Raw genomic sequence first — 144,179 nt, forward strand, 5'->3', positions numbered from 1 at the left:
AATTTGTCAGCTCTGAGCATATAAAATAAAAACTAAGAATAAACTTATGCTGGAGGAAGCATTGAATGGAGTGATTGTGGAGCTTTGTAGTTTTTATAACAAATATTTCACTTTAGCACCCTCTCTCGGACACAAACCAATACTGCTGGTGTTTATTTTTAAAGGCTTAGTTAAAGCTGGAAAGCAACTGCAATGTGTCCAGGAAAAGTCCCTGGCTGCAGTCACAGATACAGTTTAGTTGTGTGGCTTGGTATTCTATGAACTGACGTAAATAGAATTTTCCCATCCCTCTTACACTTATCATCTTTATACAAATAGTCTGTGTTGTTCACTTAAGCCAGCCAAGAACTGGGAAAAGATTGATGGCTCCAAAGCAAACACCAAAGGTGAGTTGTTACAAAAGACCACAGTTTGATGTGCTGTTCCTCACAGTCTGCACGTCTCCTGTGAGGAGACTGCTGGAGTTAACTGCTGTGAATTGTGGACGGACCTGAAGATTCTCTTCTTACATCAGTAGTATTTAGTGTTAGGGTAGCATATGGAGGCCCCAGTTTGGGATCATGGCCTTGCTGTGTTGAGACCTACACCAAAGAGTTCACAGTGTAATGATGCGCAATGGTGTAGCGCCGAGGGGAAAAGGGTGGGAGGAAGCTGTTCTCTGTACTCCTGCCCCGGGAAAGAGAAGTGTATTAATGCCAAAAGAAGGTCAGCGGTGTGAAGGACACTGAGTATATTCTGAATAGCAGAAAGGCCCACAGTTTGCACTGTTCTGCATGAACTATCATTACCTGGTCAGCTTCTGGGGTACAGCTGATAGGCAGTCAAGCTCCTATATGTTGTTTTGGTTCCAGTAGTTGGTATGGTTGCCAGTTACATTCAAAGATACTGTATGTGACAAAAGAAGGATTAAAAAATTAGGACACTGTAGAACAAAAACTGCCCGGATTACTTTAACTTGCTCTCTTTGTGCATTTTCATTTTAATAAGCCTTATTTGCAATAGTAGCCTTCGGCAAGACTCTTCAATGCATGGTGCTTATGACAGTAAACAAGGAGAAGGCCATGAATGATGCAAGGGCCTGCAAAAGGACAAAAAATAATCTTGCTAAAGTGGCTGAAATTCCTTTTCTGGACTAAAATATACAACTTATATAAGATAATTCCCATGATATTTACCTATCTTTTTTCTACAGCTAGTCAATGATTTTATTCTTCCTTCTGCGGTCTGCCTCTAGGTAACCGGGTGTAGATTTGTTGAAGTGCTGAGAACTTACAGCAGTATCTGACATCAGAGAAAGTTGTGCTACAAATAGACTAAACACAAGGGAGACATGAGAATTTTCCCCATATGCCAGCTCAAAAAGAGGCCAGAAGGGGCAATCGAAAACCAGTTGATACTTCAAACGTATTTCAGCCTCAGTTCTCTCCCTGGTGAAGGAGGGATAATAACATCCCTCCCCTTGTCTTGTTATGCAGACACAAACACTAGTTAACTGGTTGCTGTGAAGCAACTGGTTAGTCTAGATGCATCAGCTCTTGCACCCTGAAAATAAGGCTTGTGCCCTCAGCACCTGCAACCTTCTTCCCTGAGCTAAAGAGTCTTTAGCTCCCTTATTCACAGCACTGCAGGGCCTGGCTGATTTGAGGTTATATATCAAATCCTGCTGCTTTGAGCTCATCCGTGGTTGGGCAGAGGCCCTCTGAGTGCCTACTCACCAGTCTTGTGCTATAGACCTTTTGCTGCTTGATGACCTGAGCATCCTCTTTTCCCAACCCCCAAAACCACAGTGTGTCTGTGGTTGTGCACACTGAGAGAAGATGTGAGAAGTTTGATCAGTGTTGAGCATCATAGGAAAAAGTGTTAAATGTAGCATACTGACTGTGTGTAGTGAGCATGTGTGAGGCCATAACGTCATGAGTGAGTTTTTCCATCCTCCTCAGGGAATGGATGAGCTATATACAATTCTGTAACTCCACATTATACATACACACTTAAGGATCTGCTTAAATCCTTAGTGATCTAAGGATCACTAGGACAAGATCAGATTTGTATAAAGAACCTTTTATTTGAACTTCAGTGATTAGACAACTTTGTGTGTCCAACGGTAATCCTGTTTTCTTTTGTGTCATTTCATCGGGTTTTGAAAAATAACAACACCCACGTTGCAGCTCACTTTTCCCAAATGCATCATCATTGCTATTGTACAATTTTTTGGCACATTAGCAACATGAAATGACATCTAGTAGGATGGATGTGTATTTGCTCATGTAATTTAACTCTGGTCTGAAGAAAAATCTGAAATAAAATCCATATAATATGTTTGGTTTTTTCATTCAGATGGAGATTTGTATATGTTTCAATTGATACAGTGTGTTCCAAGTGGCTCAAAAGAAAAGCTTTATTTCATATATTGGGAAAAACAGAATAACAAAGATTGTGTTCACCACATTGTTGGAGGAGGAAGAGTTTCTCCTTTTATCTCATGGCTTGGTTAGAGCGTAACATCCACAGTTACCTCCTCTCTATAATTGCATGGCTTGAACTTCTATCTCCTATTTAAGTGCTTCAGCCATTATGCTAGAAAGTCCTTTTTACTTGCTGTTGTCTGTCCTGAGGACAATTTTAGGCCATACTGGCCTTCAATGGTCTCAGGAAAAAACCAAGACCAGAGGGAGTGTGGAGCAAGGAATAATTATACTCAGTGGAGAAGGGTTAGGTAAGGGGGCACTTAAACAAACTGGAAGTACCTAAGTCCATGAGAGGTTGTGTCCACGGGTGCGGAGGGAGCTGGCTGATGTTGCTGCGAGGCCACTCTCAATTAGCTTTGAAATAACAGTGATGACTGGGTAAGATTCCTGAAGACTGGACGAGACTAAGCATCTCTCCTACCTTCAAGGGGAGCAAGAAGGAAGATCTGGAGAACCACAGGCCAGTGAGCCTCACCTCAGTCCCTGGAAAGGTCATAGAGAAAATCCTTCTGGAATTCACATGGTCTCCGAACACGTGAAGTCAAGGTAATTGTGACTAGTCAACACAGATTTATGAATGGGAAATCATGCCTAACTGACCTGACCATCTTCTACAACAAGGTGACTAGCGTGGTGAATGAACTAGAGAAAGGGAAACAAATAAGTGTAGCTGAGGTTTTCCAAACTGAGCACACATTGATTAAAAGGCCCTCGACCTGTACAGTGTAATATGAGAACTCTAATCACTACTTGTTTTCATTTTTTACTTCCTAGTATATTAGAATCATAGAATATTCTGAGTTGGAAGGGACCCATTAAAATCGTGTCCAACTCCTGGCCCTGTACAGGACACTCCAAGAATCAGACCATGTGTCTAAAATGCCATATTGCCATGAATGATATCATATATGTTTGATCGTGTACATATATATACACACACACATATATATATTTATTTCCATGTATATCCATGACCTATATACATGGATCACATATAATTATCACCTCAAAATTACTTGATTCCAAGATAATTCCTACTTCAGTTACGAATGCTGTGTGATTCTGTGACGCTTCGAGATGTGATACGAATTAACCAACTATCACTAATAAAACAGTTTGGAACCAGAGGATGACGTCGACAAAATACTTTAATAGCCCTGTGACAGCTATTTTACAGAAAAGGGAAGGTGGCAGTCCCATACTGAGAGAATTTACTCTAACTGCAGATGATAAGCAAAAAATCAGAGAAATAGAACAGTGTAGCTAGGAAGGGCCTTATTTTTCAAAAGTTAATATGGTAGTAACCATTATTGCTATCTATTTGCAATACAGAAGAAACAACTGCTTAGTCTCGAATTACAATGACATTTAAAGATCGGAGATATGTCAAAATAAAACTTGAAAAATAACAGCAAACATGTTTCAAATTAAATGATTAAATTAAACCACTTGCAAAAGCGTGGTTTAGTACTCTAGGCAGAGTATTAAACAGAGCTGGTGATCTTGAGAAAGAAAGATAGGAACGGAAAGAGAGAACTCTAGTCTGATTTGGTGAAGTGACAGCAAATTTAAGGATGTGGATGCGGGGTCTGCACATGCAGGTAATTTTGGTTTACCGGTATCTTCAAAGGAGGAGGCATGTGGCATGCTCGGAGATCAGGAAAAGCAGGAATTTTTAGCTTCACTTAAAAGGGGAGATTTTTAAATACTGCATAAAATACACACAAAGGAGAACTGGACTTTCTCTGATGTCTCACTGCAATAGTGGTGTCTCACTGCAACAGTGGCATCTCACAGGAAGTTAAGTTTCTGTATTCTGTGATTTACACACATGTTCTCAGTAGTTTTAGAAACATTAACCAGCATCTTTTACGCTACAAAGGAAAGTTATAACTTTATTCCAGTGCTAAAGGCAAAGTCCTATCACAATCAAGATTATCTCACAGTTCCTGGAAACATTATTTCCTCAGATTTCCCTTAAGTGGGGAGGGCTAGCTTTGAAGTGTCAACAGAGGGCAAGAGCCAAGGTCTCATGGAATTCGAAACATGCCGGGGTGGCACAGGTGTGCAACCGCTGCCTTGGCTGAGGGCTGGATATTCCTGCTGTACCCTTATGGATCGCACTGAGAGGAAGCAAGGGCAGGAACGGCAGAAAGCAGGAAGAGGAATTAAGAGATCAGGTTGCCCCATCCGTAAATCTAAATCATAGAATCATAAAATAATGGCTTGCGTTGGGAGGGACCTTAAAGGCCACCCAGTTCCAACCTCCCTGCCCCGGGCAGGGACGCCTTCCGCTAGACCAGGTCGCTCAGAGCCCCATCCATCCTGGCCTGGAATCATCGATCTAAGCCCCTGCAGGGGCACCCGTCTGCTCAGGGCTGCAGCCCCAGCTGTTGCCCCACCAGCCGCTTCCCCCGGTCCCACACAGCCCTCACCACCCCCCATCGCTGCCGCCCCTTACCGCGCCGCAGGGCACGCTGGGACTTGTAGTCCCCGCCGGCGTGCGTCACTCTCCCACTCCGGCCGGCTGTGGCGGCAGGAGAACTACAGCTCCCAGCAGGACCTCTACACGCCATCGCTCCGCGATCGCAGCCCCGCCCCGCCGCGGCACCGGGTCGGGAGAAGCAGGAGGAGGAAAAGCAGGAGCGGGGCCGCCGCGGCCGCCGGCCCGGCCCGGCTCCTCTCGGCTGCCCCCGGCCGCGCCATGTGGCAGAGCATCGGACTGACTCTGCTGGTGATCGTGGCCACGCTCGCCTGCGTGCTGCTCTTCATGCTGTGCGGTGAGCGGGGAGGCCGGGGGGGGCTCCTGCTGGCCTGGCGGTGGCGGGCGGGGCTGGTGTCCACCGCCCGCCCTCACACCCCCCGCGCCGGGTCCGCGATCTGTGCTGGTTCCCCTTGGCCCGGAATGACCGGGGGGAATGGAAGGGCAACTGTGCCCCGGGGCGTGGGGAGCGTGTGTGCTGCGCAGCGCCCTCTTCTCTTTGTTCCCGAGTCGTTCCGAGTCTTGATACGCTCCCAGAGCCTTAATTCGGGTTATTTCGGTGTTTCCTCTGAAACTGGCGGTTTTACTTGCCCTCGGACCCCTGGGCAGTCACCCTGTGCGGCTTGTACATGCGTGGGTCTGAAATGCCAGTGAGTGCAAGAAGTAAACTTCCGACTGGCATCTCTCTGCTTCTGACATCAGTTTGCTAGCAAGGATTGAGAGCAGCTCTTAGGAAGTTTTTTCTTATGTAGATTGAGAAGAGGAGGCTCAGGGATGACCTCGTCGCTGCCTACAACTACCTGAAAGGAGGTTGTGCTGAGGTGGGGGCCCATCTCTTCTACCGTGCCTGCACTGAGAGGACCAGAGGAAATGGCCTTAACCTGAGACAGGGGAGAATCAGATGAAATACTAGGAAAAAAAATTTTCAGTGATAGAGTGGTCAGGCATTGAAATGGGATGCACAGGGAGATGTTGGAGTGCCATCCCTGGAGGTGTTTCTTAACATCTGGATCGGGTGCTGGGTGATGGTTTAGTGATTTGCAGCTTACAGTGGCAGTGCTGGGTGGCCAGTTGGACTGGATGATGATGATCTTACGATTCTATGATCTACTTTTTTTGTTTTTTTTTGTTTTGTTTTAATGTGCAGAGGGTTTTAATGTGCAGGGTTATTTCAATGGGAGGTACAATTTGCAGGTCTGTTGGAGTTGGAGTTCTTGGAAGAAATCAGCAGTTCGGGGGGGGGGGTGTGTGGTGTGACCAATATGCTGAGCTTGGAGCTCTCAAAAAGTCTCAAACCAACAAACCACCAAAAAACACACCATCCAACTCCAGCTAGGCCATAGTGTGTGATGAAAGGCTTGTGAGACTTACAAACCCGGTGGGTTTATAAGTAGCTTCTAAAAAACCGAGGGAACAAAGTGAAGAGTCAGCTGACACGTAGTACTTAAAAAGAAAAAAAGTTAATTGTAGTCAAGCTGACAAAGCATTGTGAAAAGATTTTGCAGTATCAAGAGACTGGATAGTGAATTCCAGTAGTAACATGTATGAAGTCAGTCATAGTCAGTCAGTCACGGCTGGGCTTTGAGAACGAAGATTTGGGAAGGCTCTGTCCACATTTGTTACAGCATGTATGAAGTAATGCACATAGAAAGTGTGAAATGTATATGTTCTTAATTTATGTAGAGAAATTAATGGATTCAAACTGAGCTGTTGAAGGATCAAAGGATCAAAGAAAGGATCAGCTCAAGTAATTGCAAGTGTTTCTCCAAAATACATGTTTAATGCTTTGTAGCAAGGATAGAGGCAAATGAAATGTTAGAAGCTTTAAATAAAATAGAAAATGTCTACTGCTATAGGAATCCTCCATGTGTATGTGTCTCAAATGGTGTATTTTCTTGTTAAAGTTAAATAAAATCCTAGTTTGTTTTTGAAAGACAGAGTTTCCTAAACAATTCTATGATTCTATGTTGAGAGCTGTGAAAGGACTTCTGCGTGAAGAAACTCTAAACAGGTTAGATCTGTCTAGCCTGGAAAATAGGTGACTGGAGGAAGGGTGATGGTTATAACACTGAGTGTCATGTCAAAGGTTAGGTGGGAATGGTTGTGAAATTTCACCATTGAGAGCAATTGGAGTCCATGAAGTTAAATGATCAAGCAACAGGCATGAAACAAAAAGATTTCTTTTACAGTGGGGAAGTAAATTGCAGGTTCATTAACAAAGAATATTTTGCATGCTGAAACTTCTCTCATTCAAAGTTCACGGAAGAAAGGTCAGCGGATTTAAGCAATAATAATAAATATTGGGTGAGGAAATTTGTGAAATTACAGGTAACTGGAACTGCAAGGCTATACTTGACTTGGTCTTGTGCTCTTTTCCTGCATGTCCTGGACTGTCCATTGTAACAGACTAAACAGTGACCTAAGCGGATATTTATTCAAGTTTCTCTACCCTCGCTAGGTGCTGACTGGCCACTTCTCATGTTTTAGAAGATGAAGCTTGGTACTTGTTAGGGTTTTTGTATTTTCAAACTATGCATACGAGATCTTTGCTTACTGTCTTGCTGAAAGATTAATAGGATTTTGCAACATGCTATTCAAAGTCAGAAGCAAGGATCATTTTCTTCAGGCCTTTCTGCTTTTGTCTGTATGTGACAAATGGAATTGAAATTCTAAGCATCTAACTTTGCCTACTAACATGAATATTTGCCTAGTGTTTTCTTGCTTAAAGAGAACAAAAGTAATTAATAAATAACTATATTTAAGTGGTTTGTGTATACTGAGCAGTTTGGAATTACATAATGTCCATTCATCTTGAATTCAGTGAATACTTTGCTTTGAATCCTTCATTGTATTTTGCTTTCAACAGTGTCAGAGTTTACAAAATGATTGCTTCAAGTCACCTAGTTTTCAAAAGTATTGAACACAGGAAGCTAACATGTTCATTGGTTTTTTATTTTGGGGAGGGATTTGAACTACTACCTTGTTAAAAGTGAATCAATGGGATTTGATAATTATTTACATTATTTGTAATTATTTTTCCATCATACCGCATATATTAATTAATTAATATTGGTACACTTCTAGTTCTCTTGCCATGGAAAATATTCAAGGAAAACAGTGTCAAGACCACTACTAGAAAAAACTGAGTACAAGTTACTTTCAATTTAGTTGTTTATCTCTGCTAGTGATAGGCAGTTTCCCAGTCCCTGAGAAGGCCAACAGACTGTAAAGAGTAGAGACCTGTAGGTAAGAAGGTGGGGAAGGAACCATGTGCTGCATGTGACAGGATATGAGTAAATGCCAGCCAGCAAGACATACAAATTAATGGACAAATGTGACGTAAGAATGACTGGATATAATCTGGAGTAAGCTTGATCTGATTTTAAAAATATTTTGCAGCCATCTGATGAGAAGTGTTGAAACAGCCTTATGAAAAGGATTTAGAGGGTCAAAAGCCAAAAGAGATGAAACTTGGATTTTGAGTGGCTTATGAAAGAACTTGTGGTGTGATTGCCTGCAGAAAACAATAACTTTAAATATCCAGGAGACATCCTAGGATGATGTGAATTTCTGCTGCCCATAACAAGTATGAAGTGATAAGTGCTATCAAAACTTATATAATGGGGGAAAAAATTCACTTTATCATTTTTTCTAAAATGAAAAGACAAAATTCAGAGGACCAATTATCAGATGCTGTTTCAACTAGTTCTTCAGCCGTGTGAAAAGCAAATGTTTACGCCTGAATTAGGCACTTATGTCTGTAAAAGTACTTTTAATAAATTACCTGATTATTTTTTTTTCTTTAAATATTTCTCAATACTTACAACTGCTACTTTCAGTGTTAATCTGAATTAGTTAGGAAGCACGGAAGGCTTGCAGCTAGCAGTGTCTCTATTTGTAAACTGATCACATCTGACATAGAAACCATTGAGGGACTGTAAACATAGCAAATTTTCAGTTGCTCTTTTAAAAGATAAGATAACTTGATTCCGCTTTTTTTATTCCTACTTTTTCTGATTTTCTGTCTCTGGTGATCTTATTGCTGCCTTTATGTATTCCATGTTCCTCTGCAGATGGGAGGAACTCATGCATAGTCAAGGATATAGGATAAGATAAAATACCAGCCAAGGTGAACTCTACTACTGCTTACTTCTGTGAATTTGTTTTGTAATCCCAGTGTAGTAGTGCATGGAGCCATGTGAAATTGCAGAAGTGCTTTCAGTGGAACAGATGGAAGCATTCATTTCATTTGGCAAGAGGGGCTAATGAGATGTGGTTTGAGAGATATAACCTTAAAATAAAAACCGTGTAACTCAAAGTGCTGAAAAATGAATGTGTGGTTTGCTTCACAAGTCTGAATTTGGTTGCAGATGGGAAAACATTTGAGCCCTAAATTCTGCCTGAATAACTTTTCTTTAATGCTTTGTTTAAACACTTTTGTAACTATCTTAAATGACTGATTCTTGTGAAATACCTCAACAGATGAGGAAAGTCATGCTTGATTAGGCCACAAATAAAGAGAAAATACCCTTTAATTTGAAGTTGAGTTTTGAAACTGTTATAAATGGGAGATTGGAAGAAGCAAGCTTCCTTTTGATCAGTCAGGAAGCAGCAAGTGGTGGAGTATTGCATTAAATGGGACTAGGTTTAAGGAGATGTGCAGATCCAAGTGCTGTGTCAGCTGATGTCCTCTGTTATTCCAGTGTCAGAGTAGTGTGTGCTTCCTTCAGTCCAATCCTCTCCATAGCAAAACTATCCACTGTTTTAAAGATGTAGATGAAGTGACTTGTCCATGGTCACATAAGTCATCTGACACAGAGCTTGGAGTAGAACCCTGTTCTCCTTTAGAGGTCAGCCTCTAAAGCTCCCTGCTCATTTTTTTGCACCTGTAGCTGCTTAGGATTTTCTCTGATGAACACTTCAGCATTTGAATATAGGCAACATTCAGCTTGGTGATACCCTGGTCCTAAATTAATCCTCGTGCTCTGAAGTAATAGCATCCTATTTTCAAATCAGTAGGGACACAGAGGAAAAATGATCTCACAAGATTGCACAGGAATTCCGCAGCACAGTCAGAACTAGAAGCCAGATCTTCAGACTCTGTCGTATGCTGTTACTGCATCACCGTCCTTCCTTTCTTGGTTTCATTTGTATCTCACATAGGAAAGATCTGGTTGCTTTTCCCCAGCACTCCTTATTAGCCCTGGGGGTTTTGTTTTGTTTGCTCTTCCTGATTCAACTGGAAGAGGAAAATGTGCTCCAATAGAAAACCCTCTGTTAGCTGTTGCTTGTACATGCCAGTGTAAGGTGAATGAATTAGATGGATCTAAGTCTTGTACCCCTTTGAGGGGGAGTAACATTGTAGTTGGATCACCATGTTTCTTTTCCCTTTACAAAGAAGGAAGAGCTGGTGTGGGAAGTAACAGAAAGGGTAGTTTTAATGAAGCCTAGACAAATCATAAAATCTGTTTAAGATGTTACATACATTTGCTTATGAGTCAGTAAAAGAAACTTTGACTCATGGTCCCACCTTCACAAACACATTGCATCGTGATTTATAAGAGGGGAGTTGACATACTGATGGCATGATGCCAGATGTGGCTTAAATGTCTTTGGATAGCACCTGGTTGTGGCATTTTAAGTGAGACAGTGGCTCTCAGTTTTTAGTGAGTACTAAACTCTGGAAGGCTGGGAGCTGCTATTTTATCTAAATGCAAAATACTGTTTGTGGTAGATTGGATTTTGCAACTCTGTATTCAAGTATCTGCTAGAGCAAGAGCTAGAGCCCCTGTTTTGCACTGCAGTGATGTACTATTTGATCTGGCTTACTACTGTGAGGGGCAATTTCTCTCACCAACTAATGTAGATACATTATATATTATAGTCTGCATGTCATCACTGCTTGCTTGCTGAAGACATACTGTGGGCATGCTGCTTGGCTTCCACAGGTTCAATCATGCTAAGGATGATTTGAAAAAGTAAATCAAATGCCCAAAAAAAAAAATAAAGCAAGCAGTGGAAGACTGATTCTAATCAAATAGTTTGTGTGTGGTGAAGCTAAACCAGTAGGACTTCTTTGAGAGCAGCTTACCTGAAGTGGAAGTGTTAGATTTGTAAACTGATGGTGTCGGTTACCTGTCCAGAAAGAACTCTACAGCAGAAAAACTACAAAGCTAAACTGAGCCACGTACACACAAGATTGCATAGAAATGTCCATTTTACAAAATCACAAAGTCAACTAGGTTGGAAAGGACCTCTGAGATCAAGTCCAACCTATGATCCAAGACCATGGCACTGAGTGCCACGTCCAGACTTTTCTTAAACACCTCCAGGGATGAGGACTTCACCATCTCCCTGGGCAGCCCATTCCAATGCCCAATCACTCTTTGTGTGAAGAACTTCTTCCTAATGTCCAACCTAAACCTCCCCTGGCAGAGCTTAAGACCATGCCCTCTTGTCTTACTGCTAGTTGCGTGGGAGAAGAGACCAACCCCCACCTGACTACGACCTCCTTTCAGGTAGTTGTAGAAAGTGATGAGGTCTCCCCTGAGCCTCCTCCTCTCCAGGCTGAACAACCCCAGCTCCCTCAGCTGCTCCTTATAGGACTTTGCTCCAGTCCCTTCACCAGCTTCTTTGCGCTTCTCTGGACGTGCTCCAGCACCTCAACATCCTTCCTAAATTGAGGGGCCAAGAACTGGACACAGTATTTAAGATGTGGCCTGACCAGTGCTGAGTACAAGGGAAGTACACTTCCCTGGTCCTGCTGGCAATGCTATTGCTGATCCAGGCCAGGATGCCATTGGCCTTTTTGGCCACCTGGGCACACTGCTGGCTCATGTTCAGCTTCCTGTCAATCCAAACTCCCAGGTCCTTTTCTGCCTGGCTGCTCTCCAGCCACTCTGTGACCAGCCTGTAGCGCTGCAGGGGGTTGTTGTGGCCAAAGTGCAGGACTCGGCACTTGGTCTTGTTACGCCTCATACCATTGGATTCAGCCCATCTATCCAGCCTGTCCAGGTCCCTCTGCAGAGCCCGCCTGCCTTCCAGCTGATTGACAGTCCCCCTCAACTTGGTGTCATCTGCAAATTTGCTAATGGTACACTCAATCCCCTCATCCAGATCATCAGTAAAGATATTAAACAGAACTGGGTCCAACACTGATCCCTGGGTGACACCACTACTGACCAGATGCCAACTGGATGCAGGCCCGTTCACCACCACTCTCTGGGTCCGGCCCTGCAGCCAATTCCTAACCCAGCACAGGGTGCCCCTGTCCAAGCCGTGGGCTGCCAGCTTTTTCAGGAGTGTGCTGTGGGAGACGGTGTCAAAGGCTTTGCTGAAGTCCAGATAGACACATCCACAGCCTTCCCCTCATCCACCAGGTGGGTCACCTGATCATAAAAGGAGATCAGGTTGGTCAGGCAGGACCTGCCCCTCCTAAATCCATGCTGGCTGAGTCTGATCCCCTGGCCATCCTGTAGGTGCTGTGTGATTGCACTCAGGATGATCTGCTCTATAACCTTGCCAGGCACTGAGGTCAGGCTGATAGGGCTGTAGTTTCCCCAATTCTCCCTCCAGCCCTTCTTATGGATGGGTGTCATGGTCAACTTCCAGTAATCTGGAACCTCCCCGGTGAGCCAGGGCTGTTGGTAAATGATGGGAGAGTGGATTGGCGAGCTCTTCCACCAGCTCCCTCATCAACCTAGGATGGATCCCATCTGGTCCCATAGACTTGTGAGGATCCAAGTAGCTCAGTAGGTCACTGACTGCTTCCTCCTGGATTACAGTGGGGCTATTCAGCTCCTGGTCTCTGTCTACCAGCTCAGAAGGCTGGTTGTCCTGAGGACAACCTGCTTTGTTGTTGAAAACTGTGGCAAAGAAGGTGTTAAATACCTCAGCCTTTTCCTCATCTTTGGTAACTATATTCCCCCCCACATCCAATAAAGAATGGAGGTTTTCCTTGCCCCTCCTTTTGCTATTGATGTATTTATAAATATAACATATTTAATTTTTTGTGTGTGTATTTTAAATTACTTTACAATTATTTTCTTTTTTAAAATACACAGTTATGTAACTCACAGTTCTTCAGTACGGCATGGTGCTGAGTGTTACCATTTTGCAATGTTATTTAAGAGGATGAGAAATTAATAGAAAATGCATTGTCTTCTTATTCAGAGGTAACTCAGTACTATGAATCTGCCTCCAGGCTTTGTCTCTGTGTGTGTGGTTTTGTTTAATGATGTATTTAGTTGATATTGTTGCTGGAGAGATTTTCTCTTACCCAGAATTACTTGCTCTTTAGTACTCTGGTTATTTCCAAGGAAATTCTTATTTGTTTAGTAACAGCGAGGCGACAGGGAGTCTCAGCTGAAGAGGCAGTCTTAACTTGATTCAGATAAGTGTGTTTATTGGGGATTATTTTTTTTTTAACTTTCCACCCAAGCTGGCACAGTAACTAGAGCAAGTGTAAGAAAAAAAAATCTTTCTACTTTGATTACTTTGTACCTAAATGTCTCTGGTGCAGGCTGGGAGATCTTACGAGGTTGCCCTTGCACTGTTATTTTTGGCTAAGCCTGTTGCAGTTTTCTTTTCAATCATGGTTTGTTCACTTGCCTGTTATCATTGATCTGGTTGTTTGTCTACTATAACCAGTCTAGTTGCCTTATTACTTACGCTGTCTTGTTTGTAAACTTGAGCTAGAGAGGTCTAAAGTCTGCTTATAGTACTCCATGTTTTGGATATTCAGACCATTGTGCTTTCTAACTCATCAGATGAAACACTGTTTTGTCTGATGTTAGTGCTGTTTAGCGCTGTTTTTCTTGAGACTGTGAATGAACTTTGAATGTTCTTTAGTATTTCTCAATACACACCCCATAGGAATTCCCTGTGTTGAGTAGCCTGTTTGCAGTGGTAGAGGAAGCATGTGGTTCGCTTTATTTAGCTGAAGTTAAAATACCTCCCTTTAAGGGGTATTTATTGACACCAAAAATATTCAAGTCGCGCTTCTGTAAAGTGCCCTATAACTCTTCTGGGAATGCCCTGAATATTTTTGGCTCATCCTCCTCCCTCCGTCCTCCCTGTAGTATTCTCTGGAAGTAATATGTCTCTTGATAATTCACTTTGTAGGTGTTTTAGTTAGGATTTTAAACAGCCAAGTAGAAGCGCAACCCCAAGAAAAAAAATTGTGGCTGAGAGTTCCCCCCACCATATGTTTAAGCGGATTTAGTAGAATGTACTTCTCATGCACTTCTAGGTCAAGTGTCTCAAACTTTGTCTCTGTCAACAAATTGGGGGGTTGAAGGCATTTTTAAACAGCTTGTAATATTCCGCACTTTCTTGCAAGTGGAGTATTTATTTGGAGTATTTTATGCATTTCTTTCGTATGTGAACTAGAAATGAGCATGGCTCTTGGAAATTTGATTACTTCTGATGATGTTTATACCCATAAGAAGAATGGATTGATTTTAGGTCTCCAGAATGCACAAAGCATTGAAGGTCTCAGAGAGTTGAAATACCCTTCAATGGAAGCAACTTGCAGATTCAATTTAGTCACAAGTCATTTGAAGGTTTAGGTATTCATGGGAAAGGAAATACTCGTGTAGGCTTTAGGAATTGATTTAGATCATAGAAAATTGTCATATAAAAGCTTTCCTGCAACGGAGAGGAGCAGAGAAATTACAGAAATAAAAAAACTGCAGGATGTGAAAAGTATTCCAGGAGGAAAAGGAAGGAGGGTCCTTTTGTCTCATTTTGTCCTAAGCTCTGGTTACAGAAGAGGAAATATAGTGGTGCTGTGGCTATGTAAGTGCCACGTATTAGTCTTTCTCTCCCTTTCCTAATATGTCTCTGTTGTCCATGCTCAGAAGTCTGTTTCTGATGACAGCTGTGTACTTGGGAGAATGGGTAAAATAGGGCTCTTAATATTTGAATAGGTCAGCAGGATAGGCTTGAATAGCTAGCAAGACCTTCTGAACAGAGAATGGGACTGTTCGTTAATAGCTCTATGCAGGACAGATGGTTTTTGGTGGTGCAAATGATGGTTGTATAGCATTTGTTTTCAAATAGCTGTTTAAATTTTCCTCCACTTAACTCTGTATTTCACAGAGAAGTTGTATTCTGTTCTGTGGGTGATGTAACTTGACTGGTTAGCTAGAGAGAAAGGGATATCAGTAGTTTTCAGCTGCATAGGACTCTCTTGACCTAAATACGTAGGTAAAAGGGAGACCTTTTAAAATGAAAATTTTTGTTTAGGTTTAGATAAATTTATATCTGTTTTTTAAGTTCCTTGGCTGCCTGTTAGAGAGAGACTTAGACAAGTGAGAGGTGAGGAGGTAGATCTTAAATATTTTTAAGAGAGATTCTGAAATCTCAATATTTTTAAGAGAGATCCTGAAATCTCAACTCTTTAGTTGGGTAATTTTGAGACCTAGAACGTTTTAGCAGTAGAGCAGAACATAAATTTACCAGCTAACGTTAATTTTACTTTAGTGGGATTTGGTCATGGAGAGGGAACTCCTTCAATTTGGAGGAAGTGGTCTTTTAGTGAACATAAGAAGACCTTGTGCATTTCAGAAGAGGATTTATTATAAAACATGGTATTAATTTGAAGATCTCAGCAAGTGTGCTTAATAGCAATTATGTAATGCAGCTTTTAAAATGTGATTTTCAGAATGAAATGTTTGCTAAGGGTAGAAATTCTAGTGCTGCCTTTTTACAGTATGTGTGTAATGAATCCCAAGTCCTTGTTTTGATATAGCCACAGGAATTCCTTTTCTCCTGATGGCTAAAGCCTTTGTGTGATGGTGATCATCCACCTACTACTTGCTGTGGCAGTTCAATTCAGAATGCATAGGGCCTTTCCTGAGGCTTAAATGTTGCTTCTGGATGAGGACAAACTTTATGAAGTTGAATTGGTATTTCTAGGATTGTAGAAAGCAGTGGATGTGTTGGCAAGGGCTGTTGGGGTTGGCAATTCGAGGATGGGAGCTGATCAAATTTTTTCTCCCTTTTCTGATATACTTTGCCTGATAAGATGACTAACAATTTGTATGAAGTAACTAAGCAGTACCTTTTTTCTTTCTCCTGCAGGATGGTATGTGGTCTGGCAGTTGTTTTTGTCTAAATTCAAATTCCTGAGAGAATTGATAGGTGATACGGGGTCCCAACAGGGAGACAACGAGCCTTCAGAGACTGAAGCTGAGCAGGAGACTCCACCCTCGCCTCAGAGAAGTAGACAGAAATCAGCTCGACAGCGAAGGGCACCCACAGAAGACACGACTTAAAGTACTCCATTGAACTCCTGAGTAACTATGAATAGTTAACCACCTCTGCATTGTTCAGTGGTGTGATCTTACTGAAAAACTGACTTAAGAGGTAACATTAATACCTGTGGACCTTGACTTCTGAGCTACCAATGTATGATGCTACTCCAGCAGAGGTTCAGGGAGGGCTTCAGCAGCAAGTCATAGAATACTGGAAGAATGGAGGGGTGGAAAGAAATCTCCATCAGAAAAATGCTGAGCTTCTGTAGCTCCTGTCTCAGCATGCAGATGAAAAACAGGTCCTGAACTATAAGGTTAGCCTTTGCATTAGTCTGAACATAGTAAACATTTCAGACTTGAAATAGTTTCTAAATTATTTTTTCTTTACAGCACTGTAACTACATATAGTGAAATCGAGTTTTATTTCCTTAGCTGTATATGAATATATATATTTTTTCAACCTTGAGAATGCACATGAACTTAAAAAACTTGAAAGGATATCCTGCTTTAGAACATATTCTAAAGTGAGATTTTAGTTAAGTTCTTGTATATATAAAAAGTATAAGTGAAATATGAAAAATCAATATTAGATGCACATGATTTGGAGGTTTTTATTATCTCCTTAAAAAAAAACAACAAGGAGGGACAAAGAAAGCAATCAGGTGACAAGACCTGTTTTCTTGGTTTTGGCATAAGAAAGGTTACAGGTTAAACAGTCCTCCTAGGTTTCTTTGTTTTTCCTGAACCTTTTACTCCAGTCCAACTTGTGTTGGAGATGGGAAGGTGCCTGGGTTATGTACTGCTCACTGTTTAGTATTCTGAAGTGTCATCTTTGGTATTTGAATACTAAGCACTTCTCTAGTTCACCTCATACACCTTTACAGTCAGGTATATGGTACCTGACATCACTTTTTTCCTGGAACCAGTTGTGGCACTCTGACCAGTTTGGTAGACATCTCTGTAACACTTTGACAGTGTTACAGCAGTGAATTTGGTACCTCGTGTTTGCTGGAGGACTTTAGGATTTTTACCAGTAATAAGCAGTTGCTCCTGTCTTCTCTGACAATTTTGACAATACAGCTATTTTGACATTGCACTTCAGAATGAAGAGCTCCACTTCTGTTTATCTAGCGACTCCGAAGATTGATGCATGAGGTTTTGGAAAGAGGAGGAACATGCATGTACCACCTCTGATGTGTGTATGAGAGAAAACTACCAACAGTTCTTGTGTTGAACGGCTTCAGTTTTCTCTCGAAGTTTGATTTTGTGGTAGTGTTTGGATCATTGTTCCGTGTATAAAAATTTAATCAGGACTACAAAATTGTCTTGTATTTTCAGCGGTTAAGTTTAAATCTATGGCTTCCAAACTTGTGTTTAGTTCAATTATATGGCTAAAAGCAGCAGCATTTCAGTTTTTGATCAAGTAGGCCTACATCTGGGAAAAGAACACTCTTTTAGTGCCTCTATGTTTTGTCATCTGTGAATAGTGTTCAAAAGCTAATGAGGGCATTCACTTAAAATCATTTGGATGTTTCAGTATTAAAATATGTAAGATCAGCCCTGATTTTCCTTTGGAGTCTAAAAGGCTTTGTTTTATTTACTGGTGTATATGTATAAACATGATTAGATAGTGCTAGGCACATATCCTGTAAATACATGTAGAAATACTGATAGTCTCCTCTATCCTGTGTGCTAGCAAGGGAATGTCTAATGATGGTTGGTTGTTTTTTTCGGTTATTTGGTTTTTTTTTAATTAGTAAAATTCCGGTTTATTTAAACTGAGCAAAAGCAATCAGATTCTATTTCCTGCTGCTTTCAGTTTGCCTCACACAATTTAATGTCACAATTTTGTTGTCTCTGTAATGTCGTGTCACCTGACGAGACTTTCAGTTTATCAGTGCTAACCAAGTACTGGTCCATTTTTCTTTCAAAACTAGTGTCTTTGTATTAGGCTTTGCTAATATAGGCTTACAAATAAAGATACTTATTTTGTACTGACATGGGATATTGACACTCTACTTTATAGACTTCAGTGCACAGAAGATGGCAAAAGGCTGATGCTTGTAGTATCCCTGGCTGAGATAAGAAACAGTAACTTAGTCCCTGCCTCTAGGAGCTGTGAAGAAATGTGAAGTTACAGCCATATACATAGCTAGTTCAGGGTAGCTCTGAAGGTGCAAGAATCAAGATTCTGGAGCAAGATAATGAAGGAGAAATCCTTGTAGATTTGAAAGCTGACACTGATCAAATATGCAATAAGATGGATGTGAAACCTCTAGGTAGCTCATCTGCTTTAGCCAAACAACTTTCTTCTCCCTTCCTTGCTGTCTCTAGGTGTACATTTCACTCCCCAAAGTTATTTTCAGTCTCTTCTTTTTTAAACAGCTGATGCTATTTTTTTAATGTTGTTGTGACATAGCTGCCAATAATGCTGTCTGCCTAGTGTATAACTTTAACGATCTTACTAGTAGCAGGCCAAAGGTATATATTATATAATGTGGTTTGGAAGAATTTTGGAATGCTAATGTCTTCTGTCAATGCATAATTTTTCTTGAAGGAATCTGTAATAAAATCTTTGTACAGGGCACTTCATGCAAACCTGTAAAAGTGAAGCTGTGTGTGTGGAAGTGTACTTGTGATAAGACCTGGGTTGTGATTGCTGGCAGTCCAATATACTCATGTCTTCAGGTGTTCTTACCAATGTACTTCTGACATGTTAGTGGTGGGTAAGCACTTAACTTTGGATTGACCCATCCAAGTCTGAAATCATATGAAGGCAACAGGTTACACAGTTGGTCTTGTTTTGTTTAGTGGGATCTATTTTTAAAACTATTGCCTTATTGTTGCAGCCGTTCTCTTGAATGTACTTTGGGTTTTTATTTTAAAAATAGTCATATCACCTTTGTTGCAGGGGCTGTGTAACTTTGAATAAGCAGTAATTACCTGTGTTCTGTGTGACAGTGCTGCAATTTGTGATCACCTTGCTGCTTAATATCAGGTTTTACACTGAACTAGACCTGTGTATGTCCTTTTGTTTTGTCTGGAAATGACCAGCATAAAGAATGTGTTCAGCGTGGTCACTTGCTTCTTCAGTGTTACAATACTGTACCTAAAGCTTCTGTGGTTGTCTGTTTTCATCATTAACTGTTATTTTAACTGACTGCACAGATAAAAAATAAAGTAACCAGACTTGATATGAATATTTGATCTGAGTGATTTTCTGACTTTTTGAATGGGATTTTGTCTGTAGAATAAGACCACTTATTTGAGCATCAAGCACTGCAAAAGAAGACTTGTCAAAATTCACATTCTAGCTGGTGTAATAGATGCAAGATGACTTCATTTTAAAGGGCAGGTTAGTGTATATCTTTTAGAGAAGTTGTTAGCAAAGGTGTTTTTTCTGCCTTATCCTTGAAAGTTGTAATTTCATTTTAACAATTAAAAAAAAATCCCAAACAAAGAAACCACCTCACCCACTCTGATTTTCTTCATACTTCTAAAATCGGTTTGTAGTTTTTCTCAAAGAAGTATGTTGGTAAAGTAGAAAGTTCATATTTTGGAAATAAAGATGTACAGGAAAAGGAAATGAGAACATGCTTCATCCCCGATTGCTTCTTTTAAGTAAAATGCTTAAATTGTATCCTGGGTTCCTTTGTTGAATAATAAGACATTAAAAAGATTTTGAAGAAAAATATGAAATACCTTTAATCTTGAGAGAAAAGGCTGTTTCGCTGTTGTCCTACTCTTCTCACTTGTGAAAACAGGCTAATAATGGAGTGCAGCAAAACGTCCTGATGTTAACATGACTTGAGCACTTGGGTCTTTTCACCTCAGAAAGCTGGCTTTGTGTGAGGGGGCTGATATAAGTGGGAGCAGCTGGTGTGAAATGCTTGTGAAACACATGCTTGCTTTTCTGCTTTGGTGCTGATCCCAAGGAACCACTCTGTGGTCTGTTCCAGTGGGATGAATAAAGATGTCATTGTACAAATTTGCTCAAAGTTCCACCAAAAGCCGTTTTAACTGGTACCATGCCTTAGCACTCATGTGCTCTTAGGGTTTCTCCCCTGGCCTTGGCTCTACATAATTAAAACACGCAATCTTTGTAAAACACAGGTAGTGTTACGTCTTGTTTGGGTTATACTTACATGAACATTTTTTATGTGGGATCAGGCTGGAAGTTGGCAGTGTGAATATGCTGGCGTTTATATTAAACCTTTAAGACGTATATTAGCTGTATTCTTCATGTCAGCCAGAAGCTCTTATATTTTCATCATCTCTGTTATCCCTGTGGGTGTTTATAATCAAAGTGTTATCTCTGAAAGCTGGATGGAACAGAGGCTTTTTGACAGTGCTTCATAGAGCCTGTGAGAAGGCTCTGCATCTGGTCTGGGGCTAATGTTGACATGTAGTGGTGTTGGATTTGACTTCAGGCAAAAGGAATGGCAAGGTGGACCTGTGGGTGGACATGGAAGGACTATGGAGTCAACAGAAGAACTAACCAGTGCTCATGTCTGGGGATGTAGTCACCTTTGGAGGAGGTACATGTAAATCTGGCCAAGAAGTCTCTTAGGGGCAGGAGACTTCTCATCAGTAGAACTCAAACCAAGACTAATATCCCCATTTTTACAAAGGGGGACACTGCGACCAAATACGTTTTGGGCTTTATTTTCCTGCGTTTCTATTCACAGGCCTTTTCAGTTTCCACAGTGGGAAATGAATAACACAAATGTTCCTTTAACTTTGGTAGCTGAGGGACTCTAATATCTAGGAAAGGATGGGATGGGACTATAATGTGGCTGCTTTTGGGTCATCATCAAGGTATTGTACACATACTATTTGTGGTGTACCTGCCTCTGCTGGCATGCTTTATGTGTACTGCCACCAGGACTCATCCTGAATGCTGGCAGTGCACTTGAAATCAGAAAGGTAAGAAGAAGATATCCTGTACTGGAGAGCTGTGGCTTGAGAGGTGGTTGCCTATGAATCCCTTGTGCCTGGGTCTGTGTGTGCTGTACAATTCAGGCAGCTGACTTCCATCCCCACTCTGTTAAAACTTCCAGCTTTCTATGCAGGTAAATGTGAAGTTTCAAAATGGGAAGTTACATGTAATCTGTGTCTTCCTCAGAACACCTTGCTCTATGTCATACCAATTTCCTTACCTTTGCACTGGAGTATTTTAACATCTTGTAATGGGAGTTAAAAGCCTTCTACGAGCAAATTTGTTTGTTCACAAATAACACAGGCTGTGGCTTGAAGCAAGTTTTGCTACTACTGTGTGTGCTAGGTTGAACCACTGGAGCAGTATTAACACTGAATTTTTGTTAAAGTCAATCTTGAACTTCCTAGCACCGTGCTCTACTCCTTCTTATTTGAGGACTTAATCAGGAACCTTCTATGTTTGTTAGAACTTCTTGCTTATTTTGAGTTAATTGCAGTTCTGTGACAAATCAGTCCTTTATGGCCAGATGATCAGCTGTTAGCCTTTTCCTTATTTAAAAATGTTAGGCCATATCCTTGCCATGGTGGAATGCATCAGAATCTGTCTCTTGCACACCACTTGTTTCCAACATGAATGGTTTCAATTTTTGGGAATGTAAGGAATTGCTGCCCTCAAGTTCTGGATAGACCCTGCTTTGAGAACTCAGAAGAAGCAGGAGATGCTCCCTGGTGACTTGAGTGGTTGTAAAAGGGCTGTTTGGTGCAGGGCGCTAGTGTGTGCAAGGCATGGTCAGGTGGCTCTCAGAGGTGACACCTGGCATTTTTAGCTCGGACATGCCAGGTCTGCAGCATGGATTGCTCTCTGCAAGGCTGATAACCCCCTAAAGCCCTCCTGGGTTTGTGGCTGGGTGGCACTGTGTCTGCTTTGACTTCTGATCCTGGCACAACTTGATTTTTGCCTTTCCAGGAACAGAACCGGTCTGATCAGCCTCTGGTGTCACTGGGTTGGGTTCACATTCACAAACCTGAACTGGCACGGGGGAAATTCTCACCCTTCCTCTCAACCAGCAGAGGAAGCATGCCAAGGTCAGGGAGCTGTGAATTTCACTTTGTGGCTCTGATTTGCATGTCTTTTACTGACTTTCTCTGTTAGCCTCTTTATTTTCCAAAATCATAGAATCACCAAATGGTTTGGGTTGGAAGGGACCTTAAAGATCATCTACTTCCAACCCCCCTGCCATGGGCAGGGACATCTTTCACTAAACCGGGTTGCTCAAGCCCCATCCAACCTGGCCCTGAACACTTCCAGGGATGGGACATCCACAGCTTCTCGAGATGTACAAAATCACAAGATCCATTTAACAATTATGACATTTAAGGACTAGCAATAGCACTTATTGCAGCCTTAGTTTTTACATTTTCCAAAAGATTCACATATTGAGGGCAGACTTGACTTTGCTTTTCCTTGACCTTGCTTCCAGGATGTCTTCGCGTTTCTCCTGAACCCCGGAGTGACAGCACGGATGAGAGAAAGCAATTATCCCTGGAGTGGCTGCTTAAACGGGTGAACTGCTCACAGTGCAGGTCCAGTCTGAACTCCTGGAGGCTTTCAGTATCCCGGTTCGATGGGAAGGGCGCGTTGGGGCTGGCTATCCCCACTAGATGGCGCGGGCGGCCGGGCTTTGCGGTACGGGCCCTCCCAGCGGGGGGAACGGGGCCGATGCTGCAGTGTCCTTCGCGGGTACTATTGCTTTTAGTTTTTTGTCGTAATTCTGCTGGTTTTTAGCGGTGTTGCAAAGTACAAGGGCAGCTCGTTGTAGGGGTTGAGCCTGGTTCTTGTTTGGCTGTATGCTACCTGCCGAAAAAGCTGTGGGAACACGTGGAGCCTGGTGTCTAGGGACATTCGTGTGGCACAAAAGAAATACTTGAGTTTTTCCTTTGTAAAGGACAGTGACCTCAAAAACTATCTGCCAAAAGAAGAGAGGTCTCAAAAATGCCAAGAGAGGTCTGCTTTTCTTTCCTCTCACCGTGCTTAAGGAAAAAAACCTCACAAAACTCAACACAGCAGCACTTCTTCAGGCCTTAGGGTTACAAACATAAGGTACCAGTGTCAACAGCGGCTTATGAAAAGGGTTGGGTTTGTATTTTTTTTCCCCCAATATGCCCATTGTCCAGATCTCTTCAAAACCAATTCTCAATGCTGTGTCCTCATAGTTCGATGCTTCTCATAGTTCTGCTGCAGAGATGTGAGGTGAAATTCCATCCCATCAAAGCTGGTCTAAATCCTGGTGCTTACTGAGCAGGTTAAACAAGGGCTCACGATCAGCTTACCTTAAAACCTTCTCCCAAGTATAATATTAGTATCAGACCAATAGTAGAATAATATTAATATTAATAGCATAATATTGATACCATAATATTAATATTAGACTCGGGGACAGAGAGCCTATGTAACATTTTCTGTGATTAAAGACCAAAATCCTTGAGAACACCAATGGGATAGAGATATAGTGGGAGCCTGGTTGAGTTAACCCTGCTGCTGAATCTCTGTATTCAGGCTGAGGGAGAAGGAGGGAGCACTTTGTTGCACAGGGCTTTGGAGAAACCTGTGTTCCCTTTATTGAGCCCCTCATTTATTTCTCAAGAGTTACAGTGAGTCTCCATTAGCAAGTCTAACATTTACATTTAAAGAGTTGCTGGCATCAAAACCAAAAAAAATACTGTTCTTTTTTCAGTCTGTGTGGCTTGCCAGGGAAACGAGGCTTATTCCAGCTGTGCAGGTGTGTGCCTGAGGAGTCCTTCATCTGCTTTTTTGGTCTGGAGGGCTGCTGCTCTTTTATTAATGATCCCTCACACTTGGCGAGACTCTATAAGTCAAAACTGAGAATAAATGCTGGGATTAAAAATTTGGGCTGTCTGTAATGTCCTAGCAGGGCTGAGGGTGACACTGGCTCTTACACCACTCCTCTGCCTGGCATCAGGCAGCTCCATGGGGAGCACAAAAGCCCCCGGAAAGGACGTGCTTGCCAGTGCACTGGAGCACTGCAGCTGTGGCCATCTACCCACAGTGCAGCAATTTGGGCAGGAAAAGAAGCCTCTGCCCTACAGCCAGCAGGAGGAATAACTGAAGCCAACCTTTTGCATGTGTGTTGTTTAAGTGCTAAAACAGATAGGGCTTCTGTTTTTCTCTTGTCCAGACTCCAACCTGAGGTTTACTAGCCAGGATCCATCTACAACATCAGGGGATACTTCAGTCACACTGTATTTTCTCCCTTCTCCAAGACCCTTGCTCTCAGCTCATGTTAGGTGAGATGTGCTCATCATCAACACTTTAACCAGGACTGGAGTGTTTCAAAAGTAATTGTGATGGATAGCAGGGTGGGCCTGCCATAGGGAAAGGAAGAAAGTGTGCTAAGAGGAGGGAAGTGTGTGACTGGTGGGGTTCAGTGCGTGTTTCCTGCTCTGGAAAGAAGACACAACAGACTGAGGACACTGTTTCAAGGTACAGGTACATGACAGGAGCAATGTCTTTTCTAGGATTGCCAAGTACTTCAGTGGTGCCTGCAGCAACAGATTTCTTGGGATATCCCACATGTAGATAAACATTTCACACAGTAGGTTAATGAAAGCCTATAACCTGCTGCCACAGGATGTCACAAAGATAAGGTTGTGAACTTGCAAATATAGTCTAATGGAGACTTCCACAGGCAAATCTCAAGTTCATGAGATAATGAGAGGTATAGGCAGGGATGTATTTCCTAGCATCCCCTATCCAATGATTGTGAGCACTAGAGGAAGTCATGTTAGTGATTGTACCCTGAGCAGGCCCACCTGCCCCTTTCAGAAATAGAATCAGGTCTGCGTGTGCCTCGGCCTGACCCAACTGGGCAGTTTTTACTTTCTTAAATGTTGGCAGGCTGATAGCTAGAGATGCTCAGAGAACAAAACCAATGGAATACTGCACATATGTATCCCCTCAGCTAAAAAAGTCTTTGAAGTTCAAAGTCTGGTATGAAAAAAACTTCTTTGTTTTACAAATAACTATCACGTTTACTGTTACGAATGACCAGTAAGAAGCCAGCATTCAGTGCAGCACATGGACAGGAGATGGGAGCCTTTCCTGCCCCTCTTTGCCCATGGCCTGGGATGCCCTGCACACTGAGCAGGACCAGCAAAGATCAGAGCTGGGTTCTGCCTTTGGACTTTGTGTTCCAGCCAGCAGGTGTGAGACTGTCCCACCCTCTGTGTAGCTGATTTCACCTGTAAGGAAGCTGCAAATAGTTAATTAGTTCCTACTTATGCAAAAGGTGTTATTTGTTCTTTACCTGAAGCGCAAGGGCTAGAGACAAATCAGGTCTGGTGGACTCACTGCTGTGTGCTTGGAGTGAGCTTTAAAAATAGATGCATCTCAGCTGGTGATGAAGCCACAGCTGTGGCTTTTCTGTGTGGCTTGTGCACTCATCTTTGTGCTTGTGGAAAAGCAGCACTGCTGAGGAACAGAGCCTACTTAAATGGTCTCCTAGCTGCATATCATAAAATGTCTTCCTGGAAAGCCATGGATGCATTCAGGTACAAAGCACTGAATTTCACTTTTCTACTTGATTGGTTTTTTATAGGATGAGAAACTGAGCAGTGATCACAAGATATGGAGATTTTATTCTCAGTTGCCTTGCCTGGAAGTACAGGTTGGTATTTCCTGCTGAACTTATTACTTGTGAATAACTTGTGTGGATCAGATGGGTTGCTCTAAAGATTTAGGTTTGCTGTGAAAGAGATGCTACAGGCTCCTGTGCTACTGCCCTCTTGGCAGAAGAAGTTAACATAGCAGAGCCCCTCTGATAAGTAGGTGATGAGATGTAATGGCTCCATATGAAATACATGAATTGAGGGATTTCCCCCTGTGTTAGAATCAGCCTGAGGCAGATTAATCTGTTGGAAAACTGGTCAACTTCAGGAGTCTCAATTGCTTGTGTCATTAGATACAACATTGAGAATAAGCTCTTTAAGAGCTTTTTTTCTTATATATTTTGAAGAGAAAAACAAAAATGTGAAAACTGTTTCAGCTGGATGTACATACTCACCATGTAAGGTACTTACTGTTTGCAGTTGTGTCATCCTCATAACCGTACAAGGAAAAAAAAACAGACAAAAATGGGATGAGGCATATGTGCTGGTAGTGGAGGAGCAGTCAGAGTCAATGAAAAAAATACTTTTACAAAACATTTTTAACCAGTAAAAGAAAGCAAACCCACTTTGTCAGAAAATCATTTTGAAATCCACACTTCAAAATTAAGAGCAGTTCTTTTGCATGGAGCTCCTTTCGCCTCTCTTGGTGATTCAGCCCTTCCTGTGCCAAAGGACACCTACTCCAGATGTGATGCCACTTAACTTGGCATCTGGTGCATACTGTCCTTGGAAATGAGTGTCTGAAACTTTATGTTACGCTTTTGCAGCAAGGCAGAGACGTATGCCGGATTACTTAGTGAGGGGACCTAAACATCACCTAACAACCACCTCTGTGACCTAAGGAAATCTGCCTGATCTCCTGACTCCTATGTTTCTCTGCTCTGGTACGAGGAAGAGCAACCTAAACTAGGAATGCCTTTAGGCTGTGAGCTCCTAAGCAAGCCCTCTGTAACTACCTGCTACAAGCCCAGAGCTGGCAAGAAAACTGCTGTGGGAGTGGAGGCCCAGAGGTGGGAGTTACCTGTGTGCCCAGCTTTTTCCCTATCTGGCAAAGAGCACATTTTGGTTGATGGGACTTTAGAGTCTTTAGGACTGATTTAGGGACTTTAGGGCTGATTGCAAAGCCTGGAGGCTGTCTGAGGGCAGGGGAAGGTGGCGGGGCTGGAGGTGCTCAGTTTGGATGTGGGATGTGACACTTTCTGGCTCAGGTTCCAGGACTGCTCTGACTTGGGCCCTTGGGACCAATGTTTTGATGGTACCAATACCAGCCTCAGGTTTGGTGGGCTGGGAGGAGTCCATAGGTTTCTACAGTGTTTTAGTGTTCAGGTTGTAACTTAAACTGTGTATGTGGCCACACTAAGTTTTGGGAAGCAGGTACAGGGTCAAAACTTAGGAGCCTGTGATATGGTCATTTGCAGCTGAGCTGCCTGTCTTGGCTGCCCTTGAGGACCTAAGGAGGCATAATTCTTGGAGACTAGAGAGGATTTATCTTGTCCTAAAATAGATTTAATCATATGGCTTGGACTCTATTCAGTTTAAAGGGGATTCTGATGATATTTCATAGGCAAACATCTTCAGGTAGGCAGGATGAATTCCATCTGGGGTGTCTCACACTGGGAGCACATATAGGCTAATCCAAATTGAGGCAATTCTGAACCTCACCACTCACACGGAGAAGAAAGGAGGGAGTGAGGAAGAGGCTTTCTCATTTGTCTATTTTGGTGTTTTCAGCAGCTTTACACCTTGGATGGGGCTGGTGGTTCTGCGTACTGTCTGCATTTGGGGGACCTGTGGATTTCCACCATAACTTCTCAGTGAACAAAGGCAGCTCCACCCGCTGATCTTTCAGGGTGGAAAAGGTGGATCCCACACCCACCTTCTTCTTGGTCTGTACAAAGTGGAATGAGGTGTCCTGTGCAGTGCAGCCCTGCTCTAGGAATGTCCATTTGGTCATCGTAGCAATTCCTATTAAAAGCAATACAAGTTTCTAGCAGGGCTGTTGTGCTTATTCCTTTACCTGAGAGTGGACAAGTGGAAGCTGTGTCTAAAGCAGTGAGGCCTGAAAGTAACTGCAGGTTGCAGAATGCACTGCAGAATGCATATGCTCATTAAATTCTCTTTGAAATGCCTGATGAAGAAAAGCCACGTAAGTTAACTTCTCCCCCTCTGGAACCCAAGTTAATTACAGGTACCTGTTTCCAGCTCAAGTCATCTCCTGAGATAAAAGGCTTTTGGGTGGGCTGCTCCTACCATCCTTCATGAAAACAAAGCATAGGGTGAAAAAACACTAAAAGTCTATTTTTAATTTTTCACGTTCATGGCCACTCAACTTTGTGGCTTTTTCTCTTTGAGCTTAACTGAGAACAAAGGAAGACTTTAATCACTGCACAGCAAAATGCCCTGGAGCCTTCTAACTGCACAAAAGGTTTTAAGATATACTTTGATTTTCCTTTCTGTAAGAAAATTTAAAGCCAGAGCAAGCTTTTTTCTCTTCCCACCCCCCCCATCCTCTGCTCTCACCTTTCAGATTTCTGCTTGTCCTTCACTGTAACCTTCATTTAACCACACTTAAGTCTGCCCTCATATAAACAGCAGATGATTCTGGGACATTGTCATTGTGCTTTCCTGGTTGGCAACGGTTTGGGCAGTCCCAGCTGCAGGGTTGAGCAAGATAAAGCTGGCTAAGTAGGAAGCTATGAAGGGCCTCTTGGATTTGGTTTCCTGCAGCTTTGCATCAAGGAAAGAGCTATGATCACTTTTTCTGTAATAAAGGGAAATTACAGGGAAGGAGGAAAAAAAGTCCTCCTGATGTCAGGGGACAATTCCCCCCACCTAGTAGCAGGATTTTTACATCCCTCCCGTGGCTGACAGAAGCTGATAGCAAGCGTGCATGGAACCAGGGAATTGCGATCTTTGTCTGGCCTGACGTTATGTGTAACCTTCTGGGAGCCTGCTGCGTGCGGAGGCGGCGGCTGCTGCTTGTGCCGCTGAGCCGAGGCAGCCGCGCTGCAGATGAAATGAGCCTCACATGTCTCCGGGAGACCCGATACTTTGTGCTCCCTGCTTCTGTTTTTGCCATAAGTCAGCCCGACGTCTCAAATTGCTGCGTGTACAAAAAAAGATATCCTGTCTCTTGGTGTTCAGCAGAGAAAAAGAAACCCCTGTCAGGGAGGCGATGCGGATGCCGAGTCCATTGCAGCTGCAGCAGCGCTCCTTGGGCACTGGTTTCCCAGGCGCTGGGTTTCACCCTCGGCAGGGACTCAGAGGACTCATGGAAATGAGTTGAGTCAATAGCAACAAGGTGAACTCCTATGAGGAACATTGACTCGATGGACTTTGCCTGTGGGGGTGCAAGGCCAGAAGTTAAACCCAGAGAGGTGCAGAAAGAAGAAAGCAAACTGCAGTTTGGTTGTGCGTTGAGCCAAGCTTGATACTGACTCTGTCTGCTGAGAAGACAGAATTTAAGCACAAACTGCTGTTGTGTACGTTACTATTGCAAATCAAACCGCAGGAGAGATGGGAAAGCGATCTTCTGCTCAGCATTGCCCCTCCCTCTGGGCATTTCATCTTCTGTTCAGAAATTCACAGCATCCACGAGCAAAGACCATGTCTCTGTAGACATGGGTTTATCAGGAGGCACAAGGAGCTTTTGTCTCCTTGCTGCTTGCCATGGAATGGGAAACTACCCATTTTCTGCTGCCCCGAGAGGCTGAAGAGGAGGGCTCTGCAGCAGCCAGCAGTGTGCATGCCCAGATGTGCCCTGAAACTATCCTCATTGGTCCTTTGCTCTGGGAGGCCATCCCTGAGTGGTCCTAGCCACTGACCTGGAAGGCGGTAGGATGAAGAGCACCCTGATCTGAACCCAGCAGTTTCCCAGAGGATCAGAGCAATGCCCTGGGGAGGCGTCTCCTCTGAGGTCAGGCTGCTGACTGGCTATTTCATGCCCAGCGTAACTCACAGCCACTGAAAACTAAATATTTAGTTTTTGAATAGAGAATGATGTAGTTCCATTTTCTGCATGATCCCAAGGCTGGCAATATGTCCAGCATGGTCAGGCCTTGCTAATGATGTGAATTGCACTTTAAATTTAGGTCTAATTCAATCAAAGTAAAATTGCCTCTGAACAGGACATTGGAGGGAAAATGAGGCGGTACAAGTCACTAAGGGTCTGTGCTGGCCCTCATGCAACCTCCCAGGAAGTTGCACTTCACATCATTCTTGCTCTCTCTGAAGTCAGCAGGTTTATGAAAAGGCTGGAGTAGATGTTTCTCCTGCAGCCATTCACTTTATCCAGGTACTCTCAAGCCTGGATTCAATGTCCTCTTTAAGTCAGAAGAATTTCTGCGCAGGACTTTGTAGCATTAGATAAAACTGTAGCTTTACTCTGATATTTAAAGCCACACAGCGATATCCAGGGTTCCCAGACAGAGAAAGCTGCTGTCTTAAGTGAAATTTTGGTGCAAATTACAATAATAAAATATATTAAAAAAAAGTCTGCATTATCTGGACAGTCCATCTCTGAGATGGGAAAACCTTCTAGCAGAAAAAGGGCTCCATTGATTTAAGAGTGATGTGCATATGCTGCTTTTGAAACTGCCAGTGTAAAAGGTCAAGATGAAATGAACAGGCGTATTTTGGAGTAGGAAGGAACACTTTTTGTTGTCCTCTGAGACTGGCATGACCCTGTCTTTGCCCTTGAAATGTTTCTGTCTAAATGTGGACCAACATTGTGGACATTGAGAGAGGACAAATGGCAAGGGAGGGTTAAGAAAATTCCATGAGTTTCTATAGCCTTTAGATTGAGATTGAGGCACATTTAAGGTAGTGCAGGCAGCCTGGAAGAGGGTGCTCAATACGCAAAAGCTGGATTTGGAGCAGAACAGCTACAGATGCTTGGCTTATGGGCAGAGGGAAGGTGTTACTGGTGTAGCAACATCAGGAGTGCTGGTGGTAGGTGTGGGAGGGACATTTCTGAAACACAGCCCAGATGTTCATGTCAGAGAATGCCAAAAGCTCCAGGGTCCAGAAGTTATGGGGGATGTGAAGATGCTGGGATGTAACTGAGTATCAGGTGATGGTGTGGGAACTTGGTTTCCTTCAGCCATGTTGCCTGTGCTGGAACAGCAGGTAACGGGTTTGCCGAGGCTGCAGCAATGCACGGCTACAGAAAACGCAGAAGCTGCAGTGTCCTGGTTTGCAAGAAATGGGAGAGGTAGCAGCAGGCAGTTGTGCAGTATGAGTTACCTCCTGTGAGGTAACATGAGTTGATAACTTCTCTAAAACCTACCCATTTCAACATTCTCTCTCTCCTTCACTCATCATCCCAGAAGAGAAAGGAAGCATGTTTCTAATTAATATGAAATAGTAATTACTTAATGTCTGGATTAAGGAGTCATGTGTATTCCACATTTGCCACTAGCGTGAGGCAGACAGTTTTTCCACACTGGACATAAGACAGTCACTTCACAGTGGCCATCAACTTGGTTGCAAAACAGCAACAGTTTCTTGGCAACTGCATGGAGACGCTGGCTCAGGGTGGAGAGCAAAGAGGCTCTGGTTTCTATTCTGAACCATTTTGATTGTCCAGTCCCTCCTTTGTTGTTGGTTGACCATTTTAAATTTAGCAAAGGGACAACAATGAGCACCCTGGGGAAGCAACCCTGCATAACCAGCTGTCCCCTTGTGAGGACATGATGAGCCAAACCAGGTACTTTGCTCTCAAGGCTTTCATTGCTCTTACGCTTTCTGGCAAAAACATCTTTCATTGGCAGTCGAGAAACAGCGTTAAGCACAGAGCCAGTTCCACGGTTTTTCTCTCCTTGCACCCCAGGATGTTTGACAGGAGGTAAGGCAGTGCCTTGGCAACAGTGAAATGTGGAAGTAACTTTTAGAAAGACTCCATGATCCTTAAAGCCACTGGGTTGTTTCAGATGGAACCCACACTCACATAATGCTCAACTTGGCATGTACTAGAAGAGAGGTACTCTTACCACTGGGTCAGGGGCAAAGGGTGACTGTACTGAGCAAAATTGCTTTTTCAGTTCCTGCATGGATCATGGCTTCACAAGTAAGAGCTGGAGAGGGGAAGCAGGCCAGAATGGGTGGACAGCCACATCTGTGTCCTGCCACCCCACCTCACTGTGGATCATGTTCAGAGAAACTGCCCCACTCACCTGAAGAACCACTGTCTGTACTATAATGAGGTGGTTCGGGATACCACTTATGTAGCAGGAATAGACACTGGGAATGGGACAGAAGCATGGCTCAGCATACTGCAGACCTTGGTTCTATTTTGGACTTGGTATCTTGTGTAGCTGAGTTGGATAAATGCTTCACCTGCTTATTCTGGACAGACAGAGAAACAGTCTTCCCCTTTCTCTTAAACCCTGAAGTTCTCACTTCACAGTATAAGCATGGACCAATGAAAAGACAGAAAGTGAATTCCTCATGTTAGAATGGCTTTGATAGTATTAGCAATTAGCAACATTTCCTTTTAATACGCTTAGAGGACTCTGAAAACAAGAAAAAATTAGATCCAGTTGGCTTTTTATATGAAAAAGCTAGTAATTTTAATCATTTCAAAATTACTCTCTACAAGATAACAAACTGTAATACAGGGTTGCAATACAGGTTCTCCTTTGGAAAGCACAAACTATCAACATAAACACTAGACTTCAAATCATACTTTCACTTTCTAAGAATATACAGTGAAAAAATTGAACAAGGAACTCCAGAAGAATCCCAAACAACACTAGTACAAAACAGGTTCACATGGGTTGCTTTTTGGCAACTGGCTATGAGTTACAATAGTGTAACTGCCCTTTTGGGATGTTGTACCAGGCCAAGCCTTGGAGCCCTTTCTGAGCCAGCTGGGGGTGTGCTGGCTTCCACTGCCCTTCCAGAACCGTTCTGCAGACTCTGGAAGTGACATTATGATAGTGAAGAGTGATCTTCACTCTTAAGACAATACATTAAGGTTGCAGTATTTTGCACACTGCTGAAATGGTTTTGTTATCTAAGATGACAAATCCTATTTCAATAAGGCACGTGTTTGGCTACAATTGGTAAAGTAAGGAGTTAGGCAGAAGTGCCTGTTTTCCAGGTGCTACTGACCTCATGACCATGTAGTTACCAGTGATCTGTCAAGTGCTCAGAACATACCAATGTGGGACTACCTTGAATTGTACAAGGAGAGTAGTGTTTCTGCTTTAAAAATGCCGGAATCACCTGGAATTTACCTGAGGTATTGCTCACCTTGAAGCATGGCTTTTAGGCTGGGGACCACAGGCAAACAGTGTTCTGTGACTTATTTCAGGGGATTCACAAAAGGCAATGAAGACCAATAAGCCGATACATCTTTTAGAGCAACCAGCATACATGAAATTTCTAAAGGAGTCTACCACTCTGCTAACAATTTATAAGTGTCTACATTAAAAATTACTAGCTGTGTACTTACTGATGGAATGGCCCCATTAAAACAGGAGGTCATCTTTTGGCAACAGTGTAGTGCAGAAAGGATCAGCACCTACGCAACAGAATTTGGAAAAAAAAAAGCCCAGTGGTTGAACAGAAGTTAGAATTGCAACAGATGCAATTAATTCCCAATAGTATGTCCTAGAAAATTAAGTGCTATTTCTTCATTAAATTGTGTGTATGCTATAGAGATGTTTGAATATCTGTTATTTCAAATTAACCTTTTTTCTTTCCATACAAATTACAATTTGTATGTTAATCCCTCTGAAAGGGATTGGTATTTTGAAACATTGCTCATCCGCAGTTTCAAAGATGAGCCCAGTGGATCCTGAGATGCCCTCAGGATAACACTGAGTCCATAAACAATAAGGCTTTCAACCCTGACTGTTAAATTAAATTGCCAATGCAAGTGCATACAAGGTAAAAATGTATGAAATTACATTGCTGGGAATCCATCCACATTTTGAAATCCAATGTTGCATAGTCATTAGAAACAGTGAAATCTGAATGCCGTAAGTATGAACAATTCTGCCTTCCTCCTTAGAAAGTTCTCTTTCTTACATGGCCTAAAAATGCTTTTCTCCCGAATGCTGTACACCTTGCTTGATATGTTGCTCCTTGTAATTGTGCATATATGTTGGTCAGAATGACCAAATGTTTCACATACCAAAGTAACCTAAAGAGGAGTTAAACTTCACGGAATTAACCTATAGAAAGTAATTTCTAAGACGGGAATGGAGTTCTATGAGAACCATTACACTTGATTCGTGGATTGCTACAAGTAGGTTTCACAACCAAGTCCATGTGCCAGCATCAAGATGGAATGAAACAAGAAGAGTGCAGCATCCAGTTAACAAATATACTGAGGAAACAGGCCGTATATACAAAAGATATGCACTGTTTACCTGACACGTTACTCTTAAGGTGCTTAACTGATGTTTTAGGGAATGTAGCAACATATACATATATGCAGTGTATACAAATCTAAACATGTATAAGAAACGTGATACAGAACCAAACAATATTCCCAGATCCCTGATTTAATTAGACTCTCTAATGCACAAGAATGTATTTAAAATATTTAATAAAAAATATCTAAAAAAAGATAACATTTACATAAAAATAGCTCCAGTTTCTCTGCTTTTGTTTTGCTGCTCATGGATTGGATTTTACTGGGTTTCATAAGGACGCCATTTGGACCAGTGAGAGTTTGAACAACTGTGCGTGATGAGACAGCTCTGTTACTCGGTCCACCATCTTCTGTAGGGCTGCTGTGCTGGGGTAACTCAAGGCAGCCCCCTTGGTGGCCAGAACAACACTCTTCAGCAGTTCACACAACTGGTTGCTGGAGTTCATCACTTTGTTGCATATGTCCTGAGTTGTCATTTGCCTTGCGAGTGTGTCCCCAATGAACACAAGTTTGTGAGCGCTCAAAATGATAAATTTGCTGTGAGCCACAAAAATTCGGGGGGGCTGAGAGGAGTTGACACAACTGAAAAAGGCATCAATGGCATTTAGGAGGGAGTTGAAGTGAGTCTCACATTGGTCAGAGTAGAATAAAAGCAGGCGGCTGTCTTGGGAGGTGGCAGTGCTGTTTGTGTTCTGGAAAGCTTGAGGTGGCTTCCATTTTGAGATGTCGTTTTCTACTGGCTTGGTGATCTCTTGCTCCAGACGTTGAAACTGATTGATCTGAAAGGCAAAAAGAAAAAAAAAAGCCCTCTTCAGAGAGTATTCTTGTAAGACGCTGTTATGTATAACAATTTCACCTTATTCCTCGGGACACCCCCAAGTATCCTAGAGTGACCTTACGCTAAATAAAATAGCAATAGGTTTTCTAGGATCAAGGGCTTTGATTACCGTTAATTCAAACACATGGAGTTCAGAAGGGAGAAACATCTAAAATACTTCATTTACATTAAAAAAACCCACCAAACTACCCAAATTCCTGACTTTACAGGCTGTTGCTCATTTGGAGTATTCTGAAATCACAAGTGAGAGAGATGGATCCAAGTGGCAATGACTCCTACACAATCTTTAAAAAGCTGTCATCACTGTGAGATTATGAGATGAAAAGCCTTTAACTCTCACCTCCTCATTGCTTGTACAGTTTTCTGCCATACGATATGGCAACAACATATTGAAGAATTAATACGAGGGAAAAGTGATAGCCCTGAATCTTATGTGACCTATTTTTTAAAGTGATGTTCAGCATAATATTTAAGTTAATGGTATTGATGTTCACTGAACAGATGTGCAGGCAGAATGTGTTTTCAGCATGGTCCAGTGACTAAGGCCCTGGACTCCAGGTCAGGAAAGCTAAGTTCTCAAGCTGGCTTTGCCACTGCCCTGCTGTGAGACATCACAGTTTGCTTCTCCTCCGTGGTAAACTTTTGGAGTTTTTAAACTTTCTGCTTTTTATTATCTGTGTGCACTGGGCCCACTGCAATGGTGCACGGTATAAAAAAAACAATTAGTATCAAACTGAGATGACTGAAAATTGTTTTGAAGTGAAAGGCTTATTCCTGCCATAAGAGATGTTGTTCTAAACACTAAGACCTGCGGCTGTGCTTCCACTCAATTGTGAAGTGGCAACAGGGAAATGAACAGGGCAGAGATGCTGATCTTCAGAATAACTACTCTGCAGTAAATACTTAAAATTTCTTTGGTATAAGCAAATGCTGACACAGGTGTACGGGGCTAGGAAGGTGCAGAAGTCTTGATGCTCACTGGTTTCCATTTGGAGCGTGACAATGCATGTCCTTGTCTTTTATGTTGATAAATCCCTTAATGCTGTGCCTGACTGGCACAAACCCCACATGGGACTTCACAGTGTGTGCTGGCACGCATACACAGCTTACATGACTACAGCCTTTGAACATGGCTAAGGGAAGGGCCCCTCCTGCTTTATTTGACCAGTACTCCCTATGTGTGAGGAACACTGCATTTCAGTGCGACTATAGCACCCAAGTGAACATACCTGATGGTGCTCTAGTTCCACTTTGCTCTGCTTGATAATATTTTCCTTTTCCAGCAGCTCCTTCTGTTGCCTTTCAAACTCTTCCTTCCCCTGTTTTACACAACAAAAGACACTGTGTTAAATCAAAATTGCTCCTGAGCTAAACGACAACTAACAGGTCAAGTAACAGACTGCTTTGTATTGGCTTTTTCACTGGTAGTGCACCACTAAGAGTACAGAAAATAAAAGGATGGCATGGCAGAGCAAAAAGCTATCATTATTACATATGCAAAACCCTATTTGAGGGAAGGAATCACCCTGGTGAAATTACTCTTGAATATGTGTTACTGTGACAATAGATTGCTACTTCCTTGCAAGCAGCTTCTGCAAAAACCACAGACAACTCTTGCACAGCCTTCTGCAGGACAAGGTGTTGGGTTGACCTACCTGCAGGTGAACATAATCGTAGTCATCCATCCAGCTCTTTTCCGAGCCTTCGCTGGTGGTACTGTACGGGTGCTGACCTTTACTCAGGAGCGGAGGAAGGGAACTGCAGGGGTTCTGTGCTTGCTCTCCATGATGCTGCATCTGAGGATTGTCATAGACACAGTTAGGAGTGTTCATTATATTCTCAGGTATGTTTTTGAAACGTGAGCCACCCAACGCCTGTTTGAAGAGCACCTCTGCGTTGACACTGATAGTAGTGGTCAGTTGCTTGGCATCGTCCGGGACTGTCCTTGCCACCATAACAAACCGATCCAGGTCATCACACTTGTTCTGTGCTCTGTTAACAGCCAGGACATTCAAAGACCAGTTGTATCTGTTCAAGTCATGACTAGTTTGGGTAAGGATCTGGTGAGAGTCCTCCAGCCTTTGCACCTCCCTCCTCATTTTGTTAAGAAGGCTGAATTCAGGTAGGCAGGAAGCATTGGCTGCTGATCCTTTTGCAAACTGCAGGTACTCCCACAGCGACTGTTCTACCTTATCCACAGCAGTGTGAATTTCATTGATGTGTTTCTCCATATACCCATAGGACCGCCAGTCTGGTGTAATGAAGGCTGTGAGGTTATTGACAGCTGTCTCCACCATCTGCTGGAGGCGATAAAGCCTCTCTATAGCAGTGTCTGGATCAAGGATTAGTCTTTTGTCCTGTGCAGTTGATGCTGAAAAAGAAGAGTCTTTTGATGTTGTTGAAGATGTGGACATATTACTCCTTGTGCTTCCTGTACTGGAGAAAGACAACCTATTCATCCCATCAGTCACATCCTGTAAGCCTCTATTGTCTTGGAGGACTGCTGGTGGCACATCATATACACCTTCTCTTCCTTCTGCAATGAGACTTTTACTGAGTCCTGCTTGTTGTCCTGGAAATGCAATGCCCCTCGGGGTATCATAAACATCTTTTTCAGGTGCAATTTGCTGTCCAAGAAAATGGTTTTGATGGTTCATAGGGATGTCATAAACACTTTGTGTCTGTGGCATTCCACCCGGCAATAACAGGCTCTCAGGGGAAAATCTATTAAGTTCTTTTCCAATTGCTTTGGTGATGGGAGGAGGAATATCATATGCTCCTTCTGGTCTTACACTGTGGCCCAGTGAAGATGAAAAATCCTGCAAATTTTCCCTCAGGCCTGTATCATCTTGGCATGCAGACTGAGGTGTAGCATAGACCTGAATGACAGAAAGTAAACCATGAAACCTCTGACTAGAAAAACACATGGTTATACCTTACATACGGACTATAAAATGATAGGATGGAAGATCTGCTATTGCTTTTCAAAGAGTCAGCTACTTACCCTGAGTTTGACTCAGAGTCAGTTTTAACATCTCACTTTTTATCATTTATCTTGATGCAATTGTCATAAGCAGCAAAATCCAAAGAGATAGCATGCTGCCACAAAGATAGTGTAGGTCTAATTATCAATTCATAGTCCATAACCTTAATTTTGGGAAAGTGCCTCACTTTACCAGTTTTAACAGTTTAAGAACCTAAGGAAATCCTGGAAGTACTGAATCTCCTTTTCCTTCAGGATTATACACGGACTCTTGTTTCAACGTGTCTTTGGTCAGATACGAAAATACAAGATCTTGTGGAAACAGAGTAATACTTACCCCTTTGGCAGGTGGTATGTCATACACTCCTAAAGCTTTTGCTTCTCCCATGTGAACTGGAAGTGCAGGCCCCTTAACTGATGTGGGGGGAATGTCATATACCTGAAGGAAGAATAAATTGGTTACAGTCACCTCAGGGAAAGCTCTGATCTCAGGTGAGTTTTCTTAGTTTCTGTGTTTTCTCTCAAACACTCTGAACACAATCAGAGCTCTTCTAGCTTGTTTCATATGGGAGAACTGCTTGGATTTTGGACAGTTGGGAGGAAATGCACTTTGCTAGGTCTCCTCTGGGCAACTGTGTGGACAGCAGGCTGGAGAGATGAAGTCACAGCTGACTTCCATCCTGAGAGTTAAATGAAGGTCAGTCTACTATGGGTATCTCTTGGGTTGAACAGGGGAGCACATGTGACCAGAACTGATCACAACCATACTGACAGAGATTAGAGGGGTTGAGGAATAAGCTCGTACTAGTACACCCTGAACTCTCTGAAACTAATGCTGTCCCTGTCGGCATTGCCCATCTGCTTTATCAAGTGCAGTGTGAGCTGTCTTTCTAGCAGACAGTACAGCTGTCAGGTATTTCAAGCATCGGACTTGGTGGCTTGTCCTACATTACAGAGGGTTTTGCATGTGGTCTGAGGCCACTATCTGAATGTCTCTTAACCCAGACTTCCTAATGATTCCAGTCAATCGGTGTCAATCTGTGATAGGTACTTTTGGATTTCAACACTATTCCCTCAAGGAGGTGCTCTGTCAGAGAGCTCTGGAGAGATGCAGGGTTGTTGAGTTACAGGTCCTGCAAGCATCCACTCTACATTCTGGTCCTGGGGATTGAATGCTAAAGGTGTTCCCTGAACAAAGATATATTTCAAGTTCAGTGACATGGTGCAGTTGATATGTGGTGAAAACAACTCCCTGCATAGCATCTGTTCATCTAGGCGATAATTTTACCCTTACTGAGTGAATTACTGTCAACTATGCAACAACAAAGTACAGAAAAAAAACTGTTCCCAGGCAGCAAGTTTATTCTGTTTAGATATACTCTTTGATCAAAACACAGAGAACAAATGGGACTTTTGCGTTTGGTGTGCTGCCAAATCTTAGTCAACATCAAATACAACTTTGAAATACTTCTGTGATCTGTGAATAAGCCACAGCATCTAATTAAAACATATTTTCCCTCTGAAACGAGAGAATTTGCACTGCTCGTAAAATTCTGGTAGAAATTCATCACCCTTTGTGCCCTGTCAGCCCTGTTGGCACTTTTATTGGTACCTACCCCTTGGAGAGGGCGAACAGGGGGGATATCGTAGGTATCCTTCTGGTATTTGGAAGGGAGTTCATAAACATAACCTTGTCCTGACCTCACTGGAGTTATTACCTGTGGATAAAAGAAAACAAGGAAATGTAAGTCTCTGAGGATCTTGGCATGTTCTCTTTGTTACTGCCCAGGGTATAAACAATCTAGTCCTATTAACGTTCACGCTTCAAGTGGCAATGTTAGAAACACCAGTCTACATACACTTCTGAGAGCTGAACACCAAATATGACTGTTAGTAGCTACAAATGCACCATCTTTTCCTTCCAGACCAGTCCTGACACGTCTGCTTGCTACTGCCCTACAGTATCTTCCATTTGTCAAGCACAGATTCTCCAGCAGGTCTGAGAGCTTGGTCCCTTCTTCCCATTGATCTCCCATTAGCACAGACCACACGAGGTGATGGTTACGCCACCCACTTGCTGAGATCAGGGCTGTGTACATGCTAATCCGAATAAGTGTGTGTCCCCACTTATTGTCAGACGCTTTATATACAAGGTTTACACTCTGGGAGTCTACCCCCTTACTTGCAGAGGTATTTCCCACCTACTATGTCAGGATTTCTTATGTTACTGTGCTCCATAGCACAACATCCTGGAGAACTGAGTGTGAGCTGTGGCTTTGAAAATTGTTTACGCAGAAAGGCTTAGCTTAAACCTTCCAAAGCAGGACGTTCGATTTTGCTGTCTCTGGTTTTTCTATGTTAGCAGCTAAGAGATGGGAAATGTTAAGCCATTCTTCAAGTATATAATGAAATACCACCTCTGAAAAACAAAAAAGCTTAGAATTTACATTTTTGGACATTTTGTAAACCATTAACTACCATAATGACTTCAAATAAAATCTTGTGACAAATAAATGCCTTATGTCTTGGACTGCATCTGCACGGCAGAATTTCAGTATAATGTGGTACAAAAGAAATGTTACCTAACCCCAAAAAAGAGCTGGGTTTGTAGTAGAAAGGCTGACAACTTAACTTCTGCTGGTACTATTTAGCTCTAAGAAAAAAATATAAATATTGTAACCCAAAGGCATAAAATGGCAAATTACACAGGTTCGTACAAAATGTGGCTTTGTACTCAGCTGGGGAAAGTTTTGTACCACAGCTACCTAACTGTCTTTGAAAATGTATGCAAGACTGACCTCAAATGCTCAGTCAAAAACCTGTAACAGTTTTTGCTGTAAGGAGCCAGATTTCAGAGTGAGTTTTGCTTGATTGAGGTCTTCAGGGAAATTCCCTCATGCTAACCTGCTACCTCCTCTCTGCTGTGTTAACAGTGGAGTCTTTCCTTCTTTTCTCCTGCTGCCCAGACATTGCTGGGCAATGTCTGTCCCTGTACCATGAAACAATCACTGAATCCTCCCCCTGAGGTGGCTGCCATACCAGCATACTAGCACACAGTTTTGATTCAAAGTGAGTAGCCCAAGGCAGTGCTCCTGGCAGCACCACCCACTGCACTGACTGTGTGTGCCTTAAGGGAAGGAGAAACATTCATGTCTGACAGTGGGGGAAGACAGTGGGTTTTGCAACTGCTCTTCTTCGAATTAGCAACTGAAGACAGGAACTGGAAGCTACACAGTCTCCAGAGAGCTGGGTCAGTTCACCGCTGGATCAGTTCTCTCAGTGAGAGAACTCCTGCTAAATTGTGTGTGTGGTTAACAGGGCTTACATATGTACAAGTTTTTTTTTAAAGAATCTAAAAATGTATTACATTTATGAGAGACTGTTCCTCTTTCATGGAGTCACCTGCTGCATTGTAAAAGGTATCTACAGGCAAAACTTCTAAAGAAGTTCTTTCTGAAGTTACTGGAAGCTTCCAATAATGGATCACTTCAGATATCATCCCCCCCAGGCCACTCTCATGTAATACTGGGATTATTTTGTTTGCCTGAGAAAATTCTAACTTGTATCAATATCACTTCTTCATGCTTTTTCTGCCAGTGAGGGCTAGTGATCAGACTAGCATAGTTTGACATATATATTTTGCATCCTTTTCTTTTTTCCCAGCTGTGTGCTCCCAGTCAAATGCTTTCTACGCAAGAACAGAAGGATTTGGTTTTAAGCAATGTTTACTCAGAGGTTCCTTCCAGGGACTGAAAAACTACAATCATGAAGTTGCTTCAATAATGAGTCACTGGGTGTTCAAAAGTTTTCATCTGGGAGAACAGATAATGTACAGTAAAAAGCAAAGGGCCATTTCCTGGGTAGCCCATCTCCATGAGCCCTTCTGCTGCTGTGAACACTGTGGCATTAGGCTGCTTGCTAATATGCTGGGAAACTGCTTGACCATCCCAGAGAAAAGCAACAATGTGGTGTTCAGGGCAGGCAGCAAAATGCTCCATGCAGTCCTGGAAGTAGGAAGCAGTGCACTGCTGCGGTTTGTCTCTGCTTTACCTGATGGTTGTTGCCTAGCCAGGCAAAGCAGGAGTCAAGCGATGTCAGGCTCCAAAAAGACAGATATTGGTCCCTCAGTCTGAAATTTTTATAACCCTTTGCTCAGTTATGTTCTACTCCAGAAGCCAAACTATATCCTCAATCCAGCGCAGGAGTAAAATGTGACCTGATCTTCTCCAGGTCTCAGATGTGTGATGCTTCTGACAGTCCTGCCCATGGAGGCAACAGATGGCACCTCTGCAGAAGCTTTAGGACACCATAGTTCTCAAAGGCTTGCACAGCACTTTAGAGAAGCGTCTTTAAGCAGGCTCGACAGTAACCGTCCTATGCATCTTAGGACTAAACTCATTCAGGATAGAAGGCATCACCACTCTCTTCTTGCTCAGAGAATTAATCTCTAGGAGCAAAATCACAGGCCTCTAATATAAAAAGGGAGCTGATCTGAGCAGCACAGATAATACGCCATAGAATCACAGAAAGTTGGAAAAGACCTTTAAGGTCATTGAGTCCTACCACAAACCTAATGCTGCCAAGTCCACCACTAAGCAACGTCCCTAAGTACATGCATGTAAAACCACTTGCTCTTCTTCTTAAACATGGTTGTTGTAGGTAAACATTGCTTTTCCAAGAAGAATCTCTGGTTGCAAAGCAGATGATATCCTTGCACGGTGGAGCCTGGAACACACATGGAAGAGAAGCTGTGCTCATGCTCAGCACTTGCAGAGAGATTCTCCCTCATTTTGCATACAGGAGTTTTATGCAGCTGCATTTACTCTTGTAGCTCATCTTTAGAGACCCCTTCCCATTTTTCAAAAAATGCTGACATACCAGATGCCGTATGAAAGGTTTACAGTACTACAAGGCTGTTGGTTTTATTTACTGTGCTGTGATACAATTCTAAAAAACTACACTAAGGCTAGACAGGACAGATGAAAGAAGCCAGTTTTACTCAGTGTTACACTTTTTATATCATCTGTCTTGACACTTTTGCACTCTCCCAGACCTGACCAACTTGAAGCAGTGGTCAAACAGCGTCAGTCCTTTATTTGGTTGAAACAAACTCCTTCTGTGGGTGCTTCCAGCTGTTGTCAAAGGAAGTGAGAGGTTAAAACGCAAAATGCCTGATTCTGGGTATTCAGGAGTCCAGCCTGCCTACATGAGTGACTGTGGACAGAAGACCTGAGCTGTCTGCAGGGCCGCTCTGCTTTAGGTGACATTTATTTTCCAAATAAAAATGCTCCTTTTTAGGCTTCTGAAAAAACTATATGAAAGGCATAAAGTATGACCTTAAGAAACCCAGCAACAACCAAAGTTTGTTGATAACATGAAAAACAACTTTTTTCTTCCAGTGACTCAGGTATATTTTCCTGTGTGGAGGATTATTGTCCAGTAACAACATGTTGTGAACAATTTCATCATAAAATTCCCTGGAGATGCTAATCGGGTCTTTACTGAGTACAAGAATGTTTCCTGTTGTACCTTTTCTTCCAACCCTTTTTGTTAAGCTAAACATGCCTCTGGACTGCCTGTTCCTAGTCAATTCACAACAGAAGCAGCTCATCACCAAAATGTTATCTCCAGTAAACATTTTGTAACCGTAATTAAAAGAATACCCACACTACCTGACAAAGTGAAAATGAGGAGCGTTTGTTCTTAGTCTCATTTCCCCAAGAGGTGACCTCACATGGGATGTCAGAACACATGGTTGCACTGCTTCTTCCGAATGAGGAAGAGAAAGGTAGCTGGGCTGATGAAATAAGAAAGGTACCAAACCCAGTCAAAAGTAACTTTTGATTTTGGATATCCACCCATAAATACATTAAATGAACTTGCTGCTTCTGGGTGGGATGTTCAGCCCTTTCAATGCATTATTGAACCATTTTTTACGGTTTTCATTTTTGATGGCAGTTAACTTTTGAAGATGGACTTTAAAAGGAAGGAGGTGACTGCAAAGAAAACATTCCCCTTGTCTCACTTCTAGAACAGGGATAGCAGTCCTGTCTGGTACTCAGAAATTTATTTTCTAACAAATGTCATTGAACTTCATACCTCATGAGGATTATTTTTCCTTTTACCTCTTCTCTTTTAAGAATGCCTGTGGTCATCAGAGTTTAAATAATCCTGCATTTCAAACCAGCAATTTTCCTTGTTTATGTGTTAAAGGAAACAGATGGTGTTCCCACAAACTATTTAGCCCAACATTCTCAAAACATTGTTAACCACTTAATCTATGCAGAGCAACTAACAGGGACCAGGTTTGGCTCTGGTGAAACACGTAATGAGCCTTCAAACTTTCGGTCCTGCAAAACAAAGACAATTGAGCAGAAAGTTTGTTCTGTTCCTGCTGAAGACCATGCTCTTCCAAAAGCAATTACTTGAGCCTTTTCCATGCCAATGACACGTTCCTAACCAAGAAAAAGAGCTGAATGTGCATGTACTTTACAAAATATCCTGTCCTGTGGTTCATTAAATCCCTCTTTCTTACATATAGTGGAAAACCCCCCAACATTCTATTTCTTCTAGGATTAAAATGGATATTAGGCTGCAATAGAGAACATTCCTAACTAAGGCAACAACAAGACCATTCTCGTGCTTACAGCAGATACACACCACTGTAGTTTACATTGTTTAACAAGGACAAAGAGCAAATAAACTTACTGAAGCAAACAAAATTACTCTGAATTTATAGCAGTACCGTGGAGGACATAACATGGCCTGTTCCCATGAACTGCGATGCCTGATATGCAGAATGATGGGAAACAAGTGAGTTTTACAGGTGAGAGAACTGAAGCAGAGGTATGTTTCACCCCTGTAACACTTTGCCGCACCCAAACCACAGGCAGAGAGGGGAGGTGAAAAGGGCAGCTTGCTATTTCCCCGTATGGTTTCTTAACCCCAAGAACCTACTGATGCCTGCTGACTGCAACACCTAAAATAGATCAGTGTGTTTTGAAGGTGAAAAAGAAGAGGCATGTGAGGCAAATCCTGTATATGTATTTTAAATCTGGACAAAGAACTGTATTAAAACATATTTCCTCCCACGATCCTCTCCTCTTCACCCCATGGGCAATCCTCAGCAGCTGATGAGCTACTGCCATTCACTGCTTACCATGGGAAGAGTTATGCCCCAGATGAGGCCAAGTGGTGGTGCATAAAATGGGGCTGTCATAAAGCCTGGATATGGGAAAAACTCATCAAAATGCAAGTAAATGGAAAAAAATCATGTTTGTTGTCTGTTTTAAAGTATTTCTATAAATTTAATACGAAACTACTAATCATTGACATTCTGTTCCTGAGCCTGTTAAGTGGATGTGTAACAGCTACCTGGGCTCTTTTAAGCTTGTAAGGAGCATGAAATGGACAAAGAATGTGGGGAAATCATTTTCAGAGAGAATAAAGGGGAAAAAACCCTAATCCCTATTTCTTGAACTCCTAGCCTTTTGCAAGGCAGTGGCAGGAGCCACTGAATGGTGTCAGATCAGGCAGTGAACCACCTCTTGGTCCTTCTTTCAGTTTTGCTGCACGGACTTAGGAAGCCACACGTGTCTCCTTAAATGCTTTTGGTGTTTTTTTCCTTGGGAAAGTTTCTGTGGCTAAGTTCAGCTGCAAGAAGGTTATATTAAAAAACGCTGGATATTTGAAAGAATCTGTCTAGCTGGCTAAAATTCTGTCCTTTTTACAGAAAGCACATAGTGTTTCCACTCCTGTCTTTTGTAAACTGCATCAAGATATCCAGTGAACGATAATGAATTTCCTGACAGTAATATCTATTGCATCGCTCTCTGTTGTCTGCTCTGAAAATAAAGAGCAGACTTATTTCTTTGTTATATACAATGACATACAGTGTTTCCCTGCTGTCAGTGAGTCAACGTTGGAGCTTCTCTCTGACATGTGCTAAGGATACTCGCTCTTATAAACGTTTGGGTTTGTAAGCTGCTATAGGTCTTAGATTATGAATTCATAACGCTTTATTTTAACCTAAATAATGCATGAACATTGGGCCACTATAAAACATTCTAGTATAGTATTTCCTGTCAAGACTGAACTGTTGGAGCTTTGATCAAGGTTCACAAGCTGAAAGAGAGAGGAGGAAGCCTGCAGAGGCATTTCTTCTAATGCACTGGGCTTGTAGCTGCAACTATGTGTTGTTTCTAGTGCTTTAGGTCCAAATGCTTCTGCAAGGCAAGAGGAAATCAACAGAAATGCCTGTATTAGTTTTCTGGGCTGAGTGTGTTATCAGATCTACTGCGAGGTGAAAAGAAATGCAGCAACAACACACACAGAGACACCTCTGCTTGTCTTTGAGCGGGTGTTCACCAGTGAATTTTCTTAGAATATTCAGATGTGTGAAGATAAGAATACATGACAAATGCTACACTGATACATGTTGTTTTCATCTTCAAAATACTGCTTATTTTCTCCTCTACTTTTTGTCCAGTTGTTGTCTAAGACCTTTACCTATGAAGATTCTGCTATAACTTGTAACTGCTTTCAGTGCTAAAGCATGTCCAGATGTCACTGATTCACGCTGAGCTAAATTAAAAATGCCTACCTTTGCAGGCTCAGGCATTTAAATAGAAACTTTTAAATGCAGCTATGAAGTGCCTCCCTCACCAGTAGATGCTCAGCCTTAAAAAACAACCCTGCATTACTGTAATGTAAATAACTACAAGTAATGGAAATGGGTGTCTTGCTTTTGAGGTGGTATTATTTCAACAAGATTTATACCAGTTTTGGGTTGTGAGTCTTGAAGATGTTGAGCAGAAGCTGTGAAACAAATTTAAAATAAAAAGTGTGAAATCACAAGCTGGCCTTGATTCAAACCCTCAACTGCTGGTGAAAATGGTATAGCCCACTGCTTTGCAACTAGCCTAATCCTGATTTTTTAACTTCTAGTGCGACCTCTTCCATTAACCAGCACACAAAAGCAGGGTCATTACACTGTTTTTCAGTTTTGTAGTTTTCCTAAAACTGAAGTGCAGGTTTATTGTCCTTCCAAACAATTCCTTTTTAAAAATATGTGCAGTTACATAAATGGCCTATGCTCTGACTAATATAAAATGACAGGGATGTATTAAGTGCGGTGGAATGGTACTGACTTGGATTAACTGCAACTTTGAATGACAGTGTTGAATTTTTGCTTACTGGAGTTCATGATTGCAAATTAATGCACATAGAAAGGTCTCTCTCTCTCTCCAGACCTCACCTGAATGAGCAGTACAAAGCACAAAAAAGCTCAACAATTTTGTCACTGGCAAGATTGTACTTGGGGTTTTTTTCTTTATTTTATGATATTTTCGTGACCTGATCCTGCTCTTTCTCACATCAACTCCGGGGCTTTCTGCCAGTTGTGTTATGAACAACATTTCTGCTTGCTTCAGTGGAACAGGCTTGGTGCTGGCTGGCCTTGAATTGCAAGGCTGAGTGGGAAGGGGTATTTCCTAGCTTCTGGTAAGAGTCATTCTTGCTTACAAAATGTGATTAAAGAGAGTCAAACCAACACTTCTGAGAGCGTCCCATTTTTTTCAGAGGAAAGGAAGAGAAAAAGAGAGATAAGCAAAACATACTCAGTACTATTAAATTATCAGCATTTTTAAGAGGAGTGTGAAAGAGGATAGTTGTTCATCGCTCTTGCTAAGAGTTTTACCAGTGCCATCCCCATGACAATTACTCATTTTCAGACAGACAGTGACATCATCATTTTTGTGCGCATTGGCCAACAGGGCTAAAGAGCTGATGCATTACAGGACTAGTGACAGAACAGGCACACACTCAGAAATAATGTCTATGGATGGACCTTATGGAGAAAGAAACCCCTCAAATTATTGAGTGATAAGTTTTAGTGGAGAAATGTGTGTATCTACTAAAGCACTCAGTAGCAAAACTCAGTGGCAAAACTCAGCACCTCAGCATTTGGGTATCTTGCCCATGATAAAAAAGCAGCATTTTGCTTTGTCCATCCCAGTCTGTCTGGTCTTCTCATTATAAAAAGGTTGTCACATGAAGAACCATTTGGCTAACATGCATATGTTTTCTATGCTGGAAATACTCTGTCTCTTCTCAAAGACAGAAGCCAAAATTTAGGGCAAGTTTGGAGGAGGACAGGAAAGAAAGAAAAAGGATGAGAATATGCGGTGGTGGGACAGGTAGGGCAGAGAGTGTCTTGTTGTGAATGACATAAAATCCTAAAGGCTCACAAGCAATAAACCAGTTTGGTTCAGTCCAAACAACTAATTTTAATTTTTTTGAGGGGCTTCATCTTATTTGTGTTATTTCTTTCCTCCTATATTGAACTGAAAGTTGGGGGAGGAAAGCTTCATTTGGGAATTGTTGTAATAGGGTATTTCCATGACTTCGTTCCCTTTCCTTTAAGACATTTCTCAGAACAGATCCTTCCCTGTCAACAATTTCAGTTTTTGTGAATCGGCATTTCCCAGGGGGCAAAAAAATGGTTGAGATGAAGCACTGCCAAAGAGTTTCAATTCCACAAGAGTGTTTTCGGAGGTACACTTGGGTAGAAACAACGGAAGTGTCTCTAAATCATCTGGGTTGGGAACCATGTTGCTCTGAGAGAGGTAGGCAAATAAAACCTTCCATCAGGAAGCAGTTCAATTTAATTTGATTTGTAGAGGTTCTCTGGCTCACAAGTTATACTCTGGCTCCATTTTTGTATGGGTTTCTCTGGGCACATGTACCGACAAGTGCTCCTAGTAACCGGTGTTTAGATTAGCACTGCTTGCTGTGGCAAGTTTATGGAAGATATAGACACCTTTTAAACAGATATAAACTCCACCATTAATTGTTTGTTGCATCTGTACAATAATTATATCAGACCTCAGTCATGACTGATTGTGCATATGAAAAAGTTATGATGGCAAGACCCAATGGGAATATGTTATTGTCTTTTATGGATTAGGGATGGGTTATAGAAGGTGCCTGTCTCCCTAGAACTTAAGTACATTAATTTCATTTTATTTCCATTCTAACAAATCTGTTTGGGGAGAAAGATTAATTTAGATTCAACAAAAAAAAAAAAGATGCAGTATTATCACTGTTATTTAAAAAAGAAAAATTGAAACATTTCATGCCAGACATGTGGAATGATGATATTCTGGTGCTAATTAGTCTTCCCCCAAATCAAAACATCTCCAAAGTCACAGAATGCCTGCCAAGCCTTAGGTTTCACTACAACTGTGTTTTCTTACGGTCAGCAACCTGTCTTCATCTACTCATTTCCTATCTCCATAAACCACACTTCCTCCTTATGATTAGATTCACTTTCTGAATAATCAGTTTTCCACTTGTGTGGAATTTTTTTCTAAAATGCTCTGCTGCTGTGCTTAGTTTTTAGTACCTAGAGGGAAATTTAGATTACCCGAATTTAGTGTCTGTTTCAGACACAGTCAAAGCTCCAGTTAGGTTTTGAACCACCAAGAAAAGAATCCATAAACTTGCATTTTCCTGTTTATTATTTATTTTTTTTTCTTTTTTTTTTTTTTTTTCTTTTTTTTTTATTAAAGGTTTGATCCTGTGCTTGTGCCTGTGCAGACAGATTTGTGTCCCAGGAGACCTCGGTTATTGGAGGAGATTACAGTACTGGCCTTTTTTGTGATACTCCAGGGGAAAAATGCATACCTCTGGTCTACAAATAGAACTGATTAAAATGAGCCCTGCACTCAGGAAGAAACAGGGAGTAATGTTGAGCTCATATGTTTGCTCACCCTAATAAAATGCAGTTTTTTTCTTATAATACTTCTCTACAAATCACATCAGTGAATAACTACTGCTTACTCTGAGCTGTGGATTAGGGTTTCTTCACTCAGTTTTCATGAAGACTACTGAGAATAGATTAACTGCACTAAATTTTACAGTAAAATGGCTGTTCTATTACTGTCACATGGAAGATTACAAGTGAAACTCCTCAGTCTAAGAAAAAGGCTGTGTGCTGTTTTAACCACTGAGTTTGCATTTAATTTGAGAGATTTTCATCCTTTAGAGCACACTTTGTGAAACAGAGCACTGAGTGTTGAGGTATGTGGTACCATTCCTGCTGTACTCAGCAAACTTCCTGTGTGTTCAGCACTTCTTCCACTGAAGCAATATTTTGTTACGAGGGGCATAAATCCCCAAAATAGAATTTGTAATGTGAAAGCAGAAAAAAAGAAGGACTATACGATCACTGTTTGGGTAATTTATGTAAACCCTATCACAGGAAACTGTGGTACTTCAGACTTGAGGGTAAACGGGGACATTATTCTAACTTCGAATGAAAATACATTTTGCTGACAAACTGCAGAATACTACATATGCTCCAGTTCTTTTTGATAATAAAATATATCTGCCACACAACTCTTTACTGTGCTTAATGTATGTCTCTTCTTACCTCACAAATATGAAAATAGGCAAGAAAAAAACAGATATTAATGTAAAGGCAGGCTTATTTCTGTAACAAACATTACATGCAACCATTTGTTTCTTCCCAGCTAAGACAGTACTTATTTAATTGGAAGGAAAAACGTCATAATGGGGCTAACTGGCTCCTGCTACCAAAGCCTGTGCTGGAACTGCCAGGGTTGGTGCTGCTTGTGGTGTGGCATTTCCACTTTCTAGTTCAGTCAACCAACATGACTCTATAATATAATAATAAAAAATATAATAATAAAGACCAGGGAAAAAGGTCTGTTCCCTTAGCCATGCTTTACCCAAGCCTCCTGCTGAAGGCAGTCACCTCTTGAAAAAGGCAGAGTTAGCAGGATGGCGGGGTGTGAAACCCTTCATCTGTCAAGGACATATTTATACTTGGAAATAGGCCAGGGATGAAGATGAGTTCCTCCCTTATTCTGCTCTATCCACTTTTAGAAGGTGGGTAACTCTTAAGTGTTTCCTGAACTGCAGAGTTCTAGTTCAAACAGACCAACAAACAAAAAAGCTGGTATGTTCCAAGGCATTAATCTCTATTTGCCTGAGTTAGTCTGTGCCCCGTGGGAGCTGTTGTTCAGGGCTAGTAACTCTTGCAGTGCAGCCTCTTCCCTGGTTAAACAGCTGTGGTACATAAGCCTCATTCTGTTTTGTGCAGAGTTCTCTTGATCAGCAGTTCTCCTGAGAGCTACTGGTTCCTACAGAAAGCTTTCAGAATTTGCAAAACTGTTTTCCAACAAGAAAATAATTCCCTTAAAATTTTTGGCCAATACTGTTTTCAGGATGGCAGGGACAGCACAACAGACCAGCCAGGGGAAACACTGAACCAGACAATGATGCCGGTGACTTTTTTTCATGTGTAGCTTTCCCCAGTTTAAAGCTTAGGTGTGAACTAATGATTAATCACAGATGCAAGACTTTGTGCTTTGACAGCACCTTTCCCAGAGGATGTTCTTAAAGTAATCTGTACAGAATGAGTTCCCTCATAATTAACCCACATATTTCACAGATGAGGTGCAGAAACACCACTAAAACCCACGCAGAATTCTGCAGCGAGGATAAAATCCACGTTTCCTGAATGTCTCAAGGTTCCTTCTCTTTGCTAGCTGCAGCAAAAGAGAGTAAGTTTCAAGGCAGAGCACACAAGGAGGGAATAAATTCTAAGATACAGCTTTCACATCTTTATGCTCCTCAGACGCTCTCCACACTTAGGGGTGTAACCGTTTTGTGACTAAACTTGCAGCACATCTATAAAAGCTTGGGGCTAACCAAGGCTAATTTTAAACTGTCCCTCATTATCTCTGTCATTGGGAGGCTGAGTTTTAGAAGGTGCTATTTTATTTGATAGAGGGAGCCAATACAGCTCTGTTGTCAACAACCAGCTTGGTCAGAATCAATTAATCATTGTAATTACCTGCCTCAGGACTCCTTTTTGACTCGCTTTGCCTTTCTGGCTAACAAGATGCGTTACCTCAGCACAGCTTAATAACATGCCCACTGTTGATTTACTGCTGCTTGAGGCTAGACAATTCCTGCCTGACTATAGTTCCTAAGCCTTGCCTGCAAAACCTGTATGGCAGCCAAGCCACACATCTGCACAAAGAAAACAGGCAGACGTGCAGAAATGGATAGGGCAGAAACTGCTGCTGGTCCCACTTAAGAGTGGTGTCTAAAGGACATGGTCGTCTTCTCTAGCTACTGCTATGGGAAGGGAGAAGGCTTCCATATAGGAAGTGCTCATAGCAAAACTATTCAAAGTCCTTAAAACTGCCAAAACACACAGCTTGCTGACCAGCTGATTCCGCTGATGGAAGGAGGCAAAGTGGTTCATTTAAGCCTTTGGAGCAGGTGTCACAAGTCCGAGAAAAGAGATTAATTATCTTTGGAAGACAAAGCAAAGATTCCCCAAATTAAATCTTCAAGATGTCCAGCTTTCCTTAATACTAAGGATTGTTTTTACTGATCCCTAGAGGAGGAGGAGTTGGAGGACGGACTGCTTCCTCAGACAAAGAACACAAGCTAAAGTGCTTCTCTTTAATTAGGCTTTTCTTTCACAAACCCATTAGCAGAGAGTTGCAGCTTTAGCATTAAATAGCAGTTTAGCAAGGTTAGGATGACAAAGAACAGAATCCACCCCTCCTAATAACCCTACAGTTCTCTCTTGTTTCAATCCCAGTGGTTTCAATCCCAGTGGGTTCTATTTAGTGTAGAACTAAGCAATTCCAAAGCACCAGAGATATGTCTACCTCTGATCAAAGCAGAACACTGCCGTGAGGTTTGTCTGCCACTAATAAACAGTGAATACTAAGACCAAGGGCTCTTAGGCTAAATAAATTTAAGTCATGATTAAAGCAAGTAGCAAATATTAGCTAGCGCTAAGCAGGTTGATATCTACTTTGATGAGGGTAAAATGCTTTATAAATGTATGTGTTTAGTTATTCTACACTTAGCACCGCAGCCATTTCTTTTTATGCAGCATAGCTGGCCTGTCATAGGTTGCAGGAAATTAAATGAAAGCAAGTTATAAGGCAGACAAATAATCTTAATTTTCTACAGAAGATGCCTTGAATTCAGAAAAATGCATATTCAAGGTTGATGAAACAATTTCTAGGCAGAAACTTGGAGAAAACAGGTGCTTCACTGCTTCTGATTTTTGCATCTCAACAAGAAGTTTGCACTTAAACTAAAACAAAGCTTTCCGTTTCTCAGTGTTTCGAGGGTTTTAACACAGTCCTAGCAGCAACCAGGTTTATGCAGGATGTCCTGTTAGTTTCAGTGGAGCTGGAGGGGGCCAGAGGAGGGAGATTTCACACGCAGCTGGAAAATTCTTTCTGTGCAGTGTACAAACACATACGTATTATGCTACGCAAACTATCCTAACACTCATTTAGGCAGGTCAGGCCCTAAAACTATTCCAAGCTTGGGTTTTTCAACAGACCTCAGTGCAGCTCTGCAGCACGGTGAAGCTCCTGTGGCCCAAGAGGGATAGCTGAGGTTGTAAAACATTCAGTGCTGTAAAATGTTTCCTATAGACATACACTAAAATGTGATCTCTTCTCTGCTGTTCCATTAATACGTATTTAGCAGGTGCTCAGTGACCTTAGAGGGTATCTAAATGCTACTGTGGATAGGTAAACAATACTGCTTCTGAAAAACATTTCACTATATCTAGTCTACAGGGAAAGGAGAAAAGGAGAAAAAATATGTGAGACTTGTCAAGAAAACCCACATAATTGCTCCAACAAAGCTCCTATCTCTGCCTGTGCAGCAAGTGCAATTTTCTCATTTTATCTTCCTGCACAGCCTAGAAAGCATAATTGTGGAAAAGCTGAGCAAGCAAACCTCTTTATAAATTGACTTGGAATAGTTTCACAGATCTTTTTCTCTTGCTCAGAAGGAAAAAAAATCCATTTAGTCTTATCAGGGAAAATGAAATTATAACAAGGAAATAAAAGCATTAGAAGATGTCTTCCAAAGGCCTGATATGAAAAAGGCTGAGTTGCGGGAGAGGTGGGGGAAAAACATGAAACAGACTGTCTTGCCAATCTGAATTAGGAGATCAAAGTTTAAACCAGACAAGAACTTCCTTACAAGAGCCATCATCTGCTCATGTAACCTTCATATAAATGCTATGCCTTAAACTCTAAAGGTAAGAAGGATGCTAATAGCTAATAGCTGAAGCTGTTGAACTGGGAATGGAGGGAGTGGAAGAACTTCTTGTTGGCTTTGTAATAAGGGGTCTGGAAGACCAGGAGAATCTCCTTCATTCCTTGGGTATCTTCCTTAATCTTTTTCCACCAGTGTGACTGTGCACTGTGTGTACCAGGGTACCTGGCAAGTATCTTATTAAGGTAAAATGAAGGAGTGGCAGGAGATGGGGAGAGTCTAAGAAGGACAGCAGGAATAAAGGGGGACCCACTTAATGCAGTGCCACTCACTGGAGCCTTGGGAGCTGTCAATTGCTTCAGTAATGGCTGCATCATGGAGCTCTTGCAGCTCCCACGTTCAATCAAGAAATTTAGCTGTAGGTAAATGTAAATGCACTCTTACAAGGTTTAGGTTCAGTATTCAAACATCCCTAGTTACCATCATCCTCTTGTTCCCTCACAAGTATGGCTCTTGTCAATCACGTATTCCTCTTTATAGTTTAGACCCACTGGGACTTCTCCAGCAACACTATATAATTTTTAATTAAACAAAAATTACTTGGGCAGATGATGTAACCGTTCATTAATATGTGGGAGAGTTAATCTTGCTACAGTAGCGCTTTTGAACATATAATGCAAGAGTGCCATAGGCCAGATGTGCCTCAGCCTGGGAGGATGTGAGATCACATACTCTCCCTCACCTTTAGCAGCAGCTCCAAAATGCTCTACTGTGTATCTCCCTTGCAAATTAAGCTGCTTAGTTTAATTACGAATAATTAAAGTTACTGCTATAACTTCATATAGTTTTTTTATATATATATGTTTGGTTTTTTTTAATCAGCCCACAGGCTGGCACTAGGCATTAACAACTTCATTGGTGGGCAGCACAAGAGAGCTGCTTTGGAGCTGTGAAGTAAAAGCAAATGCACGCACCTTGTTAGTCAGAGCTGGACCATCAGCACACCTCTGCATGGAGGGTGGCACCTGGTAAATATCTTGTCCCACTAGACCATGACCAGTGGGTATTTGGTAAATTCCCTGATTCTGATGGGAAGGTGGCACTTGGTAGACAGGGTCCCGTGCTACAGCATGTGAGCTTGGCACTTGGTAGATCTTTTGCTGGTTGAAAGATTGATTCATCAATCCTGAGCTGGGCATATCCTGGCCAGACAGACTGTCCTGTACCACTGGACCTATCAGGAGTTTCACACGGTTGCCTGGAACGATGCCTTGCCGGCCGTGTAAGGAGCAGAGCCACCATCCTTCAAGACCTTTGGTGTTCTGTTCTATCACCGTCAAAATGTCTCCTTTGCGGAAGGCCAACTCTTCTGCACATTCGGGGACGTTATCGTACAGGGCTCTTGCCATAAGATTCTGTGGAGAAAGAAGGGCAAGAACAGCAAATGAACAAACAAGCTAGAATTTTTCTGAATTTTCAAGCACATTCTAGGTGACACGAAAAAAGAACGGAATTTGAAAAAGAAGTGTGCAGGAAAACAAAATAACATGGAAAATAATGCAGCAGAGGATTTTTCTGTCCCAGTAGTAACAGCGGGTCAGATGGAATCTCTTTATTTGGCCCGAATGGACAGGAAGTCAGGAGAGTTCTGCACTTGGCATTGATGTGCTCTTCTTGTGAATGAGGGCTTGTCCCTTCATCTCTTGACGCTGATTTCCATATAAGTGTTCTCTGTGTACTGCTACAGCTAACTAGCTGCTATTTAAAATAAAACTTGAACAAGACTCTCAGGGACATAATCCAGAGCAGTTTTTCCCAAACGTTTTTACATTTGCGGGGTCCCAAAAGACTTTCCATGGGGGTGCAGATCCCATTAAGGTAAAGACAGTGAGCTGGCTTTTCTTAGCTGACACCTGCAGGCTCCTTAAAGTCAGGGATCTGTAGACCACCTGCTGAGAAAAACTGTTCTGAAATACAAACTGACAAAATGTCACAGGTTTTGAACTACAATGCTTGTGTTTGCACATGGCTTTGTGCCTTCTCACTCTTTCTGTGAACTTCCTTGGTGGTGCAGTACAGCACAGCATCAGCTTAATAGGCAAGGAGCTTCCTCTCCCCACTGCCTCAAAACCACCACCACAAAAAAATCCCTCCAAAACAACCTCAAAGGACATAGTTCCTCTGAGTCCCACTTTCTGTAGAAAGATCTTGAAGAGAACATTATTTAAAAAAATAATGTGCCTAGTTACCCCAAGTGTTGTGGCTGTGCTACCAGCAGTACCCCTGCTAAGAAGTTTTAAGCCAACTCTGAATTGATGTAAGATTGTGATGTGTTCCTAATGTGTTACTAAGAATAATAAGCACCACCTTCTATCACAGATGGAAGCAGCTCCCTTTCCTCTTCCTTTGCAGGCCTGAATGGCACATCTAGTTCTGAGTAACTGGCCAAGGTATTCAATGGAAAGTAGGCAGGCTGTCTGTATTAACGTTCTTGGACCCCTCAAAAAGGCCATGAACATTTAATTTTTTGGGTGTGGTGATATTTCCAAACGTGTTGGAAACAAGTGCTTCATGACTGCCTGATTTTCAGTGAAGGCATTCAGCAGAGATGGTTATAAACTAATCATAAGCACTTGAAAAAATATACGGAGCCCTGAATTTGTAGCGCTCAAGCTGAAATACTTGGATGCAGTACACAAACTGAAATAGTACTAATCCACCAAAAAGGATATGCAGCTGTCTTAAACATTTATCTTCCCTTTGTTAAAGGGATAGTGTCGAGTACAGTTTAGTGTTTTTATCTGTCATATTTATCCTCTTCCTTGGCTATAACAGAACTTTTTTTTATCCCTCACTTGTTATATCTTTCCCTATTGACACACACTTGTTTTCCAATCATCTCTGTGCTTCATCAAGACAGCAGACTTCCATTTGACCTTGCTCAGTCAGGAGGCTGTACACAGGGCTGACTAGTGGATGGAAAAAGGGTAAGCTCAGATGTCACATAAAAGGTAGGCGGACATGCTTTTTCCAAGACATTTAGTGTTGAAATGGGGTGCATGAGATCAGTTTCCTCTTCTCTAAATGGAGGATCAGCTTTCAAATGTATGAGAAACACTGGCTTTGCCTTTCATCAGCATCATTAATGAGGTCAGTATAAATTAAGCTTTGGTTTGGAAAAGTAGGATGGCCATTTTGAACTCCCCTGTAAACAGCAGGATTGAGGCCCACCATTCTCTCTGATGTACATCTACTCAGCTCATCAGTAACAAAGCACTAAGAAACAAGAATATAGATAAAGGAGAGAGCGATTTTTGTCCATGCCTTGGCAGGACTGTAAAACTATTATTTAAGCATGGTCAAAACCAGCAGTCTCTTCTTGAACACTACATCTATGCTCTTGCTGTGTTGACCTGGCTGCTTAGCTGAGTCCTCGGAGCTCATAAAGCAAAAGCCCCTGCCTAGTATGAATATTCAAGTTAATCTCTTATCTTTCTACATTTTTTCTACCATGTCTTTCACAGGCAAAATCTACTAACATGACTAGCTGAGCCTGTGCAACTGACAAAATATTTAAAGAAGGCTTTCACAGAGGAGTTGTTTAAAGGAGGAAGATTATGGCTAGATTGGGGAGGCCCAAACCAAGCAGGCTAAATCAAAGATAAATGCATATTCTTCTACACTTTGGTGATTAAAGGTATTTGAAAAGCTTGATTAGCTTTTACAGCAAAGCAATTCTCAGAACAAAGCTGGAATGGTGGTAGAATTAGAGCAGATAAAAGTTCCCATGTGAATTTTTCCCAGTTGCTCATTATCTCTGTCCCAGTGACCTTCTCACCACCTGGCACGCAGCATGTTAATACTTTCTGGATGTGCTTCAAGAACTTCTTTGCTGCAAACAGCTTCAGATTCTCATTGTCAGTGTTAACTCAGGCACCAGTATGTGAATCATACTAATTGGTTGCTACTTGTTTCACAGCAATTTCCCCAAGGCCTTTTAAATAGCCCAGAGCCATGCCACCAGCACCAGTCACTGATGGAGCAGTGAACCAGGCAAAATATTCCACCAAATAAGGACTAGGACCAGAAACACTAAGCCTGTTGCTTGGTGCCAGCAGCAAAGGCACTGATCCTGCTAAGCAAATCTGTGTTTTGGGCATTTCCCTGACTTCATTCTTCCTTCACAGGATTGCTTAACACGAGCTTCAGAAACAGTGTCACAGTCACTTTCATTACTCAGCAGAGTCAGCGTGGAGAAAAATGAAACTGTCACCACAGAAGGCCATCAGGAAAGCTTTTCAAAACCACAGAGGTACCTTTAACCTGCTGTGGTGATCAAAACTGTAGTCTTTACTTTTCCACACACGGAAAGAACTTCCGATCGAAGATATCTCTCAACATTTATGGGCTTTATCTCAACTGACTGGACAAATTTGACTATTTTTTGGATTCTGTGGGCATCATAGCCAATATCTCAATAGTCCCTCTTCTTGTTCTCATCAGCTCAGAGAATGGGGAGCATTATACGGAATTAATTCGACTTGCTCTGAAGACACATGGATATGTCGCTCATCTGTCTGTGAAACAGGCATCAAATAAGCACTAAGATCTGATATGAGAAGACACAGCAGTGACCTTTTTGTGTAAGCGCTAAAAAAACCTTGGCCATTTCCTAAACAAATCGGCGATAAAGAAAGGGCAATGAGAAAATTGTACTGGAACTTGTTTTCACAACTGGCAAGTAGCACAGAAGTCCCTTTGTATTTCTAATACAGCAAGAAAAAAGGAGGGCAACAGATTGAGAACTACAAATTCAAGTTCTGTAACGGTAGGGAAAAATGATCTGATGTTATATAGGGGAAAAAATTTTGGTTTGTCATAGAAATAAGCTGTACTTCATAAAATGAACATGATGGCAGCTACCACCTTCTTTTAATAAGATTAAGGATGGAAGTCTTTGTTGCCCTCCTTTGGTTCAGTTAAATTAACTGCATGATAGGTCTTTTCCAGCCTGGTTGATTCTGTGAGAGATGCAGTGGTGCCCTTCTCAAAATCCAAAAGTACTTGTGGTCTCTATGCAGCTCCATTCTCCTGAGCCCCCTGTGTTATAGCAGCCATGCTTCAATTAAGGAGCACTTCTGTATAACTGATGGTTGACTGGAAAGATTCCTCAAGCCTAGCTAGCAATACTTGGGATGTCTGGAAGTTGAAGCTACGGTCAGGGCCCTACTGTGTTAATACTCTGTTACAGGCAAAACATTCGTTCTCAAGAGGCTTGAATTCCTCTTAACCTTGGACACATGAGTGCAGCAGAAAGCATCTTATGTAAAATCACTGAAAAACGGAAGTTCTTCAGTCTTCTGTTAAACAAAGTGCTATCTCAGTTGTCAGCAGGTCAAAGTGAAAGGGAGCCTGACCCCAATGACTACTGCCCCAGGGATTTTAGCTGGAACATGCCCCAGGAAAAGGCTCAGTTGACTTTGCTGATGCCTTGTGTCAGAAACTCTGTCTAAAAGAACTGAAACTGAAATGGATACTCTCTAGATTAAATGCAGATTACAGTGCCTGCGGTCCCAACTTTCTACCTTGGTTGAGACAAAAGTAAAGCTTTCAAGCTCCCTCAAGGTAAAGTGAGCCTGGGATTTGAAACTTTTGAGTTTTCCTTTAGTGTCAATTGCAAGTCCATTAGATAAACCCTGGAAAGGTGCAATTTGTATTCTCTGCACATCTTAGATTTTTCTTTCTTTTGCATCCAGGATGGGTGTCCTAGAGAAACCTGACTGAGAGCAAAAGATGCTGCTCCGAAAACTGTCAGCTGTTCTACTTGCAGAACCCAAATTAAAAAAAAAGACTCTGTACACTATTTTTCTTCTCAGACGTTGAAAGAATTACATGCCAAATTCAGATGCATAAATGAGGCCTGTTATAGAACAGCCAAAGGTGTCTACTCTCTCCTTAGCCTACTGCAATTGATGGTTAACATGTCTGCAGCTCAATAAAGACACATGAAAATACTTTGAAGAACATGATCTGTTTTGGTTGGCCTTCTCTGCAGTGAAGGGAACTGACAGAATTCTGTAATGTGCAGTCTGGAGGATGAAGAGGCAGAGTGGCAGAAGAGGGAAGAGGCAAGAGTTAAAGAGAGTGGTGGAAACATCTACTATTTCTGTTAGAGTAAACACATCCAGTGACGTGGGTAACCAGAGTGTGTGAGGTGCCCACAGCCACGGAAGCAAACACAGGAATAATAAATTACATGCTAGGAGATTAAATACAATGGACTCTTTAAGGGTTGAGTGTTGCAGTGCCAAGCTCTTAGCGCAGGGCTGCCGACTTGACTCCTTAGCCAGCTCCACAATGAATGAATGCTCAAGGAAAAGGTTCAACCAACCGTAAGCTCAAAGAATTTCTGCCACATCCCTGAGAGGTGCAATATGAGGATACTGATCCCTGCTCTGTGCTTGGCTGATGAGGTGTATTGTTTTGTTCCGCTTTATCTTGTTTTTAAATATTGCTTCCTATGTGTAGAGTTTATGTGCAAACAAAACTAGGAAAAGTGCCTGTGCTCTTCACTGAAAAAGGGTGGGACCCCTTTTTTCTATAACTGGACAAACTGTTTCTTAAAATGACAAACAGCTTCTCTTCTGTGTTTAGCTAGCTTGGGAGTAGGAAGGGAGGAACAAAGGAAGGAAAGGTGAGGGTGACACTCCCCAAAGGAGTGTCTGTGAACAAATCAGTAGCTTAATTTTCATTGGGTCACTTTTAATTATCCATCGCATAATATTTTTGATATAGATTCACATCTTTTAGGTTTCTTTAAAATGAATCACTGCCACTCCAAAGTACGCTTAAGCATTTACATACACTTGTACGGCTGCAGTAAGCGCAACAAATAATGATTTGCCTGAGACTAAAGAACCGATCTGAAAACCCACCAAGAGTGAGTTTTATCGTGAGAGAAATGGTTTGACTACAAGCAGCACTGGTAGAAGAGAGGGAAGTTTGTGCTTCTCTTGCCTTCTGACAAAAGTGCTTCAGTGTAAGAGCCATTGGACAGTTTAACTTCAGTGCTTTTCAGCTCTCATCTCCTTTTCTATTTCTCACTGTCACTGCCCCTGAATAAAGAATTTATTGTGCTGTGTTGGCAAGGAAAGCAACTATTGAAGCACAGTAGGTAACAGGTCTATCTATAACAAGCAACTTATCATGAAGGCTACTTAATAGAAGTGGACAGAGGTCACTGAACAAGATATTCAGCTTTTAAAAATGTCTTTTGCTGGTCTCCTCAAAGCTGTAAGAAGACAGTGTGAACAGCAAAGGCAGTATCTGGTGCACACAAAGCTGCACTGGCATGTTTTTAGACATGTCCTTGTGGGCAGTGACGTGGGGCATGGACTACGAAATGGCACTGCTTGGCCATAACAGCCCCCATACGCGTGTAGACCTTGAACGACTCATCACCAGCAACAAGCTGTGTGCAGATACTTGCTTTTTATCTCAAGTTGATAGCTAGCAGAGAAGACAGGAAGTGCTACCACAGCATGTATGAAAGAGTCTGCTGCACTAGCAGGGCGTCACGGTGACCGCAGCTTCAGAGGGAGCACTCTGAGAGGCCCTTGGCCTGTGCCTGGCTCTGGGAACTCTTTGGGCTCACTGCTAATGGCAAAATAAGGAACCTGGTCGCAAACGCTCAGCACAATAATGTTTCAGTTTGCTCCTCAGGCAAAGTTCCACTTTTCAGGCACTCTCTTGCTTTCTTCCACCAAAACCCCCAAGTTTTGATTTAGTGAAGATACTTCTCTGGTCAAGCGTTGCTAGGCCAAATAATTACAGTTCTGGGTGGAAACTAAAGCAGTTTTCCATGCACAGATTTGGAAGGCTAGCTTTACAGCTAATGAGAGACCTATGAGCTAACAGCCTGAGCAGAGCCCTAAGGAGGACAGGTCTTCATCCACCCTAAGTATCCTTGCATCCTGTACATCTCTGCAACAGAGGCTGTCAGTCATGCTAAAGCACACCACGCTGTGTGGAGGTTGTGATGTGGAAAACCTTGAGTTTGGAGGGCAGAAAGGGTCTTATTTCAGTGTTCCACTGAGCTGTCCCAGCCTGCCTGTCTGGCCTGAGGAGCCTGAATTTCAGAGTTTGTTCTGGCTGGGATTTCCTTGGTAGTGAGACAAGTTACACAGAAAGTAAAAGATGAAAAATGGGAATATCCCCTCCTTAATGGATCACACTTGGGTAGGCCAAAGTAGCACTATGGCTGTCACGCTCTGGAATATTCACTGCCAGTTTCTGCAGGCACAATACTCCACCAAGCAAGGGGGGCAGGCAGGCAGCAAGTGGACCAGGCACTTCACACTCCTGCTCAAGATGCTGATATGGTACACTGATTCACCCAAATCTGGGATTCAAATGTGACATAAATGTGAGAGACTGAAGGCTCTCTGGTCTGAAAACACTTTTCGTTTCATAGCTGCTCCATTTTAAGTAAATAGGAGATATTTTTGCACCCATTTTTTTGGCAGGCAGTTGGCAAATAGTTTGCAAAATGGAGGCACAGCAGTGAACCTGCAACTTCAGAGGGAATCCAAATGCATGACTCTGAAAGAAGGAATTAGGAGGATAGAAGAGGTGTGGGAGGGGAAGTAAAAAAGGAAAAATGTGAAAATGAAAGTTAGAGCTAAGATCCTAACTGAAGCTTTAGCCTGTGGGAATAAAATACTTAATTATTCTGCACTGTGTGCATCCGCTTATTGCCATGAATGAAGTTTCGAAATGGACAACTGAGTTGAAAAAGAAAGTTTTCTGGCTCTGTATCTACTAAGAACAGCAAAATGATAATTTCTACCTTAGCTAGAAGGAAAATAAGCTAGGCTTTCTTTGTTCACGTGATATTCTTTTGTCACTTGATTTGAGTTTTGGGTTTTGGCTTGTCCGGTTTTATTTTAGTTAGAGAGGATGCGAGGTATTGCAAAGGTAATCACAGAAATATAACATCATAGATGTTAAATAAGGAGTTCATTTACCCCTTCTGTTTCTGATGTGGTGAAGGCTGGATGTGTTGTACCACAAAAGCTCCGAGGTGCTTGGTGAGCACGTAGGAGGAGTTTAAGAGGAGTGACAACTCCCATAGCAACCCTGTGTTTGGCGTCTGTGCAGTGAGACGCAGTGGGTCACAGCTACGCGGGAAAAGGGCATATTCGCTCAGCCATGGGGAACACTCCTGAGATTAATGCACACAGCTTGTGCTGTCAGACCACCCACCCTGTTTGGGGCTATCACCAAAGTCCCATAGGGTTTGCGACAGTAACATTTACAGTGAAGCAGAGCACTGATCTACTGATGACATATCCTGATCTTACTCCCTTGCCCTCTGAGTTCCTGAAGTTTACAGGAGTGCCAAAATACCATTTTCTTTATTCTTTCTGGGAACACAAACCACATCCCCTGAGTTACCTTCAAGACCTATTAATATTTTGGGAAATTCCACCACACCTAACTCACTAAGTTTTCTGTATATGTTTCATCCTTGTAACCAGTTTCCTTTCCCCCCACCCAAGGAAGGGTGTGATCTAGTTCCATGACTTTAAAAGGCCTTTTCAAATCTGTCTGAAGGCTGTGTGCCTTTTGTGACATCAACAGGGAGGGGAAAAAAAAATCAAGCATGCAAACAATAGCCTTAGAGCAAATATGATCTCACTGTGATTAAACCACAGTACATCAAAATCAAAAGGCAGATGGAAAACCTAACCTCTTTCCCTCAGGCAGGCAATTAAAAACTTAATGAGAGGAGATCGGATGTTAAATGCTTAAGAATTGAAGAAGCAGAGCTGGGGGGGGGGTGGGGGGAAAGGACAGAAAGAAAGAATTCTGAAACGTGTGTTTTGAGTTCTCCATTTTCCATTTTCTGGCATTTGTGAGCAGTCTTCTCCCAGACAAAGCTTCCTCTAAAAACAACCACACCCTCTTTCCAAATTTAACCCTTCCTGTGCGGCTCTGGGGAAACAATTACAACAATTACAATTTGTCAAGAAACTATAGCTGGGTAGACATAGGCCCTCAGTATTGTCAGCAACTTACTTATCTGATGTCTTCAGCTTTGAAAAATATGACTTTTTTAAAAATTATTTTTTTAAGTCTAGAACTTAGATGAGCTGGGACATGCTCTTCTTCCTCCAAGTCTCTCAAAAGATATTCTGATAGTAGGGAAAGTCGCTCTTCTCCAGTCAATTTAGTGTCACCATCTAGGATACTACACAGCAACTACAACTTGGGCTGACCCAGGACTTCAGCTTACTAAAGCAAAACAAGCTTGGGAACTCGTATTTCCAGGCTTCTACCAGCCCTCAGCAGGCTGGTGGGAAGAAAAGATAGCATGTTGCCAGTGAATCAGGCTTCCAGGAGAGCCAAGCTTGGCCTGCAGAGATGATGCTTGCCAGGTCCGGTCAGAGCCATTTCCATTCTACAGGGTGGCAGCCAAAAGTCAACAAGCCTCCCAGAACAGCTCAATTTTGGCAAGCTGACATTTTCTGGGTAAGCATACCCCCGGAAAAGGGAGATGGTGAGTTCATTTTAACCACCTATAGTTACTTTGCTTAGTCTCAGGCTGAAACACAACTTTAACTGCATTCCTGATCGCTTGAGACTGGTTTGTGCAGCTTCTGGGTCGCAAACAAGATAAAGCAGAGAGAGAAAACAAAAGAAGGTATCTGCTTGTAAACTAGGCCATTCTATAGCAGTAAAAATTGGTTTATTACCTTAACCATTTTAACTGGATGTAAAGTCCACAGGATAAGGGCATTCATGACCCTACCTACTGTAAGCTGTTTAAACAGTCAACGTGCTTCTAGTTTTGTACTTAACCCTTTGGATCAAAAATTTCCTTAGAGAATCGTTGAATTTTCATAGTCTGTATCTTCCTCTCACTGTCTGCAACTAAGCACAACATTCATTGGAAGAATTGAGATTTACTTCTAGGACCTTTCAGCATATTCTAGGAGTTGTTGTCACCAAGCGATTCATGGTATTGCTACTGCTAAAATTTTCAACCTTGCTGTCAATAAGGCCTGCTTAAGAAGGGGCTTCTGATGTGCTGATTGCACTCCTGTAGAGTAAACCCATTCTTAATACTCTTCCTTTTCCAGGCAGGCTAATCCACTCTGACTGTGAATAAAGTGTTTTTAAAACAAACACAAAAATCAAAAGGTGAGAATTTGCTTCATCCCTATCGAGGAAAAAAAAATATACAATTTTTTCATGCTAGGCACTTGTGTTTCTAGGACTGAAAACTATAACTTTAGCAGTCCTGTTTCATGTCAAATGGAAGCTACATCCAAATCTGCTGTGGAAAAATGAACTCCTTAAAATTAAGACAGTTTCCACTACTGCAATGTCTAGACCAAAAGGCAAAAGAAAATGGTCACTTGCCAAGAGCAGCCTACGATAATCAGGCAGTAATATGCAAAGGCCACACTCTGAGCTGCTATAAAGTGACCCAGCTTCACTGATGCTGAAAGCTGCAGCCATTTACAGGCAGGAGAACCTCTAAATGCAGCTTTACTCAGCAGTAGCCTGACCAAATAAATATTGCTAAATACATGCCATAAATATTCTTTTTGTAGTACAGTCCCAGATGACTATCTGATCAAGCCTACTGAAGCCTTGGCATAAAGAATTTTTCAGGGGTCAGAGGACTGTTCTAACACATAAATGTCCACTGCTGTCATGGATGCTAAGAGAGCATGTATTACATAAAGAAGCATCTTGAAAAGTGATTTGCGCATTTACGATTCCAAATGTCACTGAATGTGGGCTCTTACAGAGATGTGTGGACTTTCATGTCCTAAGAAGTTCAGCTACTTGTCTCCATCAAGTGCAGCCAGAAATGGGAGCAGTAGAAGTTAAGGGTTCTCCACAAGTGTTGCAGCTAAGGCAGAGACTTGCATGTGCTCCTCTTCAGTGCTTATGTCATTTCAAAAATGGAATTAAACTTTAGATCTTGAGAGACAGGTGAGTTCCTAAATGCTGATGGTATGAATGGGATTTAAGTACTTAAATGTCTGTGATAAGCTAATCCAAATAAAATAAGCAAAATGAAACTGACTTTCCTTAGGCCCTTAAGTGACCTAAGCCCATCTATTGTATGCAGAAGGCATTCCCATGCCCCTAACATCTTTGATAACAGCAATATGACAAGTAGGAAGTTCTATGTTCCTGGTTTTCTCCTTTTTTTGTATGCAGAGAGATACAAAATTGTTTGCTGTTTCCAAATACTGAGGGAACATCCTCTTCTCCTGTACTTCTGTGCAAGACCAGGACCTCATGCTTGGCTGAGGACTGCCATGAATGCAAGCTCTTTACAGGAAGACAAATAGGCTTCTTGCCTCCTGTTGTTTCTAAAGTTGGCCATAGCAGTCAGTAGGTACACCCACTCTAGTTTTGGTGCATGAAAGTATGATTTGTGAGAATTGCCTCTCACTTTCACTCGGGTCACTAGATGCACCTGGTCTTGCTGCAAGGACTCTGGTCTTTATAATGGAGCACAGGCAGTTCAATAATATAAATGTCTCCCAAGACACCCCACAGAGGATTTCAATGTTCACTGATCAGGTATCAATGCAAGTATAATCTTTTCTAACCCCACTTGTTGCTGTGCTTGAGACTGTAAGATTCCAAAGACGAGTTTGTATGTGGGAACTGTGCTCCAACATTTAACTGTGCTCCAACACTTAACGAGTTCACAATAATGCTGCATAAGACTTCTCCAAAGTCTACCATATATTCTGCAAAATAGTGGTTATTGGCTTAGAAAGGCTGCAGAACTCTCCTGAAAAGTGCTTTCATTTTATCTTTGCAGAAGATGTTTCCATGAAGTCTTACTACTAGGCACTTCTCCTGTGCTCTATCTGGTAGGTCCCCCTTGATGAAGTCTTTTGACAGTATGGCACTGTTTGGAATTAGCAGTGTTGAATCAAGAAATCTCAAGGCCAAGTAAGTCTAATATGTCTGCAACCTCTAGCAGGACCTTAAAAGTATGAGTAAACCCCCCCAGATAAGTATGTAATACCTCTTGTACTATTTAGAGTCAAACTGAATTGGAACTATCAAAGAAATAAGGAAGACTTGTTCATCTGATAGTTCTGTTTCCCCATCGAATACTCAGAACTACTGGACAGAGACAGATTAGGCTACCAGCTTCTCGATTAAATAGATTTAAAGCTACATTACTCAAGAAGAGTTGGTAGCATAAAAACACAGAAGTTTAGAAATCACGCCAAAAACTTCCATGCTGTTAGGTCTAATGCTTTATGATGGCTCTACTTCCTCTAAAACAAGTCTTGTAACATCCCTAAACCTCAGCATCTCCATCTGTACAACAGAATTAACAGCACTTTGCTATCCTACAAGACTTTGAATACTGTTGTGGGAGTTTCTCAAACACCCTGAGGTATTGAGGCACTTACCTCTATTGAGTATACAAATACATAAATCTACAGGGGGGTATGGGAGGGGAGGGAGGGGCACACAGAGGCCATAGGGGGGAAGAATGGGAATCTGAAAATGACAGTGGCCATCCAAGCTTTGTGAAGGAGACAGTCCTTCTGCTACATCTCACTAGTGCTGATGCTCATGTAGGCCCAAGCCTTCTAGACTCTGGCCACCTCACTTCGTACACACACAGATGAGAGAAAAATCATGAAGCTTTCATTGCAAGAGAGACAGCACAAGCTTGGACAGTTTTTCCTCTTGTTGGTTTGTTCCTCTAATACTACATATTACAAGGTTTTTACAGTTCCTATTTACTTCTAAGTTTGATTGTCTCCCTGTGATTGATGAGATACTGAAAAAAATGAAAACTAACAGGAGTGAAGAATAAACAAAGCAGAGGATTTTGGTTAATAAAGTACAGACAGTTCTTTTTCCCTTTACATGGTCCAACACTCAAAGTCTTTCATTGCCAGGGTTACAAGCAGCTTTTCACAAGCATTTCTGGTTGGGAATATTGTATTTCTTCCCAGGGACACTATTTTGTTTGTCTTGGCGTGCAGACATTGTAATCAAGTCTATATATTACAGGACTGTGCTTTAGCACAAATGGCAGGAATTTCAAACCCCATTTAGTTTTCTTCCTTGCCCAACAAATTATCTAAAAATAGATAATCAAGACCTCATACTTTACATCTACGTCATTCCTTTTGGCATAAATGAAGCAAGGAATGCAGCATTTTTTCCTCTCCTCTTTCACTAACAGTTTGGATGTTTTAGTAAACAGATAAGTCCCCCTTTCTTCCTCCTCCCTCTTATTTTGTCTTGGTTGTGAACAGCCAACAAGCTACAAAAGCCCTGTTATGATAATGTCTTCTTCCTTTTTCTTCTGTTGCACTTTTACTTTTATGGTCTGAAATAAGAGCATTGGAATTGCTGACCAGATATATCCTCTCCAATCCATGTTCTTCTCTGATCATGATAACCCAGTGGTATTTCTGTTCCTACAGAGTATATTATAGCTGTAACTGCTCCATCCTTGGAATCATAGTCTAGGTTTTGTTTCAGAAAAGGATGACCCTACCTTCTGGATCACAGAATACTGGAATGGCATCCTGTGAGAACTTGATGGGATGCAGTTATGTGGTACATCGAGATTTAGCACAAAAGCAAGCTGCTGTCATTAAAGAACTGATGTGTTGTCCTATTACAGCCACACCCCTACAGCAATTTGTTTCTCAAAGTACATTTTAGACAACTAGCACTAAGACATGCTAACAAACAACATAAATATTTGTTATGCTTAACCTTTTCTATCTATCCATAGCTTAGTTAGAGTAACTTTTGTGTTCTCCAGTATTGAACTAGTACATGAATGGTAGATTAGACCTAACCTGGGGTCAAATTTGTCTTTGCTTTAAACAGTCATGTCAGTTCTGAACTTGCTTAAATCCACAGGGATTTTCCCATGGCTTTCAGAGGATTCAGACTTGAGTATTAAGTTGGAAGAATGCATAAAAAGTGAGATGGACTTTAGGTGAAGAAAGAGAGAGAGGGAACAAGTTTTGAAAATGTTTGAGTAAAAAATTGGTAGATTGAGTATCAGAAAGGATTTCTAGACCAGAAATGACCTCGGAATTAGTCACACTGAAAGTAAAGCCATGACTGATGGAGAGACGTATTCAGGGTCTCATCCATGAATCAGTTTCACTTCTGTCCTGCTGTTAATACTCTAAATTAAACTATAGCAAGAATTTCAATATTTCATTAATTGAGGCCTTATGGACTATCACAATGAAAGCAAAGAATGACAGGCCCCAGTATAACACCAGAAGCAGTCAAATAGAGCCGAATCTGCACCTGGATGCTAAGCCTCTGAAGTGATGGTATGTCTCCAGGCATCATGTGTGCCATGAACACTCTCTGTTCCTTTATTTCATGTATACAACATAAAAAATAACACTTTGGTTTTCCTGTAGGAAGATAAAAGAAGGAAAATACCAGAAGAACAAATACTGAATGAGCAGGTATTTCTTTACTCCAGGGATAAGAAATAGATCTAAGGATGTTTGTCACAGTTCAACAGTGTAAATAACTACTTCACATTTCCCAGGGAAAGTAAACACTCTAGTCTAAGGAGAAGGTTTTTGAGCCAAAACCCTCAGTCTTGTCTTTTTTTTTTTTTTTTTTTTAATGGCTGGTTCTTTCTGTGTTTAGCTTTCTCTATCTAACATTACACAATCACACACCCAAACCAAAATTCTCATTCCCACAAGACAGGGTAAAGGAAACATTACAGAGCAGGGAAGACTTCCCCCTTTTGAGCCACCCTGTCGGTCCTTATTCTTGCAGTGCCCCTAGGCTACATAGGACACAAGATCTCCTTTGCAGTCGAGGAAGGACAGGCGGTGACTTGACAAGAAATCAGGACCATTATTTTGCTACTGTGATACAAAAGTTGCTTAGGCATGGGCAGTCTGAAAGCAGTTGGTGAGCTCTGGACTAACAGCAACAGTGCTCTTCTACCCTCAAGTGCCTGATGTAATGTGCTCAGCGTAACAGCTTCTCTAAGCAGGTATAAAGTCTACCTGAACTGATTAGAGGCAGAGTAGATAGGAGAAAAGAGATGAATTTGATCTCAGATTTCAGATCAGTCAGTTGATATGCAATGAAAAAAAACCAGCCATCAGATCCAGATCAAATTTTCAAAGTTGTGGATTATCCTTATTGATATACATCTTATACAATTTCTTTTTTCCTTATTATTCTTAACCACTATGAGACTGAGAAACCATCAGCAGCTTTGAAAACTTAATTCTGACCTTTCCCAAAGTTTGGGTATGAAAGATCCAGAAAGCTTGGTCTGAACAAAGAGATTACAGAAAAATATGAAAATATATGCATATTTACAGAGATATCACTTGTACTTTTCACTCTGCCCAGGTTCAAAAGCCTTATACAATGCTATAGCATCAGCACTCTTTTACACTACACTGCCTAAATTCAGTAAGGAGATGGACTTCACTTCCAAAGAAACTTGGTCTCCAAGTAAGTACATAGCGTGCCATTTCCAAAATCACCTTTTTATTGACGCTGAAGTTATTTTTGGCAGGAGAAGGAAAGTTTTTCCTTCCCTCCCCCTTTTTTCCAATCACACAAGATTACGGTATGTCCGTACTGTAATCTAATGCCCTGTGGGCAATTCTGTACCTTGCCCAGACGTTTTTGAGTAATATTAAGATGAAAGCCTCTACATTTGTGTCTTTTGAAGAAAAAAAAATCCAACCCCCCAAAAAAAAGCCCCTCCAAAAAACCCCCAAAAACCTAACCACCAACCACCTCTGGCAAAAGGTTGCTAAAAGCGATTATTTAATAAGTGGGGATAATGGGATCTAATAAGGAGGATAGGCTACGAACTTTTTAAAAAATATATGTGGGTTTTTTTCTCTCGCTTGTGAACCATCAAACAGCACAGTGATAAGGAAACATACACAAAGGGCTGGAAAGAGGGTAAATTACCTCAAGGGGACAAGCGGCGGTACCTGTCCCAAACCGCGTCTTGCCATCGCGCACCAACCTTCTGCGTTTCCCGCGATCCCGGGCTCGCGCCGTTATCCAGCGCCAGGGGGACAGGCGGGGAGGGGAGCCCCTTTCCCTCCCCCCCCCCCAACACCCCACAGCACCCGGGGTCCCCTTTCGCTGCCCCCTCGTTCCCCGCAGGCACCTTCCTCGGGGCTCTGCGCCTGGGGACAGCGCAGGGGAAGGGATACCCGGCCGCCTCCCGCGCACACGGCTTGCCTTGAGAGGAGCCCCGAGCCTTCCGCCACTCGCCTCCTGTCCGGGCTGCGGCCCCTGTCAAACCCCTGAGCCCACCCGAGAACAGCGCCCGGCGGCGGCAGCGGCTCACCTTGTACTTCATGGCTACGGCTCGCTCCACCATTCCAGCAGCAGCTATTCCTCGTCCCGCCGCATCCCCGCGGGCTGTGCCCGCCCCGCTCCCCGCCGCGCCGCCAGCCTGCCCGGCTCATTTGCATAGCGCCCTCCGCATTGGCCACGGCCCGGCGCGAGCGGCCCCGCCCCCGGCCCCGCCCCCGGCCCCGCTCCCCGCCGGTGGGGAGAGGGGAGAGGGGAGGAAGGAGGCGGGGGAGGTACCGGGGTCGGGACCGGGCTCGGGACCGGGCTGGGCGGGTCCGGTCGCTTCCAACTCCGGTGTCCGGAGAGAGACAGACCCCTCAGAGAGCGAACGCTGGCGGCTCTGCTCCCTGGGACCCCCGTCCGTGCCTTTTCAAAGATGCTCGCGTCGACTTTTTCCCAGAGGAAAAAGGACCTGTGGGTGTTGGTCGGCAGCCGGCGGAGCGCGAGCCAGCCGTGTGCCCGGGTGGCCAAGAAGGCCAATGGCATCCTGGCCTGTATCGGCAATAGCGTGGCCAGCAGGACTAAGGAAGTAATGTTCCGTCTGTATTGGTCACTGGTGAGGCCACACCTCACATCCTGTGCCCAGTTCTGGGCCCCTCACTACACTAAAGACATTGAGGTGCTGGAGCGGGTCCAGAGAAGGTCAACGGAGCTGGTGAAGGGTCTGGAGCACAAGTCTGATGAGGAACAGCTGAGGGAGTTGGGATTATTTAGTCTGGGTAAGAGGAGGCTCAGTGGGAACCTTATTGCTCTCTGCAGCTCCCTGAAAGGAGGTCATAGCCCGGTGGGGAGCAGTCTCTTCTTCCAGGCAGCCAGCAATGGGACAAGAGGAAATGGCTTCAAGTTGTGCCAGGGAAGATTTAGACGGGGTATTAGGAAGAATTTCTTCATGGAGAAGGTGGGTAAGCATTGGGCTGCCCAGAGAGGTTGCAGAGTTACCAACCCTGGAGGTCTTTAAGAAATGACTGGACATGGCACTTAGTGCCATGGTCTAGCTGACATGGTGGTGTTCAGTCAAATGTTGGACTCAGTGATCTCAGAGGTCTTTCCAATCTAAATGATTCTGTGATGGTGTAAACCTTTTCCATCCATCCCTTCCTTAGCCACTTTTGTCACTTTTGGAGGGCCTGAACACTGCTCCATTCCTGTCTTTGCAATTATTTTTGTTCTCATTTGTCCCCAGAAGATGATCTTTTTAACTACTACTGCTCAAATTAAAATGCCAAGTGTTCGCTTTGCCTGGCTGCTATTTAAACACTGATTAGACACCAGAGGCCAAGAATCCTTTAATGGTCTAGAGATGTCCATTATGAAGAGTGACCATGGTAAATACGGATTATTTGGAAGAGAGTAATAATTAACTCTGGTATCTTGGGGGCAGGAAAGAGCAGGGAAAATAAAATGTGTCATGATTCTCCATGCTTTTTAAGTCAGATCCCTTAATCAGGCATGATTACTATGGTGAATATAATAGGAACCTTTGTGTATGGGACATACTCCAGCTTGTTTAGATGAACAGGAAATAAATTCTCTCCTTTTTGCCTGAGCTGGATCTTACCCAATATTTCTAGGTCACAGATGGACTCAAGGCTATTTCTGGTGGACTAAGGAAAAACAGCAAAGAATAATCTTGTACTACCAGATTACAAACATCACTACATTCCATACTGCATCATTATCCTTAAATTCTCATGTGACTAATCCTCTAGAGAGGGATCCTGTTGCTAAAATGGCTTTTTGACTGATAAAGAATGTCATACTTTTATATGCAATCTCCTCCGTTCTCTAATTACAGCATAAAATATGTGGCTGTACTGTACAAATTTACTAAATGCAAAAATATTTTATGTCATCTTCCTGACTGCACATGCCCTAATAGCTCATCAGTGTGAGCCCCTGTCAGAACAAAAGATGTCTCAGTAATTAGTGAGAAGAGTGAGCTCCTGCTTTCTGCAGCGCAGAGCGTGCCACTGTGGCTGGGTTCCAGATGCGGTGCTGTAGCTTCACCAGCTCTGACCCCTCCTAGGGGTTTTTCCCTGGGTCTTTCTTTCAGTTTTTGTTGTTGCTATTGATTCTTCTAATTTCCCAAGAAGATATGGGAAACAGATAATATTTTATATGCACTGGGTTTAGGGCAGTGTTGTTTTAAGTGCAGCATCAAAATAAATTTGGGTAATTTCAAGAGAAATAAAATCCATTTGTATGCTGTGTCCTTAGACACTTTAATTAAGAAGAGAATTCTTCCAGTGATTATATATTACCAGCTTAGGAGAGTACAAGTCTCTTTGGAGTATTTCTTAACTGAAGAGTTAAGAATCAAAGAACCTTTGATTTTCTTTTTGCATGTTTTTGCCCTTCATACTGCAAGGAGAAAATTTCTGCTAAGTACAGATGATGTAATGGATAAGGTGTTAGCATCCAAATCCAGTTCCTTGAATTAGGTCTGTATAATCTCTCTATGTGGCACCATTGCCATGAAGATAAAGATTGTAAAACCACATCAATAAGAACTGGATAAGTACTGGAGACAAAAATAAGAAAAGTAGCATCATATTTCTGACTTCACCTACATTTAAATGTAGGGTGCATCTGGTTTCCAGTCATCCTACCAATAGTGATACTTTTCTTGTAATTGGCATTTTTCATAACACTTTACAATCACATTATGAAACCTAAGCACATCAAGAAGCTGTGCCTTCTGCTTTTGTTTTAGCTTGCATTGCTTTTAATGTGTGTAAAAAGTCCCTGCCTGATTTTAATATGAAGTAACAGATGTGTTAATATGAAATTCTAGTTGGATTGTTCCCATGTGTATATTGTTTTGCCTTTATCGCTCTCCATAACTCATATTAAAAACTTTTACTTAGATGCCACTGCAATGACACTTCGGACACAAACCCACAAAGTCTACTAGTGTTCATAGCTGTACTTTACAACTCTGAAGAAGCAGATGCGAGAGCTGGTATTTTACAGGGAGGAAAAGGGATTGCCATCACACACCACCTCCACAGTGAAGTCCCACTGCTCATTTTATTCACGCACTGTCCTTCTCCCTCTCTCACCTACTCTGTTTACTTTGAGGGAGTTTTTAATTTTCCCAACGGTTGCACTCCTACTTAGTGCAACACTTCTAGCAGAGCTAGCAGCATGGTGGAGCTCTGTGATCTATCACGAATATCAGGAATTAGACATACCTTGAAAGAGAGATTTGTGAATGTGATCCCCCACTGTAAGAAGTCAGGATTGCGGCAGGCACATTTGTGGTTAGTGCAAGCACTCTGCTGCTTTTGCTGACCTTGTCAGTGTCCATGCCTTTACTATGTAATATTGTATTTCAGGCATAGTGTAGGAAAGTTTTGAGTTGGTTGCGTTGGACAATCAGCTCAATTATATAATGGAACTTGGTGATGAGAAAGCCGAAACCTAGCATTACTGATGTCTGTGTTTTAGAGGCAACTTGAGCTGTATTGCCAGGATTTATAACTACAGGGTCCTATTGAAGTTCTCAGGAGGGTAATTCATGTAATGTGACTTTTTGCTTCACAGCACAGCAATGGCTTGATTCACGGCCTCATATTTTATTCCACTGCAATTCTGGCAGAGTAGCAAATGGGTCTTGTGTCTTTAGCAATGGCTTTTGTTTGTTTCTTTGATTTTGCTGTGGGCAATTAATATTATCCTCTGCTCATTTGGGCAACCTACTGCTTGCGTCCTTCTCTCATACACCATTCCTGCTAAGCTTATCTCTTGCTTTATTTCTCACCACACTGCTGCTCTGTCTTCCTGGTGCCCTCCTGTTTGCCAGCTGGGATTCTGGGGTATTTGGGGGATGGCAGCAGGAGAAATGATAGGGCAGCCACAGGGACTGCTTGTCAGCTAGGCTCTGTGGCTGGCCTGCCACAGCCCTTGGTGTACAACATGAAACGGAGCTGTCAGCAGGCTATGAAGGGAATACCCGTTGAAGCAGATCAGCCAGCTATCACCTTGTGACAATTGATAGGAGAACACGAGACAGATATCCTGCTCTGAAAGGTTACTCAAACAAAAATCCCTTGTTCCTGTTTCCCCATTGACACAATCTGAGAAAAGAGAGACACAGCAGAGTGTCTCCCTCACAGCTGAGAGAGTCTTTTCAGGAAGGGTCTGTGAGCTCTGTGTTTGGGAAACATTGAGCTGTCTTTTTTTTTCCCCTTTCACAAAGCCCTAACTATCTCTTGGATAATGTTGTGTGGCATCTGCATCGCTTCTTGCTGTGATACTTGGCCAGGGGTTTGGAATTAAAATTAATTTAGTTATAGTGCCACTGCACTTTATGAGCAAAGGAGTCATCATAATTAGCCTCGTGTCCTGCCACCTCTATAACGCTACCCAGGCTGGTTCAGCAGATATGCAGTGGATGGAATTTCTTCGGTACTGAATAGTTTTATATACACTCAGAGTGGTGGAATTTGCTTACTTGGACAAATCTGTTAAAAAAGATGAAATGCTGATGTTTCCTGAGAAGAACGTCAACAAAAGTTCACCACTGACGTGGACAGGATTCAGTGTCTGTCTGCACAGAAAGGCTCCCTCTCCCACTTCACTAGGAGATAATGCAAAAAAGATTTCATTCTCACCCAAAGAAGGGAATATTTTTCATTTCAGCAAACCAAAACAAAGTCTGGTCTGTTTTTCTTTGACCAGTGATGGAAATCTTTTCAAGCAGGCAGTCTATTCCTTTAACAGTAACAGAAGTCTGTCATGGCAGACAGAGGGGTGGGTAGAAATTGCTGTAGTGGTAAGGTTTAAATGCAAGGGTAAAATTGTGAGAATAAAAATTGTGTAGAGAATTATCTTTTTAAATTTGACTGCCCTTTGCCATTTTACTTAAGATCCCTTTTAACCACAGAGCGATCTCACTTGCCTTTTTTTAGAATTCTACATTTCTTTTAGTATATACAAACTAATCTTACAGGCATCCCACCTTTTTTCATTATAAAGCACAAAAGCTGTTCACATTCTTGAGAAGGGCATTTTATGCAGTGTTTCTCCGGGAATCGCTCATTTAACTTTGTAAGTCAACCTTTGTAAGGCCCTGTTTAGTGACCCTCCTTCAGATAAAGCAAATAAATGCAGCTCCCTCTGTCCTCTCTGTTTCGCTTCAAATGCCAGCCAGAAAGAAACATACTGGTGTACTCCCACCCGAAAGGTTTTGAAAGTGAATCCAGCCTTTGTTAGCTTGAGAAATCATGGAAGGCTGTTGGAATTTAGATATTCTGGCACTGGCTGTCACTAAGCCACCAGCCTGACTCAGTGAATAAAACCTGAAAAGTTTATTCAGGTTTTTTGTTTGCTTGTTTGTTTGTTTCTAAAAAGAGAGGAAAATAATTATCACTACAGTTGTCATTTCTTATGAGATGCAAGCGGTCACCTTCTGAGGGGAAAATGACCACGGGAAAGGGAAACAATGGAATCACTGTTAAAACAGCACGAGGGACACTCTCACTCTGGTGAAACGAGAATGTAAAATCGAAAAGAAGTAAATTTATCTCTGGTCCAGTGCTGAGCAGTAACTGCAAATGAGGATGGAAAGTAATAGCTTTTTCAAGTCCATGCAGCACAGCAGCTCCCCAGCCATCTGGCTGGTGTGGAGCACATGGGTCAGGAGGACTTCATGTTCTCAGCAGCATTGGGAGGAATTTGTGGAAGACAACATCAATTGTAGCTGAGCTGTCACACGCCTTTGCAAAGCTGAGGCAAAGTAAGAGCTCTGCTGACCTTGATATGTGCACTGGTGCAGATGACATTGGTGAGAGGAGAGATGGCAGAAGCCCTTGGCTTCTAGATGGGTGCACAGCTGTGGCAGACGGGATCTCCAGTGCTTGCCTGCCCACAAACGGGTGGTGTTGGGAGGGGAAGAGGAATGTGAGGTATGCAGGGAAGACTGGAGAGGGAAAAGAATGTCAGCATGGAGCACGCACTGGCCTATTCCTTCCAGAGATACTGTCAAAGGCTTATTCATTTCCCAAACAAACAAACCAGTCTAACAGTCATACTTGCAGACTACACGCCTTTATATTCCCCTCCAGCACTGAATCTTTTTAATAAATGGGTTAAAAAATACAGGCTTACTTCCAGACGTGTGGCGTGCATGCCATTCAACCTACTGATGCCAAAAGAGGATTTTTTTTTTTCTTAAGAAAAACAGAAATAGCACAACTATGAAGACTGCAAAAGGCTTCTGTTCTCTCTGGTTCACAACTGTGCAGATGAAATATGATAAATGTGATATAGGGAGGTTGCTCAAGAGGAAATGTATGTTTAGATATCACAGCTCATTTAAGATTAAAGGAATCCAGAATTGGAACCGGAATTGTCTCAGACGAGAAGCTTGGGCACAAAGCTTAGGCATGTTAAGTGTTTCATGTAAGAAGTCGTGGTGCTGGCATCCAAAACCGCAGATCTTTACCTGAACTTTCTACTTGAACTTTCCCCAGTTTGGGTGAAACTCCAGAGCTGAGATTTTATCCACGTGGATCATCTTACATTATGCCACCAGGTATTGAAATTGTTAAAATAGGAATGAATTAAGTAAGGTTTTTCTTTTCTTTTGGTTGGTTGATTGGTTTGGTTTTGGGTTGGGTTGTGGGGATTTTTGGTTGGTTTTTTTTTTTCTTTTTTTTTTGGTGGAGGTCAACCAGCACATCCCAGCACTATGATTCCAGTTTGGAAGCACACCAGGCTCTCTTGAGTACATATGTCCTACATACTAGGTTTGTAGGAACAAAGTCCTGACTCAAATAGCATATAACCCACCTGCAAAGGAGTTTCTTCATGAAAGCAGGAGTGTGAGTGTGGACAATTAAGTAGGAAACAGTGCTCTGGAGTATAAAGGTTCAGTTTCCTCTGACATCATGTTTGTTGTCTAGAAAGATAACATTTTGTAGACTACCATCAGTAAGTTTTTTCTCAGGAGATGTGTTTTCTCTTGCCTCTACACATGCACACAGAGTAGTATGCAGCAATTCCCATCCCCAGAAGCTTTCTCTTGAACACAGCAGTGCAAAGCTGTGCTCTTTCCAGTCTCTGTGCCCTGCTCCTGTCTACTTTTCCTACCTGCCTCTCCTTCCACTCCTCCTGCTTTCCCAGTCCTACAGTTGGCAGGGTGGAGAGCCCCAATTCAAAGAACACGTTAGCACTTCCCTTTGAACTTGTATAGAAGGAGGTTGCACAGAGACATGAAGCTACAAAATGGTGTATAAAGAGGAGTGTGCGTTGAAGCCCTCACAAATCTTTTAGATAGATTTAAAATACTGCATCAAAATCCTTGAAATCCCATGAACCCTCTATGCAGAGCATTTCTGTGTCTTAACTCCATCTCAGGGAGTCAGGACGGAAGAAAACTTTGTCTAAATACTCTCTCCTTCCTCCTGATTTGCAAAATGCACACTATTTAATTTGGAAAAACATCAAAAATGACCCTAAAATACAATCTCTCCTTACTGTAATTTGTCCATCAGTTTTACACATCATCCAAGGAATTGTCCTGTGACTGGATTAGCCAACTGTGTCCATTTTACTTGCAAAGCTTGTTATATTTGTTCTGTCTATTTTTAGGAACCTTTTGTTGCATATCTCCCACACTTCTTTTAGCAAAAGTAATTTGCTGCTGTTATACTTTACATCTTCACGTTTTCCCTCTCCCCATCTCTCACCAGCGACTCTTTCAAACCAAAAGCATTTCACTCTGACAAGGCCATCAGCTCAGTAGTTGTTCATTAGCCAGCAGCCAGCTTTTTTCCAGTGGGAGGACAAGCAAAAATAAGAATTGAATGAAATGCAAGTTTGGGATTTAAAAAAAAATTCACTCCAAAGGGGAAAGTTCTGTTTTGGCTTTACCATCAAGCTTCCCATGAAATTTCACCTTGGAAGTGTTTTTTGAACCTTGAGGAATTTCAAGGAAATTTCCTTCTTTTGGAGATGTTTGAAGGGAGGATATAAGGAAAGCGATCATCTTTTCTCCCTTTTGTCGCAACCAGATTTGTGGAGGTCAGTTGATATCCATAACAACAGAGAACAGCATGTGAAATGTTTCACACTGTCTACTTATTTTTCTCTTCTTTGGGTGTTGATGTTTAAGCTCTCATCTCATATTCAGTGAAAATTTGCATCTCCACAAAACTGCCAAACATGGTTATCTTTGCTGCCATCTATGTCTGTTTATGGTCTACTCACCCCAATCATTCTTTAAAGGAAAATGACTGATTTCCAAACCCCTCCTCCTCTTCTGTTATTTTTAACAAGCATTTCAGTCTGATGTCATTTAAAGAAAAGATCATTGCTCTACTGTGTGCAGGACTCTTAGGAAACAATACTAGAAGACAAGGAACGTGGGAACTCTGTTCCCTCTCTTTTCCATTGCTATAGTTTGCAAACTCTGAATGCTTCCAGCAGTGAGGTAGCCAGAGATGGGGTGAAAAGGACAGAGCATGTACCCACTGGCAAAGCTTCCCTCAGTTTCACTGGGACCAGGATTTGGCCCACACCCTGTAGCATCCCAAGCCTTAAGCTAAGGACTTAACTGGCTCCTTGTAGTAGACTGTCTCTGCTGAGAGAGGCAGCACTTGCAGATAACTTGACTCTCATGAGTATCTGCCACAGTAATACTTCTGCTTGCTTCAGTCTGGACACTTACACTTGCACAGCTGATTGAAGCACAAGTCTTGGGATCATATGAAAGGAAGTCTCCGCACAAGTCTTTGCTGACCTCTCTTTCAACACCTCTCTTCTCTTTATCTGCCCTTTCCCTCACATCCCAGCTGACTCATGGTGTTTGCTCCTGAAGTGTAATGAGGGCTTGAGTCATAAGAATTGACACGTAGATTTGACACCTCACGTCCTCAGGGTTCTGCCCTGTCTGGAAGCTCTAAAGATCTGTCTCTGTGTGTACTTACAACTTTTGAGGAGGGGCTTAGCTCATTTGTTGTGTCATAAGGTCGTGGAGCATGTACGTCTGGAAGCCATGAGTCAGGGTACTGGAGAGGCTCTCCTTTATCGTCAAAGTTTTGAGATAGAGTGTTTTGGCTCTGGCTCCCTAGACCGTAAGTAGGCACTGTAAAAGGACCTTAGTCGTGCTTTCCAAAGTAAGTCACTGTAGCACCGTAGTAAGCACAGCTGCTGTGGGATGGGTCCAGAGTAGCTACTGCAGAAGGTGTTGCTTCCAGTGAAAGACCATGGTACGGCTGAGTGTTTGTCCAAAAAGAAGACCACGCAGGATGTATGTATGCATGCAATCCCTTCTCCTTAGAACATAAGCAGTGGTCTAGCATGACTGTCTAGTGGTGTAAACACTGGCTAAGGCATGTGAAAGTCAAAGATGTGCTGAAAGAGCAGGTTCCAGGGATATATGTGTATATAGCATCAAAAGGTTTGGACTAAAGCCAGTGGCATAAGCTCCTTAGACTGTTCTTACTATTTCATTTTCCTTATTTCTCCGAGATGGATATTCTGCTGCAGAGATCAAAAGTGGGACAGCGTAAGGAATGCAAAGTCCCAAATGCTGACTCCTGACCTAAGCACATGAGTGAGAGAAGTCTGTCACACCAAGAGGCTTTTATAGGAGCTGGAACCACTGTGGGGAGGAATGAAGGGAGACTTTCCCTGAATTTGTGGGAAAAGGGAAGGAGGGCAAGAAAAGGAAGATGAATAGAGAAATAGACTATTATTAATCAAAATAATGAGAGTGAAATAGTCAGGAGCATCAGGGATACAAAGCACCCCACACCTTATGTGGATCAGTACAGATTATGGCCTTTTCTGTCTTTTGAGAAATCTGTTCCACTCCTTACTTTGATATTTGAAACATTCTGCACTTGATAAATAACAAAAAGCATGGTCCTTAAAGTCTGAACCACATTCTGGTAGCAGCCAAGATAACTTTATGAAGACAGACAAACTTGTGTTAAATTAAAAAAAATATATATCACGCTAGAAAGTTATGTAAGATTCTATTTTAAAATCATCTGGTCCTAATTTACTAAATTTACTGCCTCAGAGCTAATGCCAAACTGCTACATTTGATTTATAGAAATACTTTAGCACATTTTTCCATCAGGCTATTGTAGAGTTTTTTATTATAGTTAAAAATGCAGACTTCTTTAAAGGAAAGGAACATTTTTGAAGAGCTTATTGATAGTTTCTCACAGGATGCCAGGAGACATGCAGATAGTAAACAATGCTGTATGCTTAGGAACATTCCACTCGATTTTCAACTCCTTCACCATCTTTTTTTTCTTTGTAATTGGACAAAGTGATCCATCTGGTAAATGGATATTTGAAAATGTCCAGTTTGTGCCAAACCACTTTTCTTAAGCACAGACTACATTTTTTTAAGGCAAATATTTAAACAGCAGCCGTACTGTGATGCATTGCTAACCATTAAAAAAACACACACAAAACCCAGACAGCGGGCGGGGGGGAGTCAGGGTGGAAGAAAGCTTAACAAACATTCCATTAAAAATCTATCTAAAAATATCATGCTAGACAAGCCTCCTTTTCCCCCTTTCTCTCCCCAACTAGCTTCCAAATGGGAAATGACTGCTAAGGAGTAGAACCTATGCTCGGTGTTCAGCAGAGCGACTGAACACGTGCTTAACTTCATGCACGTGCTCAAGTCCTTCCTTAGTCATTTGTGTGTCTGTGCTTCACTGAACTGGGTCCTTGATAACTCTTTGTCTGCTTGTGCAACAAAGTTGTGTTCAGAGGAGTTAGTTTTTCAATCTTTTTGAGAAGTCATTGTGTTTTTTTTCTCCTGCATTCAACTTATCCACAAAGTTTGAACCATGTGCAATGAGTTCTCAGATTTATGGATATTGGATAGAGCTCTGATTCAGGCCCTTCTCCACTTTTTATTCATCTCAGTGTACTGATCTTTGGAACCCAGAAGTGCCAAAATGCCCAAGCAGAGGGAATTTTTCTAGTATTTCCAGCCTGAGCAGAAGCTAGTGGTATGAGACATCCCCTCCTCTTCTGTGGTAAACTCAGACTAATTCAGATCTAATCTAGAAGTCATGCCAATAACTCTTTTTAAAAATCCCCATGCAGTTTCCTCATCCATCTCTACAATTGCTCTCTGTTGAGTCTGAGATTCAAATTCAAGGTCTCCTGAAGTCACACAATCAACTAACCAACTTCAAGCACTTTAACTTAAGCCTTGTTTTGAGTCCATAAACTCTCTCCCATTTTCAAGCTCAAATCTCTGAGTAATTTTGCAACTCAAGGGAGTGATGTTTTTTGCCTTGATGGAGCAAGACATTGGACTCTTAATGCCAGCTTAAAAAAGCATCAATGCTTTCAAAGAGTCTGATCTCAGTAACAGATTATTATTTCCAGATCAGCTGGGTTTGCACAGCTATTGCTCCAGTAAAAGAATGAGAGGGTGTAATCCTGGTCCTATCAAAGCTGACTTAAGCGTGGCTTTTACTCCACTGTGTCATCAGTTTAGTGTCAAGATAGAGAAGACTTTGTCAGCTATAACACTTTTACAGTGCCAAGACAAAATTCATGTCTATTTTGTATCCATGAATGCCTTGCCAATCTGCTGGTTTGTAACATCCCGAGATTTTAGGGCATTTCAGTTTTGTGAAATAGGTTACTAAGCTGTTGTGGGGTTTATAGTTGTTGCTTTGGTTGTTGGAGAAGGACAGTCAGAAAAGGGGCGCTGTGTTTGTTGCCCAACATGAAAGGCTCCTGGCTGAGAAAATTTCCCTGCAGCTAATCAAGTACAAATTTACTGAATCTTCCCAAATTCTTCTGTGATACAGATGCATGAGAGCCTCTCGTGAAGAAATGGACTGACATGAAAGGGAAGGAGGGTAAAAAGATCGCAGCTAGGAAAAGAAATGATTCAACACTAGTTTTTGAGGGCTGGCAATTGTGTTTGCAGGTCAAAGTTAGAGTAAATTTGTAAATATTCTTCTGTGTTCTGCTCTGGAAAGGAGATAACACTGCAAGACAAGCAACGAGCTTAAGTCTAAATTTAATTTGGCACGCCACGAAAATGAGACAATTGTGTGCTAGCTGGTTGAGGTCCAGAGATGTCACCTCATGTTATTGTCATTTGTTGAGTGGTTGCCAACGTTTGTCAGTTTTCACAGCCCCATCAATATAGAAGAATATTTCTGGGGCTTCTCGGTAGTCTGAGGAAGAGTGGAGCTTTGTTTTTCGGGAGCTAATCCCCTTAAACTACTTCCTCCTCCCAATGGAGTGAGGTTTTCTTGATGCCTTTCTGTGTGTTTTGTTTTGTTTTAATGACCAGTGCTCTTGGAGCTGTTTCCAGGTCTCCCTGAAAGGTCAGGTCTGCTTTTTTCTTTGCTTACCATTCATATGGTGAGTAGCAAGTGCTCCTCCTGCCCCCTTCCCTCAGGCTTTGAGGCTGCTCTGTTTCTGACCTCAGTTCTCGTCTTTGAGGATGATAGTAGATATTTCATTATTTCATTCTTTCGAAAAATTAAAGAATTCCTTAAAAACGTGTGGATTTGTGACACTTTTTGCTATTTGTCACTACTTCACCCAAATATCTGGACAAGTAAAAAGTGCATCTGCATATTTCAGCCTTTTCTTTGCATGGTGATACAATGAAAGACATATGATGTAGAGAGGAATTTTTCCACCTTAAACTCTGGACAGCTTTCAGCTGTGCTTTAATGTTTGTCTTTGTTGTTTTCTCTTGCAGGTTTTGTTCTGCATTTCAGAAAAGAAAACAAACATGCATGTGGCCTGTTTATATAGTCATGGTTATAGATTTCAGATTTTGTGTGAGCAGGTGCCCCCAGATAACCTACAATATATCAGGCATGCCATTTTTAAAGGTGTATATGATATAATCATTTAATTAAACTAGCCATACATCCTAAAGACTGTGCCTGTCTTTAATTGGTTCAAGATCTTGGTGGTGTTGAGAACCCAGAAGCTGCACTGGAGCTACTTAGTTTTATGAGTGATTACTGTCTCTTGACACCAGTTGATAAAACTTGTGTTGAAGTAGCTGGCTGTTGCATTCATATATGTAGGGTAATAGTTCTGACTAACTACATATAGACAGGGCTGCTGTACCTTCACTGAATCTCCTCCACTATATCCTTGCCTGTGCTGTAGTGCTACAAGTAACACCTATCTGGATTTCCCTTGCTCTATGGCCTTTGTCATCCTTCTCAAAAATCAAAGTGGTTTGGATGTTTGGTTCACTTAGGCATGTGAATGTTGAGGGCTAGACTTTCAAAAGTAAGTGTGGGTCCATCAGGGATGGGACTGGGTTGCCTGCACATGGAGTTTGTGGACAGGTCTGTCTTGGGGTACTCCAGCTGACATACAGCTGCAGCTCCAGGAAGACAGCAGTATTCAATAGGTCCAAATAGGCATTATACTCACCCTTGCATGGATGCCTGAGAATTGGGGGCCCGAGCCTTTTGAATCCAGGCCCTGAATGTTTATTGGGATCATGGCCAAGATATCTGAACACCCTGGCTAAGCAAAGCTGAGCTGGGATTTTAGACCTGCATCTCCCTGTCCTCAAATAATTTCTTCTGGCAAGAAACAGACATGCAGAGGAGAAAACACATAAAATAATAATCATCACATCTTCAAAATATGTTTGAGCTGTTTCCAGGTAAAATTTTGGTCCAGGAATTCTAGGAGCAGGAAAGATTTGGTAGTCAGAGTAGTAGTAGTAGAAAAATCTGGACCAGTTTCCGGTTCCTAAGGTTCAGCCAAGTGAAAAGTCTTCCATTGTGAAATTGTCACAGCCTGCTTGCTTAGGCGACCATGACCTCTGTCACTTTGATCCTGTAAATACAAAGTGGCCTCTTCCCCAGTCCAGCAAGGAACAGAAAGTGATTCATTGCAGTCAAGCATCTCAGTGCTCAAAGTAGCCAGTAAGTTTTTCCCAGGACTTCTGAAAAGCCTGCTCATGTAATAGAATGCACATAGAAGGCAAAAATACCACAGAGGGAAACTACTCTTTCCAGTTTTCTGTTTCAACTAATTTGTGCCATATATAAAAGACCCTTAAATCCATTACTGACAGATTCACTAACTTATGCATCAATATCCTGCTCTGTGCACCACTAGTCTACCTACTGTCACTGCAATGACAAAATGGGTCTTTCTGGTTTTATAAAGTGAAGTCACACCTCACACTGAGAGTTTCTAGGTCATATGCTTACATTCAGAAAGGATGTGGTTTTCCTGTTCTGTAGCTTGCAATACCAAGCTGCACCAAAATGGACTCAGAAAGCTTGCTGTGTAGTGCCAGCTGTGATCAATGCTTCACCATTATTCTTCATGAAGAGGTGAAATCCACTGTTTTAGTTCTCTGAACTGCAGCTGGTCTACTGGGACGGCTAGACTAGGGTTTAGCTTGCACACTGGGTACAGCAGGACATTAACTAGGACAGGAAGGCAAATGGAAATATGTAGCGTGATGATTCTTGCCCAAATGCTCACTACAACAGACCCTTCCTTACTCTTTGCTTTGTCTACTGCTCAAATTGAAGGTCCCACCACAATAAATCTCGACTCTTTCATCCTCTGTGGCAAGTATCTAACTACTCTCTGCATCCTGACTTGACTTCATACTCACAAGGCTGCCCTATACAAGGAATCCTTAAATGCCACTTTTTTGATTGCCAAGCATCTGCTATGTCCTTGCAGTGCTTAAGACTGAGCCCTATGTCTTTGGAGTCTGCAAAGGGCTTCCCTGTGCTTCCAGGAGCTACTCTCTGCAACCAGTTCTCATTCAGCTGTGAGAGGCTTAGCAGAGTTCCCAGGGGCGTGAAAGAAATGTAGGTGGGGACAACTGCTCCTTAAACCAAATGATAGGGAAAAACAAATATGTGGTTCTCCTGAAGCTTCTTCCAAAAGGGCTAGTTCCTAGGAACACAGGGCTAATTCAGCAGGGACTAGCTGTGCTGCTGAAGAAGCTTTATTCATTTGGTCAACTCAATCCTACTAGATGTTGTAACACAGAAAAGATTTATCGTTCATTGTCAGTGCAGTTATATTTTCAGGAAGAGATACACTCTTTTCTGGGAGCTCAGCAGGCTTTGAGTGCTTATACATGAAGACCAAAGGTTCTCTGTCCTCCTTCCTGATAGATTTGCTAATAAAAGGAGATGAAAAAGGGTTTGCCACATTAGTGACATTCCTGCACTCACTGGTAAACGGTGGAGCCTCTTGTGCTAGGTGCTGAGGATAGCCCTGATGTAACTAGGAGATATGCACAGTTGTGCAACTAAAACATCCACCAGCATCCTGTGGGTATTTGCCCAACTCACTGGCCAGAGGGCCAGTGCCTGCTCCTTGATAGATCTATGGCAGCACCACATTTGACAGAACTGGAACTGCTGATTGTACTCAGCACAGTTATTTACTGCTAGCACTGAAACCAAGTCTCCATCTTTCTTTTCTCCTTTAGAGAACATAGGAGAAAATCTAAAATCCCCCAAAACCATGGTTTGAAACTGCTACCAAAGAAAAGTTTGAAGGAAATATTTGCCCACCAATTAGTAAACTGATCTTTAAGGACAAGCTCTTGAGATTATTGCATAATTCCTGTTCTCTGACACCATAATGAAAAAAACCAACCCTTCTCTAAAACCAACCCTTCTCTAAAACCACCACCTAGGTACAAATCATGATTTCATTTCAAGGAAGAGTTGATATTAAAATAACATGACCAATTATATGTATTATAATTTAATAATCTTCCAGACCATCTCATTTAAGCTGAAGTGGTTTCTCTTTTTCTCAAAAGAAAATATGTAGAGCATAATCATCATACATGGGTTGGGTTCTTTTTACCATAAGTATGTTTTGAGTGTGAAACGTGGGCTTCAAAACCATTTACTTTTGGTCTTGATTAAATCTGGATTCTAATGAGTTGCACTATGATGTCAAAATGGCTTCTGGCCTAAGCATCTCATCATTCGCCTGGTATGGCTGGAGACCACATGGGGTGACTTAAGAGACAATAGTTGATAGTGGATCTCATATAGAAGATGTTACTGCAAAATGTCAGCCCATACTGAAAAAAATCTCCAAGCTGAGTCAAGGTAGACATGGCAATATGGAGACTGCGAAAGCAAAGGGCCAGCTCAGGGCATGCTTGCATTAACCCAAAGGAACTAAATATGTTCTCCAGCTCTTGTTTTGTTTGTTTGTGTGGTTTCTTTGGTAAAGACAGCCTCAGGTCTGCTGAATCATTTATAACATTCAAAAACAGAGAGTTCCTAAAATCTTGCATTAGTTGAATTTTCATTGTGGATATTACAAATTTACCCATGGCAGGATGCAATATTTATATCTAATCTGATATTTACAGCTCTGTTCTGCAACTGTGCAGCTTCTTCCTGGAACACTGAAAGAGCTTCAAGGAGGCTCCCATTCATAGGTGGATCCTGTGGTTATTGAGCCAGGCCTCCAGTTTAACAGCGAGGCTTTTGATGTGCTAACGTGTGAGCATGTCTCTTCCCTCTAATATAATTCTTTAAATATAAAGAATATTAAATACAGGTGAAAATGGCCTTGAACCCTTCTACCAAACCAGCAGTATTGTTCCATATTTGCACTCTAGTAAGTGGTTCTAATAGTGTGAAGCCTGCCTGATTCTATGTACATTTAGCTGCATTTTGTTCTGCTAATAGTGTAATTTATTTCAAATAGAACAAAGGTTGCCAGGGGAACTGGATGCAATTCCCTTTGAAGAGCCCTCTCAGAATCTGCTCCCAGGTCATTCTTGCCTCTGAATATTTTCTGAATACTTACATTTCAAATTGTTCCTACCAGCCTGGCACGCAAATATCTCAATGGTGATGACTGCAGCTGCTCTTGTAGAAGTTTTACAGAAGTCCATAGGCCAGATTATTAAAAATATCGCTGGGGAGGATTCTACTTCATTTATGAAGCATCGTAACTGATTTCAATTATGCTACTCATCGACCGATTTGTTTTCTGTCAGAATAATAAAATATTGGGTTCTGTACCTTCTAAAAAAGATAACTGCTTTCAGTACTTCCTAACTGATAATGGATATTAAAATGTCTTCATGTGTGCAAATTATATCCACATGTAAAGATACTCATTTTACACTGTAACCAGTTTAAAACTCATATGGTAAAAGACTTCTCTGGTTTTTAAATACCATACATGCACCTCAATACAGTCAGTAAGTACTGACTGCATGCTTCATTCAAAGCACTGGTATTGCCTTTCTTTACTCATGTTAGGTAATATTCATTTTAAGTTGCCTATCTTCTTTCATAAGTGCAACTGAGAAGTAAATATTCTGGTTGAGAAGCAAAGTAACAAACTCTGACCCAACCACTGGCGTTGACAAATGTAGTATGTAATTTCGCAGCAAGCGTGTCAAAGAAAAATGAATGTGAAATCAATTTGACCCATTTTTTCCTATTTTATGCCATATTACATTGGGAGACCTTATCGCTCTCTACAACTACCTGAAAGGAGGTTGTAACCAGCTGGGGGTCGGCCTCTTCTCCCAGGCAACCAGCAAGTAGGACAAGAGGGCAAAGTCTTAAGCTCTGCCAGGGGAAGTTCGATATTAGGAAGAGAGAGCGATTGGGCACTGGAATGGGCTGCCCAGGGAGATGGTGGAGTCACTATCCCTGGAGGTATTTAAGAAGAGACTGGATGTGGCACTTAGTGCCATGATCTAGTAGACAGGGTCGTGTTGGACTCGGTGATCTCGGAGGTCTTTTCCAACCTCGCTGATTCAGTGATTCTGTGATTATTAAAAGGTACCCTCCTGAATTAGGAAAAGGAATGGCTGATTTTTTTTTTTTTTTTTCAAAGAACAGCTCATAGAATTTGGTGTCAAGTGCAGACTGAAGAATGACTGTAAAAATTTCAGGCTTGTCCTTTGCCTTAGTGCAAGTCATCCTAGTTCCAATGATTTGAATGAATCAACACAACATCTTCACTGACCAAGGACCTGGCCTTTTGAAATGGCTGTGTGAAATGTGCTCTGCTTTCACAGCATTCATGACTGATTATCCATTGATTTGCACTGGATTAAGGTTCAGTGCCTTTCTACTAGATTGCAAGAGACACCACCTCTAGTGCACACTGCTTCTCACCTTTCAACTGCGTCTACTTAGAGAATCAAGAAAAAAACTTCTTTCTTTTCCCTTTTACTTTCATTTAGATCTTTGACTCCTATAGTTGTTGCTAGTCCTCTGCAAAAGGACAAAAATCAGATCAATCAGAAACACAGAGGATTCTGGTTGGAAGCCGTCTCTATTCCTTGATGGGATGGGCTTCTGGGTGGCTACTGAGAAAAAGATTGTCCCCCTTATCCTCTTACCCGCTTTCCAAAAGCTGCATCTATGAATCTTTCCATCATTGGAAAGCATTTAAAGAAACAGTAAATGCATATGGAGAAATTTAACCTGATCCCCTTCTGGGCTACTGAACAAAGGAAGATATAGAAATGTCAATGTCATCACCATTTTCCCTCTGTAGATTTTCTTAAAAGCTGAGGATTTGTTTACTGAAAGTCATTGTTCCCTACCTTCTTGGGCTCCTTCAAAATGTAATTTAGAATTGCAATTCACCTAGCCAAAAATTAGTATTAAGGAACTTAGAAATTTCCCCTTGCCTCTGCAAGCTTGCTTTGAAAATATCCATAAATTAAATATCTCCCAGACCTGCAAACCACATCTGTTGCCAGAGTTTAATCCCAAATACCAAAAATGCAGAAAAAGCTGGCTCATAAAATGTGCAGGGATACTCTTAGGTGCAGATAGATCATCTCCTTTTGCAAAGTCCCTAACAAATCCCCAGCATTTTCAATATGCAAAATAAACTTGCAGCTGCATAACTGCTACAAAGGGGATTTCTGCATTGCAAAGAGATGGTTTTCTTGGTGGTATTGGTTTATCTACATCAAAGGCTTCACAAGCAATTTGGAAGTTCATCTCACTGTGTGGGGCTCATAATGAGCTACCAGCCTTGGCTCCCTGGTAGTCAAGACTTGTGAGTTTCTTAGGTTTAGATAAATGGTCATCCACATACATGGTGAAGTTTCTAAGAAATATATATATGCACATCCCTTAAGCTTTCATTTCCTTAGGAAACCAGGCACACGCATACCTCACCCCCACAGGTGCACACACATACAGATGGGCATTTTGTAGATTGATTTAAGAATCAGTTTGACAAGTTTAATAAACTGTACTGGTCCCTCGGGTACTGTTTTGTCCTGTGGCACACTTATATAGGCTGCACTGGTAACTGACTTTCGGAACTGAACATGTGTGGTTGGTGTAATACTTTCAACACATGTATTACTGCAAATCTCTACTTCTTTACAGGGTAACCAGAATTGTGGGTTTGGGAGTACTTTTGCATAACTTCTATTCATGGAGCTGAAAATCTCTCCTCTTTCTGCATAATCAAGTTCTGACCATTAAAATGAGAACCCAATGAAGAAGGCCAGCTTTTAAGAGCCATCCATTATATGAAATGTCCTAATGTTTCCTATTCCCTCCCTAGATAACCATGATGATTTTTTCGGTACTTTTGGTCTGTCAGTTAACACATGTTCGTCATATAGTTTGTGTCTGTATTCAGGTATTTTGAAAGTTGACTTCTTGATTGCTTTTGTGTAATTTACTCTGTGTAAGGAAATGAGGGTCAGACTCTTCCACTTGTTTCTCAAGAGTAAGCTCATTCTTCTGCTGCTGCTGGACTGTTTATCCTGCGCTGAGGTAGGACCAAGTTAGACTGTTCAACTAATGTTTAGTTCCTCTGATCCTTCCAGCAAGTGAAATGTGCAATTCCTCAAGTATTCAGTTGGATAACATTATGAAATCATATATTATTTTTTTACCAGCCAGCAGATAAAATGACAGCTCTCCTTGTGCTCTGGAAGTCATTGTGGTGGCCTCTTTTACAAGTTTTGTCAGCTTAAGTAAAACAAATACCCTACTCATTTGCCTGAGGTCACAAAATAACAACCAGGCATTTAGTGTTGTTATAGGGAACCATAATTATTATCAATTACCAAGTATGCAAACGTATTTTGTTTACTCAATGGATTTAGTCCTATTTTCATTCCAGTCTAATTAGAAAGCTACATGGTAATCTCCAGCCTCAGGCTTTTCCTACCCATCCTTGACTTATCCCTTCAAAATAAACAAAGAGCTGCCACATCCACAGCAAAGCCCCAAAAGGAGGCCCCATACACAGTGACACAGCATTGAGATGACATTTTTTAGCAATATCCTTTTATTTTGCTTTGAAAAATTGTTTACTAACTACTAGCTTCAATGGGAAGATTTAACTTTGAAATTTAATTTTAGTGTTTCTATACAAAGTTAATATTTTCTTTCATACATGGTGGGAGAAGAAGAAAATTAATTTGAAGCAAAGATTCATTAGTTGACTATATAACAAAAAAATATAAATTCTTTGAGTATAAAGTACTGAAGCAGGTATCTGAATGAGGTTATGGGCTCTCCTTTCTTGTATGCCTTCCAGAGCATGTTAGATAAACATGGGTTGGGGTTAGCTCACAGATATCAGACCCTGCCTCTGGGCAGAAAATGATAGTAGATGATCTCATGAGGTCCCTTTCAGCCCTAGTTCTCTGAGATTAATTTCCAATTATACAGGAGGCTGAGCTGCGTCAGTCACTGAACTTAATCCACGACTTCTAGAAATCGGGGTGCCCACGATGCATCTCAAGAGGTAAGAACAGACCCTCCATTTGAGAACTGTGCTGCTATGGGAGGAGGTAGACCTGGAGATGAGAGGCCACTGGCAGAACCTGCCCAGGGTGGAAGCCGTGAGTGGAATGCTATTCACAGTGGGTCTTCCCCCTGGCCTCTGGCAGGATATTAGGGCAAGAGTTCAAAGGGAGTCTGCCCACTCTTGCCTGGGGAAAACAAAGAACTACCCGGTCCTAAGGTTTGGGTCTCTTTCTTCCTGCTGGGACTTGGTGGGTATCTCAGTGTTTGTTGGAAGGCAGCTTGATGCTCAGCTTCCAGGTGAGCATCCAGCTTGCTGGATTACTGATCTATCCTCTTACTTCCTGTGTTACTCTGTCCCAGTTTAAGTGAGGGAGCAGAGTGGAGTAAGTCCGTGTAGTGAGGGCGTGGGAGGACCACTCATGGATAACGTGTAACAAAGCAGCTAAGGAAGCCTCCTAGGAGTTTGAGAAACCATGGTCAAGCACCAGTTTGTTTCACATCAGGCAAAGAAAGATTTGAGCTCTCTCTCATATAAAGATGGCCATTGGCCCTCTTTATAAAAAAACAGTATAGTCCTCGTTGTCTCCTCTTGTGGCATGTGGTTGTTGTGAACAAGACTAATGTAGGAACAGTATTTAACGTGTATTAGGCACAAAAAGCCTAATAAGCAGTTTGGAGCTAAATGAAAGAGAAAACAAGGTTCAGTGTCTGCAGGCTGAGGTTCTCAGGCTGCAAACCACAGGCTTTGTGCAGAACACAGCAATCAGGCACCAAAGCCACCCCCCAACTCTCATCCCATCAAACTGTGGTGTGTTTATGTTTATAATTATGGTTATATTTGTATTTTAGATGTAAACACAAACAAACATCTTTGGCAAAAGAAAATATCTCATTGCACAAACAACATTTCTGTCAGGAAGAAGGGACCCCATACTATAGAGATGGTCACACCACCTGATGTGCAGCCAGGAGGTATTTGATACCACAGCAATGATGCTTTTGTGAGAGTTTGGGTAGTTTAGAACAGAGTTTCAAGCTTCAGTGAAGGGCAAGTGGGCCCTCATGTACACTGTTGTGTGCATGACAGCACATGTGTCTTAGTTGCAGGATGGATGTGTTTCATGGGGGAAGCCAGAGTGTCTCATGTCTACTGACAAGGTTAGGTAGCCAGACTCTAGCAAACAGTCAGACTCTGTCTCTCTCTATCATGTTAATATTTCCACTCAGGGATATACAGTGGCTTTAGGACCTCAGGAAGACATGTTTGTGCAAATTACCAAGCAATTCAATGGTATGTGCATTCCAAGGGCTCATAACTCAGGCAGAAAAAAAACCAACTCAACAAATTGCTCAAAGGAACTTGTTTAGGGTAGCAATTTCCTTGCCATATTTTAGCTCTCTGTCTCCAGCTATTCAGGCTGTCTAAAATAAATCACTGACTTTTTTTTCTTCTTTTTTTTCCTGAACAATGGGTGAAGTGTGATCACTTTGTTTGTGCTCTTTTTTTTTTTTAATTAATTCTCCTTCTCCCTAAATCCAACCAAAACCTGTGACTGTTTCTGTTGACAGCTCTGCTCTAAGACCTTAACATGCAAAAACTTTCAACCGGCTTAAAGTAGTATTTTAACCAGGAGAAGACAAAATAGCTTAGCTGTTTTACCCACCACTGGAATGTAACGCAAGCCACGTAGACAAATCATGCCTCACATATTAAAACACATCAATAAGAAGTAAGATACATTCCCCCTTTAGAAGCTACAGATTTCATCCTATGCTAAAGGATGTTGAGTCCAGACTCCTGTTAGGTGGCCTCATCCCAGACAGTGGTGAGTCCATAGAAAATCATAACCAGTTGTGGGTTGCGTTTTATTTTTGCCAAAGCTGTATGTATTTCCCTTTAAAGTACTGTTGAGGAGGAGCATGCTTTATTATGCATGGTGTTAACAGCAGTTCAAAATTTTAACTCATTTTTCATATTAAAATAAGAAATGGTGTCCATGAGAGCTTCAGGCCAGCTTTTTAGCTACAAGCTGCAACTCTTTTATCTCAAATGAAATAAAGGCACTGCCTGGGAGCAGGAGACCAAAAAGATGTTTCTGTGCTAAAAGGCAGGCAGAATAAGCTTGGCTTGTCACCAAGTTTCACTGAATCTGACAAATGAAATTTCATTAGAAGTGCAGGGGCGGTTGTGAAACTGCCAGTAAATAACTGTCTCCCCAGAGTCTCACACTTTTTCCAGAGGCTATTTTCTCTTTGGACTCCGTTCTGCCAGGGACAGTATTTTAAAAGCAAAAACCAGAGCTAAGCATCAGCATTAGAAGTTAGTAGATAATAAAGGTCAAACGTATTTCTTCCAGCAGCTACTGGAATTTATGCCATTGTTTTATCTTTTCTTCCTCCCTTGCGCTTTCCCTCACAGTTGTTACCACTAATGGGTCCAAGCCAAGGCCATGAATCTAGACAAACTTGGGAATGATTCCAGAGCTAAACGCTATAGCTGACCACTTTCTCTCCAATGACCCAAAGCAAAACCCAAGCCCCATGCCTGCCACCCTGTACTTTTAAATGCTTGGAGCTGTTTCAGACCTGGATCTGAACTTCATGGCTGATGACCCTCTCTAGTCATCATCTTTCAGTAATCCAAAATATAAATGCACATCATCATTCATTCCACCAAACCACATCTGTGTGTGCAGCTACTTTTGCCCTCTCAGGGCATTACAAAACCATGAAGTCTCTCTCTTGGTTGTTACCAAGCAAAGGAAAAGGGTTCTTTGTCTTATTTCTTACTGCTTCTGTAAGGGAGGTTCTCTACCCTTTTGGGCTCAGGGATGTAAGGCACTTCAGTTTACAAGCAGGAGGCTCTATCATGACAGTGTGTGTTTTCTGTAAGGATCAGCTGTTGAATTTATTCTTGTGTGCCGCCCCTTCACTGCTCCTCAGCCAGAATGTTGGCTGGGATGGCCTTGACAATGCAGCTCTTTTGCTCTGAATCTGAGGCAAGAGGTCCAGTGATCATCCAAAGTGTAGGAATGCAGCTTTTCTGCATGGATGCTGTCACTTGTGAGTGACTGAGACTGGCTTGAGGGACCACCTGAGCTGTTTCCACAGGAGGGTCCCCACTCAGCGACACAATCTGTATCTCTTACAGATGGCACTCCGAAGGATGCCTACTTCTGAAAACACATCTGTCTCTCTGTGTTGTTAGATGCAATTTTGATCATGCTAGAAATGTTTTGTAAGTGAACTCTTCCCTGCATGCAAGGGAAGAGCTAGCTTTTATTGGTAGCTGGTAAAACCAGGTGTACGAACCCCCTGTTTCTGAAGCGCACAGCAGTGTCCTCAAATGGCCAAGAGATGGAAAAGGAAGTGTCCTCCAACTAATTTTCTAGTTTTCTTTTGAAAAACTTGACACCATGTGTTTTGGGCAAAATTAATATCTGCTGCTGTCAGAAAAGCAGAGCTGGCATTTCAGCTCCTTAAGTTGGTTGCTAGTTTAATTTGCTGGGAAACAAGTCCTGTGCATCATATGCTTCAGCTGATAAAATCAGCAGAACTTTACTACCTTCCCTCATCAGACCATGTCACTGATGTAAATGGAAGTCATTACCATGACAGTTTATGGGAAGAGGATTTAGAGTATTGAGATAATAGAACACTAGTCTTGGCTTTTCGAAGTTTCCTAAGGCTATAAATGCTTGCAGAACTGATGTGAAGAGCATATTTCCAGTGCAGATGAAGCTGAAGGACTCAATTTTTTGGTACGTCTTCTGTTTTCTAGAATCTTAATTAGAACTTTTAAAAATCACTGATAACCCAAATGTCTTGCCACTGCTTTTAGTGGAGGTAATCCTACGTGACTTTCCACAAATCCCTTTTAATTAGCCGCTTTCCCAGGTGTGCCTTGCCAGCAGATGAATAATGCATTAATCTTACTGTATTTGCAGCTGATTCATTTTCTTTCTCTACAGATGGAGTTTTATTTTGAGGCCCCATGAAGTTACAGCTCACAATCATCCACTGTAAAATCTATTCTCACCCTTAAAGAGTCTAGTCACGTTTTGGGGAGGACATGGGGCATGATCTAAAATAAAATGTTGCAGATGATATTGCACAAAACACCACACACAATTGCACACAACATACACAATGCTGCCAGCAGTCCTGCTGCTTAAGACCAAAAACTGTCTCTCATGAAATCTGAATTTACAAGTTGATTGTAGTGCTTTTGAACAAGCTAACAAATGCCATACCACTGTACAAGCTCACCCAGGAGGCAGTGCTAACACATCCATGAATGATACCAAACGGTGTAGATTGTGACATCAGATAGACTTTTTAGTCTTGAGAATTAAGAATTTATTTATGATGCTTATTCTTGAGGAATAATATAAAATTAGTCACATAAGAAAAAAATTGCCATTGTCACACTTGATATTCACCATTGTTCTGTGTAGAAGATAGCCATGTGAAAGAAAACTTGGGGGTATTTAGCCAACTAGATTTGCTAGAAAACATGCCCTGCATAATTTTTACCCACTGAAAATTTGATCCGAGTTTGGGTCATCAGTCAGATGTTAGATTGAAATGTAACATAACATTAGGGAGGGTCAGCAGAATATTGAGCTTTGTGTTTAAAATATTACCATCTATGTTGTGCACTAACTACATTAGCTACGATATATGGCACTATGGCATGCCTTTTGCAACTGGTCTCAGTAACTCCGAAAACATTTTCCCTGAAACTTTCTGTTGGGAGGGGAAAGGTAAAGAAATAGGTAAGTACACTTTTGCTGTCTCTGGGCTTTATGACAGTATAGCTTTGTGGATGGTCATGGGGAGTGAGGATGGTGAGGTTCTGGGCAGCAATTGGTCACATGGACCATGGGGAGCCTGGAAGGACAATCGATCAATCTCTTTGTTCGAGTTTATCTGTCCCAGTGGTAATCTGGGTACCAGCAGGTATTTGATGGCTTTATGGTAGACATGGGTTAGAAGCCACTGGAAGGGCTATAAATTTTCAGACCCGAGGAACAGGCTCCCCAGGGAAGTGGTGATAGCACCAAGCCTGATAGAGTTCAAGAAACATTTGGACAATGCTCTCAGGCACATGGTATGATTCTTGGGGTGTCCTTTGTGGGGCCAGGAATTGGACTCAATAATCCTTATGGGTCCCTTGCAACTCAGCATATTCTATCATTTGGTGATATTCTATGTAACTGGTAGAGGTTAGGGAGAAGCTTCTCCTTTGGGGAAGCTGCTAAGTTATTTGTATCTTAGCAACGCAGCTGGTTTTACATGAATTAGAAGGAAAAGTAGTTTTTTTCAAATATGGTGGTTCCTATGTATTCCAGTTGTCAGGCTGGGTAGGGAAGCTCTGTCAGATGGTGAAAGTACACTGTGAAAGAGATGTGGCAGTAACTTCTTACAATAGCTCTATAGATACTGTATAGTTATTGCTGAGAATCAGAGTCCTACAAGACCCTACCAATGCTGTCATTTGCTGAAGTCCATGTAAATGGAGGGTATGCTGTACCTTGCAGAATGGGAACCTGAGGCACCTGTCCTTTGAGTAGCAAAGGGGAAAAGTCAGGGAACAGGGAGATCTAATGTCAAAAAATCTGAGACAAGCTCCAGAGAAGATTTTCAGCTGTGGTATTTTGCATCGTTTCCTACCACATTCTGGGAACCAGTAAAGATTTCTGAAGATATTTGTTTGATAGAACACCCATTGCTTGTTTTAATTAGCTTGGTCTCATTTTTAATAGGCACCAGCTGAAAATTTTGAGTGGGATTTTGCATGCATTTCAGCGTTAATGCAGAAAGATGGGCCTGACAGAGTTCAAGCTTGCATCCCAGTTATTGCAGGTGTAGTTCCACCAGTCTGGTCTGGTACAGCATAGAGGGAGCAGGAAGACCCAGCCAAATTAAACTGTGTGGGTTGGCGCTGTCTTTGTGTTTTGCTTGAAAGACTTAAAACATATCAAAGCCATTTAGGTTCCTTTTTGCTCATCGCTGTTTGAAGCTGCTGAAGACTTCTGTTGAAAGCAAGTAAGTATTGCCTGTAGTGCATAGTTTTTCTATTAAGAGAGAGTTAAAACATGCCAGCAATCTTTGACTGATAACAAACAAACGAAGCTGTACTCATGTTCCCTCACACAGAGCCTTTAAGACTTATTGACATGCCTGAAGTTGAAAAAAGCCAAAAAATGAGCTGTGATATGGCTTGTAAACACAGAGTGTGGCCACACCTTGTAGTGTCTGCAGCTTAAGTGAACTGATCTACCAACCTAGAGCTGCCCCTAAATGCCAGGAAACAAATCACTGGTAATAAAACACAATGGCTGTTCTCCATCTGCAATCAATTTCTGTTTAACTAATGATGTTAAGTGGAAAATAGCCACAGTCATCTCTTATTAGGGTCTTGAATAAACAATGGCTGTAACTCAAGTGCTTCATTAACAGGGAGGGAAGCAGCCAGCAGTTCTTTTTCCAGGTGTCTGTAGCTGCTAGGGTTTGCGTAGCTGTGGGCAGGCAGACAAGCAAGCAGGTAGACAGACAGGCACGGCCCACATTACTGCCATCATCCTTTGTGTGATGAAAGGAAGTGTGCCTCTGTTTACTGCTCAGCTGGATAATAGGTGTGCTTGTAACCACAAGGTAAGCTCTGCAACCCAGTGAGGAGACTAAAACCTTCTGCTATTTGCAAATGGCTTTGGGCTCAACCATGAAAGGAGTCCAGTGGAGTCTGGGAGAAGTTCTGGGCCTCTGAGAGGAAATTACTGAGCTATGTTTACCTCTAAGCCCTCATACAGAAAGCCTGAGACAAGCCACTTTACGTGTTTACTAGCTCCCCTTGAGCAGGCTTGGGATGCCACTGCTGGTGGCATTGCAGTGCCCAAGCAGGCCAGCTGCAGATGGCTAGGATGCTTTTTCAGGTTCAGTAGCAGAGAGAGGTTCAAGATGTAATGTTGGTATCAGGGCCGAAGGCAAAAGTTTTCTAAAGATGAAGTTGATGAGATGACTTTGATTTGTCTTGCCAAAAGCCATACAGAGATAACACCTCTCAACTTTTCTAGGTTTAAGGTTATTCACTCCTTAAGTTAGTTTTTTGTGCCATCTATAAATTACAGAACCCAGCTCTCTTAAAGTGGAAATTCTGTGCTACGTATGCATACAGGGCTTGGCTGTTCCCTTACATCAAAATGCCATGCCAAATAAATAATCATGAGCATACGGAAATGTCATAAATGAGAGAAGGGAGAAAAAGAATAAAATTAAATAAGGCTCCTTAAAAATATTCTGGGAAATGAACAGACATGGTGAGCAAAGACAGTATAATTTGTAGGCCGATGAGTGAATCTGTTCTTTAGTGACATTCTAATGCTGCCAATAAGGAATGCATATATTCATGGGACTTAAGTAGATGCTAGAGCCTCTTGCTTTAGTATTAAAGCAAATAAAGCTTTAAGATGCTTTCAGCAAGTGCCTTCACTTCTTGCCTGCTCTTTGTTAGTTTAAAGAAAAAAAAAAAAAACAAACCAAAAAAACAAAACAGAAGAATTTCTAGAGAAAAATATTTATGTTCATTTGGGGCAGCCCAAAGCCTTTCATTTGTTTTTGTTGTGAAAGGCAAATGTTTACCCTGGGTCTGAGCCCAGCCTGCAGGTGTGGTGACTGGTCCTGTCTCCCTGCATGCGCCGGCTCACGTGCGGGCGGCTCTCAGGGTGGCCCTCGGGGTGTCCTGCCCTGCTGCGCTCCGCTAAACTGTTTGCATTGCTGAGTGTGTTGTAGAGCCGTCTTTCCTGTGAAAATCTGAGGTTTTTCTGGCTTAGGTTACATTAGAGAAACTGTGAAAGGAAGGCGCTTTTTGTTCTGGTTTTCTCTTTGTGCTTTTCAGATCTAATGGCTTCAGTCAGTTGAAAACTGAGAAAAGCAAAAGGGGTTTCTCCCTGGCTTCTCCCTGGTGTCCGAGTGCTTCTGACCATCAAAGCATTGGTTCCAAGTATTTAATGTTGGTCCTGATCTATTCCAGCCCTTTTGTATGTATCTGTATTTAGTTAGCTACTTTGGATACCCCATCTCCAATGGAATAGTAACGGTGCTTGTGCAATTGGGGTTTATATGAAATAGCCATCCAAAAAAAGAGGCTATATATTGGTGCAAAGAGTGTTTACTTTGGTTGTTTCTTAGGTGAATCCTGGTGATCCTGATACACGCTGTGGTAACCTCACACGACAGTGAAACAAAACAACTAGAGGCTGTCTTTAATTGGCCAAGGTGATATTAAAAAATGTTATGAGGAGTCACTGGAAGAGCCCAGCCCTTAAATACCAGGTTTCTCAACAGCTGATAACCATGTCATCTAGATCTCTGCTCTCCCTTCTGCACTTATCCTTGCTAATTTGGTGGTACTTTCTCCAGTTGGTCAAGGATGTATTAATCTCTAATGTAAACTACAGCTAAATCTCTGTATCTCTGTTTCTCTTAACTCTCCAGTTGGCTGGAGGTTGAGATGTGCCTCACTTGCATTTTGTCATACTTGGAAAGGAGGGAGGATTAATCTGGCTTTAAACGTGTACCTGGCTGCAGTCTAGGAGTTACTGGGTTGGATGCAAGCATAAAACAGAGCAGGCTTAGGCTTTTTTCTACTCTTTGTTTTGTCTGCCAGCATCCCCTGAGGGCTGCTCTATTTTGCATGAGGATTATCAGGGGATAGACTTTGTGCTTATGAGTTGTCCCTGAGGCCTTACTGCTGCATTGAAGAACAGCAAATGCAGGAGCTGCTCCCAAGGCCAGGCTTCCCTTAGATAAACTGTGGTGAATGCATGTTGATGAAGTAGCTACTTGCACAGCACATGGGAAGCAAATGGAAAGAATACAAAACTTGCTATATAGCTTGTATATTTTCTGCCTCCACTACTAAGTTAGTCTAAAGCTCTTTATTTTTTTCCCTTAAAAATAAATAAATATAAAATCTAAGTACTTGGTATTTTCTTCAAGATCCTTTACAAGATACTCTGTTTTTCTTACTGCTTCATTGGACACTATATCCAAATATCTCTATGGTGATTTTTAATCTAAAGACCTGTGCACAGTATCTCTGTAACTGGGTATATTTTAGGCAGTTGCTACTTCAGGCCTTTATCTTTTTGTATTTCAAAGGAGATGAAAACAAACCATTTCTGTCAACTGGAGGTAGAGGTTGTAGATGGGAAAATGAATGAAAGTATTATTCGTGGCATGAGATGTAATCCCCAAAATCCAGGCTGGGAGAACTGCTGCTCAGCTGAGACGAGTTTTAAAACCTTTAAGGGAACTTGCTTTCCTTGTAAACTAAGGAATTGGGTATAAATACGTTTTACTGCACCTTAAAGTACAAAACAAAACATATGGTTGAAAGGTACTGTGCTCTCTCGTTAACTCTCACCCTCTTTACAGGGACTTCTTCTAACTCCCCCACTCTTAAGGTCTGGGTCTTAATACAGGTATTGATTGCAGTTTCCCTCCCTCCTTGGCAAGGGGCCTCTCCCCTTTTTAGCCTCTGGTCAGAAGGCTACTGAAGCCTGATTCAGAACTTTCTGCTGATGCCAAATCTGCGATTAGGTATTGTCTGGAAACCCTACCAATTACGCAGGGTGTATCTCTTCAGCTGAATAGCAAGGACCTAGTGCGGAAGGTCAGGGCCTGGGGATGAGTTGCCGGACAAGTGTCACAGAGCAGCTCAGTTTACTGTAGTGCAAAGCACCAGAGAATGTGGAGAGAAAATCCAAGCTGGCATGTTGGGAGAGGACATCCTCAGGAAGGGCATGTTGTGCTGTCTGCACAAACCAGGTGGATTGGTTTTGTTGTCTGAACTGCAGAACCAGATAAAGCACTGAGGGCTGAGTAAAAAAAATGTATTTTTCTCTAAAAAGAAATAAAAATAATTGAATGTTGGAATTCTTGCAAAATATGGGAGCTGGCGGGGCACTGTAGAAACCAGCATGTATTCTTGGTCTTGTACTCCAGAAAATGTATCATAAGCTGGCAGTGCTGGACAGTGGAAAGCTCATAAGGATAAAAAAATTAATGCTGTGTACTCTAAGGTGTTGCATGTCAAGAGGGCTTCATTCAAATATAACTCGATTGGGGGTCATCTGAGCCTGCAGACTTGTTTCAGTTTGTTACTAACTTCTGTGTTTTGTTTCTGCTATCTGCCTCCAGATAAGCAGCTAAGAGGACAACAATTTAGTTATGCAGCTCTCCTGAATCCAAGCGTGAGGTGGATTGCCAAGTGTGAGGAAAGTGTTGCCCTTGCCCCATTACCGTGCAGGCAGAGCTTAGTCATTTGGTTTTTGGAATATGCTAGTGCTAGGTACAAGTTACATTTCTCTGGGAAGGAAGGCTGAAATGTATCCTGCCTAGCTGAGATGCTGAGAGTGAGGTGTCTTCAGGGGCTTATTGAGTCTAACACCAGATTCCATTTGCTGCGGAGACAAGAATCTAGGCTACTTGTCTTTGTTAGGTGAGGTTAGGATGCTAATGCCCCAGATCCTTGGGTGCAGGGCTGGCTGGAGAAATAAAACCCTGTAGCATTTCCTTTATAAATCCCAAGTATGCAGTTGGATGATGTGGTGGGAGAGGATGTCTGCATGGGCGGACACTGAGACAAATGTGATTGCCCCATTTCCATTGATTGAGGATGGAGTGATCCCGTTCCTCTCTTTGGTGGGCTATGAGATGTGTACATCACTCCTGCTGGGCAGCACTGCAAGGCAGAGACTTCCCTTCCATCACAGTGACTTGGCATTTTGAGCAAGGTGCAGGGAGATGCTTTTGGTCAGCTTCTGAGAGTAAGAAAAAAGCTGTATCTGAATCCTGCTGTCTCTTACCAGGCACACTCCAGATGCAAGCAAGCCAAGGTTCCTCATTTGACCTCAATTTATACCTTCCTAGAGAGAAATGAGGAGGCTCTGCAACTGAGAGTCCTGAGTAGAAGAAGGTAAAGTCTGCCATAAACATTTCTCTACCCATTGTAGTAGCAAGAGAGAAGGGAAAGTTTCTGCTTAGTGAAAGAAAGAGAGTGCAGCTAAAACCTTGCTAAACGTAGGGAGATACTTGCTATCTTTCAGCTCCTGTTTAGTCCCTATGATTTGGCACAAATCCATTCTGCCCACACAATTTCTTCAGTGGGACTTGGCTTTGCAAAAAGCTCCTTAATCCAACACAGAAAGGTTTAATGCAATTGCATCCAGAACAGTCCTATTTCACTTGATTTAAATGAGAAAGTTAAATCTCAGTCTAGACAGAGTGTTCTCTAGCTCCTGTGAATCTTGCACCCTGCAAGCTGTATCATCTATGAGTATGTTTCTCATTTTCCAGACGAGCCCAGGGGATCTGCACCCCCACTCCATAAAATTCCTGTCTGCGCTAAATTGCCTCGTAGTCCTGATTTATACTTCAATAAAACACATCACGAGAAGGAGAAAATGTTTAATTGTATAACTGACATACTTAGGCAGGACACGATTTTGGTGGTTATTTATGCACTTATCTTCTTTAAAAGGGGTATAAAGAGCCATGACTCATTTACAGTGGAAACAGCAAAGGGTGAGGAAAACAATGTGGTGAAAGGGCAACCCTAAACTAGTATGGCTTCTGGAAAAGGACCTCTGTTAAAAGATTCATGGAAAAATATGAAGAGATGAGGTTGGATTTGAGATCTTAAGGTATTTCAAGAAAACTTTGAGATTCTTCCTGTCCTTTATCAAACAAAGCCAGAAAATAACTTTACATTGGGGCTGTTTGATGCTGGAAGTCGGAAAGTGTTTCTTTTTTCAAAACAGTAACAAGTGGAAAAAAATCTTTTATGTTTCTCGTGGAATCATCAATTCCAAGCTCTTATTTGATTTCTTTCAGCCAGACCCCTTTCAAAATGGCATGGTTGTTTTCTTTTAAAATAGTTTTCTCAAGAACTAATACAATGCTAGAAACTGGGACAGGTATGCAAGCCTTCCTTTAGGTTTCTGCTGCTAAGTTTCTATTGGCAACCATGTCCTACTGACAAAGCACCCTGACAGCACCTTAAACAAGTGTTCAAGCAGCACATACAAGGTGAGACAACTCCAGGGTGATTAGAAATTGGTTCATTACTGGGAGACCAGCATGTTTTACTTAATTACAGCATAAATGTGCTTCCTTATCTTTCCTATCGCCTGTGTAAGAATGTAGTTTCTACAACTGTTCTTTGGGTGTCAAAGCTAAGGAGCAAAGTTAAGATTGTAGTTCAAATCCAATTTGGTATCATTACTGATAAGATGTTTATAATGGCGTGGAGTTTGCCCTTTGTTCTGCATGATGTAATTCTTGCCTCAAGGGCCATCTAGACTTCAAGTGCTGAAGAGCAGGTGTGTGGTAATGCACAGACATGCCATATGTTTGTGTGTTAGTCAGGCTGACAAAAAGAAGAAATAGTTCATTACATGTATAGGTGAGCAGCATTCTTAACCTCCTTGTCTTTCACTGTCTAAGCCCTGAGCCTACTTGCCTTACCTGTGGCATTGCCCTCTGCAGGGAAACTTGGCTGCTATGGTGCCATGGACCAGCAAATGGGGAGTGTGAAGTCAGGAACCTGTGCAGGTTTCAGAATGGTGGGGTACAAGGCCTCCTAAAATGTCTTATACTGTCTGTAGGAGATGCTGAATTTTTCCTGCTGACATCTAGAAATATCCCTTATATATGAGAAATGACCAGTGCGATCTTCAAAAGTTCACCTCTGATGGCAGCATGGACCAAGTTGTTCATGTCTTCATGCTTATGTGCTGCACCCCAATAGGCTGTTTGCTAGAGATAAGCCTTTCCCCTTTTTCCCAGAGAAAATCCTCCTGGCAATACATTCAGTGCAAATCCATTTACTACCAAGACTTGGAGCATTATCCCTACCCAGGATACCAGGTCTTGCTAACTTTGATGCTATGACATACTGCAAGCAAGCTGAACAAGGAGCACTCTGCCTGGCTTCTGAACAATGTGGGTGTTCAGTCAGCTGCTGAGAGAGTATTTTCTTGCGGAACTGAAAAGAAAGGCAGCTACGCTTCTATTAAAACAGCTTTTGACTTTGTAGAAAGTGAAACTTACCATTATCCAGTCTTTTTGACTTCCACCTACAGTATGTTAATTGAAGGAACACAGGAGCTTTGTGCATCAATGATGGTTATCTCCATAGGAAATCCAGCATTGTGGTTACACTGGCTGGTTTTTTGCCTTTCCCAATTGTAGAACTTCTTTTCACTGGCAGGATATCCTTGTTCCAAATATTTCTTCACAGACCCAAGTACTTTTTTTCCCTCCTCTGAAAGAAAAGGTCAATGAAATAGAGATAAGCAAAGGATGAAAATGTCTTTCCATTTAATTTTTGTCCTGCCAATTCAAACAGTTCTATTCCACACAGGGTTTCCCTACATGCCTCTCCTGATGGTACACAAGACTGTCCTCAGGAAAAAGCTCTGCCAAAATTTGATTAAATAACTTTGCCACTGTCAGCGGTATGTGTTTTTAATCAATGGCATGGCTTTCTTTATATCCCTGTTAAGGTCTAAGGAATTTTGGTAGGTATCATAAACTGATATATGCTGTATGGTTGTACTTCACTGCTCCCAATGCATTTATCAGGGAGGCTGATATCCAGAGCTGTGCAGTAGCTCTGGAATGCTTATTTTAGCAGTTCCTTCATCTGCATATCTGTGGCCTATGTTCCAGCTTTGTGCTGGGGAAACAAAAGTACAAACAGACCTCATCTGGGGTAAAATCATCTACTTTGTAGGCTTCACCAAATAAGCTTTGAGAGAAATGCAGCTGGTAAATCAAAGCACAACCAAATCACATTTTTGGTTTGAAAATATAATACTTTATGAGTTTGAATAGCTCAGCCTTTTAAAATATATTTTTGTTACTATTCTTGTTGGGACAGTGTCTAGAGCCAGACCACCATATGGATTATGCAAATCTAAAACAAAGAGTTGATCTCTACACTAAAGATCATTAATCTAGCTTTAAAATGAGCAGTCATGCTTTCAAAGGTCATTTTGGTTTGTTTTTTAAACCTGCTTGTTGTCTTGATACCATAAACAAAACATTGCTGACGCCCCACCCTTATTCTGATAAGGGATACAGAAACCATCATCATGCATGGAATTTGCCTCCTAAGCATTAGGTGTGTGGGTGACTGTGCACTGATGATCAGTTCCTCAGTGTGAATTTTCTGAGACACTTCGTGTTTCAAAGACCGACTTGAACTACATGGAAAAACCCCACCAAATGACTCATGGGAGTTGTCAGGAAATAGCTGAGCAAGCTTGTGAGAAAATTGTGAATTAAAGGAATATGCAAAGAGTTTATGCCACGCATGAGGGTGTGAAGTTTTAAATGGGCTTGGGGCACGGCTGCAGTAAGCCATAACGTAATCCTTCTAGCATGCAGGATGAGCTAGAGGTTGAGTAGAGTTACTTGGCTTTGGGATCTTTTCTCTTTGCCAGGAGAGTCAATCTGAAGGAAACCTTGGAAACAGAGCACACTTACTTTTTTTTTTTCAAGAGCTTGGTAACTTTCACTACTTGTACTTCCAAATCCAGAAAAGTGGTTGTCACAAATGACTCTTTCTCTTGGCTTGTCGGGGGGGGTCTCTGAGGTGTGACAGTGGCTGCTGCACTTCAAAATGCTTTCACTATTCTCTTGGTAGCATGTGGAGAACTCACGAGGCATGACTTCCTTCCTGCCCTAAATTCTTCTAGACAACATTTATGCTTTGTCCAAAATTATGGAAGACATGACTGCACAAAATGACTGCTGCCTTAAAGTATGCTCCTATCATGGCACTAACAGCTGCCCCCACTCCTAACCAAAACAGATTTATAACAAAGGCCCTGAGTAAGCTGTAGGGTCCTTCAGCTGACAGCGAGACTGCTGGTAAAGGTTGCACAGCAGTCTCCTTTCTCTGCTCCCACAAATGAGGAAAACTGATGTCCTGGCAAAGTCTTTTCCTGTCTGTCTGGGTCTTAAGCACAGAAGCAGCACTTCCCAGGGAAAAAAAGAGAAATTATATTTTTGTGTGCAAATAGCAGCTGGCTGCTGGTTGTATTTTTTGTTGTTTATTCCCCCATTCTTTATGCCCCCCGACTTCTAAAAACTTTTTAACATGTTAAACCCAATTGCTTACTCCTCATCCAACCTGCAGAGGGTTTAAAGAACACGATCAAAAAACCTGTACATCAAATATGTTAAGTGTCCTGGGGATGAAAGGGACAGAAGTGACTTGTTGTCCCAAGCCCAGTGTATTTAGCTCAGTATGCATTTGGAACTGTGATCGGACATGGGCCAAAGAGTTTGGCCGGGTGAGAGACAACTTCAGTGGGACTCTTCATGAAAGCAGTATGTACTGCCTAGCTGCAGGACCACTGGTTTTGGCTTTGCTTAGTTCATCTCTCTCTGGACTGTGTTTTGTAGTACCTTTAGTGATAACTTTCGCTCTTCTCTTCCCCTTCTTCAGCCCCTGTAGTGTGACCCAATGCACTGCTTGTGGCCCTTCCCCTTGGAACAGAGGGCAGGAACCTTACTTCCTTCTCTGTCTTCCTACCTGGCAAACATTTTTTCTGCAAGGTGTGACCTTGAGGAAGGGCAGTCTGTGCCTGTGTGGTCTCCCTTCAGGGGAGCGATGGTCAAACAGCTTGTGCAGGTTTTCTTGTTCCTGCTGAATTGTCATCTCTCCTATGACTTGGAATCCATACAAGAGTAAAGCTAAGGGCTTTAAGTAAGAGTGAAGTCTGTTGACATGTTATTTCATCTGTTGTTATGGGGGTTTTGCCCAAGAGTAAGGCATGAAGTCTGCTCGTGAAGTGCCTAGAGCATTCATCACTTTCTTACTTCAGAGACTCTTGAAGGGAGTTGCATTACTTGCCATCATGTTAGGCAGCAGTAACCTCATGCTAGATCCCGCGAACCAAGGGCTGCTGGATGATACTTGAGCTTTCAGCCAGTGCTTGACATCATTGCTTAGGCAACCAAATAGGACTCCAGAGTTAAAATGGGGTTTCTCAAATGAGTGCTTTGGGATCATTACCCTTATATTTCAATTAATACCTTCATTCATTCACAGTTTGAGGCACACAGAAAACATTTGTTTTGATCAAATAGTACCAAGAGCAAAACTACCCTTCTATGATCCATGTGGTTTAACCAGGGTAAATCATAGTACTAAAAATGATGGAAAGACAGATCCAATTAAAATCCTTTTTTAAATAAAAGCACTACAGAAATTCTTGTCAAAGGCAAACATAAAATCTTAGGCTCCCCTCCTATAAAGAAGGACAACTTTGTGCTGAGAGGGCTAACTGCTGCTCTATATACTGCATGATTTTACCTTGCACCCTTTCATAGCAGTGAGCAAAGAAAGACCACAACCCATGTGCCTACCAGATCTGCCATAAGGCATTTTCCCCCCTTTCTCTTGCTTCACAATGAACAAATGCTCTGTGCCTTTGCTTCACAGATTATTTACTACTTGACACTGAATTCTCCTTTTATTTGGTATGTTATTTACACCAGTGTATTTCAAATGTTGTTCTTTCAAGTATGAATGAAGTGCTACAGGAAGGTATTGGTTTCTAATGAGGAGAGCAGTGTGAGGAACAGGCTACAGAAACAGTCCTTGTGACATGAGCAACTAACAGTGAGAGAGCAAGCAAGGGTATGAGGTCCCGAAGTGACTTGTAATGGTGGCTTTGGCAACAGAGTCCACATTTGCTGCATCACAGGAGAGTCTCATCTTTGACAACTCTTGATATCAGGATTCCAGCTACTGTCACTTGTAGCTGGAAATAGCCATCTAACGTGCTCTGTTCGCAGAGTAATGGGTCAGAAGAATTCTTCCTGCTAGATGAGGAAATGCAGAGGAAGTGTTAGTAGATAGGAGTGAAGAGAACTGGGAGAAGTTGGCTAAGTGCCAAGGGATAGACCATAGAATCAAAAAAGGGTTTGGATTTAAAGGGACCTTTAAAGATCATCTAGTTCCAACACCCCTGCTATGGGCAGGGACACCTTCCACTAGATGGCTGAGGCATAAGCCTTGATTAATGTATGTTTCGTTTTGCTGTTCAGAAAGTGCATGGGAGCTGAGAGATTGCAGAGGTGCATTTAATTTGAACTACAGAGAATGTACCCTGATTCCTGAATAACCTGCAGTGAGAATTGCCTGATGCTTCTCGCTTGGAAGATCCTGCCTGAAGGTGTTCACAAGTCTGCCAGGCTTTGACCAGGTGGTCTGATGGCTTTTGGATCAAACCACAGGCATTGATCCTGTAACCAGTCCCAGTTCCTGGAACAAGAGCCACTTCTGATGTGGCTGCATAGGACAGGTCTGAACTGCAACTTTACCTCCACATTTAGACCATAAATACATCTCAATCTATTGAGCAATATGGAGAGTGACTGGTTGAAGAGCATTACCCCAGAGGTCACCCTCCTACAGGGCTGCATTTCCTTTCTCACCAACAGGCTGCAAACCTGCTGGAAGCCATCTGCCTCACCTTTTGTGAGGAGGACTGTAAGGGGAATAATGATGGGTTATTGCACTATCTCTAGTAAAGAGATGTAAAAGTTGCTCAAAGAGCTCATTTCACAAGAGAAAATCTGTTGTTTCAGTATATTTATTGTAAAATATTAAGAAAGCAATACTAGAAGCAACATATTAATGCTGTTCTGTGGTTTTTGATTATACTAATGGTACTTTCAAAAGTGAATAAATGCCAAAGTCAAGGTCATCTGTATGACCTTTACTTGAGTTTAAGTTCATAGAATAATAAAAGTTTTCTCCTTGTCACTCAGTGTAGTCAGTCTCTGTTTCCTTTTCACACTGCAAGGCTCCATGCATTATTTGGTATATATTGCATGTCCCCTTCAGACCTGAACCTACGTAGTTATTTTTATGTTTGACTGTGCTGCTGTTGTAGATGTCCATGCAGTGTTTGTCTTCCTAGTGATGAGAGGCAGCTTTTTGGAAGGAGCAGAGAAGCACAGAAAGTTAACTCATCACCATCTGGGGCAGGATGTACTTCACCTGCCATCAGGCATCTCATCTGAGCCACTTCTCAATGGATAAGGAAAGACATGTCTAAAACCTCTTTTCAGCTGAAGTGTGCTACTTTCAATTTAAAACATGCTTTTTATATCAAAATTTAGATACCTGTGTTCTTGAACAGTTTTGTTTTGGGAAACAGTAAAGCCAAATGTTTGAGTTTTTGATGATACATGCTGAGAATTATTTTCTGACTTTGACCCAACTTTGCTTGCAGCTTGTTATACCGAAAATCAGATTTATTTAAGGTCAAAACGAACTGTGAAATTGAGGAAAAAATCCCAAACCGTTATTACTTGTATGTAACATTTTTTTAGGCTACTTGATTAATTTAAGTATAGCCCTGTGCTTTTGGTTCTTGTTTTATATACTTACTGTCCTAGCACAGTAGGCCAAAAATGTTTCAGAGTAACTAATTGGAAGTAGATGAAGTATCTGTTTTCAAAGCCTGGCGTTAAACGAGGTAATGGGCATTTTGCAGGAACTGTGCAAATGTTATGGATGCAATCTGATACTATGGAAACTTTTTTTGCTACAAGAGCCCATGACTTTTCTTTCAACATTGTTTGCTACTTTAGAAGCAAATCATGACATTTTACAATAAGTAAAGCAGAGGTGTTCCAGACCTCTACTTTCTAGGGCATAGCCCCTGACTATTGCTTAAAATATTGGCACTGAGATGGGTGGGGGATTTATGGAAAAACAGTATGTGGCAAAAGGCATATGGGTAAGGACTGAAGCTAAGAAATACAGATATAAAGGCTATTTGTGCAGTCTGGACTCAGAGTACTTGACTTTGTAGCTATTTGTAATAATTTTATTTGTAATAATTTTTGATGCTGGGGTGCTGGACTGAGATGTGGCATGGGGGATTGATCTGTGTGCACATATACATGTGTGCATGTATGTATATATGCATATTTAAAGCATATATACTGGTATGAAACCCATGCTGGGTTATTCTTCTGACCTTCATTTTGTCTGCGTGGAGACAATTGAGGGAGTGGGGACCTAGACCTTCTCAGCCTTCCTGAGAGGTACAAGCCAGCAGGCTGATGCAGGACTCTGCAGTACCAGCTGAACGTGGCATGCATGATGCTACTTGGGTTGATAGGGGAGCTTCACTTGGACAAGGGAGAAGAGCAGTTTTGGTGGCTGCCTGTGTTATTGAGCCGTATTAATTCACAAAAAAAGCAGTGGGTTGCACGTATGCTGCTGATGGCAGGTGTTGGTTCTGGCATGACAGGTTGCAGCAGGGCGGTAACTGCCTCGCCTGAGGTTAGCAAGAGGAAGAAAACAAAACCAAAGATTAATTTTTCTAGCCTTTTGCTCCTGGAGGTGGATGAAATTTGTTTGTGTTTCCATGTCAGATGGTCATGGGGATGTTGCAGCTTTATGCCGTGTGGCACAGCAAATGCTGCTGACACACTGTTGACAGTATGCTCTGTAGCTCCTGGGTTGAGCTCTGTCAGCTCCCTGAGCAAACTGTGCCATGCCTGTTTTTAAGTAATGCTAGTTCAGTGCTCAGGAAAAAAACAAGCTGGGCTAAGTCTTGGGAGTGTGCAGCTTTTTTCTCATCTGTTCCAGAGTAGTAGGGATATGTTGGAAATTCTGCATGGGCAAATGTAACAGATGGATGCAAGTTCTTATATACACTTCTGTACTTCACAGTTTTGTGAACTTTCAGGTATAAGGTGTTGGTTTTGGGCCTCTGTCAACATATTTGCAAGTTGGGAACAATGGTAGATTGATAGGTATCCTGGTTTTGGCTGGGATAATGTTAATTTTCTTCCTAGTATCTAGTACAGTGCCGTATTTTTGGATTTAGTATGAGAATAATGTTGATAACGCACTGTAGTTAGTGCTTACCCTAAGTAAGAACTTTCCAGTTTCCCACACTCTGCCAGCAAAGAGGTGCACAAGAAGCTGGGAGGGAGCATAGCCAGGACAGCTGACCCAAACTGGCCAAAGGGATATTCCAAACAATAGAATATCCTGCTCTGTATATGAACTAGGGGAGTTGCCCAGGAGGGGCCAATTGCTGCTTGGGGACAGGCTGGGTATCAGTCAGTGGGTCGTGAACAGCTGTGCTGTGTACCACTTGTCTTTCTTGGGTTTTATTTTTTTTCTCTTTTGTTTGTCTCTTTTTTGTTACATTTTTTTTTATTATTATTTTATTTCAAGTATTAAACCTAACTCACAGTTTTGGGGTTTTTTTCCAATTCTCCTTCCCATCCCACTGTGGGAGTGGCAGGGTATGTGAGTGAGAGGCTGGTGGTATTTATTGACTGGTTGGGTTTAAAGCACCACGATAGGGATCATACACTGCACCAGTAAGCACTCAGTGTGCACCACACCATGCCACTTTCACATCACGCTTTGGGAGGTACAAACTGGTAGTGGAAAAGCTGTAGGCATGCCTAGTTGCCAGGGTTCAAACCCATATCCTTGCTGAACGAGTTGCCTAGGGAAGATTGTTACACCCATACGTGTACTTGCTCCTGGGCAAAATCTACAGACTTACCTTATCCCACCCGCAGTGCTGTGAGCATGGTGTTTGCCACCCACCGAGTCTTTCAGTGTGCGTGGGGGTAGGAGGAGTTAAGTGTCATGAAACGGGGTAATAAAGAGACTAATGAACAGCAAGCAGAGCAGACATGAGTTAATGTAAAAGTAGAGTAAGTACAGTAGTTAAAAGCTAAGGAAAAATAAGCTTGGCTGTCCTGTTGGAAGTGCATGTATCAGCAGGAATCTGCATGTTCTAATTTAAGTGAAGAATTAGTCATAGGCAGCAGAGCAGAACCTTAGGGGGGTGCAATAATCTGCCTCCTGGTGGCCCCACTCTTCCTATCAGCATGTCAGGAGCCCCCCTGCTGCCTTATGGGGGGCAGATAGTCATCAGCCCATATCCTTCTCCAGTCTCTGGCTCACAAACTCAATTTATCAGGGACCAGCTTGGTCCGGGCAATAAACAAGCAAGAAAGGTTGAGGTGCCAGTGGAGAGGAGCTGCAGGCACTTGTCAGGGGCTGTGTGGGCAGCTGTTAGGAGGATGATGTTCCACGCCGTGCAAGCTCGTGTATTTGGAAGGGGGATGGGAACACTCTGAGTGGCACCAGTGGCATATGGCCAGGATCCTTGAGGAAGTCATTGTCACAGACTGCTCTTGCCTGTGAACATAACCCAGAAGGGCAGCTGTGATCCTCTGCCTGACTGTACACGAGCTTGCACTTGCTGTATGCTGTGCCAGAGGCAGGAGAAAAGGTTACAGGTCAGTAGCTCAGTTTGGCTTCAAAGCTGATGGTATAAAGAAGTGCCTTTTCCCACCCACTCACTCCCTCAGTTAACGATTATGAATAATCCATTCTGCAAGACAAACATCAAACATTTAAATTTACACACACAGCCCTCCTGAGTTTGAGACATAACTCGCCGTTCCTCTCAGGTCTGGTTGCAGCAGCAGATGATGATGTTGCCATGCTGGTGTGCCCAGCCCCTTTGCCAGAAGCTGCTGCCACTGTGGCAGAGGCAACAAGAGAAGCAGCATCCTTCCCTCTGTCCAAGGCAGCCTGCAGCCTCTCATGCTAACACCAGCTGGGGTCAGCGCCAGTGTGAGGGGGGACGCTGGGCTCTGATGTGTGCGGCTGAGAGACATGCTTCAAATATTTCTATTGTAGCAGTAGTAGCTGAAGTTTATCCAGCCCTTGGCAGGTCAAGAAGCAGCTTTCAGCCCATGGGGATTGCAAATTGCTTCTGACCTTGCCTGTTCTACTTCAGCAGTTTTATATTATGGGAGGTAAAGTAATTGCTACGCAGACCTCTTCCCCAGCTCTGAGGCACACACTTAATCATCCCTGCTCAGAAAGCATGCATTAGGGGATATCACTGAGATCCAGGCCCTCATCCTGCCTTAGAAGCTTTATGTTCTTGAACTCCTGTGGTTCGTTCTCTTGGTCCATTTACTTCCCATATTACAACTTTACTTCTTCCCAATTCCTGTTTTTATTTGTTTTCTCTCACTTTCTTGGGATTTCTTGGCTCCCTAAGTTCATATTCTAAACAAAGCCTGTAAGAAAAATTAGTAAAACCACAGCAGAGCTTCCAAGTTTGAAATTTATCATGGTTTTCTATGAGTAATTGGCAATTGCATTGCTTCAAGAACTATTTTTACAATTGGCATTGAAAGCTTATGACAACGTGCATGTCTTCTTTGGCAATGATGCATCATTGAATTAGTAGTTATAAAATGTCACTCAACCAGGAGGAGGAAAAATAATCTAGTTAAATAGTTTGGTTGTAAGATGCTGGAGTGTTAGTGGTTTGGTCTAATATGAACTTTCTATGGGAAAGAGCATAAAATTAGAACTATAAAAAAATGTAGAAAGTACCATAGTTGGTGGGATAATGATTAATCTCATCACTTGACTAATTGACAGTTTTAAAATGTTTTACACATATATGTATATATATAGTATATTCCCTCCACCATGTAAGGTGAACTGGGAACCTCATAATGGCTCTCCTGGTTTTGCACTGTGCCAGTGAAGACTTGCCCTGTGGCTCTGGCCTGAGCGCTATGGCACAGGTGGATCAAGAGCCTACACTTGCAGACAGTTAATATGAAGAGCTGAAAGCAAACCAGATGAGTAGTCCCTCCTTCTCCTTTCCCTGCAAGACTTTACAACTAGGTGGTCTAAGTATGTTCACAAGATTTGAGGCATGAGTGATCAAGTGAGACAGTAGAATGGAATTAAACATTGGTTTCCATGCATCGCAGCTGAGCTATAGGGTACAAAGAGAACCACAACCTCCTCCAGTTTTGCTTTATGCAAACCTGTGAGTAATTACTTTAGTACTCTGCTGAACTGGGCCTCTTAGATAAACTAGGCAAATGAAGTCTGAAGTCTGTGGATCCCTTCTAAATCTGAACTTGAGCATGACAGCGGGTCATCCAGCTGTAGTTCTGTTAGCCAAGATGTTTGTCACCCCTGCTTAGAGCACAGTGCTAATAACATCAAGATTGTGCATTTAAATCCTGTATGGGCCATACACTGAAGAGTTAGACTTGATAATCCTTGTGTTTCCTTTCTAACTCAAAATATTCTGTGAAGCCTGTGAAATTAAATTAATATTCTGTGAAAAATGCCTGCCATGGTGATAGGATATGTTATACAAAGTAGACAAGGGGCTTGCCCAGCCAAGTCCATCTCACAAACACTCTGTGTTGCAGTGGAGCAGCTGCCTTTGACCAAATGCTCCTATATTTGCAGGCTGGCAGAAGTATTCTGGTTCCCTCCACTACTGTGAATCATTTTCCATGTGAGGTTGAGACTTGCTGGGTTGTCTGAAAAACTGTAACATTAACGGAAGGGGCTTCCATCCAAGATGACAGAAGTTTATTAGTGATGTGTCTCATGAGATGAATGACTACTAATGAAGTCAATTACAGTTTGAGTTGTCAGGACAGTAATTGCAAACGAAAGGACTAGTTTGGACTCTCACGTGTTCAAAAAAAATAAAATAATCCCAAGCATACCTTTTTATTGAAACCAAATGTGTTCACGTGAAAGGCAGGAGTTACTTAAGAAAGATACATATTTAAATGTGCATAGTTAAGTGTCAGTTGTCAACTACTCATTTGAAGCCCTATAAATAGTACCTCATTCATTTTTATGTTATGATGTGCATATGACATTTGGAGGTTAACTTGGGTATGCTTTCCTCTAAGCACCAGTCCAGTTCTGCATCAGGAATATCAGTTCATTTCCTTCCATGCTTATTTTCTCTTGGCTTGCTTGCAGCACTATCAACTAATCAGAATTTGAAATTTTGCCAAGGGGTAATTGTTTTCAGTGTTGGAATAAATACAAAAACACCACTGGTGACATTTTTGTCATTCATTTTCACTCTGTGTTTTTGGTTTTGTGGGGTTTTTTTTCTTTCCCTAATCACAGCGAGTTACATCCCTAGATAAGTATCTCCTTAGCATACAAGTTAGATGGTCATCCAAGCCCAAATGTATATGTTGGTTTTGCTGTCATAAAGAAGGGCATACCATTTGGCAGCAAATGCTTCTCCAAGTTCAGAAAACCTCTGACATAAATGTGTGTGTCTATATATATATATATGTACACACACATACGTAAGGGGGTTTTGGTTGGTGATTTTTTTTTTTTTTCTAAAGTTCTGGAAACTATTTTCCTTAAACTCCAACAATAATGAAAAACACTTGTTTGTAGCAAGGTCTGTGTTGTTGCATGGGATGCTTGCCTGGAATTTGCTGGCTTGGGGGTCAGATGAGCTCAGGACACAGACGAGGAGGTGAGTGTGGGGTGGCAGGCGAGGCGAATACCCACCAGCAGGCAAGCAGGGCTGCCAGCACCATAATGAAATGTGGTGTATGAGGTGGTTCACCAGCCTATGCAAATAACCCTGATATTCACAGTTTTCTCATTTGCAAAAGCAACTCTTAAGACTTTCGTGCTCCAGCAGCTCTGCTGCAGAGTGTACCACCTCTAGGAGAAGGTATGAGGAACTTAGGCCCAACCTTGACTTGGGCCTGCTCCAGGAGAATTCAGCTCATGAGAGCCCAGGCTACAGTTCAGAGTGGAGCTGAGACTGTTCTCACCCACAGTGGTGCAAATCTGTTGTCCTTAAGCGAGTTGGATAATCAAACCAGAATGTTTCCCTTGCCAGGTCAATAACTCTAAAATGTTGTCTTAATGGCTCAGTCCAGTGCTGTGCCACACAGCTCTGACCAGGAGTTGTATGTCCTCTGCTCCTCTTGTGAGAAAGACCATCCCTTGCCCCTGGGGTGTTCAGGACCACACACAACCACACTGTTTCTAGCAGGAATAAGAGCTGTTGTACCTGTTGCTCTGATCTCTGGGCCATTTGGACAGTAAATTGCCTGTGGAAGAGTCATTTCTTGCTTTGTAGCTACAGATAGACCTGATAATTGATGATTTTGGTTCATTGCAGTGTAGTTGTGCAGAACTAATCTGGGCAGAACCTCGAACACAGTGTCATGTCTTCATTGCAAGGAGTTCAGTTGAGGAAAAAGTCACTTACTGGAGCACCCTGAAGAGCTGTGGTATCACTCTTCCAGAGATCTGCCTTTGGAAAATATGTGTTCAGTTGCAGTGGAAACTGATTTCAAAGGGAAAAAGTCAGTAACAAATGAATAGAAAGGATGGCATTGGGTTTGCTTAGCTTACCTGACCTGGTTGTATCCATAAAAATGTATGGTTGCCCTTACATGTAACAAATGGGAAGCAGGTCTAAAATACCACTTAGCAATTTTTCCCTGACTTGGTGCCCTGGTTTTGTGGGAACCATCTTCCTTAAGAGGAGTGAATCCCACTTCTCATGCCAGCTCTGTCAAATCTGGCAGCAGATTCAAACCTTGGGAGAGAGGACATAGATTTACCTTTCATCGGGTGGCACATTTTTCAAATGTGCTAAGTGATTTACACCGGACAAGACTGGGCATTGTAACCTTCTGGTGGCCCTAGTAGTGCTCAGATGCACACAGGGGCAATCAGAAAGCAGTTTCAGTATATCTGCTTCAGTCTGCCAGCTGTCACAAACCCATAGTTGCATATTATCTTGCCTTTTTTTTTTTTTTTGGTTGGACAGATGACAGAGGAGGAGATTGTACATTCGAAGGAGTTTTATGAGAGGTCATTTTTTTCTGGTGGCACTGGAACGTGCTTTTCTAAGCGTGGAAACTGCGGAGGTCAGAGGAGTCTCTTCCTGCTTTTGCAATAGCAATAAGTTTCAGTTTACAAAACAGTTTCCCTGGGACACGAACATAAGGCATTTGACAGCCTTGTTAGAGATAAGTTGTTTGGGAATATTTTTTTTCCAGATCACTTTTATGACAGTTATAAGAACCCTCAAACAAGAAAAAAAATCAATATATTTTGAAGTGCTCAAAGCTTAAAAAAACCTCCAAAATCAGTGGGGGAAAGAAGGGCTAGGTGTGTTGTTTTTTGTCCACCTAGATTTGTCTTTAAAATAATTCTCTCAAAGCCTCAAATATTTTCTCCCACATAGGAGAGTTATTTTTAGTCCAGTTTATTATTATTCAGTAGTAATTATTATTCAGTAGTAAAGCAGTATCTTCCATGATAGATAACTTTGAGAATGCTCTTTGAGAAGGGAAGGAAATTTGACCCGGTCAGTTTCTTAGTGGAACAGCTAAGAGCCCTTTCCAACATGAAGAACAGGACATGTTTCCCCCAGACACCCGTGAAGACGTACATTCGTAAGGAAGAGCATCTTTGACATCTCTTGTGATGGACATGAGGCTTTTCAAGTAGGCTGCAAGCACCTACAGTGTTTTCAAAGAGCATGGGGTCACCAAGTAGGACTGAAATCATTCACCCTCCTTACCCACTGCTTGTCCCACAGCCACCAGTAATGCTGTGTGTCCCATAGGGCTGCTGGCACTGCCAGTAAATGAGCTTGTAAATAATCTGGACAAGATCCTGGGAGAGAGGATTTGTCTGATGGGGTGGGAAGTGGTAGAGGTTGACCTACTCTTCTGTTCTCCCACTTCCTGTAGGATTTTATTTCAAGAACTCTCCTCTCTGTTTCTTTGCTTTGGTGCTTTACTCCACTCTGTTTTCCTCCTTCAAAGTTTTATTGTTCCTATTTTTACAGCCCCCTTCCCACTCCCCTCCCCACTTTCTGCTGCTTTTATATTTTGAGAGCCAATGATGAGAACAGTCACAGCACTTGCTACGAACAGAGCCTGAGCAAATAGGTTTGATAGCTTTACTGTTATCAAGGGCAGCTTTATTATTCATTTGTTCCATTGCAATTTTTAAATTTCCAACAAAAAGTTTTGGAGGATTATCTTAGAAGCGGGAGCATGGCAGTAGAGCTGCTGGGGAAGTCCCAAAGGACTTGCCTTGAGAAGACAGCATGGAGTGCGTTGAAAGAGGCTCCATGTAATAATTCTTGCTCCACCTTCCCCTGACACTTCAGATGAGTGATCTTTGCCTTTTCCTGAATTAAAAAAGGCTGACCAAAGATGTCCCTTCCAGCAGGTCAGTGTGCCTGCTGCTTCACGATAAGCATGCTTTATGTCAAACAGCTTAGGTCAGTGCAAGTTTTCTCTGCCCTTGGGCCGCTCTCGTGTTGTGATAGCTGCTGCTGCCCTTCCTGCTGGGAGTGGGTATTGCTCAGCAAGGGGAGAATGCCATGGCAGGTTGTGGGAGAGGAAGCATATCACTGACAAAGAGGAAGAAAAAGGTGGAGACTAAGACTTTGTGCGAGGCCCCCTCCCAAATGCCTCTTAATCATCTTGTGTCACACCCCTGGTGCCTCCTGTTTAATTCCAGGAAGTCCTTAACTCTTACCTAGTTTCCCAACTATTGCCATATGCAAGAAAATGGTGCTTAAACCAATTGCTGCTGAGGCCTTTTGAAACCTTGAGTTGATCTTTGATGGCTTGACTCTGTAGCCAGCCAAGGCATAGTGGATCAGCTCTTGAAGGTTGGCCGTCCCCAGCTCCACAAGCTCTGTAAGCTAAGCCCAATGAGCACATCGGTGTGGAATGGCTCCATGCTGCAAAGGCTGTTTCATGTTGTTTTAAACTCAAAAGCTGGAAAATTCAGAGCCAGCGCTAAATATTTGTTCCACTTTCAAAGCTGAGCATCAGGGAGCCATTCCTTAAATAGTGGATGTCTGTTCTCTGAGCCCAGATGTGTTTATAGCATGGGTCTTGCCAGTGTTTTCCTTTCCTCCTGTTGCCCTCGTGTATGTGCGTGTAGCTTTCTAGCCATCCATCTTTACACTTTAAAGTTGGTGTGAGGGGTAGCAGCTGTTCCTTCTTCAATACAGGTGGCAATAATATTGTACAAATTGTTTTGAACCCTAATCAGTAAACCTTGCCACACAAGTGATCCTGTTTCTTGCCAGACGCGATAAATTGGACTCAGTTTTGGATCAGATGAAATGTTAGACAAAATACATTAGTCAAAGACACTTCAGAGTATCAGTTACTTTCCTGTGGTATGTAAGCAATAATTCAGTTCTTAAAACCTTCCACCTGGATTTGGAAGGTCACCTGAGCTCCTGTTGCAGGCATTTAGCAGTGAGTTAGTGTGAGGTAGCAGTGAGGTGATAAACAGTAACACAGTGCAATCTATGTAACTAGAAACAGCAGTAGGCTTCAGCCTGGAATTTGGGATATTGGTCTTTATTAATCTATATAACTGGGTACAGGCTGGAATGTTCCTGTCGCTCACTATCATCTTACACAGGCAGCCAATCTCAAATTATCGCAGCTTTATCCTTTCTTTAAATAGCCTAAGTTGGGCAGACTTATGGTAATGACAATGCATAGAGATGCACCAAGCACAAATTGACATCTCCTGAAGGTCAGTCATTCCCTCCCTTTCACCTTCCCTGGCTGCCTTTGCCCTAGTGTGTGCGATGGAGAGGTTATCCTGAGTGAACCAGAGGAATCAAGAGGTGAGATGCTTAGGAGAGGGGAGCTTTTTCTTTCCATAACGTATCCACCACTTTTCCTTGCCCTGAGTTAAACCTGCTGATTCTCTCAGGGAAAGAAGGTGCTGAAGGAGGGCAGTAGGGTTATCCTCTTGTTACTGGTGCCGTGCTCTAACAGTGCTGGTGAAGGGATCTGTCAGGTTTGGCTTTGTTTGACTTAGGTGCTGCACAAAGCTTAACAAATGATGTGGCTTGGAGTGATGGAGTTGCATCACTTCAAGTAAATTCAGTAAGAGGTTGATGTGAGAAGGGATAGATTCCATCTGCAACTCTTACAGCAGGTTCCTTCCCCTGACCATAAGAACAGCAAAGGTGAAAGTTCTGAGAGTTTAAACAAAGTTTTCTACTTTTATTTTTAAAGCAGTCATGCTGGTACTTGTGTGTAGAAATTTTCTTTCTAATCCAGCAGAGGAGATAACATGTAGAGGAAGTCAGAATGGCCAAGACAAAACCACGATTTTCTCTACTGCAGTCTGAGAAAAATCACGTTCTCATTTACTGCACCTCTACCTCCATCATATTTCAGCACCGCAAATTGGAAAAGAATGAAGTCGATTGTCAGGGTGTTTAAGCCAAAACAGCCAGCTGAGTCAAATAAGGAAAAGATGGGAGTTATGACTTAAATAGTTGAAGAGTGGGTGGTAATCTGATAAATTCTGGGGCAAATCACAGGAAAGCCAATGCAGAGTTGAAGTCAGGAAGGGATTAGAAGAAGGTAATAAAATTCATAGTAATTAGTGTAAAATTGTCTTGTGAACTAATTGCAATGCAATTTTGGTAAGACGTTCACTGTTTGGTTGGTAGAGGTAATGTTTTGATATCTGCTTAAATATATAGCTATTAAAATTTCTATGAAGACATATGATTTGTTCCACATGATGTTCTGAGTAAAAAACAAACCAACATAAGAGTAATTAAAGACATCAAATTAATTGCAATCTGGCTAATAGTCATACTTTCTAAAGTAATTGTAAATGAGGAAGGATTCAGAATCGATGTTCCTGAGAGACAGACCAAAGGGTTCATTCTTTGAGGCCCTGAGGCTCAGAGTACTCAGTTGTTTGGGTTTTGACCTGAGAACACGGGTTTTGACCTGAGAACACGTCGTATTTCATTAGACAAAGACAATGATGATGATGCAACCAGTGATGAAGTAATAAGGGACAATGTCAAGGACAGGACCGCTCTTTAGCAACCTCTGCCTTGTCTGCTAAACTAATCTCATCCCAAAAAATGTGTATTTAAATCTTCAGTCAAATTCAAAGTGCTTACAGACCAAAAATGTGCTTTTAGAGCCATAGCTCTAAAATGTAGACCTCCTACTCTACATTTGACTGGGAGGTAGTGTTTTGGAAACCAATGACTCAGGCTTGTTTATAATGGATAATCAACTAAACACGTGCTCCCTGTGTGACAGAGTATACCTGAAAGCAAATGCTACTGTATTGGATTAGAGCAGATTGCTGAGTAAAGGTCAAGGAGGTGGTATTTCCAAGTGTACAGCATTAATGAGACCATTTCTGAAATGTTTACGCTTTTAAAAGGATTTTGACAGATGGGCAGAGAACAGAGAATGGCTGAGCTGCATGAGCATAGGTTGAACTGTGCTGTCTAAAGAGAGACGAGAATCTCAGTCAATTTATTTTGTCAAAGATGACATTTTATATTCATCTACTAATGCCTGAAAGCAGAGAGAGAATTAATAATTGCAGATTATCTCTGAGCATAGCAAGGGGGTCAGGTGCTGGAGGTGGACAAATGCAGATTAGAAAATGGGCTACTAGAAATGCCTTTTGCTTTCAGTGTCAGCAACTAACCACTTAACTCAGGATGCAGGGCTTGCCTGTTACATGAAGTCTAAGAAAACATTGCATCCATTTCAAAAAGAAAGGATTCTGGTAAACAAGAGTTTGTGGTAAAGGCACAAGTGTTGTGCTAAAAATGCTGTGGCCATTGTAGTTCAAGCAGGTCAGGCCAAGTGAATTTACTAATTTCAGCAGCTCTAGACAGAACTGATTTCTCCCCTGTGATTTTAACAATTTGGAGTAAAAACACTGAATACCTGGAAACAATCAAATGTCCGATTGTTGCGGGCGGACGTGTAGGGAAACTCTGTTTGATCTGAGCATCTCAGGTGAAAAGGGGAGAGCAGGCAGTGAATGTCATCTTTCAGTCTGCCAGCCAAGTGTGAAGCTCCTTGGGGACGCTGCCACCAACTACCAAGCTGTCACCCAGTACTCTGTGTTTGGCTCAGTTCCTCTGCTCACTCAGTGCCATTCCTGGTGTATGTTAAAGCAGGCAATCTGCTTAACTTAGGGTTTTCCCATGTTCTCTTGAGGAAGGGTATCTTGTGCTTGGAAGCTGTGACATGTGAGAAGATCCATCAGAAGGGTCACTGAGGTGGTTCTGTGGTAGCAGTGGGGGGGCCTTAAGGGAGGAAAGGGTGGCTGTATGGACGCTTTGTGGTATTCTAGTGATTAAATTCCCTGGAGAGAGAGTAAGCCAGACCTTGGGTCAGTATCTTGAGTCTGTTCAAAACACAAACAAGGATGAAATCAGCATTTACTAATCCTTTTCACCCTATGCCTACCCATTATTTTTATGGTTTCACAGCCATAGTGTTTCTGTTGGATTTGTTCCACTTCTGAATACTGCAAATACTGAGTAAAGGTGAAGCTTTTTCATAGTAGTTTTTGAGCAGCAGTCAGCCTTTCAAGAGGGATGTGGAAGGACAAAGTTCTTTATACACTAAGGAAAATACCAAGATTGCTCTCTTTTGGGCCCATGAGGAGCTGAATATTTATGTCAAGTTACAACTGTTTTTCAAATTTGTTATATCCTCAGAATATAAATCCTACAGAACACAATATTAGGCAAACTGTACATAAATACATTGAAGGCTGAGCGGTAACAGACGTACTGTACCTATATACATAGGACAGTCTATATCAGGATGAGCTTCTTGGACTTCTGTGGGATCTGAATCCTAGTTTTGGGACAGCAGGAACCTGTCAGTGACTGTAAGTACAGGTTTGTATGCATGTGAATCAAGATAACCCCACGAACATCTTTCTTCTGTAGATGCAATAGGAATGGAAATGTAAGGCATTTGGCTGCATTTGGATGTAAGAGGAGGCATTTCATGTTAGGTAACATGCAGCCTGCAAAGCTATTCCTTGCTAACTTAGGAGACTGAAAGGAGTAGGGTAGCAGGCACACCTATCTTCATGGTAACTGCACTCCGGTGAGCGTGATATGTGGTGGGAACTAAGTAGGAGTGAGAGGAAGGGGTTCACTAATCTCTCTGAAAGTGAGACAAGTTGAAAGAGAGGCACAGAGAGTCATTACTCAATGTAGAGATAACTGTCTCTTAAATGATCTGCCTCCACCACCCCAGAGGTCAACATGGACAATCTGTGAAGCTTATCTGGCATGTGTGACCTGCAATGGTGTAATAAAACATGTGTTTGACTATCCATCCTCTGTGTGAGTGTTTGGTACCTGAAGAATCCTGGTTAAGGTACCATGGGCTAAGAATAAGCCTTTGCAGCACAAATACACTCAAAAAACCTCTTGATTCCTTCAGTAAGGCCTTCCTCTTATTTTCAGCACAAACACTGCAGAGCAAGGCTTTTTTCACAGGTAGTGCAAACACATCTCATGTTTTTCTGAGGCACTTTGACTTCTTGGGAGGTTGGAAGAACCTTGATTTTTACATCCATTGGCAGCCCAGAATAATTTTCCAAATGGAATAAACATTGCAGTCAGAAGAAGAACTTGTGATGTTAGTATGATTGTGTCTGTACTGGGGCCTTCCCTATGACCAGATTTTAGGTGGAGTGATTTTTAAAAGGTATTGATTTTCACAGCTATGATAGAGCCAAAGTAGATTTAAGGACTGGGGTCCTCTATATCTTCCTTTCATAGCAATGGCATTGCCCCTGTGTTTATTCTGGTTCATGGGACAGATTTAGAAAAGCTTGTTTTGATAAACTCTTTGCTTGCTTGGCTTGGCATTCCCAAACACTGTGTCAACTTTCCACAGAGCTGTCTTGGTTGGGTCAGTTGGGGAATGCAGATCAGCAGTGCTCAGCCAGCAAGTGGCATGACTCAAGGAGAAGATAATTGGCTTTATTTTTTTTTTCCCCTGAGTAATTACACAAGAATTGCAAAGCTACTTTCCAAAAGTTGGAAAAGAGGGTCTTCCAGAAATAGATTTGAATTTTCTGTTGGGTGCGTGGGAGTTGAGATGTGATGTTAAAATTGTGATAATTTTGATAGCGATGGTAATTGTAATACTTTCCTTTGGGTGGGAGGTGTTTCTAGATGTGTAGCTCATTCCTTGTGTGTTTTTCTGTGGTTACATCTGCAGCACAAGCCACAGTTTCTTGTGTGGCTGCTGCCAGCTACTTGGGGAGTGAGTGTTGGGGAGTTTGCTCTTATACCAGCAGGAGGAGAGGGGAGAAAGATGCATGGAGAAAGCTAGAGACAAGACATAAGCACTCAGCAACCAGTCTGTGTCAGAAGATTTCCAGAGTACCAAAGAGAAGTGTCTTGGCTGCCTGGAGGGACCTTTGTGGCTCACTCCATCTCTCTTGATCATCTCTCTCTCATTTTAACACTTTCTGTCCTGAGCTCCCCTGTGTAGATACGCAGGTGGTGAGTACCTGGAGGTGGCTTAGTAAACATAGGAAGAACAGAGTGATTGGCCACTATAAAACTAAGTAAAATAAAATGATAACACAGACAGTGGGAGCCAGAAACTAAACAACACAGAAAAGAGAGGGAAGGCTGATGGGGTAGTTCACACTTTCTAGTAGGCTGGCATGTTTGCTAAGAGAAAAAAAGTAAGATTTGGGCATGCGGCACTTCTTCAGACTTGCATGTCTATTGTTTTCTTAATTTCAGTTTGCATAATGCAAGGTATTGCTTCTCTGAGACCTGCTTGTCATTTACATGCTTATAGTACTGTGGCTCTGCCTGTCACCAGGATGCTGACAGAGAAGTCATTTTGCAGGCATTTGCTAATGGAGAGTGGATGCTGGAGGGATTCTGGTTTGGGCATTGTTTTATTTGTGGAGGCAAAAATGCTGAAGACTGAAGAAAATAAGTGAAATGAAGAGGAAATGAAAACTTATTCTAATTTCCAACCAAACCATAATACTGACCAGGATAAACACATTTTCAGTATGTGGGAATGACAGTGTCTTTCAGCTTTGGTCACTCACTCTTTTCTGTGGTATTTCCCCACTGGGGATGTTTGGGGGCAGCAGTCAGACCTTCCTCCACCTTTCTTCACTCGGGTTCATCTTCTCAGCCACCTGGGTTTCCACTTCAGGAGGTCCCAGCTAGCATGAGCAGGTGGCTGTTGGGAGCAGCAGTCCCACCCTTCATCCTGTGCCACCTCCCAGGCATTTGCCCGGCTGGAGCAGAGCTGGCCACTGCCCTCCTCTCCTCACCCTCTAACAGCTCTCTCCTCCCATGTTGTTATATTTAACCCTGATTGGAGTCTTGATTCGCTTCACCCTGTGGCCTCCTGCTTCTGCCAACAGAAACAGACTGAAATTGCAGAATTAACCCCAGTTTCTTCAGGCTTCCCAAGCCTTTCTCAGCCTGGGCAGCTCATCTCCATCTGCTGGAAGTATCTCCCCTGGTAATGTGAAAGGTGCACAGTTTTTTCCACTACATCACATAAGGACAGGCTCATATTGCCTTTGTTGTAGACTTGGGAAGAAGCCTGGCACAGCATACCTAGGCTTCAGTGAAAAGTTATTGGATACCGCAATACATTAATAAGTTGTAAGATGTGTTTGTAGTCAGGTGTTTTTCTCCTCAGCTTTCCTCATGTTTTTCTCTATGAAATTTCACCCAGTCTCTTGGTATTGTCCTCAGGACCGTTCCACCCATGATAGTCAGGAAGGAAAAGAGATTCCAAATAAATAACTATTACAATCACAAAGTTGTGGGAATACAACTCTAAATTGGAAAATGCATCAGAAATGTATTTCTGCATGGACTTTCTATATTTTAGTTTGGTCTGACTGCACTGACCTCAATAGGTTTCAAGCATAATCCACCACCCCAAGCCCTGCTGAAGTCAGATGACTTGGTTCCTACCTCTATTAACTGCAAGTGTGCACTATATGCAGCTATATCTGGAGTAGTCAGACTCCCTTTGTCGTCAGGAAGAGAGTAAATGTGTTTTGGCTCTAATCAGTCTGACCTATTTTAGTTTTCTGCCTAAGTATGTGGACTTACATCTTTTCATGGAGCATAATCGAGTTGCCAATAATGAGTTCAGGTTTGGATATCTACGTCAGCAGATGTCTACCCTCAGACTTTCCAGTTACTTCACATGGCTCCCAGCCAGGTCTTGGCAGATCAGCATTTAGTCATGACCACTCACGTAGTTACAGCAACAATCATTTTTGAGTTCTTGCCTCTGAAGATCCTTAACTAAGTGGATATGGTGCTATTAGAGAGAAAGCCCACAGGTTATTATAATTTAACTGCCCTGTGTGTGGTGAAGAGCTGTTCAGTGATGACTGATAACTGTTTCTATACCTTTAATGACAAACAACAGTTTACAGTACAAGAATCTCAGAATAATTCCGGTAGGAGAAAGGACCTTTTGAACTCACCTAGCCCAACCCTAGCTCAAAGCAGGGCCAGCTATGCCTTTGTCCAGTTGATCTTGAAAACCTCCAAGGATGGAAGCATCATGGTCTCTGCTTTGGCTGTCCTTGGGGAAAATGACTGTCCTTACATTAGGTCAGAAACTCCCTTGCTTTGATATACAGCTTTTGTGTCTCATCCTCCTATCATGCACCTCTGAAGAGCCTGTTTCAGACTTCATGGTAACCTTCTCATAGGTACTGTAGGGCTGTTTGTAGATCACCCCCAAAGCCATCACTTCTCCAGGCTGAATGATTCCTGGTTCCTCAGCCTCTCTTCATAGGTGGATGCTCCAGCTGAGACCATCATAGTGGCCCTATGCTGAACTCACCCTAGGCTATCAGTATCTTTCCTGTATTGGCGAGGGGTTGGAATGGGTGAAACTGGACGCAGTGTCTAGCTATGCTCTAATGAGCACAGAGCAAAGGGGAATAACCAGTTCACCATATCTGCTGGCTGTGCTCCTGCTGGTGCAGCCCAGGGCTGTGCCAGCTGTCATTGCTGTCAGTGTGTGCTGCTGGCACGCGTGTAACCAATTCTGTACCAGCGCTCCCACATCCCTTCTGGTAGCCAGTTGCTCCCCAACCTGTACTGTTCAATTAGTAGGGTTTTGACAGAAGCTTTCTATGAGAGCTGCGGTAAGGTGTAGTAGTCACTCTTATTCATTATCATTGTTGTGCGTATAGTATAGCTTTAAAAAAATCAAGTCTGTTGGTATGTATTTGGAATAATTCTCTAAAGCAAAATGCTCACTGGGATTCATTATTTAGCTGAATCCTGATAGAAATAGAAGTATGAATCTGATGTGTGAACTCCCAACAGCTCCCATAAAAAGAACAGTTAGTTCTGTTTCTGGGAGCTGCTGGTGCTGTTTGGAATGAAAGCTGTGAAGTGCTGGGGTGCTCAAGGCTGCTTGTGTACAGCCTTTTTATTTTCTTTTTAGCACTTGGTGTGCACAATGTGCGCCCACTGTTGAATTCACCCTTATGATTCCCTTGTGAAGTAGGAATGAGTTTTACTCACTGTTTAAAAGGGAGAAGCCATGATGCAGAAACCCAGACACATCTGACCTAATTTTAATTGTGAGAAAGTTAGACATGCAGTCCCAGGCTAGGAATCCACAGTCCTTCTAGAAAGAGAGAAATGGGTCCCTCCAGGGTTTCCTGGATTTCTCCTCCTCCCTACTTGTTTTTGGGGTGAGAAATAGTCTGTCTGTTTTCACTGATGCTGGCAGAACCTGAACAGTCAGTCTGAATTATTAGTTTTTAAGTGAGACTTGGGGCAAAATTCCTAGTTAAAGCTAAGCCTTGGCATCACGATTTAAGTGGTTCTTCCCCAGACTAGTCACAGAGAACTGAGAGTGCTTCTAGGTTTTCCTCCAAATTAAACAAAGCCTCCAGACCATCCCTTATGTTGCCTGAGGGATGTCATGGAAATGGGGGGGAGCGGGCTGAGGGAGATGGCAAACAGATTATTCTCTTCCTTCTCTCACACTTCCACCTTTGGCAGGACTTTTGCCCTCCATTGGTGTTGGCATGGATTTATTGCTGCTGGGGAGATGAACAGTCGGTTGTACTTGGTGTTTCCATTCCCATCTCCTTGCATCTGTGTATGATCCTGGCAAAGGGGACAGAAACTGCCCTCTGCTCCTGTTGAAAAGGGACCTAAATTATTTTGCTGTGGAAAATGTTGCCTTTTGGCTGCCAGAGTGCTTGGAGGTATTCCAAGTTATTGCAGTAGAAATGGAACTGAAATATCCCTAATTTTCTCCTTCGTGTCAGAATCTTGACTACTAATTTCAGTGTCACAGTCATACAACTAAACCACTTGTTTTCTTCAACACCTCTGCAGACACCTGGGTGGAACCCAACTGCTAGTGAGTTTTGGTGGGGGATGGAAGGTTTTCCTGTAGTACAGTTCTCGAGAGATAAGCTGAACTCTCATGTTGGAGGGGAAAAAAAAAAAGCACCAAGTGTATGAAGCACAAAGCGAAATGGCAGCCCCCCTGGGACACAAACCACCAGTTTTATTTCCAGTCTGTGGGAATCCTGGCTGGCATACAGGTTTGAGTAGGAGAACACTTCAAATGAAGGAACTTTAATACTGAAAACAAACTTTGGTTGCTTTTTTCTCTGTATTGGAGAGCTCTCCTGCATAGTCAGCTCACATTAATGAGAAGTGCTGGGGGTCCCTGTCTCAGGGACTGTCCCAGTCCTTCCTCAAAGGTGCCTTGGTGCTTTGGTTATAAGAATTATGCAGTAACCTAAATGACAACTAGCCTCAATTAAGATTTAGTTTGGAGACTAAAAACTCTCCAATGATTTAGTTTCAGGGATTAAGGAAAACAAAACCTTACCGACGGCTGGATAAAATTCACATTCCTTTCAATTGTGATCATCCTACATCAAGGAAACGTTTGAAATGTTGGCAGTCTCCTATGATATGCCTGTGAAAGTTATTATATTTCTTTAAGTAATTTAAGAAAAAAGAACCAAGAGCTATAGCCCAAATGTGTTATATAAATCTTCATTTTTACAAAAATAGTCTGATTGATGTCAGGTCCCAGTGGGTGACCTTTAAAAGAGACCACATCAAATGGAGGGGCAGAGCTGCAGCTCTCCACTCCCACATTGGCTCTTCTCCTCCTCACTTCTCCTCACCAGAGTGTCTCTAGACAGCTATGTCATCTGTAGCCATAAAATAAATTGAAGAATGTCTGTCTCGCTAAAGGCAAAAAAGAAGGCCTTCTCTCATCTCCGTTGAAGTGGGCCACATCCTTATCGGGGCTGCAAAATGAACTGCATACCTTCATGGAGGCTTAAATGTTTGTAAAATCTGCTCCATCTCCTCCCTCCCCTCAGATCAAGGCATCCTGTGTTAAGAGGGATGTTTTTGTGGGGTCTGGGCAAGGAGTGACAGGAGTCCTAGCTCTGTGCCACCTTTAATTTGCTGTTTAATTACTGTAGGAACAGCATCATTTGCTACTCCTGCCTTTCAACATCAAAGTGTTGATTCTAGAGGAAGAAGAAAGTTTGATTTTCAGAGGGGCTTTCTGAAGCACAGCTCCTCAGAGGAAATATGTGTGGGGATAGTTCATCATAAGTGGTTCTTCTTACCCTGATGAATATTTATGCTGAAGAATTCAGCCCAGCATTGAGGGTGCACAGCTCACAAGATTGCTTGACCGATATCAGAACCTGGTCTCAGGGGTCAAAACACACCAATTATTGTGGTAGAAAAGTTTGCGTAGACATTTTCTTCCCTTTTTTTTCAACAACAGTGGTCTGTTTGGTTGCAGCTTAGAAAAAGAAAATATTTTCTGTACCTATTTGAATCACAAAGGAGAGTAGAAACAATCAGTGCTATCATTACATAAGGGTGCCTTACTTTCAGAAAGACATACAAGAGTAATGTAAGGCAAAATAAAGTCCTGCTGAGGTGTCCTGCTGGACATATTTAGAGATGCTGTATTGGCAAACAGGAGTTCATCTATTCAGATAGAAAATGGCACTGGTGGAACAAACTAGTACTTGGAGGTGAAATGTGTTGCAAGAGGATTTGTCTACCTTAGGCCTAGGGGCAAAGAGGAGGATAGAGATGTGAATGCTTCGTGGTGACCTACTCCCCTATGGCCAAGTTCCTGCACCAGACCATCATATGATTGCCTGTCTCAACATGTCATGTGAAACTTGTTAAAAAAGGACATGCTGGTGCCCAGTGAGCCAAGGCAGCATCTCTCAACCCATGAACCTTGGTGATAGAGGTAATTTCTTTCACTTCAGATGATTTTGTAAAGTAAGATTCCTTTTCCCTTCTTTAATTCTTTCCATGACCACATGAACAAATAACCTCTCCTCAGGTGTTCAGTCCCTAGTACTTTGTCACCTTCTAAGAAGAGCCCTTTGGTCCCTCTCTAGTGTCAGACAACCAGCAGGAGAAAGCCAACACATTGACAAACCACTTTAGAGAAAAATGTCACAGAACTTAGACCAGCTCTGGTTTAAGCATCCCTAAAGGCCACAAAATCTTTTGGAACTTTCCCTGTTCATGTTGAATTCATGGATGTTGCAGTCATTTCCATAACAACAACTAAGGTCCAGAAACCAAGATTAGGCTTTTTATGAAAGACAATTAGAAGATCAGAGAATCACAGAATGGTTTGGATTGGATGGGACCTTAAAGATTAACTAGTTCCAACACCCCTGCCCTGGGCAGGGAACCTATAATGCAGCAAAAGGCACTTGTTTGGATGCCCTTTTGGGCAGAAAGCCCAGTGCAGTTCAGATACAGGACAAGGAAGACCTTGATCAGTAATTGCGTGGAGGGAAGAGCACAAATATATGTCTGGGTTTGATCCCTATTTGCTCCTTACCTCAGGGAAGTTGTCTAGGCAATATATTGAGAGTCTTTCCAACAAGAATTCCGGGTGGATGTATTATGGGGCATATTGCCCTTCCAGTTTTTTTTGTCCTGTCCTATAGATACAACCACTGAGTTTTAAATCATAGGAGTCACAAAGATTAATTGAGGATCATTCATTTTTGCCCTGAAATATATTTACCTGCCTAAAACTTCTGTGAATCTGTTTAGATCTCTTTTTTTATTTCTGATTGAGGAGAACTGTTGATTTAGTCTTGGACAGAATGTCTGAGAGTCAGAGCACACCCACTACATGCTCCAAACCAAGTAATGGCATGTATTACACCCCTTGTTTTATCACTTACAGTCAGAGAACAGTCTTGGCATTTCAGGCAGTTCCCTAGATGCTGTTAGTGTTTTAAGCATTTGATATTCATGACATACTCCTTGGGTAGGGTTTGATTAATTCAAAGTATTTTTCCACTGAGTGGCAAGAACAATAGCTTCTAGTTTTGATTTTTGTAAGTACAACTTTAAATTCTCTTTAAAATGCCGTTATTTGCTTAAAATATGCTACTTCTGAAAAAAAGCCTGCCACAAAGCTTGTATAGTAAAGCACTTGAAGAATGCTTTTCTTTGAAAGAGAAAATTTATGTGAGAGAAAGCTAATGAAAGTGATCTTGCTTTTAAAAAAACAAGCTGTAACCTACAAAGATATTCTGAGTAGTTCTGGAATCTTAACTGTCATTATCAATTAGCCCACCTTAATTACTGGGGGCAAACTCTCCAGGAGCAGAGAACACTCCTAAGTTTGGATATAGGAGGACAGGCTAAATACATAGTGTTGTGCTTTAGGGGATTGCTAAAAGCAATCAGTTACAGTTTTGTGTAATAGCCCCTTCAAGTTTGTGCTTTCTTTGGGAAACTGTGCAGAGCAAAATGCATGGTGTAGTGGTAAGAATAAAAATTCACTTTCAGGGAAAGGGTAGGCAGGACCACTGGCAGAAGGAATTCATGGGAACTGTTCAGATGTGATGGAGAATGCCATACCTTTCCCAAACTACTTCACCCTTCCTCATCTCCCTTCCTTCTTGAAAAATCAGATTCCTGCTTCCCTACTTGCACTCCTCTCACTTTATCTTTCACAGGCCTGAATTTTGAATGCTCCTGCTATGAGGTGTTGTGACTCACCCACATTCAGAGCTTGGTCCCCACGTGTTCCTTTATCTCTGCTATCCGGATGCAGGCTAGCTCTCTCAGCCACAGTGGGTCCCTGGTCCCTCCTAGTAGGAGGGTCAAAGCTCTTCCCAAGAGGCAGTGTGGCTTGTCTGGTGAAACACAAGTTGCTATTATCAGCCTTGTTTTGTTTTCCTGAGAAGCAGACAAAAAATCTGTGTTCCAGACACTTACCCTCAGCACAACACTCCAATGCCCATCCATTGTTAAGCTTTGCCCACTGTTTATATGATGCTTTTACCTGTAAAGATAAGGGTTTTTTAACAGATCTCATGAAGCAGTGTTGCTTCAGAGGAAGAAGCCTCAGCACTGAGCTGGATTTTCTCTCTGTTATTTCCTGGCTTAGGGAAGGCTGTACTATCTGCAGCTGGTGGATACGGACTTCAGTGACCTACAGGGATGTTGCTGGGGGATGCTTTTAGTGAGGTCTGGCTGCTACACACGTGTCTCCAGCCTTTCCTTGTCCTCTTGGCTGAATATGAACAAGGGAAAATTGTTCAGTGCAGTAAAAATTCATAAGTTGTTGCAAATTGCTTAGCTCTACTTACTCTACAAGAGTTTTATGCAAGTGTGTTGTTCAGCCCAGGAAATGATTGCTGCAAGTAGTCCAAAAGAGGGCAGAACAATGCATTTTCTACTTAGAGTACACAGTGTGATCCAAATCATATCCTTTTGTCATATCCTGTCACACCCTGAATGGTGTAAGTCAAAAAGGCTGGGCTGCCTGGGGCAGGCCACCATGTAGTATTTCCTGAGTACTCATGCTCGGTCTCTGTACAGTCACAAATCAGTTGTGAACAGCTGCAGAAAGTGAAAGAGAGGGGCAGGTACCACTAACACAGCTTTGTAGTCGTTATTCAAATAATGTGCGCAGATGCTTTCTTACCAAAAGATTTTTTTTTGCTTCAGAAATCAAATGCCACCCAGCATCACAGACTAGCAAGTAGCAATTATGTTATATTCCTCCGTCACTATGAATTGCCTAAATAACGAAAAAAAGTTGTGATGTAAATTCAGCCACACAAGAATATGTAGGCTAGAAAGCCTCAGAACAAACAGGAGGCAGAGTATGGTGAAATCTACACTTGCAACGAATGATCTCTTTTGTCTATAAAGCTCTGTTTTCATTATACTTGAACTTTCTCACATATTAAACCTCTGTTTAGAGAACTACCAGTATATCCTGATGCTTCCAGGACTGACTGAAGTATATTTTACTGTAAATTCAATGCAACAAAAAAAAAAATCAGAAACTTCTTAACTGATAAATCCAATCAATGATATAATTAAGAGGTAATGATGTGTCTGGTAATGCATAAGGATGATTTTTCTCCAGAAGAGTTTACAATGTATTTCCTCTTGGCAAACAGCAGGTACGTGGGTTTTGACCCCTTCTTAAACAGGAGTGGCAACTCTGCAAATAAAGTCACGGCTACCAGTCAACTTCCTTATTTGCTTTTGAAAGTGAGGCAAGACTTCTCTGATTACTCGTTAAACGCATCTTCATTAAACAACTTAACGTGATCTGAGTAGTCCGAGGAGGTAAATTGCAATGGTCAGTTCACACAAAAAAAAAGTATTTCAACAAAAAAAGCCCATGAGAGTAAAACAGCAATTAATATGGTCTTTAACAAGCACAGAATTCAAATCAATTGGTAGGGTTGTTCAGAAAAATCAAGAAGGTCACTGCATATCTAAATGAAGAGGGACCAGACTGTTTATAGGCTTGCAGGTTCAGGCTTAGCTGTTAGACAGCAGCACCTCTCCAAAACACCAGCAATCAGAAGGGAGAGGTTTTGCCAGGCAACACTTACCTTGCCAGGGATGCTGCTCCTGATGCTCTCCACTGGCCCTCCTCATCAGGTTTCTTGTGTCCTTGTTAAGGTTAACGTAGTCCAAGGAAGCCACATTTGCCCATTGGCTCCATAGGGAAGGCTTGTTTGTAGGAGTACATTTTTACTCTGCCCCCCTCTTATTTTGTAAAAGAGAGAAACCACAAATGTTTTTCTTCCTGTTTTAGTTATTTCCTCTCTGCTTGGCAAACCTTGTTTTTGACAGGAGCTCTCAGATATTTAGGCTGTGTTCCTTGAATCAGAGAACCCCCAGGGACAGTTCAGTGGTCATCTGTGACTGTCTTGTAGTCACCAGATTTAGTGGAGCTATGATGGGTAATAATTTCATTTTATTATGGTGATTTACTTGGCAATCCCAATTCCTGAGGATTTTTCTATCCTAGCTACAGTGCTAAAAAAGAGCTTTGTCGCTCTGGAAAGTCAGATCAAGGCAGGGGAAAATCTAAACAACTCAGGAGAAAGGCACTAGTGTCCCTCATTCAAATAATACCGAGTAAGTGATCTCTCTGTATTGGTCAGTACCAAGGAGTCTCTAAACTCTCATTGCATGATGGAGCATGTCTGAAAGGGGAAGAGAGGGTTTTCTGGAAAGTGATAAAGTGATGGTGTGAGATAGTAAAAAAAGAAGTTATACAAATTTGTTTGTCAAGATAAGATCTAAAAAGCTCAGTGAGTGGGAAAAACGAGCCAGACCTCTGAGGTCAAAAATGGTGGGCAAGGGAGGGAAGTGGGAAGCACCAGGATCTGACAGGCTGCCAGCAGTAAAGCTGGAGTTTTCAAGAGAAGGAGAGGTACAAAAGAGAAAGGCTCATTCATTGCCCTTCAGCTTCTTAGTCTCAGTGCACATGACTTCAGAGTATGGTACTAGCTGAAGCAAGGGGGAAGGTACTAGAAAAGGTAAATTTATTAATTTCTGTGTACCTCACAATTACAAAGAAGCCTCTCAATATGTCCTCAGGTCTCTTCTGTTACAAAAGTGATCAAAGCTAATTTGATCATCCAACTTATGAAGAAAGCATTGTTTACATCCTTGTCTTTATCCAAAGCTTTTCTGTGTTAGTCTGAGCTTTTCCCACCCATAATACACTTCTAACATATTTCTCATCTGCAGACTAATCAGCTGCTCAACTATGCAAACACAGTTGTTATATTGCCTGTGAGACATTTTGCCAAGACCAACCTTTGTATCAGAGATAGGAGGACCCAGACCAAGCTCTGTGCTCACTAATAACCAGCAGCTGGTCATGCTGGTCTTCTTCCTAAAACTGTACTTCCCTTGTGCTTCATGATCCAAGCTGGCTGAGGTCCTATCTCTATGACTACTCTAGGGATGCTAATTCATTTTTAGGTGACAGGGTCAGGACTTCAGGTTCAGGTCCACAAAAACTTGTTGCCTGCCTTGCCATGGTCCAGAGGGCAGCAGCCTGGCTAAGGTACCTGCTCCTTCATTTATAGGTATGACCATGTGTACCAAAGTGACTTGTATCAGCTTCATCCTGGCCACAGAGCTCACTAGCTGAGCTTTCTAGGTTGTGATCCCTGCTGCACTGGGCCACTGTGGCTGAAGCAGGGCCGGGCTCTAGCAACAAGGACCCCTCCTGCTTTTGCACCTTTTCCTCATTGGACAGTGAACCAGAGCCTACAGGCACCTCAGTACCACTGTGAGCTGTTTTCAAAAGGTCTACTTCCTGCAGAAATGAACCTTCCTTAACAAAGACAGGAATTTGCAGCCATGTATTAGGGCTGCATGTTTGTGTTACCTCCAAAAGAACAGCGCAGTTAGAAGGCAGAAAGAGTCCTCAGGCATTTGGAAACCTTAGAAAATCCAGCTAGTTAGACTGCATCAGGCGTGAAGAGGCTGGATTTGTTATTCTGATGAGGTACAAGTATTATTTTCTTAACCTGCACAGTGCTCAGGGCAAGCTATGACATATTGACAAATGATGCCTCTTACTGCTGAAACCCACTTGTCTCTTTGTAGGCATTTATGACCCTTTTCATATTCAACTCCGCTGCACTTGGAATATTGCTGTTTTCTGTGTCAGTGGAGAGGTGGAGCATTTGCCTGATCCTCAGAGGTCTCATCATAGGTTAGTAAACTCTGTCCTGTAGTTTCAGATACAAAATCCCAGCTGGGATGTGGATAGATGCTCCTGACGTAGTCAAATAATAGATATAACAAATGCAAGGAAACATGTCTGAGGACCGTCTTTCATCCAGAAATGAAAGGTTAACTTCAGATGAAAAAGAATAACCAAATGCTTTTGCTGCAGTGTGTTGAGCACAAAAATATAATTACTTCGGTTTTCCCATCTCTTTCAAGTCAAAGGCCATTCACAGCTTCTCATTTTCCTCAGCTGGACCAACTGATGCTTTGTGTCCAGATTGATACCAGCTGTGTGTCTCATTATTTGAAATGAACATGTAAGTCAGTTTGTTCTTCCACGTATGAAACCCATTATTCTCCAAAATCTTTTGCTGAATAATAGTTCCAGGCCTACTTGACCCAAAAAGACATTTAGCAATCCTTCCTGATGGCTTCCAAGTTAGTAAACACACCAACAGGGTGTTGCTCAAACACCAAAACAAAACAGACTCTTCATTTCAGGCAGCTTCAGCTGATTTTAGACTGCATCCACTTTACAAGCATCAACTACTGCCATGTTTTGGCTTGCAGAACCTTTTCCTCACAGAGGGATTCCTGGTATAAACACCAGTGGCTTTACTATTGAAAAATTTGCTGTCTGTTAATTCTTTTACTTTCTTACAGCCTACTTGTGTTGCTTGGCCAAAGTTGTTTCCAGAGGTATTCCGCATGTAAACGAAATCCTTTCCCTATTTAACACTGATCCAACAGGTCCATTTATTCTCCCAAATAGTAGCTTGTAACCCCTGCTATAGTCATCTGTAATAATTTTTCCCAAAGTCCAGTGGCCATCTTTTTCTGTTTTCCCTGATACACCTCTTGCCGAATCATCTTCTCACAACCCCATATGTTTATAACCGCCTTTGAGGTAATTAGTGCCTCATAATGCTTCAACTCGTCAAGTTCTGTCTGAGCTTCAGCCCTCAGAGCTGTCTCTGTATCTGCGCCCCAGTTCCTCAGGAAAAAGTAGTTTTATATAAATTGCTTTTACATAGCACAGTTGTTGCATGAGACATGACATGAAACAGACATTGCACAAAATGACACAGCAGGCTCAAGGACTCCTGTAATTGCTCCTTTCCTGTTTTCACTACCTCTGGAACGTGGCCATCACGACAGGCAACGCTGTTTAGCCCCACGCCCCTCTGAGCCAGGGTCTACAGACCACGAGCTGCTCCCGGAGCACAGCTTAGCTAATTAAGCTTAACAGAGCAAGTCTCTGGTTCTGGTTTGTTCGCATTTTTTCCTCAGGGCGTTGCTTAGACATAAATTGACCATAAAGTGATGAAGTGTGCAAGCAGATTAAAAACTCAGGGAGAGATGGATGTACCACCCCACTATAAGGTAGGGGTTCACAAAAGTGGTATAGCAGGTTAAGGCAGTGGACTGAAAGCCAAAAAGCTTGAGGCTCTTTTCCCAGCTCTGCTGTGGAGTGTGATCTCTGATAAGAAATTCTGTCACCCTTTTAATACCTTCTTTCTCCTCTTCTCCTTGGCAATATAAACTGCAGAGTCTCTTTGTGTCAGGATTGACTTTTGGTTTATATTTTTTTCATCATCATTAAAAACTGCTTCCTCTCCCCCTGGCCCTTAAATTAGATGGATACACTTATAGTGATCCCCGGTACATACCTTGGAAAAATGATGGCAATAAAGAAGAAGGAACTAGTGAGACTTGGTCCTAAAAAATAGGAATTACTCTGTGGGTGTCTGCATTCGCATCAGTGTGTATCAGTGAGCTCTTTGGGACAGCGTCCTTTAGTTTTCCAGAAAAAATTGTATTTCAGACAGTTCTGTTCTTCAGGGATTTGGGTCTGACTCTGCTAAACACTTTAGAAAGCCTTTTTCTATTTACAATCTACATTAACAGTATCCCAAACATAGAAATATCGAAACCAGGTACAAAGTGTCTCCCTCTCATTTCAATGTACTGAATTAATTTCTTTGCTGAGGGTTTGAAGCTGATTCGAAGCCTTGGCAGACACCAAAAGTAAGACCATCCACTAAATTTCAACTGGGCTCATGTCAAAATTATGTGAAATTATAAGTCTCATTGAGCTTACAAGTGAGGCTATAATTGCTCAAAATTGTGCTCAGAGCATTAGAGATTTGCTGGAAGATTCATGGCCCAGAAGGAGCCTTTTACAGTAAATCTGGTCCCACATCTGGTTTGACATGGCAGTCTGAAAATGGGTATGATTTAAAGAGTTTTGTGTCTTGCCAGGAAGGCTGTAGCACAAAGCATTTGATATGTTTTTCACCCAGTGGAAAGAGAATATCTCAGACTTCTGTCAGTTTGGATGCTGACTAAAGTGGTGGCTCTGAGGGAAAAGACCACAGTGACTTCTGGCTGTGTTTTACAAAACTGAAAATACGTTTCCAAGAGGCAGATTCTGGGCATGGTCTATGTAGTTGTGTTGCATAACATGCAGCTGGGTTATGAAAGGGTAAATTGAATCCTTTCTTATGCACCTCAGTGCCAGGGTGAATTAAACACAAGAGCAGTTTTCTTGAAGCAGCAGAAGAGCAGCTGCTGTGTCTCGCAAATGAGATGGGTTTGGGATCAGTGGGAAGGGAAGGTATGGGGCAATCTGAGCCCATTGCAACTGGCCTGATAGATCCAATTCAGTTGTCCTCAGGGTCCTGATTCACCTCCCACCTCTGGGATGCTTGCAGTCAAAAGAAATAATAGAAATAAGTTACTATGAAATGAAAGACTGGGATTAGCTTCATAATTTATAGTCAGCTGCACTTAAAATTCCCTTTTTTTACTGCTTTCTAACTGAGAGCTTCTGAGACATGACTTTCTCTCAGGACACGTAGATTATTGCACTAAAATTTCACTGAGATACTTTGTTTATCTGTGCTAAGGTTAGATTGCTCAACACACTCTTAAGTAAAAAACGTAAAACCCAAGGACTAGCTCCTGCAAAATGTTCTCCATAAAATAATGAAGTACATAACTGGCGTTGTTTGAGCAAGAGCTTATTATATTGTTCCAGTATTTTTTAGTCTAGTAGGATGAGGGCAGAGCAGTAGATACTATCTGGGAGTAAAGCACTTGTGCTTTTAAAACAGCCAAGGCTGGCCCTGAGAGAGTAGCAAACTTGACTCCAAGGATAACTGAGCAATGCACAGGCTGACATGGGTGTACATTGTTCTGACAGGATGGGGGTGAGCAGTGTGGTTGGGAGGCCTTTTTGAGGAGAAGCGTCAGATAGTAGTGTACAGGGAAGAGAAAATGGGAAAGATGTAGATGTGGCATGCGTGAAGGTCTGTGGGTTGTTGACAAGTGGGAGGTGTTCAGAGGCAAAGATTTGTTTTAGGTGAAATATCCTTCATCCCCCCAAAGCTGCATTTCTGGGGCAAGACTGGTGTAGGGGGCAAGAGGAGCTTCAGAGGAAGGAATTGATGTGTCAGCCTGAGCGTGACTTGTGCAGTCTGCACGCTTGCTTTTTGTACACAGGGGAAGGAAAGATATGAGGGTACTACTTGTGTACTAATTGATCACAAGATCATCCTAGGTCACTGACATGACCTGCCATTAAAGAAAGGGAAATAAATTGCCAGGTGGGGAATAGAAATATCGATGCTATCTTGTAAAGCACCAACAAGATATCATCTAGAAATCCAGGCACTGACTTCCAAGCAAAATAAATTCAGGGACAGATGCAGAGACAGGTCATTAGGTTCATTATGTAGATGACTAGGGGTTGTTTCTTTGTTAGGGAAAGGTATTAAAATGTCTGCTGGTTTGTTTAGCTTTGGAAAACAAAAGCTTCAAGGGGATACGATTGCTATCTACACATACCAGGAAAAGAAGAGAGCTGTTTAAGCTAAAGGGGAACTCTGACAGAAGAATAAATGAAGCTCGAGTGCTCATGCCAGCCTTGAAAGGAGACCTCTACCCACAAGAGCAGGGAGTATTAGTGTGATAAAAACAAACTTCATTTGAAGGTGCAGATGGAAAGGCAGTGTATGACCTGGGGCTGTAAAATCCTTTCCAATCTTGTGTCCCCATTTGCAGCAGGGTTTACAATATCTGGTGGTGAGAACAAAAGCTTTTTAGTTGGTGGGCAGTTTTACACAGGAAGTATTTAAGATCTTCCCTCATGTTTCTAGTACCTTGTGCTTGCACGGGTCTGTGCTCCTGTGCAAAGAGCTGCAGAGGGCCATTGCTCTGACTTACCTTTGCTTTGGGTTTATTTGGACAAGGGTAAAAATCTGCCTTGAGACTGAGCTGTTGGTTCATATGGAGACCAGCTGTGAAGAAATGGAGAACTTCTGTGAAAGGCTGAAGTATGTGCGAGGGCACTCAGAGCAGTTTGTGGGTTGCGTGTCTTGTTAGTCTTTGCTGTTTATTGCCCTGTTGCTTAAAATGAATGGGAGTTGTATGTATCTTGTAAATGAACATCTAGGATCATTTCTAAAGTCTCTGTCCATTTATTTCTCTCCAAAGTAGAAACTAATGAGATCTGCAGAAATTTTTCATTGTAAATAAACTCCTTGACAAATATTTGAATGTTTTTGTTTTATAAGTTAGTTGTAAATATTTTTGTCATCGTTCAGTTGTTACCAGAAATAACTCAGCCCTGGAATTCACTCTCTGATAATACGTTACATCTTCCTGGAATAACTACATTCCAGAGGTCACATTCTGCAAATAGCTTTCCTAACTTAAATTACTTGCCAAATAGTCTGAAGGATCCTATATGACTGCTATTGCAAAACCCAGCTTTCCTGGTAGCCATCTGCATTTAATCACTTTCAGGGATAAAAGTTATGTGCAGTGCTTTTGGACCCATGCTTTTCTTTTGAGAGCACATACCTGCAAATATCTTCATTATTCACATTTTATGTTCATGTGAAGGGTGTTCATACCTCCCATTCCCAAAAAGCACAGTGGGGTACTGCTAATAATGGCTGTTCTTTGTTGTAAAGTTATAGTTTGGCAATAGCTTCAGTATTATCACTGTGGTGCTGTAAAGAAATGAGGACAATATGTTTGGGCTTTGTTTAGAACAGAACACTGCAGTTTTCATATATGTTTTTTCTGTAATTTAAGAACTCCCAGGCTTAGTAAAAGCTAGAAATCAACTGAGAGTCTGCAAACTGCACAGATAACAAAAAGAACAGTTATTCTTTAACTTGTACTAAAGTTAATGCTATCCTTAGATCAGGACTGAGTTGGCAGGGAGAAAGATGAAGGGATAAAAAGAGATGGATGGGGAGCACAGATGGAGTGATATTCTTCAGAGGACATTCTTCTGAACTTAAGAGAACCACTTCACCTCGTCTCTTTAGCATGAAAGACAGTCAACTTGCTAAAAGAAAACTTTACAGGACTGAGGCCTATACCCTCTCTTTCTGTTACGCCACCTAATTCTTACAGCTCTGTGAAGTTAGTGAAGAAACTAGAAGGCAGAAGGACATGGCTTTGGCACATGGGCAAATGTGGCCTCTGAGAATGGAGCACCACAGAAGGGCATCAAGCAGAGCAGAGCATTGCTAATTGAAAAGTACAGGAAATTCTTCCTGCAGTCTCCAGGGAAAAAGACTTATTACAAGATCAGAACAAAGCAGTTATTTCTATTTTTTTCCAGGTGAAAAAAAAAAATTCCACAATCATATGTCCTTCTTTTTCTTCAAAGTATAATTTACCATGAATGTACAAGCAGAAAAAAAGCTGTTTCTGATCAACCTACAAAAACTTTGTTTCCCTGCTAACAGTAAAACAGGGGTATGATCCTGAATATTTGATAAGAAAATAGGAAAGTGGAGGGTCCTTCTAAAACAGACATTACTCCTTCTTTTTACATTTTGCATGGAAAACACTGAATCAGGCAGCTTATCAAAACCTGCAGTATTTTGACTACATTTTTTTGAGTTTGGGAGCATATGATGCTTTTTTTTTTTCCCAAATGGTAACATTTTACTCTCTATGAGATGTTCGTAATGGAGAATTTTATTTAACCAAACCCCTGATTTTTCCATGGGTAACCATTTGCAGTGGCAAAAGGTTTTGTTTCAGCTCAAAGAGTGGGCAACACAGGAGAAGGATGCACAGCAGGAGGATCAGGGACCTAATGCAGCCTCAGCCCCAGCAGGGGCTTGTGGGGGGATGTATTTTCCTTGCAAGCTTTTAAAACCTTGGCAGTGTTTTGAAACAGCAAGCAAGTAGCTACCAGGACTCAACAGCTCTCTGGTGACCATCATGTTCCTGAAGCTCTGCTTGACTGCTGCATGACTTTATATAGCAATTTATTCTTTAACAGCTACAGGAATTGACCTCATGGAACAGCATCCTCAGAGCTGGCACTGTGCTGGCTCTGAGCCTGTGAGGTCCCCTAACTTCTCCTGTTACATCCTGCAGTTGCTCTCTTTGGAAAGCCCAGGCCTGTCCCACCAAGCTCAGGGGTATCAGTTCCAGTGCAGCCGCTGCCAAACAGCTTTGTGAGGCTGCTCAGGAAACAGTCTCTGAAAGAGCGAGGCTTGGCCTTTCTAGCAGAGAAGGATGAGGGACCAGCGCTGGACTGTGTTCCCCAGGGAAGGCAGGATGGACCAAGACATCAGGAGAGATTTCTTGATTATAAACTAAGGCTTGTATTGAGCACTGGTATTGCAGGGCAATACACATCGGACTCGAAGTACACCCTGGGGGGCAGCCTGGAGTTAAACGTTGGAGTGTCCTCAGGATCCCATGTAAAGGAGTCTGTCTCTGCCTAATGAAGAACAGTTGGCTGAAACACTAAGCCACAGCTTGGTGTGAAAGAAGGGTTTTCTGCTTGGTAGGCCAGCAAACATCTGACAAGTGGGAATCATGTGCTCCCCTCTTGTAGTTGCTGTGCAGAGGTGCAGTGGTGGATGGCACATGGCTTGTTGTTGCAAGACTATATGGAGCAGTCACTCATCAGTAGGTAGTTGCTCCCCATCAGGGAATGACACACAGTGACATTTGGATGTGATGGGTAGGCCAGGCCCTGCTCATTCAGCCAAAACATGCAAGGTCTGTTCTGGCATTAATCT

General features: G+C 42.1%; 2 protein-coding genes across 2 annotated transcripts; one reads left to right on the forward strand and one right to left on the reverse strand.

Moving 5' to 3' along the window:
• The first annotated feature begins 5,094 nt into the window (after window positions 1-5,094).
• SMIM13 (small integral membrane protein 13) lies at window positions 5,095-19,408 on the forward strand. Its single transcript, XM_027745073.2, has 2 exons — window positions 5,095-5,248; window positions 16,036-19,408. The coding sequence occupies exons 1-2, from the start codon at window positions 5,173-5,175 to the stop codon at window positions 16,227-16,229; spliced, it is 270 nt and encodes an 89-aa protein (XP_027600874.1). The 5' UTR covers window positions 5,095-5,172; the 3' UTR covers window positions 16,230-19,408.
• A 12,963-nt stretch (window positions 19,409-32,371) lies between these two features.
• NEDD9 (neural precursor cell expressed, developmentally down-regulated 9) lies at window positions 32,372-71,562 on the reverse strand. Its single transcript, XM_027745075.2, has 7 exons — window positions 71,503-71,562; window positions 55,085-55,525; window positions 39,653-39,754; window positions 38,374-38,475; window positions 36,709-37,932; window positions 36,283-36,372; window positions 32,372-34,994 (listed from the first exon to the last, which is right to left on the reverse strand). The coding sequence occupies exons 1-7, from the start codon at window positions 71,533-71,535 to the stop codon at window positions 34,485-34,487; spliced, it is 2,502 nt and encodes an 833-aa protein (XP_027600876.2). The 5' UTR covers window positions 71,536-71,562; the 3' UTR covers window positions 32,372-34,484.
• Window positions 71,563-144,179: the final 72,617 nt, after the last annotated feature.

The sequence above is a fragment of the Pipra filicauda genome, unplaced genomic scaffold, assembly GCF_003945595.2.
Source record: "Pipra filicauda isolate LSUMZ 115617 unplaced genomic scaffold, ASM394559v2 scaffold101_size5749837_pilon, whole genome shotgun sequence".
Classification (NCBI taxonomy): Eukaryota; Metazoa; Chordata; class Aves; order Passeriformes; family Pipridae; genus Pipra; species Pipra filicauda.

Bases quoted from the DNA above. Each gene is read 5' to 3' on its own strand.
- SMIM13 (XM_027745073.2), top strand. From the start codon at position 5,173: ATGTGGCAGAGCATCGGACTGACTCTGCTGGTGATCGTGGCCACGCTC. The intron at 5,249-16,035 runs GTGAGCGGGGAG...TTTCTCCTGCAG, and splicing joins GCTGCTCTTCATGCTGTGCG to GATGGTATGTGGTCTGGCAG.
- NEDD9 (XM_027745075.2), bottom strand. From the start codon at position 71,535: ATGGTGGAGCGAGCCGTAGCCATGAAGTACAAG. The intron at 38,476-39,652 runs GTAGGTACCAAT...TTCTTCCTTCAG, and splicing joins CTGTTCGCCCTCTCCAAGGG to GTATATGACATTCCCCCCAC. The intron at 36,373-36,708 runs GTAGGTCAACCC...TGTGTAAAACAG, and splicing joins ACGATTATGTTCACCTGCAG to GGGAAGGAAGAGTTTGAAAG.